This window comes from Amborella trichopoda, chromosome 10, assembly GCF_054954075.1.
Source record: "Amborella trichopoda isolate Santa Cruz 75 chromosome 10, AtrichopodaSantaCruz75HAP2 v2.0, whole genome shotgun sequence".
NCBI lineage: Eukaryota > Viridiplantae > Streptophyta > Magnoliopsida > Amborellales > Amborellaceae > Amborella > Amborella trichopoda.
The window spans coordinates 32,786,701-32,930,879 of record NC_142345.1 but is presented as its reverse complement, the minus strand read 5'-3'; the positions used below and the strand labels follow the sequence as shown (position 1 = coordinate 32,930,879).

The following is a 144,179-nucleotide window of genomic DNA, read 5'->3' as shown; positions in this document are numbered from 1 at the left end:
TTTTTTTTTTTTTTTTAACATTACCAAAGCTGTAGTCATGGTTAAAAATGAGAATATGCTTTCCGTGAGGTATGGTGTCTACCACTTTCCTACAAGCAAACATGTAAAAGGTGGTGGACTATTGAGAGAGACTTTTGTTTTGGCACCCAGCATGTTTATGTTTTTTTTTTTTTTTTTTTGATGTCCATATAGCAAGGGTGATCACTTAGTGCAATGGTAAAAAACTCGGGTAGCCAGAGCGGATTCGAATATTGAGAGTGGCCACTTTGTGCATTAAATCAAACGTTAGGACCATTTAGAGCCCACTCCTCCCCCGACCCTGTTTAGGTGGGACTCGTACTAGGTTACAGCCCTTTAATGTGCATATAGCCTGTTTTTAAAGGACTATATTGCACACTTATTCCCTTAGGCAAAAGAATTGTTTGGGAGAATTTTTTTGATATGATATTTTATTATCTATTTAAGAATCACTAGATTACTTTAGAAAAATGGATCGTAAATGCTTCAAGATTTAATGTTGTTCCTAAAAAAATTGGACGATAGTCGATCAATCTTGTAAGGCTATTTTTTTCAAGCACATAGAGTGCAATATATTTACCTTTCAGTTATTTATTAGGTTTAGGAAGTCATCTTTAAAAATTGGAGTCCCAAAAAATTCCAAAATTAAATTTTACAGAAGGGAATAAATAAATAATATACTCCAGCACAGAAGGAGTACGGGGTGCAACCACATTCCCAAGACAAAGTGAGGGCTCACCACATCAATTTGTACATGGATGAATCTCTAGTCACCTATTCACATGGAGGCGTACAAGTCGATCCCCTTATGTTTATCTGTTAGAGAGGGAGAGAGAGAGGTCGCTCCCCATGTTTTACGCAAGACAGAGAGAAACGGTGGCAATTGGTCAGGCCAGCTTGGCTCTGACCTTAGCCTTGTTAAGGTCGGGTCGGGCAAAAATAAATGAAAAAAAAATCAAAATAAGCACAAAAATAATAATAAGGACCTTAACCATGTTAAGGTTGGGTCGGGCAAAAAAAACAAGTGAAAAAAATCAAAATAAAAACAAAAATAATAATAGGAGGCCAGGTGGAACTAGATTGGCACCGATCCTACCTTAACCCTCAGGCCAAGTTTGTGGCCCAAACCCTACTTTCTTAAGGTTGAGGTAACCGGGCACGACTAGGCCACCTAGCCCATTGCGAGCCCCAAGAGAAAGAATCTCTCAATTATGTCATATCCCATGATTTATGGGAGAGACATCCATGAACTTCACCTAAAGGCTCAGATGAGAGAGAGAGAAAAAGAGGGGCCAATTCACTTCCACCTAGATAGATGCTTGCACCCCATGCCTTGAGGCCACAAATTTCCACAAAGTGTGGTTTGTATGAGGTTGCAACTTTAAACAATCAAATTATTAAGAGACACCTCCAAATTTTATCATAAATATAATTTTGGTGTTAAAGATTCTTAAGATGGCTTAAAAATATTTTTTTATCTCTAATTATAAAATTTTAACTTTTTTAAAAAAAAATTCAAATCAAGTAGATATATAAGTACATGAAAATCTTGAAAATAAACAAGAGAAAATATCTCCATAAATCTCACTTTTAAGTTTTATTTATCTGTAAATTCAAGGTTTTAACACCTATTCATAAATATTTATTCAAGGTTTTAACACCTATTCATAAATATTTTATTTATTATATCTTCAAACCTCTAGACCAACTTTATCTTATTTTTTAGCCCAAATAAATTTTACAAATACATCATTTTTAAACTCATCTCTCCATGTTTTTTTCTCTTAGCAATCTCTCAAACCGCTCTTTCTCTCTTCCCCCAACTCTCTCTCCCTCCCCGTGTCTCTCTCTCCCCCCAACTCTCTCTCTCTCCCGATGAGAGAAGCAGGTGAAGATAAAGAAGGAGAGAGAAAGCTAGATTTTTTAGAGAGATTATTTTCAAATTTGTTTGCGCTAAAAAGTTAAAATAAAAATGAGTAAACATAGTTTTGAGGTTAGAAGATACAAAAGAGAAAATATCTATATTGTAAGATAGGTTTTGAAAGTTTTGATCTATAAAGAAATAAAATTTAAAAATTGCATCTATAAATATATGTTTTCAATAAATAATCCACATAATATGTTATAAGATACATTATTCTTAAAACTTGAAATCTTTTTTTCTTCACATATTTATACATCTTGAGGTAAGATAATCAAAGGGTATGCCAACATCAAAACAGCATTTAATAATGAGTTTTTGAGGTACATATTAATTATGCATTTTAAAGTTGGCAACATTATATAAACTTTTTCCCTATTTTATTATTATACAAATCAATATACCTTTTTTAATGTTATTATTAAAATTCATTAATATGTCACTATTAATTAACGAATGAGTAAGAATGAAGACAGAGGTGGGGCTCAGGGCCGGTATATGTATACAAACTTTTTTATATAAAAACCCCATTTCTCCACTCTTTCTAGAACGCGTAGCTTCAAAAGAGGATAGAGATAAAATAAAGTTACACACTTTATTCCTTCCCTCAGTCTTCAGTAAATCTCAAAAGTTTTAGAGAGAGAAAACAAAGTTTAGAGAGAGAACGAGAGACAGGGATTGACTGCAATATACACCCACAATCTTGGTCCCAAAACCCTCACGCGTGTTCCTGAGCCAGCCCCATTACAGGTTTTCCTACCAAATTCAATGGAAAAGTTGTGTTTTACTTCTTCATTCATGGCCATGGATCCTTGGAGATAAAAGTTGGGCTAAAATCTGGGAAGAATCAGTGTTTTTCAGTTCATTCATGTCTATGGATCCTTGGAGATAGAAGGGAGTGCCATGGAAGAGAATCAATGGAATGTAAAGCTCAGAGACCAGCGAAGGCGCTCGAGAGGAGCTCTCGACCTGCGAATCTTTTGCTTCACCATCCTTTTATCATTGGGGGCCTTCCTCTTCCTGTTATTCTCTCTCATGGTATTCAGAGGTCAGTGTTTCTGATAACCCTGTTTGTTTCTTCCACCACCCAATAAGAATCAGCAATTGGATCTTTGAAAGTTAACATGTAGAGAGAGAACCCAATTTGTGATTTGGGTTTCTGAGATTTTCATTAATTCATGAAAATTTAGATGTAGAGAGATTAGAGAGCAACCCATTTATGATTTGGGTTTGTTTCTTTCATCAATTCTTGAAATTTTATATGTAGAGGGCATTTTGTTACTGTTATAATTCTGTGAAACTTTGCCTTATATAGCAAATTCGCACTTATTGCTGGAACGTTTGATTTGTGGGTTATTTTCAGACAAGAATAAAAGGCTTTCATCAAATAAAGATGTTTATAGAAAACCAAACTTGCCGGTGCCGTTTATTCTTTTTGAATTTATTAGATACATGGAAAAATAGTTCTTCTTTTTTTTTCCTTTTTCTTTTTCTTTTTCTCTTTTTTTTATTTTACTTTGCATGAGAGAAGTTAAACCCCAAGACTTCTGTTCCTACAAATTGGGTGTGTGGCCAGCCAAAGGCCTGGTTAGAAATGGTTATTTTGGTTTCTGTTTTGCCATCAACCAATGAAAATTAAAAAATATGAGAATGGAAGATATATGTAGAGAGAAAAGTCTCTGAACAGATACAGAGTGTGAGAAGTAGTCCCCTTGGTGTTTAAATGTCTCTTTTAGGCAGATCTTCTGCCTAATATCTTTCTTTTCTTCTGGTTGTTGCAGAGTCTTTCCGGCCAATTTTGATTGTGCCTCGAATTTCATCCTCCTCAGCCATGGCCATGAGTGCCAGAGATAGCAGATCGAACAACAACGGAGGGTCTCATCCTCCACTTAAGCTTTATGATCAAGTGGTTTTTCCAGATCATGTACTGCTGATAATTCACCAAAATCGCGTCCCCACTCTGAACACGCATCAACTCAGTTGCCTTTATGAACACAAATTAGAGGTCCCGTCTGAAATACTGACCCTCCCTGTTCTCTCTATTGACCGGGATGATGAATCGAATCTACAAATAGCCAGATGTCCCCTCCCCCCAACCAGTTACTCCCACCCTCGTCTCACTTCGATGGCCAATAAGCCAGAGGGGGAGAGGAGTGACGACGGCGATGAAGAGAGAAGTGTCAAACTCTCAGAAGAGGTTTCCCCTCCTCATTGGGAGACTCTGGTTTACGAAGCCATGACTGATGGAGATTCAGTGGTTGTGTTTGCTAAAGGCTTGAATCTCAGACCAGACAGGGCCTCTGATCCCGCCCAATTCCTCTGTGTTTTTGGCTGGAATCTTAGTAAACCCAAGTTTATCTTTACCACCAAAGCCATCACAGCCGCTCAGGAGGTAATCAGATGCTCCCTTCCTCTAAGCATTAAAACAAAGCCCTCCAAATCAGAGGGAATAACCGTTTCTATTAAGACCCAAACCAGAGGCATACTCGCCTCTGTTGCAAAGTTAAAGAACCAGAACAAACATAGGAGAGAGAAACCAACCTATAAGCACACCATGTGTGTGTGCACCATGTTATGGAACCAAGCCCAATTCCTCAAAGAATGGATCATGTACCATGCCGAATTGGGAGTGAGTAGATGGTTTATATATGATAACAATAGCGATGATGGCATAGAAGAGGTTCTTGGTCCTTTGCGTCAAGCCTACAATGTGACCCGCCGTACCTGGCCATGGCTCAAGACCCAAGAGGCCGGTTTCTCACATTGTGCAGTGCAAGCCCAAAGAGAGTGCAAATGGGTTGGTTTCATGGATGTTGATGAGTTCTTCTACCTTCCATCCACCTCTCACAGTGAAGGGCCTCCCCTAATTGGGATTTTGAATGAACAGGCCAAAGAGGTGGGTGAAGTTCGTACATCTTGCCACAGTTTTGGGCCTTCAGGCCATAGGCGAGCCCCTTCAAAAGGGGTTACAGTGGGCTATACGTGTCGACTTGGTAGCCCTGAGAGGCACAAGTCGATAGTTAGGCCCCGGGCCTTGGACAGAGCCCTGATCAATGTGGTGCACCATTTTCACCTGAAACCTGGGTTCGTCTTTGTGGACTTACCAAGAGGGGTTGCAGTGATAAATCACTACAAATATCAGGTCTGGGATGTGTTTAAGGCCAAGTTTTATAGGAGGGTTGCTACTTATGTAGCAGATTGGCACGATAAGGAGAGAGAGGGTTCAAAGGACCGGGCTCCTGGGCTTGGGACCGAGGCAGTCGAGCCACCCAATTGGGCTCAACAGTTTTGTGAGGTGCTTGATACAGGGTTGAGGGATTATGTTATGGGGAGGTTTATGGATACTGAGACCAGGTTGCTCCCATGGGAGTGAACCTCTTGATGTTGAAGGGGTTATTTGAGAGAAGTTGGCAGTGAGTGTAGATGAGATCTGAGAAATTTGATGATCGATTGATTGCTTCGAGTTGATTTAATGGTAGTTTGAGACTATTGACGCTGATGTTTGTCACTATTTGAGATTCTTAGCGAGACGGCAGTGAAATCAAGAGAACAAGAGTCTTAATGTGCAAATCAGTTCTCATTTTTTCTGCTAGGGAGTCTTCATTAGCAAATTAATTCAGTGCCTATGGGGGAGGAGAAACGGGTGAGGATGGCCTGAACTTTTTCTTGGTTATGGATGTTTGGTTCTAACAATGGGTCTACTGCCTCTCTCAGGATTTGTTGAATGAACTATGGTTTATACTTCGTACACAAAGATTCATTGAGGTTGAGTTCCTAACATTGTGTCTACTGTGTATCTCAGGATTTGTAAAATGGAGGGTGGTTTGTACTTTGTATACAAAGATTCATTGTTTTGCTGTACTTATTTTTCAACATTTAGTCTATGAAACTTCCTATATTCAGAATGAAAAGTTGCATTTATTTGGAATTGCTGCACACTTGATTACTAAAGCTCATCTCTCTCTCTCTCTCTCTCTCTCTCTCTCTCTTTCACACACACTCATGCGGCCATCTGCACATTTGGGCAAATTTACCAGGATGAAAATTCTTCATATACCAAGGTTTTCAATTTGTAAATGACTATGAATGAGACTAAACATTTATGGGGCAGAAATCAGGGAACCTTCAGTCAAATCTAGTATTCGTTCTCACATGTAGTTGCTGATCTTTAGTTTCACTGCATAGATTTGAGAGTTGCAAGTAAATTGGAGCACTCGAACACACAGATACTTATCAACACTAGCTCCACTTGTAAGGCATGATCACACCACTTTTTCTAATTGTACGGCCTGAACTTGGTGATGCGTGAAGAAGATGCAAGCTAATGAGGCTGCTTTTCGCTCAAGTAAGAAGTCCATAGAAGATCAAGAAGAGTAGGGGAGCCTGCCCTCTATTCTCATGGTACAGGTAATCAAAGCATTTTGTGCTGAGGATTGTAAGCAAAGGCCACATTTAGGGGCATCATTGTGCCTTGTGTGTTGTTCCTCTTAGGACGGCTGTCACATGTGGTTACGCCACATTGCCGTCAGATGTGCTTGGCAAAAAAACTACATTTAGAGCACCATCCTGAGTGAAAAGATGATTGTCCTACCCCTTTGCAGGCATACTAGCCCATATAATGTAACATCTGCAAGATTTGGGGTAAACATCTTTCCTGATGTAACAATCTGCTCAAACCTACCAAGGTCATTGCACTTACACACTGAGCAATCACCTCCTTCTATCATGTACGTTCAGGGATCTGAGTCATGCATGTTTGTGATTGCCACCTGATAAACCTTGGTTTCAATTAGCCTAAAGAATTGAAACCAGCTTCAAAGATGCATATGATTTCATAAAATTTGTTAATTGGCAGAATCCATGATGTATATTTGAATCAGACTGACTTCCTTGTTCTCGTATGGTATAATCCTCTTTCTGTTGAGCCAACCGCTTTTCTCCTCGGCTCACAGAGATAAAACGTAGGACTGGTGCCGACTATTCATCACAAAAGAAAGGACTCACTGTGCCGGGACAGGCCAGGGCTGGCCTGGAAATAAATGTTAATGAGTTTTCTCAAAAGTGGTTCTTTGTTGGCAAGTAGACATATTCCTCAAGAAATAAGTGCAACATAAATAAAATGAAATACAATCAAATAGAACCCTCAGGATTGGGCAAGCCGTTATGGGGTTGTCAACCACACCTTCGGCTTAAAAGTGGGATACCCACTTTGGAGTGAGATGTGTTGGTAGTTCGAATTCTCTCTTGCAAACTAAGCTAACTTAGACCTGCATGTGGTTTTTTTGGTAAGAAATCCTTTCAAAATGAACATTCAAGAAGGTTTCATTATTACATTTCTTAGATGTTATTTGCATAAAAAGATGCCCAAGTCTGTCTACCAAGGATCTGTATTAATGGTTAAAACTAGGGGCGGCAACAGGCTGGGCCTTGTTCCCATAGGGCCAGCTCATGCCCGGCTGGCCCTAAAGGGCCAGGACCGGGCCAAGCCAAAAACAAATGAAGAAAAATGGAAGAAAAGATAAAAAAATGAGGGGTTGGCTAACACTGCCCCTAGCCCGGCCCTTAGGCAGCCCAACCTTACATTTTTAGGGCTGGGCCAAACTGCCTGGCCCATTGCCCGCCTTTGTTAAAATAGCTCCAAGAAAAGAAGGAAATTATTTATAAATTGGGGGAAAATGTGGAATACTTAGCTGTAAGGTAGGGATGTTTTGCTAATAATGGTACAAAATCACGCTGGGCGTCTTTTCACTCATGAATGGGTGGCATGAAAATTGCTCTTGTTCCTGAAATTTAGGTGGTCCAAACTTCAAATTTGTCAAACAGATTTCAAATTGGATGGTAGTTAGTATGTCATTGACTAGACTTAAAGTTGAAAAAATATATACCTCTTAAAGATGGATGCAAGTAGGTGGTCTGTCTAAAAACAATAGAAACTGACGGTCCAAATGTTTTTTACTAGAATTATTATTATTAGTTTTTAAAATTTATTTATATATTCATATTCATGAACTTACATGTCTTTAAAGTTTAAGTCTTAAAATCCATCTCAAAAATAGATTTATTAACAGGCCCGCATTTCTACATATGCGAGCTTTGGCGTATAGAAACTGAGTCCCTATAAAAAGGCTCTTAAAAAGGTCAAAGGTTGTCCAACATAGTTGACCTCCATGGAAAATTAGGACTTTCTGAAAAAATGCTCTGAGTAGAAATTTAGCCACGATAAAAATACTACTACTCCATCTTAACCACGATTAAAGGTCGATCGAAACTTTGGCGAGCAATAAGATAGTTTAGCATAAACCAAACCTCTGCTTAACCGTAGCGAAAGCTCGCCCAACACAGTTAACCATGGCGAAAAGTCGGGAGTCTGAGTGAAGGGGACTCGGCACGAAAGATCACCCAACAGAGTTAAGATTGCAGAAGATCGTTAAGTAGGCTCACATGGTCACATAGACTTAACCATGGCCAGAAATTTAGCTACTTAATCTTAACCACTGTTAAAGATTTTGATCAGAAGTGCCAAAAATACAGCTACTTGACTTAACAGTGGTTGAAGGTGAATCAAAAGTTTGGCCAGCAAAAGAATAGACTTTAGCCTCAGTTGAAAACACCCGCATGTTTATCAGAATATGTCTCTAGGCAAGGTGGGATTAAACTTTCACAAAATCATACATTACCATAAGTTATAGAAAATTCTTTAACAAATTACAAAATTATATGTTTTCAACCCCTTATCTAAAAATAGAAACCACAAGAAAATTATAGCCAAGCTTCATTAAAGACATCATAAAACTTTTTGAGGTATGTGAGAGACCCTGGAAAAATTTTATAATAGTCTTTTCCACTCTAAAAATATTTACATAAAAAAGATTTTGGAGCTTATAACTGCCTCTTCAAATGTTGTTCATCCATTTGAATGAACATTTTAGAGAGCTTCATAAAAGAAAGACTAATGCGATCTTATCGCGGAATATATTTTTTTATTTTTATCTTTTTTTTTCTTTTTCTTTCTTTTGGCAAAGATCAGTTACAAGTGGTTTTGTTACAATAACTCTTGCTTCAAAGAAAATTAAACTAACAAATCCAATATCTTAAAAACCTTGATGCCATGAAACCAATTTTCTTTAAACAAAAAAAGTCCACAATTCTTATGTTTGGGAATATAAAGACAATATAATTAAATATGACAAGAAACAAAATAAGCGTGCCGGAGATCACCTCAACAGGGCTTATTAAACCCCACACCGAGTCACCAATACGGAATCAATGATCAACCTTCAATCTTAACCGGAAAAGCAAGTTTAGGCCAAGCCACACCAATAGAAATTAACCCCTTTGATCACAAACTCAAACCTTAGGTGAATTCTCTTAGCAAACTAGTTTGAGAAAGATGGATTCTCTTTTTGCTACACTCTAGAACCCTTAGCCACAAATCTATAGTTGACATATGAAAGAGAGAATAATCCCATAGCCTAAACCCTTAACTCATTTTTACAACGTGGGAGAGAGTGATCAAATATGAGAGAGTGGGGTGTACCCCTTTTGGGCTTTCATGAGAGAGAGAAAAACTTTCTTAAGAGAGAGATAGAAAGATAAAATATGGAGATTTTGGATAGAGACAATCATTTTTTATAGGTTTTGAATAAGACTAGTGTTCCGTAGAGTTTTCCTTGGCTTCCATCTTCTTGTGAGATGGAATATGAACCATTGACCTTGGATGACTTGTGGGGTGAGAGATTTGAGTCATCCATTCCATAAATGGGCCATCAATATTTTGGAAGGTGCTAGAACTTTTATCCCTCTTTCCTAAACTATTTTCTCTTCAAAATAATATTAAGCATACCAAAATAATGCACAAGTCTATTCATGCTTTCCAAAAATTCATTCAAAGCTTATTCAAGCCAATGCCTTGCCAAAACACATAGCAACTTGGCCTACAAGCCAAAATCACTTATCACAAAAATAGAAAGCTTTTAAATGGGTGGGGTGTGCCACCCATGAGAGGATCTCATGGGCCCCACCATCTAGGCTATGGTGGCCCATGTGCACAATGGGCCGCCCATGCAATTTTAAATATTTTTAAAACTCAATAAAATAATTTTAAAATTTATTTAAATATTTAAATCAATATAAAATCTATAGCTCTGATTTTATAAATCCAAATTTGATAAATAAAATATCTAGAGATCTAAAAAATTTAAATAATAATTTTAAAATCATATATATCATAAAACAAACATAATTAAATTCATTAGATGGGAAAATAATCCATATGGTCTTGGAATTAAATCAATCAAACACTAGGGCACTCCACCTTCAAATGTGAACTACAGACCACACTTACTTTATCAAACCGACTCAATGTTTCACGTGACCCACAGTCCATACAGGGGCTCATTAGTAGGTCACCAAAGTCTGGTCGATGAGCCAAGGGGTCGCAATCCCAGTCTATGGATTTCAGGTTCTCACCTACAAACAGACCAAGGTCACTTAGACCTGATGCGACCATAGCTCTTATGACGCATAGGGGTATCTCTCACCCTTGCATACACTTCACCTTGAAAGGTGACTTGCTTTCCCGAAACATTCTATCAATATGCATGTCGTGTGATGGTACATGGATGAGGCTTTGGCCTACGTCTCTGAAGGCCATCATCTCACACAAGGGTTACACAGTCCCTCGGCTCACTCATCCGGGCATACTCCGACCTCATCAAGGGATGACCCATTAGAACATTTATCGGTTTATACTCTATGCTCAGATAACATGGGTTTTTCCAATCGACTGGCCAAGCACAGTCCGGTATTAACAAAAAACGTTTGCTTAGTATGGTCCACAAGGGACCACACTTCCACTAAGTTCATGTTCCACTATATCATTTCATTTTATATGCACTCATAAGGCCTTTAATGGTCATACTCACCCAACGTCTCCCACTTGGCTTTTGAAAGCCTTACATTCTATCTTCCTCACTTTCTCCCTTTTTTTTTTTTTCTTTGCTGCTTGGATCTCATCTCAAAAAGTAGTCGTAGTCCATCTTTCATATCGCATCACAAATCATGGATATGTTGTCGCAGAAGATCATTATGTATCCTCATCGCATGGGGTTGTATGGTCATGGGCTCAAAGGAGTTCTCTAAACAAGCTGCTCTCTTTTATAGCCATAGAACAAGCACCACACATCCGGGTCCCATGGGTGAACAACACTATAGTCTATTGTTTCAGTTGGCCTATCAAATACTAATAGGTGCTCCTATTGGAATATTTATTTAATATCATCTCATTTTTTAAATGATAGAGATATAGGTACTATATGTTTGGAGTTCTTATGGAATCGTGGCTCATTTGACACGCATATCGTCGTCGTACTATCGTAGAAAATCTTTACTGTCTCACAACGTACGGGGTGAAAGTCAAGTTGATTAAGAAATTTCTTAATCCATATTGTCTCCTTGACCGCCAAACAACACGACACGTACTCTGCCTCCATGGTGGACAATTCCACCACATCATGTTTCTTTGATTTCCAAGAAATTGTACCCCCTCCAAGCATGAACACATGTCTAGATGTAAATTCCGCATCATCTAGATCCATGAGATAGCTTGCATCTGTATATTTGAATATCCAAGCAGCTAAAAGAAACATGGGACTATAGCCGCTCTCACTCAATTATTGCACATATAACATATACATTCTCAACATACTTATGCTTATATCATGAGGTGGCATAGCAAGTCTCATGCAATATGTAATTCAATGCCCATTGGTTTTCACAATATGCAAAATGCAAAACCTTCCTGAACCACAAAAGTTCAACACCATTAGTCGTCTTGGTAGTAAATTCATACAAACCATGTTATCTAATCAACATAACATGTGTCAATGACGCCTAGCAAAATGACCTTTCTACAATATTCATTATGGTTCAAGGTCTTAGGTAATCGAGGATTTTAAATAACTAGAAACATGGGTCAAAGTATATGGGTATTTAAGCATGATAGTTTTTCTCCCACATTTTTAAATACCTTGAAGATACAATGTTTTTCACTTTAATAAAAAAATTATATCTTGACTTGGTGTATATATATATATATATATATATATATATATCTATATATATATATGCATTCACAAGCACTAGTTATATAATAGTATAACAGTTTAAAATGATTTTCATAAAGGCTTAGTGGACCTGGCAAGACTATGTAGTTTTCTCAAAACCAAATTCATAGATTTAGGTTTTTCTCAAATCATCCAATTTTAATTTTAAAATACATGATTAGCCTTCATAAATCATTTTACCACATTCACTTTTAATTTCCTACCAAGTCAAGTTCATGGCCACAAAAACAAATCATAAATATCATCTTATAATTTTATCTAAAATAAAGCATAACTAAATAATGTCTATTAAAACCTTAATAAAATATTTCTTTTTTGGCAATATGGAGACTTTATCAATAGATCATTATCACATGCAACACATCATATTATAGACATTATTGGGAAGATGGTCACTAAGATTGAGTTCTATTAGAACACTCCATTCGTGCTTTACATATTTGAATGAGCCACACCCATCTTTCGTGTTTCATCATTAGGGCTCAAAACTCTTGATCAATTCACATCTCCATGTGTATTTACTACCTTAAGTAGCTCATACTCTAGCACAAGAATGCACTAAAACACAGGGTATTCAAAAATCGGCTCTTTCAAATTTGTTAGCACCCATCACTTAATGTTCATACACTCTATATATATTCATAGAACAATTAGCCAAAATATAACCAAAACATATTAAACATAAAATAAAAAGTTATTGAATCTTCTTTCCCTATACGACCTTACTATGTAATGTGAGATAGATTTCATACCTCAAAACCATGTAGTATGGTAGCTGGGCTTCTTGATTCATTGCTTTTATTTATTTGACAAGCTTTTGTGATCTTGGAAGCGCACGCAAATGATGGAGAATATATTAGTCATCGATTTTACATGTCACAAGTGTCCATCTCTTCGGCACTTAGATTCTCCCTGTCTCATACTATGAATAAATTCGCTTCTTCATCACATCATTTCAAATTTCACAAATTTGATTCTCTCACTGATCTTTAGTGTTTCTTTACTACGACCAAGTCTCTCTATGTATCTCTTCATCTTGAAGAAAACAAGATGCTTTTATAGGTATTGTATTTTTTCTTCTTTTAGTTATTCCTAAATTGAAAACTCTTCATATAGAGTGTCATATCTCGCCAACTCTGTATTATATCCCTCTAAAGTTTTACTATAATAAACTATACTCATAGTACACTATCAAAACTTTTTAAATGAGCCTTAAAAAAAAGTCTCTATAATTAGGAATCCAAATATGTGCATTATCATGCCACATCTTTTACTTTACTGTAGAATAGAACATGAGCATCCCATGATTAAAATATGATATCTCTCAATTCATAAAGAATTTATCTCCGAATCCTTTTGAGTATTAAAATAGACTAAAAAATATGAATAGTGCTCAATTCCATTCCTAAATCATACCATGTAGTAAGTCTTCATTTAAGTGACATTTACGTCACAATGCAATTTTCTCAACAGAAAATTAGGTTAAGCACACGTCTTAATAAAACATTTATTTTTTTTTAGAGAAATAAATAAGTGATATTCACATCACAAAGTAAATCATACTGTAGCATTCTAAGATGACCTCTATCTAGTAAATTGTATTTTCTCTCTACCCTCATGGAGTTTTTATTTCAAACCAATTTTGATTAAAAGTAGACACATAATAGTAACACATATGTTTCCACAAGCCTCATATCACTCTGTTAAGTAGGCTTGATAAATATAGCCATTTATGTCTCAATGAAGAACTTACCAAATTACAGAAATTTCAAAATGACCTCTCTTCAATCCAAAATTTTTATTCCTCTCTTCCCATAGATATTTCTCTCTCAAAAAATTTTTATTAGAAACTAGACTCAGAATGGAAGTCTAAAAACTTAGTGTGAGCCACAAAGCTTTCTATTAAGAATAGAAATAAAATTATGACTTCCAAGTCATGGAAGTAGTTTTCATTGGAGAAAACACGTGTGCACCTTCAATTGATCATATCTTTCAAAACACAAAGACTTTTTTGATGAAACATTTTTTGTTTGAATGTAGACTAATTTTATGAGTCGTAGTAAAATTTCAGTAAGAAATAAAACCATATGATTGGTGGGAAAAATCACAGAACTCAACGAACAGTTCCTGGATTTGCAGGGTCAGAACTAATACCCTTCATTGATAATTCTATAACTCTCAATTCCCTTAGGATCTCCTACTGAAATTTTGCAGGTATATCCTAATCTCAAATACACACAATACCATTGGAGTATGCAATTGAAAAATATATCTTTATCTTCTTAATATCACTTATCCAAAGGAGTCCATAATTCCCATTATGTAGAGTACCTTTCGACGTTTGAATATTCCAATAATTCTTTAACCGGGATGTATTGCTTGACTACAAAGGTTATTAGCTTTCTTATATCTCATTCACGAGCTTGATCTAAACTCAATAAAGAGAAAAAACAACTAATGGCATCAAGTATCAATAACTCTAATACCAATGAAAGAAAGATTAATACGATCTTGTCAAGGAATATATGTTTTTATTTTTCTTATTTTCACTCATTTTCTTTTCTTTTGGCAAAGATCACTTACAAGTAGTCTTATTACAATAACTCTTGCTGCAAAGAAAATTAAACTAAGAAATCCAAGATCTTAAAAACATTGATGCCATTAAACCAATTAGGTAGGGAAGCATACCCCTACCCGTTTTTTCAAATAGATTAGGAGTTAGCTTTTTGAAGGTATCATAGATGGTATCAATGGGATGGGAATTTTTAGATAGATTAGGAGTTAGCTTTTTTGAAAGTATTATAGATGGTATTAGTGGGATTGGAAACCACAACATGATAATTAAGTATGATGCTACTACCACCACATCCTAGCTTCACTAACAGCTACCCCCACTATGCCTAATGTGAAAATCTTGTACTACCATCCCTAAGTGATTTCTATGAAGCAACATTTCCATGCTACCTGCACCAATGATTTCGATGACCCAACCTTTGACAAGCATGGTTTGAGGAGTGATGGAGATTAAAGAACATGCGCCAAGATTTAGTTGAGATCACCCTTTCCTATGTCTCACATGGAAAAATGGCAATGCAGTTGTGACCCGATTGTTCTGGTGGAGCATTAGATGCAATATTTTCTTCCTAGTTTCACAATTTTAGCATATGTTCGAACGTCAGTTCCATTGCAGAAATCATTAATCAAATATCTTCAGTCGCCTAAGCATGATCTTTCAGATGTGCTATCCTTGATAAGCTTCAACTCCTCATCAATCTTTTTGGATAGCTCCTGTAGTCATATATCTTCTACGATATCCAAGATCTATATGTTTTGATGCCAATTGAGACACTTATTTTTTTAAAAGAATATCTAGAATGCGAGAGTCAAGATGACTCAAACGCTTGTGCTAAATATCAACTGTAGAATTCCTTTGAACAAATCCAGCAAACCGTGATGTATGTTAGAAGTGTACCACGAGTATTGGGTGTAGATATCCCACAGCCATGAGAGGCATGAGATGAACCGCCTAGACGAGTCTGAGTATCATGTCCTCGGCTACTTCCTCAACCATGACCACGAACTTGATTCCCATGACTGTGGCCACAAGAGGCAAAGGAAGCATTTCCCATGTTTTCATTTGGCGAAGAATGAATTGTTCTAACCGCTTCTCACGATTAAGAAGCATGTTTTAGAGAACTTCAGATGGTAGCTCAGGGCTTGTGGTAATTGATGTAATAAGAGAATCATAATTGATACCAAGACCATCCAATGCATAGAAAATAAGGTCTTTTTGTGAGACTGGTTATTGTGTGGTTGCCAACTCATCTGCAAGAGCTTTAATTTTCTCCATATACTCAGATATAATAACATTACATTTGCGAAGGTTCGAGAGTCCATGCCTAACCTGATACAATAGAGCATTAGTTTGAGAAGTAAACACTCATATATAATAAGAGAACATTTGCGAAGGTTAGAGAGTTCATGACTGACCTAATACAACCGAGCATTAGTTTGGGAAGTAAACGCCCTTTTTAGGGCCTGCCATGTATTACAAGCAATCGTGTACCCAACCACTTGAGCGAAGATGGTTGGAGTAAGAGTTGCACGAAATCTACTGAGGAGCAGTTGTTCTCTTTTCTTCCAAGCAAAATACTCAAGATTTAGAGAAAGCGTCTTTTCAGCCTATTCATTGACGCTTCCAATATACTCCTTTAGCGGAATGGAAGTTCCATCTACAAGGGAAACCGTATCAGTGTTGTAAAGTATTGGTAGCAACTGACTCATCTACATCAGATCGTCGTTATGATCTAGTATGATTGTGACTTGAGACAAATTAGGCAATATGCACACAAATGATGCAATAGCTTCAGTCTTGATACTACATGAGACTGTTTCTTATGTCATTCTAAATAACACATCAGAGATAACATGGCTTAGTTCGGTTTATGAGGGGTAAATAAAAGGTGTTGCTGGTAGAGAGAGAAATAACGTTGGGTCGTTGTAGAAAGAGGTTGGGTTATATCGTTGGGTTATTGAGAGAAATATAACAATGTGTATACAAACATAAAATGTATAATTTTTTGTCGTCCTTTATTATAATTGTATATTTGCATAGGGATAATGTCGTCTACACTAAATTTGTATTTGTATACAAACCATTTTAAGATTTCATTCCTTGTTAATGAGAATTGATCGAGATTGTTTCTCTCTCTAGACTGTTTCGCAGCTTTTCATCTTTTCTAAATCTAATAGGTTATCAGAGCGAGGCTCGAGTAAATATTCCTGTAAAGTTTGATAGATAAAAATCTTTTATCTTGTCTTCATTAATGCTGCTCAAGGAGTATTGATCTTTGAAGGTAAGTTTTCCCTTTGTTTATTTTAATTTTGATCTACCCACATATTTCTGACATCAAATCTCTCTCTTGTGAATGTCAGACGAGTTTTTTTTAATCGACCCATATCGTGCTTCTCTGCACTCCGCTCTTTAAAACCTTTGTCTTTTCCCTGTACTTGTCCCTTCAAAACTTTTGTCCTCAATCAATTTTGTCTTATTATCTCTCCTCCTACCTCATTTTTGTCTTCTTGCTACTTCCATATTGCTTCATCTTCTTTATGTCCTTCAAAGGAGTTGCAATCGACAATTATGTGGATCCCGCACCTTGATGACTCCATCATCATCTCTCGTTAAAGGTTTGGCCCTCAAATATCGTTTGATACGCATCGACTACTTTTGGAGAGTCGTCGACTCATTAAAAATGTTGGTTTCAATCTACTATCAAAGCTCAGAGTAACTTATTGTTTATTAAGAAAAAACTCATTTATGGAGTGCAAAAGTAATACAGAGAGTGTTACTATTTATGTGTGTCTTGATGGGAAGAACTACTGCTAGTGGTTTTTCCAAATGATACATTTTCTCATGGGACGTAAGTTATTGGGCTATATTGATGGTTATGTTCCCCAACCTAATGATGAGAATTGGTGTAGTGATTGACTTGTCATAGATAGCTCTATTGTGACATGGATTATGAACTCAGTTGAGCCCAAAATTGGGCGCAACCTCAAATATTAATCTAATGCCAAAGCAATGTGGGATTATTTACCAAAGATTTATTCTCAAGCAAACAATGACCGTCCAGTAGAGCATGAAGACATAACAAGGGGACTCATCAATTCAAGATTATTTTAATACTCTTGCAGGTATTTAGAATGAGATGGACTCGATGACAGAGTCCTCCACTGAAGCTATTACTAAAGCACGAAATCTGTTTCATTCATTTCACTTCCTTATGGGGTTGCAATTGAAGTTTGAACGCATGAGAGCATCAATCCTTCATCGTACTCCCACTCTACCATTATATGATTGTCTCTCAAATCTCCTTGCTGAAGAAACTCGCTTAAGATCTCTTGGGATTTGCAAATCCACATCACCAAGATGTCATTAATGTGGCCTTAGCCACGTCTAATTTCCCCAACAAAGATATCCATTTTGTCCAAGTGCAGTGTTTTATATGCAAACAAAGAGGCCACACAGCCAATCAATGCAAGAAGCGTATTTTTTTGCAATTATTTTAAGAAGCTCGGGATGTAATAATTGATTGTCGAAAATGCCATCAAGTACGTGGGAAGCCTCTTGTACCTCGTCAAACTCAATGGGGGTTGCAATTGCCTCCATTCCTAGCCCCACTAGCATGGAGGATGCCACTTCCAGTCATTATCATTCTACCTCCACATCTGTTACCCTTGTATCCATGCCAAATCTTTACTCTATTGACTCAATTACACTCTAACAACTTGCTCAGGTTTTAACTGCCATGAGTTTTTCAAGTAACTCAAATCCTTTATCAAACATTTGGATCATAGACTAACGAGCATCAAATCATTTGTCAGGACAACTTTTGCATTTATCCTCGATAAAACCCAATTCTGAAAATATGACTTATTTTACTGTTAATGGGCCTCCACTTTATGTTACCCACTCTGGTATTACCAGTGTCCCTGGTCCATCGAGTAACTTCGTAGTATTAAAAGATGTTGATCATATTCCCAACTTTCCTTTGAATTTAATATATGTTAGCCAATTAGTTGATAACAAGAGCCTTGTTTCATTTCCTAATAAAGGTTGTGTGGTGCATGATCTAGCAACATGGAAAGTAATTGGGAGAGGCACTAAGTAGGACCTGCTTTTTACAGTTAGTTTCAGTGAAGCTCTTTCCCATCTTTTTCAAGCTTTGTCAGTTCGTCATCTTTCCCCTTCTCCTCATGAAATAGGTCAATCAAATTCTCTTTGGTATGTTTGGCATTGTAGGTTAGGATACCCACAATATCAAAAAATGCTCTCTTTGAAACTTTGGGCTTTTACCTGCTGTCTTCTCTCATAGAAAATTTGATAAGAATATTGTTTGTGAGAGTTGCAAGTTGGCAAAACACTTGGCTCAATATTTTCCTCATAGCAATAATAAAAGTATCAATCATTTCTCTTTATTGCACTATGATGTTTGGGGTCGTGCTCCTGTTTCTTCAATTAGTGGATTTTCTTATTATGTGATATTTATAGATGATTTTTCTAAATATATTTGGATTTATTTTCTCAAACACAAGTTAAGTGTGTTTAACGTTTTGAAAGATTTCCATAATATTATAAAAAATCAATTTGAGAAAAACATTAACTTTTTTAGGTCTGATTCTGGGGGAGAGTATCTATCCAATGAATTTCAAGCATATCTTCGTAAAAATGACATTATTCAGCAATGTTCAGGTCCTCATACCGTGGAACATAATGGAATTATTGAAAAAAAACATTTTCATATTCTTGAACCACTTGTTCTCTTTTTATTATCTCACATTCCCCAAAGAACATTTGGGCAGAAGCGATATGTATTGTTGTCTATCTTGTTAATCTTCTTCCTACACCGATTTCTCACATTCCGATAGCTTTTTCAAACACCACCTGATTACTCACATTTACGTGTGTTTGGGTGCACATGCTTTGTGCTTTTATTATCTTCTACCTGTGATAAACTCTTACCTAAGTCTATCAAATGCATGTTTGTAGGTTATCCAACAAATAAAAAATGATGTCGTTGTTTTGATCCTTTTATTAATTATATTAGAATATCCTGACATGTTACATTTTTTAGCATATACTCTTCAACCAACACTGCTCACACCTTAATTCAACTACACATGGACCTGAGTTTTCTTTTTTTTCCTGGTTTCAATATTCCTCATTCTCATTACCATGAAAATCAGGGATTACCACATTCAATAACTAACTCTGATGAGCCATCGTTGTCAAGTATTGACCATGCATCACTTCTAGTTGTTGATCTTTCTACTGGCTGATCACCTTCGACAGTCACTTCAAAAGCGCCCTCCACCTGATCATCTTAATTTACTAGTGGTTAGCATATATCATACTTATTCTCCTGCAACCATTACTAATCCATTGTTTCATGAACCATCTTATTATTCTCATGCATCTAACCTCCAATGCTGGTATATAGCTATGAATGAGGAAATTGTAACTTTAGAGACAAATCACACTTGGGATTTGGTCCCGTTGCCCCAAAAAAAGCATGTAATGTGTAGTCAATGGGTTTATTCAGTCCAGTTACCAGCTGATGGTACTATTGATCAGCACAATGCCCGATTAGTTGCACAAGGTTATGCCCAGGAGCATGGCATCGATTATAAAGAAAATTTTGCTCCAGTTGTTAAGATAACGAATATTCGTACTTTTATTGCACTGGCATCTATTCATGAGTAGCCCATATGGCAGATGGATATCAAAAATGCATTCTTTATTGGCGAACCTCAAGAGGAAGTTTGCAGGTGTCAACCACCTGGGTTTGTTTCTCAAGATAGGTTATTGGTTTGTCGACTTCGTAAAACAATTTACGGTCTCAAACAAGCTCCCCGCACATAGTTTGAGCGTTTTCGGGCTATTATTCTTGCAACTGGATTCACTCCAAGTAAACATGAGCATTCCATGCTTATTCGTACCATAAAGTATGAAATTTACATTATTTTATTATATGTTGACGATATTCTTATCTCTGGTAATGATTTCACTTCCATTAAAGATGTGACGGTACGATTGCAAGAAGAATTTCAAATGAAAGATCTTGGAGAAGTATCTTATTTTTTTGGTCTTGAGATCTCTCACTCTAAACGTGGGATTTACATCCATCAACAAAAGTATGCACTTGATCTTGTTTTCAGTGCCCGATTGAATGATGTGAAGGTTGCTGATACACCCAAGGAACTCAATGTTAAACTTTCTACACATTTTGTAGGTCCTCTTTTTGAGCCTACGATGTATCGCAAACTAGTCGGCTCTCTCATCTATCTCACTATAACTCGCCCAGATAATGCATATGATGTCCATGTTGTGAGCCAATTTGTTTCAGATCTTGACGACCACATCTATTAGCAGTTCATCAAATTTTATGCTATGTTCGAGGTACTTCCATTCGTGAATTATTCTTTGACTCCACATCCTCTTTAGATCTCAGTGCATAGGCAGATGCAGATTGAGCAGGTAATCCAGACACTTGTCATTCTAGTACAGATATTATGTGTTTCTTGCGTCATCATTAATATCATGAAAGAACAAGAAACATGACATTGTTTCCAAGTCAAGCACTAAAGCTGAGTATCATGCTATATCCTCTGTTATTATTGAGATTGTTTGGATTCGTGCTCTTCTCAATGAGTTTGGTATCTCTATTTCAAATCCCACACCTTTTTATGCAGATAAGCAAAGTGCAATTAAAATTGCATCTAATATAATTTTTCATGAGCGAACAAAGCATATTAAAGTAGATTGTCATTATGTTTGTGATCGTTGCCTTGATGGTACGTTATCTCTCCCTTAACGGTAGATATTTTCATCAAATCTGTTACTCGGAGCCGCCATGATTTTCTAATGGACAAACTAATGATTTACTCATGTCCGCATCAGCTTGAAGGGAGTAATAATGTGTCTACAAAAATAAAATGTATACTTTTTAGTTGTCCTTTATTGTTATGGTATATTTGAGTGGGGATAATGTCATCTACACTAGATTTATATTTGTATGTAAACCATTTTAGAGTTTCATTCTTTGTTAATGAGAATTGATCGAGATTGTTTCTATCTAGACTGTTCCTCAGCTTTTCATCTTCTCTAAATCTAATGTTGGAGATGAAAGACGTTGGGTTATGAGAAGAAGTTCAACGCAATGTTATTATCTTGTGAAGCATCTGAAGTCTTCGGGTTTTACCTCAATAACGAAGCGAACCGAATACCGAAGTATACTCTTAATTTGTTACTTATTAGTGTTAATAAAAATTTAAAACTTTCAATATGCAAGTAAAAGGATGTAAACTTATGATGCCACGTATGGCAAGAAAATACAAAAAGGAAATGCCACCTTTTATACTTTGACACCGCGTCACCTACTTTGACAGGCTGAAGAAAAGTAAAAAGTGTATTAATAAAGGATTGATATTTTTTTGAAATTTGAAAGAACTATTTTAAATATTGTTCATTACTATGCTTGTAATTCTAAAGGCATTAAAAAAACAATTTAAAAATGATAGTACTAAAATAATATTTTAACAATTTTATTTATTATTAAATGTAGCAATAAATTTATATATGACTATTTTTTATTTTTTATAAAATTAAAAATATATAGGTATGTTTATTTTAGAATAAATAACTAAGAATCCAAATCTTCCTCCGAATCAGTCGAAGCACTGAATTGCTTCATTTTTTAGACCAAATCAAAGCATACTCTGAAGGGCGAGAGAGAGAGAGATATATATTTTGGTTTATTGTTTGAGTTATTGATTGTAGGACATGCAATAAGACGACAGTAAGAAAAAGCTCAAGAACTAAAACCCAAAGCTAAGGAATAGTGAATAAGACAAAAAAAACCAAAACCCAATAAACAAGATAAGCAAATAGGGACACAGAGAGAGAGAAATAAACCACTAGCAAAATAATGAAAGCTCTCAAGAGAGAGAGAGTAGCAAGGCCAAGGTCTATCGTTCTATGTATAACAATATGCAAGAGCAACTGGATAAGGATCCTTGACTGAGTAAATCAAGGATCTGATTACATACAATATTTACAATCAACTAAGATAAATCAAAGATAAAGGCTCTTTCTATTAAAAATTTGTGAGTAATTAATATTTGACTTATCTTGGTTTGCTGTAAATATTGACTGTAATCATATACATGATTTACACAATCAAGGATCCTTATCCAATTGCTCTTGTATACTATTATATATACCCTTGATATACCTCTCAATTAATTAAAGATAATTACAAAAATCTCTTCAGTTAAGATCACATAACCAAACAAAAAAGAAATCACAAAGAGATCAATAAATAAATAATGTAAGGGTTCCCTTCGAGGTGGATAAGCGTCCTGAAGATTTTGCTCAATAAATGAATAGTGTAAGGATCCTTATCTCGTTGCTTTTGTCAGATTCTCTTCGGGGACTTCTTCGATTTGGTGAGAAAAATGAAGCAATGTAAGGACCACAATTTTCTCCCAGTTCAATGACGCGCTAGGCGATGGAGGGTAAGTCAAGGGCCTAGCGCCGTTTGGACTATCGCCGACTGTGTAAGAAGGCCTAGCGCCATTTGGACTATCGCTGGCTGTGTAAGAAGGCCTAGCGCCATTTGGGCTAGCGTTGGCTATATAAGAAGACCCAACACCGACGGTGAAGTAAGGAAGGAAGAGCAACGCCACGTGCTTGAGGACTATCACCGGCTGTGTAAAAAGACCTACCGCCGACTATGTAGTGCCAGCTGTGTAAGAAGGCCTAACGCCGTCTGCGAAATGATAGCAAGACGCACCGCTGCAAGTGTTAATATAGACTGGGAGTTGACCACCGGGACTAATAGTGTAGGGTAATCCATGAGGACCTACCTCTTCTTTTTCTCTTTTTCTCCCCCTTCTCTTTTCCTCTCCCAGTGGCATCCTTTGCTTGCCACCTCACCTTCTCTCATGCCACTTGGAGGTGGCTTGTTGCCACCTCTCCTCCCCTTCTCTCACTACCCATTTAACCCCTCCACCACTCATAATCTCTCTCTCTCTCTCTCTCTCTCTCTCTCTCTCTCTCTCTCTCTCTCTAAGGCAAGTGAAGAACTAAGAAGGAGCTCCCCTTTTAGCTCACTATTAGAACAGCCACTTTAGGAGTTGAAGAAGGTTGTAGGAGAAGGTTTTGGAGGCACATTACACCCTAGGTAAGTGAATTTCTACGTTGTAGGCCTTTGCGTAAGGTTGACTATGATTTAAGAATGTGTGTGTGCATGCTATTAGTAGTATGAATGAAGTTATGTTCACTGTTATGTTGTGAATTTTCCAGCCAAGTGAATTGTAATTACATGACCACAATAAGCATTCAAATATGTCTTGTATTTCATAGAAAGTCTGTAACTTTGTGTTCTTAAGTATTCTTTTGGAAGTGGAAGGGTTATGGACCATTTGGGGTATAGTATTGTGACTAAGCTGTAAAATTTCAGGAAGATTTTATATTCTTGCCATCCACTTTTGACCTATTTAACAAAGTCCATTCGCCCTCAAACCATTGCCATTGGAAATATTTCTGAGTCTATTTCGATATTCATGTGTACGTCTTGTTCTGATTCATTATGTATGTAAAGCTATGCTTCGAAAATTGCCAGTAGGTCACTGTGGATAGTTTTGGTAAAAACACAAAACTGATGTCTCTGATGTCACAAGCTTTAACTAACCTAATAAGGTCCATTTTCTTCCAAACCACGACTATTTGAAAGATTTATGAGTAAACTTATATTCACATGTTTAGTACTTTTCAGAATTCTGCCTAATTTGAGAGTTATACGATTACTTGTGACAGTATCTCACTGTAGGCTGTTCTGCAAAAGCTCAGAACTGATACCTTTGTTGCTACGGGTTTTGACTGACCAAAAATGATCCGCTTTCTTTCAAAACAGCGCTTCTTAAAAGATATCTGCGTGTGTTTAGAATCACTTGTTAACCATGTTTTGAAATTCCTTCTGGTTTGGGAGATAGTGAACTAATTTTAAAGACATGTCACTGTCTTCACTACATAGCAGATTTCATATGAAATGTCTCCATTCTTTTGAACTTTTGAGAGGCCAAACAAGGTTCAATTACTTTCAAACTACCCCCATTTGAAATATGGGTGTGTCTAATGTAAAATTGGTTTTGGAACTGTCTTCAAATTCCATACGAATCAAAAGTTATAATCTTATTTACGACCAGAGGTCACGGCTTGAAATTGCAGTGGTAACACTTATTCTGTGATATGAACATTGTTATTTTGTGACTCGAATACTGTTATTCTGTGATATGGACATTGTTATTCTGTGAATCTGATACTGTTATTCTGTGATATAGACATTGTTATTCTGTGAATCTGATACTGTTATTCTGTGATATGGACATTGTTATTCTGTGAATCTGATACTGTTATTCTGTGATATGGACACTGTTATTCAGTGAATCTGATATTGTTAAAGATGTGATGTTATTACTGGCATTTTGTGAGACTGACATTGTCATCCTGTGATACTGACACTATCACTCTGTGATACTAATACTGTTATTATGTGATATTAATACGGCCATTATGTGACACTGATGTTGTCTGATTTTGCTATATGAATATTGTGATATGTGCCATGAACTCTACGCAATGGGTCCTCCATTGGTAGTGGACTTTATGATTCAGCCTTATGAATACTGATATCTAACCGCTACGCAATGGGTCCTTCATTGGTAGTGGGATATACTGTACCTCGACCCATATGATAGGGGTGGAGTCGAGAGATGATTGTAAGCAATAGGGTGGGTCGCGCCCCTCAAATTGTGATGGGCATTATGCATTGGGTCATCCAATGGTAATATAATGCCCTCTCGCCTGAAGGCACAAGAGAGGGTTGTGTCTTGCAAGGCCTTAGCCTATCAAAAGCCTCAAAGCACATTGGGGATTGTGTACATGAGTAAGGATATTACGAAGTAGATTTACCCACTTGTCATTATCCTCCCTCTTGAGTGAGGGTAGAAGTCCAAGTTCAGGATTGGCTTAGCCTGGCCGATGTGGCTTCCACTTCATGACTAAATAGATATGTTTGCCTGTTTTATTTAAGCATTCTGCATGAACATTTAACTGTAATTGTGATTGCTATATCAAGAACAAGTAGTATTCTGCAAACTGAATGTTACTCTCTTTATACATCAATGTATGAACTTTGATGTGAAATCTTATTTTGTGATGCCTATATAATTTCTGATGTGAAATCTTATTCTGTGATGCCTATATAATTCCAAATAATGCGTTACAAGAGGCATTATTTTCATGAATTGAATTTTTTTTTTTCTTTTGCACATTCATACACCTCGAGACTAAGATGATCAATTTGAGTGTTTTCTAGTATCAAAACAATCTTTTCTAATGGGTTTTCTAGTGCGCCTTACTTCAATTGAATAAGGTTGATATCTTATATAACTTTTTCCTAAATAAATAATGTTTATTCATTCCCCATTTCCACTGCTATAATAGGCTATCATGTGATGCATCAAAAAGCACAAGAAAAAGATCTAGTTTTGATTTTAATCCACCCGCTGCATATAGTTAAAATTGAGTGTGCTAATATTGCTAACAAGCATAAATAAGACATGAATTACTGGGTGAGAGGTTAGTATAAGGTTATGACCTTATACTATTCAAGAAAGGCGCTCTTCTAAATTTTGCTGGAAGATGTAGTTGCGGTGTCAAGAACCTTATAATGGCTTGAAAATTCATACTCAATTATTAAATTTAAAATTCTTTTTTTTTTTTTTTTAATATCTATATATCTCAAAGTCGAGATTACTAATTGAAAGGTTTTTCAACTTTGAAATAATCTTTTCTACTTGATATTTGAAGTACACCTTACTTCTATAGTATAAGGTTGCAACTTTATATGAACTTTTCCTTTTTCTTATCTATCAAAATTTGCCCTAATTTTAGGTATTCCAACTCATTAATGACCGTCCTTTAGATGAGATGTTTGCAAATAGATAAAAAATAAAAAATAAATAATTCATTTATTAAGTTTCTTTTTCTTAAACTTCCCAAAAAAAAAAAAAAATGATATATGTCCAACCGGCACTAAAGCAAAAGGAAGAAAAGTAAAGGGCACAGGAGGACAACATATGGAACACCTGCTGTTGGTGGGCCAAAACCTTAAACTATGTTGAAGGACCTGGACTTCTTCAATTTTCCCTAATTAATAATTATATAAGGATGGTACTCTAATGTTTTAAAATAGGGTGCGGTTTGTATAAAGCTGAGGCTCTAAACAATCAAATTAGAGCCCCACCTTCAAATAAAGTCGAAAAATGTGGTTTCTATACTGGAAATTTTTTATTAGCCTTAAAATATATTTTCATCTTTAATTATAAAATTTAAAACTTCCAAAATAGTGTATATCGAGCAGATCTATGAAAACTTGAATAACTTAAAAATTGACAGTCCAAAAACACCTTACAAGATGCACTATTTCCAAAACTTGAAATACATTTTTTTCTCAAGTCCATGTATTTTGATGTTGAGATGATCAATTTGAGAATATTTGGGCATCACAACAACCTCTTCTAGTGGAATATTTGAGGTAGGCTCTAATTTGATTGTTTAGAGCCTAGGCTCTATATAAACTTTTCCTTTTAAAATATGGGTGGGGTTTCTACCAGTCAGCTGACTCATCTATACACATGCGTCTCCCTCCAAAATTCATCTTAAAGATAGGTCGAGGTGATCATAAATTCCAGAAATAAAAAGAAAACTTTAAAATTCAAATTATATTTTGTTTTTTGATTTTTTAGACTATTTATCCTATATTTTGGTCTGGAGCACTTAGTTTAACGTCGATCCTAAAGATAGATATTCGTAGTTATGCATTACTCACATAAAACCTTTCCTTTAAATCCAAACTGGGAGGAAGGAAATTATTGAAAACAAGGAAAATATTTATATCAGACCTATGATTATTATATTTATAAACCATTTATTAATGACTATTTTGCGATCTGTTGTATCGCCGCACTTGTGGAACTTAATACATAATTAGAAGTGAAAAGAGATCTTGCATTGATTTCAGGCGTCCGAACCGCTAAAGTAAAGCCTAGACAGCACCCTTAAGAAGAAACTTAATCGATCAGCATTGTTTATTGGATAATGGTTTGATAGGGCTGCAGCCCTATCAAAATAACTAGAGTCCCACCTTATAACGCATTGAAATGTTTGTGAAAAAATTAAGATTTAAAGTTCTAAACATGGTGTATATTGCAATAAATTATTTAGGTTATCTTTTTCTCCTTAAAAATAAATGTTTATAGATATATAATATTTGTATTACTTTTTTAGTTTCAAATTTTATTTTTAATTTTGAAAATTAACTTTAGAGCCAGCATAGATATTTTGCTTTGCAATCGAGATTTGAGGCGAGGCTTTATTTTAGAAAACCGAGGCCTTATAAAAACTTAATTGTTTGTTACCATTCGAAATCAAGAGTAACTAGAAACATCATATCAAGCACCAGTGTTGCAAGATTATTCAGACATTTTTTAAAAATAAATAATAAAAAGATAAATGTATCTAACGAGGTCCAAAATTTCTCTAACTACTACTATTTCAAATGAACGAGAGAAAAAATTTTAAATAAATGAAAAATAATCAAATGTGTGTACACCAAAACGAAGACTTATTTACGAGATCAATAATAACGCGCCAAGAACAAGCCCACCTGCCCGAGCCCACACTGAGCCCAGGCTCGAGCCACCCGCACCATTCTGCTTGTTCCCCGCACCATTCTGCTCGTTCTCCTGCGTCACCGGAGACGAAGCGGTGCTTCCGGCGTTTGAATTCGCTCCATACAGCTCCTGAATCCCCATGATATCGTCGGTGGCCAGCTCCACCCTCCTTGTCCCTGTCGTGATCGTCGGGAACATGATCGCCGCCTCGTCGGAAGAGTGCCCCAGCCCCAAGACATGGCCAATTTCATGCACTGCCACGGACTCCAAATCGATCCCCAATCTCGAATTGCCGCTCACAACCCACAACTCCGCTGCGTCGAGGTGGAGCCGGCCATCCGGCGGCGAGAATGCATGAGCCAGTGTCCCCAGCGCCCCATCGAACGGCTCCCCGTCCCCATGATCACCACCAAAAAAAGCAATCCGTATATCAGCTGTCGAGTAAGAGGTAGACTCAGTGAATGACAGTGTGGTTGCAGCAGCCCATCGAGCGAAGGCTCGCGCAAACACAGCGCGCGCCGCCGTATCATCACTGGTCGAGAACGTCCCTGGCCTGATCGCATACGTCAAATTTCGTTTCCAGACCGGCCACCGAGGATTTCCAGGAAAGAAAGTGTACCGCATCACCGAGGAGAGGCCACGGGAGCGCATCATCGTCGTCGTGCCATTGACAACATCCGGGACGCCACAGCGCGGGGACATCATCTGCCGGACAGTGCCGGAATCAAGCGAGCCGGTGGCATTGAGCCTGAAGTTTTGCTGGTAGGTTTTGATCGCCGATTCGAGAGAGTCATCGAAATCGTCGGTGAAATTCAGATTCTGGGGGATGTAGCCGAAGGTGTGGAGGTACTGTTTGATGGCGGTGAGGCCGGGGACGTGCTCCCCTTTGTGACAACCGGAGAGGTTGTAGAAGCTGGACCAGGCGGAGCCTGAGAGGTTGAAGTTGAGGGACGGGTGGGCGTGGCCGGAAATCGTGAAAATTCCGGCCAAAACTACCATAAAAGCGGCCACCTGGTGACCGAGATTCATTTTTGTGATCGGAATCAGCCTGATTTTTGAGCCACAGAAGGAATTGAAGATTGAGGATGATATAAGGAGAATTTGGGTTCTTTTGGAGCTTTTGTCTATTTAGGCTGGCCACAGGCGGCTGCCCGCTTTGACCAGGTGCAGCCACGTTGACCTCGTAAGGGGAGAAAGAAATAGCGTGCTACCGTAAGAGCACACTGTGAGTTTACATCCTCAGTGTAAGTGTTTTTACTTGGGATAATTATTTTTGGGGATCTACTTACTATTACCAGATTATTATTTAAAAATAAGATTCGTACATCTTAAAACTTAAATTTGACCATGGGAAAGGGATGACTATGGAAAATGGAATGGTTTCATGTCAATTAACTTTTCATAAGAGTGAACTTATTTATTTATTTATTTTGAGACTCATAATCAAGGAGAGGTCAGTAGCCAGTTGAAGTGGTTCTATCCCATAAATTTGGGATCCGCAAAGTACTCTTAGAATGAGTTTCATCCAAGGTTTAAAATCATCGGTAAGGGACCAAGAAAATCGATCTGGATCGGTGGTGTACCCAAGTGAACGGGCCAATAAGAAATTAAATAATATTACATAACAAAAAAATGAAACTATTAAAAAAAAACGAGAATAGTTTTCTAATAAAACCGGTCAGTTCCCATTTCTTGATATTTTTGTGGAACAACACTAGTCCTACCATTTCCTAATATAAACTGGCTAATTCCGGTCCGATTTGTTGGATATGGTGATATCCAAAATCACTCACATAAAAAAAATCCTATATTATATAGGATTGAGATTAACATTGATAAGTTTCCTAAATGAAATAAAAATCCAAAAAGCTTAAGATTATATCTCTTATTTTTTGAGCTATATGTAACATCTACGTGAAGTTTTTTATTTAGTATGGACTTCTAAGTTTACATATATGGGATGAAAGATGAAAAAATACATGTGTTATATTTGGATAACCATATAGGAAAGGTGGTTTCCTCTAAAAAAAGAAGCAGGCCTCTTGTGTATGAGAGGCAAGGCCTCCTATTAGAGAGAAGAGATGTACCTATGGAGGGAAACACCATAAGAGGCAAGGCCTCCCATTAGAGAGAATATATCTTCTTATGGAGAGAAACACCACAATGTGCTTTTGTAGATTAAGAGAAATACCTGAATGTGCCTCCTGTAGAATAAGAAAAATACCACCATGTACCCCTTATAGATTGAGAGTGCCTCATGTAGAGCAACACCATCATATGCCTCCTGTAGATTGCATCCTGCAGATTAAGAGACTGGTTTCTTGTAGATAAGCGAAACGATTTCCGTATAGATTTTGGGTGGTTCTCCTGAAGATTGAGAGTGTCTCCTATAGAGTTAGAGAAACACCATGATATGCTTTTTGTAGATTAAAAGACTGGTTTCTTGTAGAGAAGCGAAACGGTTCGCATGAAGATTTTGGGTCGTTTAGAAAGTCTCGGTTGCTTTTAAAAGTCTCTTTCTAAACAAGGTTTAGCTGTGAAATAGATATGGGTCTATTATTGGACAGTAATTTAGCTGTAGAATAGATATGAGAGACTGACGAGTCGTGCCGATCGGGAGAGCAGGTCTAAAAGGATTTGATCAATTGGGTTTTGTCGATGGTTAAAGGGGTAACCCAATAACTTTCATTAGTATGGAGGATTTCAGTTTGTCGTGCCCATGGATACAACTCTCTTGGTTGAACCACTTAAATCTTTGTGTTCTTATGGCATTTGTATTTCATATTTTATTTGTCGTATTATGGCTCGTCCTCACTCTTATTTTATTTTTAGCTGGATAGGTAAATGATCTTAGTGGGATCCGACTTTTGAGATTCACATTTTTCATATCTAAGAGGTTCTTAAATCTTAACGCGGTTGGCCATTTGTTCCGAACTTTATGCTAAGGAGTGCATGGAGTAAACGATCGCTCAGGAGTATGGAATCCTTGTACAAACGACAACTTGGATGTATTTAAAAACAATTTGTTGGATGCGTTGCACATGTAACCTATAAAATAACCCTAATAAAAAATAATCAATCTAAGGTTAAATTGTATAAATCGACAACCCTAAAATTGATTTTGAAAAGTGGCTTTTCCCATGTATTTCCCCTAAAATCTAAACGCACAACTAGTTAATAAATAATATTGATTATATCATATATTCTAGACCTCGGCACATTATTCTCCATATTTGAAGAGAAACATCATGGAATGAGTTCAAGGTATGGTGGGTCACCAACCGTGGTTGATGAAAAGCTGAAAGTTATGTTCCCAACTAAATAATGGAACACGCTTTTTATGACAATGATGTAAACGTGTTTTAATTTTCAAGGTTTGAAAAGAAAAATAATGGAAATTGATTCCAGGGTGAAACGCCATTTCCTTGAATTTGAACCACACAAGGAAGGTAACGTGCATGTACCTCAACAATGCAAGCATTGGTCAAGCAAAGATTCAAAGGTTCTAGAAAAGTTACAATTGATATAAATAAATAAATAAATACATATATATATATATATATATATATATATATATATATATAAATTATTGTGTTTTCATAATGGGTGTGGTTTCTATAAGGTTGCAACAATTTTTTTTTTTTTTTTGACAAATATATAAGGTTACAACCTTAAACAATCCAATTAAGGTGCACCACCAAATTCTATCATAACATGTAATTTTAGGGTAAAAAATTCTTAGGATTTTCTGAAAATATATTTTCATATCTAATTATAAATTTTAAAACTCCAAAAAAAGGTTAAAATCAAGTAGATCTATAAACATATGGAAATCTTGAAAATGGATGGTCTAGATAATGTGTTGTAAGATACATTCTTTTTTTGGGCTGAAAATCTTTTTCTTTTTCATATTCATACATCTCGATGTCGAGATGATCAATTAGATTGCTTTTCAATATTAAAACAACCTTTTCCGATGGATTTTTGAGGTGCATCTTTAATTCTACATTTTAATATTGCAACCTTATGTAAACTTTTTTTCCTTTTATAATTTAAAAATAGCCTCATATATTTTATATATTATATTCAAAGCCCTTTTAATAGAATAATGTGTATTCTAGAAAGGACACTAGAGTTCTTATATTTAAACAGGGGAAAGGTCCTCTTTGTGACTAAAGATAGGGGAAAGCAAAGTGAAAAAATGGGATCTTAAAACATTACAGACTCCTCTTACTACAAGACGACGCATTTAAAGTACGCAACATAAAATTGATTCATCATATTTTAAAGGGGAATACTATTCATCATATTTTAAAGGGGACTATTTTTATATGCTACTAGGTATGAGGAAATCGTATATATCACCTCTCTTCCTGTTGTCCAAATTGAATGGATGATTATGATGAATTTATAAACAATGTCATGACTAAATATTATTTTATTTTAAATTTTATTTACAAATCATATTACCACCAAAATTCAGAGCATGTTATCCTCGCATACTGGTGCACATAAAAAAATAATTAAATAAAATAATCAAATTACTCTTGAAAGCACTATGATCCATCATCATCTTCCAAGCTTTATCCCAACTATTTTGGGATCGGCTTGAAAGCACTGAGCCATTAGGTCAAAAATCAAACAGTCAAATGGGCAGAGGCTTGTGTGACATTATGGCTGACACAATCTCAACCGTCTATTCAGATTGAACAGCAAGGCGAGGAGTGACACATATGAGTTTCCTATACAAAATGGCATGTAGAAAGATACCCTAAATTAGAAGCACTAGTAAAAGTCAGTAAAATTGGGTTACGTCATGTTATTCTCATATTTGGTCCATTGCTCTATTGGAAGAGAAACATCTACAGTGGCGATTAAAGTGGGCAAAAAAAAAAATGTAGAACATGCATTACATCATCCTTGGTTTTGGACAAAAATAATTATAAAGAGTGCAGTTAGCATAAGGCCTATGCTGCAAAGTAAAGTAAACACCGCTAGAAAATGCAATTCCAACATTGAAACCTTTATAATGGTATAAATATTTATTTTTACTTCTGATTATGAAATTTGAAACTTTAAAAATAATGCTGATCTAATGTATCTAAAACCATATAAAAATAAACAATTCGCATAATATGTTCCAAACTTTTTAGCTTTTAAGACCTGAAACACATTTTTTCAAAGGTGTGGTTTGTGTTTGCATAAGGTTGAAACCTTAAACAATCAAATTAAGGCATGGATTCAAATTTTATCGTAAATATAATTTTGGTGTCAAACATTTTTAGGATGGCTTGAGAATCTATGATGATATCCAATTATAAAATTTTAAATTTCAAAAATGGTTCAAATCAGGTAGATCTATATACACATTAAAATCTTGAAAATTGATGTTCCAAATAATGTATTGCAAGACACTATTTTTAGGATTTGAAATCCTTTTTTCTTTTCATATTTGTACATCTCGATGTTGAGATGGTCAATTAGAGGGTTTTCCAACATCAAAACAACCTTTTATAATGGATTTTTGAGGTGCACTTTAATTCTACATTTTAAGGTTGCAACCTTATATAAACGTTTTCCTTTTTCAAATCCATAATATGAAAAGGGAGATGATAAAATTTCTAGCGTACGAGCTGCATTTTCTAGTGTGTTTTTAAAGTGTGGGATGATGTTTCTATAGGGCCTACACTTTATGCAAACAAAATAAAGCCTCAATTCAAATCTTCATTCGGAAAGCAATTTAGGCATTGGAAATTTTTATGATGGTTCTAAAATCAATTTCCAACGCCGACAAATAAATTTGAAGCTCAAAAAATAGTATAGATCTTGTGGATCTGTTATCACTTATTTTTAGGGGGAAATGGATGGTCTAGATGATTTGTTGCAATATACACTATTTTTAGGGCTTCAAATCCTAATTTTTTTTCATGATCGTAATGTTCAAGTTGAGATGATCGATCAAGAAGCTTTTCAACACTTGAATTACACTTTCTGATGAGCTATGAGGTGAGGCTTTACTTATGTTGATAGGGCTGCATCTCTACCAAACCATTTTCCTTTTAAAGTGTAGCCTGGTTGAAACTTTTTCCCATCACAAATTCTTGAAGTCAGGCCCAGTCACCTACCTTGATTGACTCAGCCTTGGGATGTCAATGGTCCCTCAATTGTTGTACACATATCTTAAATTCAAGCTCTATTGACTTGGCCCCTTTGAAGCCGCATATACAACAAGAAGAAAACATTGAAGCAAATCCTAGTTTCACTGTGAAACGCCATTTCTTAGAACCACACAAAGAAAGATATCTTCACTTCAAGCTCTATTGACTTGGCAATCCGGAAAAAAAAAATTCCACAAGAAAAAAAAAAAAATGAAAGAAAGGTTAGGAGACCTAGTAGAGAGAGAGGGGCTAGCAAACCTGTATCAATTCTTTCCGAAATTTGGTTTTGTCCCAGGCATTGTGGATCCAAACTTCCTAAACAAGTTCATCCCAACCAAACTTTTTTTGTCACATTTTACCCCAAAATATAGTTTTTTAGCAAATACCTCCCACCTAAAAATAAAATAAAAGAAAGTTTAAACTACCATTCCTTGAATTTTATCCATGCATCTCTCTCCTATGGACAAAATGCGATCCAACAGGTATACAAGATCGTCCGGTACTATTATTTTTGGATAAACATGCAGTCCGACAAATGTACATTGCAGTCCGACAGTTTTTTTCTGGACAAAATGCGGTCCGGCAGATCCCTAATGGCGGTCCGACACTTTTTTTAGTTTAATGGGGTCTGGCAATTGGTACATAGTGGTCTAGTAGCCCATGTAGCTTTTGGTACTATGTGTAAGCCCACATGAATATCCGAGCAAAATTATATTTTCATGTACGAAATGCATATTTTCGTAAAAAAAAATATACCTTTTTTTACTTGGGGGTAGTTGTTAAAAAAATATATTTTGAAGTAAAAACTTGGAAAAAGAGTTTGGTCGGGGAAAAGTTGCATAAGAAGCCTATTTTTGCAGTTTTTTATAATTTTCTCAAAATATTACTAACTGTAGCCAATATCTAGACCCTACTTATTAGCAAGGAGAGTTAAACCCGGACACCAAAGCCCATGATTTACAATATAAAAGCAAAGCCATGATTTACAATATAAAAGCAAAGCCGCACTATTTTTTAAGAACCTCAATAGATTATATCAACCTTGATTATTATTTGATTCACCCAAAAAAGAAAACCTCTTTTATTATCTATATGAAAAAGATTAGATTTCAAGCACTAAAAATAGTATATCTTATGTATCTAGGTCGAGGTTGATCCGAACCAATATTAATCTATATAATGTACATAATGTACACACATACACATAGAACCCAACATGACCTGTCCCAGTGAGTTGGGTTTGGGTCCAATCACTTGGACGTAGCCTTGGTTTATGTTCGGTCTGAGTCAAACTAGGACCTAGACATGTGGGCATTGGGTCAATACCCAATCCAACCCATTTTCCAATAAAATTTTAAGGGAAATGAACTTAAACATGCATTAACTTTTGTGGTATTAAAAACGTCCAACAAATTCTCAATTGGAAAAAGTTTACATACACGTGTCAACCTTACCCCGTTGAAGTGGAGGGCACCTACAAAATCCATCACTTGTTAGAAGGGTCCATGCTGATTGCTTGCTTACAATGTAGAAGAATTTTATCTTGAGTTCAAGATTTATAGGCATGGAAAAAAAAAAAGAATTTTAAGTCTTGAAAGTAGTGCAACTTGTAACACATTATCTAGACTATTCGTTTTCAAGATTTTTAAGTGTTATAAAACTGTTCGATCTGTATCAATTTTGAAGACTTAAATTTCATAATTAGATGTGTAAATATATATATTTAGCCACCTTTGAATTTTTGACACCAAAATTACATTTTTCAATAAGATTTGGAGTTGCACTTTCTTTGATTGTTTAAGGTTCACACCTGATGCAAACTGCACCATTTTCAATTTTATGAATGTGATTTTTCTTGGGAAAATATCATAATATCCTTTATTTTTAACTTCTATATCTCATTAGACCCAAAAATTGAAAATATTACTTGTAAGCAAAATAACTTCATATTTTCTATCTTCCATCCCCCTAAACCCTTTTGACCATGTATTATTGACCTCAACAACTTATGTAATGACTCTCTCTCTCTCTCTATATATATATATATATATATATATATATATATATATATATATATATATATATATATATATATAACTCCATTTCTCTCACATCATCGTTTCTCTCTCTCAAAACTCCATCTCTATCTCTCTCCCTAAAACTCAAACTCCATCTCTCTTTCTCTAAAACTCCATCTCACTCTAAAACCCAAACTACATCTCTCTCTCTCTCTAAAACTCCATCTCTCTCACACACATAAGAAGGTGTGCTTGTGTTCGAGCTCAAGCTAAACCCTTTGGTTGATAAACTGTCACGCCCCAAGAATTTACAATACTGATATTCCTGAGATGTGACAGTCAAAACATATATACATCTCTTGATATGACAAATTTACAATGGCTAATTCTTACAAAGTAACAAAAGAAAGTTTAAGCACAATTACAATATTTTCTAGAGTTGATCCTAACGAGCACGTAAAATGAAACCGCAGTTATCCTGAAAAATGTTTACCACAATTTGATGAGTTTGGTTACTCAGTAAGTGATCATCATAATCCTAAAAATAATCATGGTTGAAAGATATCAATATTTTAAAAAAAGGAGATCTATTAACAGAAATGCATTAACAGTTTCACTTTCAAAAATGCATAATTAAGTATAATCCGAATAATTGAAATGCGCATAACATTTTAACGCCAGTGCATAATTCAAATGATTTCACAAATTACCCTACTGACGTCCCAAGTAGGTCACCTATATACCCCATCAACGTCCTGATGGGTCCACTTAATCCATGTCGGCGTCTTAGATAGGTCCACTTAATCCCTGCAGGTCCACTTATACCTCACTGGCGTACCGGATGAGTCCACTTAATCCCTACCGGCGTCCCGAATAGGTTCACTTATACCTCGCCAGCGAACCAGATGAGTCCACTTACATAGTTAAAGTATTTCTAAATATCTTTAAACATTCGAAAGTAGTAATATCATGTACTCAACATATCACTAAAATTATTAATATGAATTTCACTGAAACCATTAATAACAATCACTTTCAATAATATTTCAAAAATAACCAGTCAAATATTTTGGGCTCAAATTTAAAAAGGTAGCAGTTCGTAAGACATTCTAGCATAATTGCCATTCTAATATGTATAGAAAAATTCTTATAGAAATTCAAGAATACAGAATTATCACAATTTATGGGATGTTAATTCGCAAATAAACATTTCACAGACAATGCTATAATCAATTGCAAAAATATCAGTTTTCAAATAATAAGGCAGTCATTTGCACATGAATTTTACAAGGTCTAAATATTTAAAAACAGTAGAAAGAAATCTCACAATTTTACCAAAAGCAGAAATATCAAATTTATTTATAATAATTTTACAGTATCTAAAATTTTCTAACAATAGACAAGAAAAATAAATAAATTTATTTTTCTAAGAATTTACAACATTTAAGATTTCTAACATAGATAAAATATCACAATTTTATTAAAAACATTATTTTTCAAAATAATGAGATCGCTTGAGCATAAAATTTATCGCCCCTAAAATTCATGATAATAAGCAGAAGTAATTATTTCATTTTATTTTTAAAAAGAACGGATTATTTTTCAAGATAATGAAGTCACTTACCTAAAATATTTAAGAGGGAGCTTCCGATAAAAATTCGACTAGAGAGAGAAAGAGCTCACTGCGTTTCGACTAGAGAGAGAAATATCTCAAAAATTTTCTAGAGTGGAAGTCCTCGCTTCTCCTATTTAAATTCTTACCTTATTATATTATTTTATTAAGTTACACCTCATATATGAGGTGTAACAATTATATTACACCTGAACATCTACTAAAGGACGTGACAAGGCAGCAAAAACTTAAACCAAAAGCTTTTGAAAGTAGTGATGGTCCCTAAAGACCATCATGCTCATATGAACCATCACTTATTAAAAGTTTTTTTTTTTTGGAAGTTTTAGGATTGTTACATAAACTCACCGAGAAGTAAAGAGAGAGAGATGGAGTTTTAGAGGGAGAGAGATAGAGTTGAATAGGGTATCATTTAGTATTTGTTTGGATCGCAAATTTATGGTCAAAGGGGGGTTGTAAAATATAAAAGATGGAGATATTTTACTTATAAGAAATATTTGCAATTCTTGAGTATCATGAGATATAAAAGTTAAAAATAAAAGATAAAGAAATATTTTCTCATTTTTTTTCAACCTTTATTATTTTATTCTAAAATGCCTTTTAGGTTAGAACTATTAGTTCTAGACTAAAGGCATTTCGGAACTAACATTTTCAAACTACATTTGCCCTTTTTGGATTGGTTGGGAAATGTTAGATTTGAATTACTCAAGGAAGAAGAAGCGGCAGTTTGGATATGTCAGTTCCGAATCGGTGCAGATGAAGAAAATGTGGTTCTAAACTGTCAATTTGGAACTCCCTTTTTCCCTCTTTGAAGCAACACTCAAAACGTGCTTTGGAGCTATCAGTTCCAAAATGGCACGATCGGAAACTAACAGTTTCAACCTGAAGATATTTTGAAAAAGAATTAAAAAAAGATTAAAAGGGCTATCTTTGTAAATTGAAAAAATTAGGGGATATTTTTTTTTATACCAAAAAATAAACGGATATTATATTAATTAGCCAAATTTTAAAGTGTAGTTTTTGTTTTTAGAGAAAGGTTCCTATACATCCCGTATGGATGGAAGATATATACCTCCAGCAATTCAATTTTGATCAAGTGCGCATTGCTCGATATAGATCTGACGCTTCAGAGTATTTTATTTTTAATTTTGTTTCTACAAAATAAATAAATATGAAATTTGATATGTGCCGTCATCTCAATAGGGCACGTCTAAAATAAATATTAAAAAATATTTTTGATAAAAAATGACCAAAATACCCCTAAAACTTTTTGGAGCATATTGGTTGTTTTATTTTATTGAGGAGTGGACGTCCAACTTTTGGTGTCAAAATATTTTGTAGAAAAAAACCTAAAATTAAAATAACGTAGAGGCGTTACATGGTGATTGGAGCCATCTCAGCTGTCCATTCAAAATAGACAGTTAAATTAAAAAAAATATATAAGTTTTATAGAAGTATAAAAAGCAGCGTGCGCCTCAGGCACATTGCCCTTCTCTCCTTGCGATTTCCCTGTAAAACCCCATTTTGTTTTCTCTTGCAAAAACCTCCAAGCTCCCTTATTTAGGAAAAAAGTCCACACAAGGTGTCAATGTTATACTTTAGTAGTAAGGTCCACCTCAAAATCCACCCAAAAAATATTGTTTCGAAATTTAAAAACCCGATAATTGATAATATCCACTTCGATATGTATGAATATTAAAAAAATGATTTGAAGCCTTAAATTAAGTGAATATCGTAACACATTAGCTAGACCGCTCATTTTCAAAATTTTGAAGTATTTATAGATATGTTCCATCTACAATATTTTTAAAGCGTTAAATTTCATTGATAAAAAACAGATTTTCAAGTCACCATGATAGTTTCCGACACCGAAATTGCATATTTTAGAAAGATTTAAATATGCAGATTTCATTGTTTAAGATTTACCTCTTATACGGACCACAACCTTGTCTTTTTAGAACTCTTCGGATTGGCAAGGGATGAGAAAGTTTGGTTCTTATAAAATCATATAATTAATAATAATTCTCAATTAAAAATGGGCATCTAAGAGTTTTTTTGCGATCTATTTTTTTTTAAAGGAAAATGTTTTCGTAGGGCTGCAGCCCTATCAAAATAAGTAAAGCCTCATTTAATAGCTCATCGAAAATTGTAATTCAAGCATTGAAAAACCTTTACACCGATTATCTCGACTTGAAAATTATGGTTGTGAAAAATATTAGAATTTCAAGCTAAATTTTTTTTAACAAATTATCCAGACCATCCACTTAAATTTTATTATCGGTGTTACAAACTGATTTTAGAGCCATCACCAAGATTTCCGTTATCAAACGTGATTTCCGGACGAGGATTTGAGGTGAGGATTTATTTGTTTTTCATATAGCCCAGGCCCTATAAAAACTTTCAACCCATTCTTAATTTTTGCTAGGTGTATATTATGCACCCGCGCCAGTTTCATTTTTAATTGCCGGCCTTTTCCTTGTCTCTTTCCCGCCTCCCTTCTCTTGGAATCTCTTCCCTCTTTTCACCATGATTCCTCCCTCCTATAACACTTTTCTGTCTCTGATCTCGTGGCCTAGCCATGGATTCCCTCTATGCCATTTTCCTTCTCTGCGTCTGCGTAATGGCGGCCCTGGCTTTGGCTGAAATACCTCAAATGGAGCACATATTTGAGGTTATTGAAAGGGAACGCCCCCGTCCTGCTGTCCAAGAGGCTGCAGCCAGAGGCGTTCTGAGCAGGCTTCTTCCTTCACATTCTGAGAGCTTCAAGTTTGAGATTGTATCCAAGGTTCTCACTTTTAGCAAATTATTATTTCTCTGTTTGTTGGGAATTCTTGAGGCTAAGCTGTGTGCCTGTCTGGTTTTTTGATCCTGCTTCTAAAATGTTTTAAATTTCAACTGAATGATATGCTTATAATGCAAATGTGGGAAATGGTTATGAGTTTTTTGATTATCTGCCCTGATTGTTTGCTTTCTTCTTCAAATTCAGATAACCAGTAAATTTGTGGTGTAGGTTAATTTTATTTATGCTGTATGATTATGTTTCATTTGTGGCGGTATTTTCCTCAGAAATTAGTTGATCATTAGAGTTGCTTTGAAAAACAAGATAGTGTTCTCCTGAGGTCGTTTTAGGGACAGAATGTATTTGATTCACCCTTGTTTATTTATAGAATTTCCGTAATCATTTGAGTTTGCTCTGGGAATGCGTCTTTGCATTCATTTCTGTGTTTTTGGAGAATTTTAATCCGTTATTTACAATTTCTGTGGTGACATCAATATATTGCATTCATCCTTGTGTTCTTTTGAGAACCATGGGATGATTTTTCAATGGGAAATGCCCAATTCTGGCATTCATGCCATTAATTTTTAGGGAATTTCATTCTCGAGCATGTGTTGCAGAACCTCATTTAGAATCTCTGGTGCCTTTTCTACCACCATTTCCATCTAGGTTATGTGGCTAGATGTGGTTGTGTAAAGTGAGAATGATGATTTCCTGGTGTTTCTCTTTTCCATAGCTGAAATGCCTAGAGTGCAGTTCTCAAAGGTGTTGGGCTTATTGTATTTGAATTGTGGAAACTGATAAAACACATTGCATTACTACAGAAAAATTATTGTGTATATCTCACATAAATATCGCTTTGGCAAATTGTTCCAAAAAATGCCGGGTAGCACCTAGACAACTGGGGGGTCTAGGCCGCCCAGGTTTAGAATAAGAAGCATAGGAGGGTGTCTAATCTAATTGTTTTAAGTCCAGATTCTGCTGAAAACTAAAAAATACATCTTGAGGCATATAACACATTATGAATAAATAACATATAGTCCATCCCTAGTCCATTACTCCATAATCTATACATCTCATACCATTAGTCCATACTCCATACCGTAGTCCGTACTCCATAGACTTCATGCACATAGTAAAAATAGGAAAATGTTATCCAACATTCAAAATTTTCGAATTCAGTCATCAATTCATCATCAAGAAAAGGAAAGAAGTAACACAGCCAAATGTCCATAGTCCACATACACTCCATGACTCCATATCCATAGTCCATACATACACATAAGAGGAGGAAAAGAAAAAGGAAAGAAATATAGATTTGAAGACTCAAAGAGTGTTAAGTGATCATCAAACAATAGTAGGATTAGTTGCATCGTATGCATCGGGGTCGAGCCCATCATCATTGGAATCATCTCCTTCCTCAACATAATGGTCATCCTCCTATGTTTCTTCTGAATCTACCTCTGCTTCTTCCTCTTTTGGTGCCATTCTTGTCCTTTGTAAAGAAGATCTAGTGGCCCTAGGAGGGCTGCTGTTCCTGAGGCCTCCATGACCATATCCCATATCAATCCTTCATGCCCCTTGCCCTCATCATCATCAACCAACCCCTCCATGGCATTATCCATGTTTTTTGTTCAAAGGGGGTCTCTCTTATCTCTCTTAGCAAATGTCTCCTTCAAGAATCGATTGAATTTCACATAAACTAGGTCATTGAGCCTCTTTGATTTAAGGTTGTTTCTTTTCTTCATATGAATCTATGTGAAAAATGTTAAACACATACAATGAAATCAAATGAAACTAATTAACATTACAAATTTTAAATTGGCACAATAATTAGTAATTACTAATTACTAGTACAAATTTGTAAATTATAAATTAATAAAATAAATTACCATCTCAAAAGTACTCCAATTTTGCTCATAGCTAGAGGTAGTGGTTAGGCTTAAGATTTGAATGGCCAACTTTTGTAAGTTTGGAGCACTACAATCATGTTGGCTCGACCAATTGACTGTAAATTGATTATGGATCATGATTATATGTGAAGTAATAAAAAAAAACAAATATGAAACTTGAAATTGAAGACTGGGTTAAGTATATTATTACCTTAATTAATTTTGGTCATTTGTCTCACCGTTTTTGGACTCCCAAAAGACTGCATGTGCACTTGTAACTTATTAGCTCATCAATGCATATAATGTCTTGGATACCTTGATTAGGGACTAGTAAATCCAGAGAGCTATTAAATTCTGTCATAATTGTGTCATTTGTCTGTAAATCCCTATTAGCATAATAAAAAGTTGGGTTCAAATAATAATCAGCCAATGGTCTTTAAAGCTGCCTATCCCACTTCTCATCAATAATCTTTTAAATTGACTCATAGTGCCTCACATCATTATTCAAATTATGGCTTTCTCTCTCTCATGCAACTTTACATTGCCTCATATATGAAGTCCATAGAGGGCATGTCACTGTCAACCATGCGAAGGACTTTGACGAGAAGAAAAAATACTTTAAGAGTGCCCTTCATCCGTCAAAAAATCTTAGATAAGACGATATCTCTCACCCTCTTCCCTTTCTGATCTATGGCCCACTTGTATGCTCTTCAATCATCCGAGCTTCACATTTGCCTCAACTGGACTCTCTTCGAATGTATGCTTTATAGACATATGTACCAGGTACAAATCTCGTGACCTCCGGCCTCACTATCTCCTTCTTCTTTGTAAATATGCGGATAATGTGACGGTGACGGTGTGGCTGTAAATGAAAGCTGTAACTGACCTAGCCTTTTTAACTACAATTGCAATCTCGCTCAAACCTCTAATGGCCTCAAGCATGTGAAAATGCAGTGTGTTGCATATGGTGTCCAAAACACATGAGGGTAGGCTATATGCAACAAATTAGCTGCAACAACATTAGGAGCAGCATTATCAGTGACAACCTGTATAACATGCTGCTCTTAACCTCCTTGATGCCATTCTCAAACACTTTAAATATGCAATGGGCATCATGGCTATCATCAAAGGCATCAATAGACCTAAGAAAAAGTCCCTGAAGGACAATCTACTAACAAATTCATCTGACTTTTCCTCTTATTGTCATTCCAACTATCATTCATAATAGACACCCCACTCTATATTGAGCCCATGCATCCTTTTGTGACTCCCCAATCTCCCTCATGATATTCACCTCTTTTTTCAAAAGAAGCTTTGAAAGCTCATATGGGGTTAAGAGCTTCAGCTAGGCTGAAATTGCCTCATTGCCTCTACCATGGTGTAGAAGCTACTTAGGCAAGTGGCATTGAAAGGACTTCCTGCCTCATAAAACCATCGAGCAATATACTAAGGAGTTCTCTTTCTCTCTTCCTTCTTAATTATGTTTTCGATGGTTGTTTGCTTCTTTGTTTTCTCACTTGCAACCTCAGGGTCAAGCCGGGTGGAATCCATAGGCCCCCTAATCCGATGTCTCTTAACCCCCCCCCCTGCCCCCCAGTTCAACTCTCTTTCCTTCCCCCCTAGACTAGGACATAGCAAGCTTCTTTACCTTATCACATCCTTCATCATCATTCTCATCATCATCATCATCATCATCATAATTAACACTAACCCTAGACCTTGGCTCTTCTATGCATGCCTTTCTTTCTTCTTTTTTTCTTTTTTACTATATTTGTATAATTTTTAATTTCCTCTCTAATCGCATCAAGAACTTTTTTACAAGGGGTAACATCCCCTCTGATACTGGTAAGATGTTCTTTGAACCGGTTTATTACTACTATTTGTAACCTTCTCACAATAATTGCGTCTCATGCAATTTTTATCTAAAGGATTCAAGTTATAGCCGTACTTCCAACTCGGATCGTAACTTCTATTGGAACCCGAAGACGACATCTCAAATTAATTTAAGCAATTTTTCACTAACCTCGATTGCTCGTTCTTCAAAATTCCACATTTGAAATGTTTCCCAATCTCAAAATCTTCTAGAAACCCTCTATTAGGCCTAAAAGATCTCCAAAAGTAATTTCAAACTCCAAGGGAGATATTTGGATCGATTTCTCGGAACTTTGAGAAATCATTCGATGCTATGGATATCACAAATTATCAATTTTTTGTAGTTTCTCTCTCTAAAATAATTCAATTGGGGTTTAGGTTGCATATGAACCTAAACGGCCCCCACGCTTTACTACCTTAAAATTAAAATAAAAGAGTAAAAAGTGCTCCTCCACGAGGCTGTGTTTGCCCTTGAGCGGGCGTAGGCCTTGGGCTCCCTAGGGAGCTCGCCTGGGCCATGGCGATGCGCCTAGGCCCCCCTAGCCTGCCTAAGCGCTAGGTGGGCCATTTTTTGAATCACTTCTTTGGCATGTCATTGTGGTGGCTATATTGATGCATTGTTAGGACTTGATAATTAGTGAAAGCTAATCGGTATATGGTTGCTTGTTCTCTCAACATCTTTTTGGTGCCTGGCATATATTTATTAATTAATATTTTCACTTGATATTCATTAGGTTTGGTGTGTTTTATTTAGTTTTGTTGTTATATGGTTTAAAATCTATAGAAGGATGCCATTTCCATTAATTCCCTTTAGATTATTATCTATTTATTTTTGATATAATTGGATTTTAGTATCCATCAGTAGTTCGTCAGAAAGATGATTATATTTGTTTTACTTTTTTGTGGTTAGGAGCGATGCGGTGGAAAATCCTGTTTCATTATTGGCAATTATGCCTCTAGTTTGCAACAGGCGTCGGAAATTCTGTATGTTAACTCTGGATTTAACTTTTTGGATTGTTATGGGTAGCATTACATTCCAATTATGTGCCATTTCTCTTGTAAAAATGCATGGATTATGTACCTTGTGATATTACTTGTGAAGGAGCTTTTAATCCCAGCAAAACATTGTTTTAGGAGTTTGTATGCTCATTCTTTTCCTTTGTTCAGTGTACAAATCTGTCGGCCTTTTAGGGTGTTTTTACTCTGTTTTTTTCGCTGTACGTTTGGCTTCTTAGTGTCATGCATATGTGTGTTTCATTCTTGGGTTTGGCATTGAAGGGTTTGTCCATAAAAGACTTTTTCTTTACGTGCCACCATTGCAATGTTTAAAATACTAGAGTAGAGAATCGTGGGCAAAGCGGCAATCAAGTGATTATCATAGTCCATCTTTACCGGCCCTCTTTAACAGTGTTCATAAATTTCAACTTTGGTCAGCAACAATTGCAAGATGTTCACATATTCTGGGGCCTCTGAAGCACATAGATACTTCGGTATTGGTGAAAAGTTAAATTATGAGTTTTTCTTGGCGTTTCATGACACAAAACAATATATCAATGTGGGATTTAGACTCATACAGATTTGGCAGCAATCTGCAACCACGTATCTCTCATAAGGTCACCACCCCGCGTAACAAAGTTCCAAGTCAGCAGTACCCTTAGGTATTTGTGAATTTTCTGTGAATTTTTTTTCACAACATCTAGTATGTCTCCTTAATGAATGCTAGCCACTTCTGGGAATTTGGCCTAAATTCCATCATTGAGCACAAGGGGCATCATATCCTGTGAAATGTGGGGAAATCTATGGGGTTGATGATTGTGGGTGCTCCTTTTGATAATGAGCAGGTTTTCAACTCTAGGCTCTCTGTGGGATGATATTGTCATCAAACTTGTACCACTTCATTTACTTGCTCTGATTGACCAAGTCATCCACATGGAGACTGAATCTCCCATTCCCCAAAAGACTTGTCTGTCAGTGTGGTAGAATTTGTACCATTGGAGTTTGGTGTTGTTTTACTCTCTTTGGTGTATGTTTTTCTATTTTCTTCTCTAGTGGAGTAGATATTGTTTTATTAAACTTTTCAATGCTCAACTATGTGCAAACGAGATTTTATCTTGTAATGTCATTTGTAATTGTAAATTTTTAACACCACATGCATTTCAAAGAGGAGCCATTTAAGTTCTAAGATTCTTGGAAATGTGGGTTGTTATTACACCACTAGAAATTATAGTTACCAAACTAAAATATTTAACACAACTGGCTGCCTAAACTAACTTACACTGGAAGACAATTATCTTTCATGGTCATTCCAAGTATGCCATCTAGGTCATTAGGCTTTCAACTAGTTCTTTCGTTTGGAGAACGATGTCCTTTGAAGAGGAAACATTCATTTCTCAAGATTATAGCAAAAAGAGGTGCAACATTTTTCTTGATTGCCAAAACTACAGTAAAGTAGCCTACATTGAAAATTAAACTCATTTTTTATGGTTATCTGAAGTTTTGCGCCTTTCTGTAAAGAGTTTTGGTTTGGTCATGAACATCATACCTTTCTGATGAGTTTTCATTGAGAGCTTGTTGTCTATGGTAAGTTTCCTTAATAATTTATTAACTCCTTCAAAAGTTTGCATGTATAGAATTAAAGGTACAACTGGAGTAGAGCTATCAGCTGGCCTGCATTGGTATTTAAAGCATTGGTGTGGGGCACATATCTCGTGGGACAAAACTGGAGGTGTACAGCTCGCATCTATACCTGTACCTGGTTCACTGCCTCATGTTCAATCTGCTGGTGTTTTGGTCCAGAGACCCATTCCTTGGAGTTACTACCAGAACGCTGTAACATCAAGTTGTAAGCGCCATTAATAAATTACATTTATGTTTATCTGTTTCCATCACTAATAAATCTTGAAGTTATTTCTCAAGCATCTTTATTGATCTGAACCAAATCAATGCCTTTTAAAAATGAAACCTGCTATTCAGACATGAAAAGCTGCCAACATTTTGATGGTTTTCCATTCTCGGGGGACTGGAATGTGTAAACAAAAGAGGTTTACTTCTCAATGGGTGATAACATTTTAAAGACAGAAAATTGCCCTGTTATAGATGGAATAGGAGAAAATTAAGGGAGCAAGTGGTCCTGCAATACCATGCTGTTCCTAGCTACACCCAAGTTTGCTAACCTTATCGCCACCACATTCGCTTCATGGGTACATGTGCATGATCGAAAACTCCAGAGTCAGATGGCAAACTCTTAATTTTAGGATGCCAAATTACTTTGGAACCATGGAGTCTCCTCTACTTTCAAGCCAATGTGTCACACTCAAAAAGTTCCCCCGGATGATCCCAAAACCGAGTGGGTCTGTATCCTCATTCTCTCTAGAACTACTTTCACTGTGGGACATGTGGAGTCCTGAATGACCTTGGATGGTGGCATAATATTGATGTTACAGAATAATGTTATGTTGTTCCTTATTTCTGTAGTCTAATTTCATTGAGCCTTCATTGCATTTGTTTCTTGATTAAGTGCAATACTATTATCACACCCTTTTGAGATATATTTATTGTTCTCTGTTGAAGTTATTATCATTATCCCAATTTTGGGCCTATTTGAAGTACCTAATCACCAAATTATCACCATAATCATCATCCAAGCCTTGTCCAACTATTTGTGGTCGGCTATAGGAATTCTATTATGCCATTCGACTCTATCAAGGTCCATATGCTCAGTCAGTCCATAAGTCACCATATCGCTTTCCTATCAAGGTCAATAAAACTCCGAAATTCGCCCACCTAGCTCTAATTTTATGCGCGGCATCTTCCTCAATCTTCTCCATTCTCCTGGATTGTCTACCCAAGATATCGACAATAATCTCTTTTAGTTATTTCTTAGCCATCAATCTTAACTGCTTCATCATTTCTACTCCTATTATTACTAAATTGCATTACATATATTTTGTCTTTGTCTAGCTAATTTCTTTAGATTCTAGAGCATCCTTTCAAAATTCTAACTTTTCATTGACGCCGCCTCTAATCTTATTAATCAAAACTATGTCATCCACGAATAGCATACACCATGATACCTCATGCTATAGATGCCTAGTTAACTCCTCCATAACCAAAATAAAGAGATAGGGGCTCAACACTAACCCTTGATACAAGCCTAATATCACTGGAAACTTACTTGTCTCTCTACTAGTGATCCTCACACTAGTTAGTGCTCCCTTGTACATATCTCACCATGTCAATATATGCCCTAGAGACTCCTTTATTGTCCAACACCAACCAAATTGACTCTCTAGGTACCCGCTGGTATGTTTCTCTAAATCAATAAAGGCCACATGGAGGTCTCTTCCCTTCTCCCTAAACATCTCAGTCAGTTGTTTAAGTAGGAAAATAGCTTCAATTGTTGACCTCCCTAGCATAAAACCAATTTTTTGTCCAAAAAAGTTATTAAAATTTGACTAGGAAAAGTTTCCCTATCATTGGAAAACCATTGGTCTACTTCCACATTAAACATAGGACAACACTTATAGGAGATGAGTATTGCAAGAATGTTTGTAAGGGAGAGGGACCATGGCCCCATGGAAAAAAGGGCCAGGATTATAGACACATACGGTATTGATACTATGTTTAAAATTTCTAATTGAATAGAAATCATTCTTACTTCTTTAAAGTTGAGGTAAATATGACCTTAACAAAGCCAGGAACATGTGGAAGAGACATATAAACTCTTTTTTTTTTGGATGGAAGTTAACTTAAGAGGCATATAAACTCTTGATAACTAATTATTACAAACATAAGAAAACAATAAATGGAAACAGTCAACTAATTGGGACATCATGTATTTGGTGGTCCAAGCCGTCTTTTTTACTGTCCACTGTTGGAGCAATGTTGATTATGTTGAGGTAAACACTTTGTTAAATCTTCTAGATGAGAGTGTGTAATGGTTTTAATGCACTCCTTCCTTTCATTTCAAAATTTATTTCTTCTTGAGTACTTACAGGGCCTTCAATTCCTCACTCATTCTTGTTGTATTATGTTTGCATTAATTTTCAAGATTCGTTTGCATGGTGGGACTGGAAAAGATGGGAGAAGGAAATTGATTGGATGGCACTTCAGGGAGTCAATTTGCCTCTGGCATTTAATGGGCAGGAAGCACTTTGGCAAAAGGTTTTCCAGGTAAATTTATTGTTGGTGGTCTACTAGCTTGACTAAAAACTCCTTAAGTTTGTTTTTGTCGATTATTATGTAACAATTCCAATGTGGCCACAAAGAGTAATATTTTTCTTTGCCTTTGTGTGGTAACTTGTTAGATGAACTTCAGATACTTTTGGGGGACATCTTATTGGGAATTTGAATTTCCTTTTTAATGTGTTATTCATGTCAATGTGCCTTGTCCCTGGCAAGAGTGCCCTTCAAAATTCAATAATTGCATCAAAGAGAGAAGTGTTGCAGATAAGAGATGAACGTTTTTACTGTTTGACTTATTAGTGAAGTTTAACTTGTGTCTGATGATCAAAAGTTTTTCAAGGCAGGTGAACAACACATAGCATTGCGATTAAAGTTGTAATCTGATGCAAACCAGTAAGACAAAAAAAAAAAAAAATGCAAGTATAGCTAACGCAATCAGTTATCTTTTTAATTAGATTCAATGTTCCTCACTGTATTTTCAGGCAACATATGAAACTTCTTATAGACTCCACAAGATGCTTCTAAAGATCCCTGACCAAATCCCCATGATTGAAAGACCCAAGATACCTAAAAACCTTAAAGCATTTATTGAAATAGGCATGTCATAGGAAATATACAAAACTGAACCCCAAACCCTAAATAAAGACCATTAATCTTCTGACAATTTTACCCCAAATACTCTAGAACAAAGAAAATGCTTCACTATTAAAAAATGAACCCATCATTCTCTCCTGGTTGTGAGGACAATTGTAAAGTCCATATATTCAGAGCTGGGCAATTGTAAATTCCCATATCTTATTTAATACAAATTACAGTCCATGTTATACCAAAACGCAACCGCCCCCCGCCTTCCAAAAAAAAAGAAACAAATTCCATCATTCTCCCCTAGTTGCAATAAACTCAATCACGGTGGGTTTTCTTTAACAAACTGCCACAACAAATAGTCTTCTACCTTTCACAAGTCGGCTTCCAAAACCCACGAACTTTGAAAGGTTTTCCTTCCTATTGCACTAGATATCGCTGATAAGAGCCCCCTCCTACTGAGATATCCTGAACATCAAGGATTTGGTTGACTTTCTCTTTGTCTTCTTTGGCAATTGATGAAGCCCATTCTCCATGAGCCCCCCGACTATGACGTTTCCTTCCTACTGTCACGAAATCTTGGTAATTTTGTGGTGATTGGAGACTGCTCTGATAGCAGATGATGTGAACCAGGAAGTGAGAAGAATAGTGGTCATGTAGCTAGCGACCTTTAGTGAAGATGTGATGTTTGTAATCATAAATATATTGAGCTGTTTGTGATAGGATAACAGCTTAGTATCTGATAAATGGCTGGTAGTGAGTCATAGAAGGTTCCTTCCTAAGCCAAGCACCTTAATCATTCTGTATGTACAATAAAACCTAATAATGGCATAGAGAGGACTAACCTGAAGCTAATAAAAATGTGCGAGATTTGGAGATGATGTCTGCCATCTGTGACATTCTTTAGTTGCATATTCACTGTCTTACTGTTAGTATGGTGATAATGTTTTATCACTCCTAGGAACATTTATGATGCTGAAAGTTTAACATCATCTAACATACAGATATACTGAGCTTTATTGAGGCCCATCCAGAAAATGACTTTTGCTGCTGTGTGCATATCATCAGATCAGTTGTACTTTTTCTTTTAGTGACGTTCTTGTCTTGTAAGTTTGGAGCATGGAGTGCTAACCTAAATGATTGGCTGAAGTCTGAACTGTTTTGTATAATTGCAAAATAATCCTAGGATTTTAATGAGATGATGTAGTAATGAGTTTTCATTCATGTTTCATATTTCTATTTGACTGTTGGGGGAAGATCGTTAATGGTTTTGAAGTTGAATCTGCATTTTCTGAAGTTCTTGGTTCTACTACATAAGAATTGTTTATCTTCACATTGTGAACCCCTGCCATATCAAGCACTTATTTATGTTGGCAATGTGGTTACAGAAATTGAATATTTCTAGCACGGATTTGAATGATTTCTTTGGGGGGCCGGGGTTTCTGGCATGGGCACGTATGGCGAATTTGCACAGGTGAGACAAAAACTTTGTTGAAAAGTAGTTCATCTTTTTCTCCTGTTTTATGCCTGGATTCAGTCCCTGTCTGAACAGTGTGATGCACATATATAGTCAATTTTCACTGCAACTTGTACTTAAATTTTTTGAGAGCAACTATGTAGTCTAGATGTATGTGCTGTCAAGGTGATACTATGTAGTTATTGAAGATTTGATCTCTTAACAATAATTGAAAATGCTTTGGTTTTGGAGCTGTGTGGTAAACTGGTAATAGTAGAAATGAAAGGAGCTTTATGATGTTGACTTTATGAAATGACTCTAAAAGTGAATATCTTCAAATTATGGCATCCTTTAATGTTAGCCCGGTAGGTTGATTGCAAGGGATGTCAAGAGGTGGCACACTTAGAAATGAAGGAATTATGGTTGTAATTCAACAAAATAGAGGCAGTGAAAGTGGATACTCTTTGTAGGTTTAAGGTTGCCTCCTTTCTACCTTGAAAATCAAGGTAAGTGAATGAGAATTTCCAAGCCTAAAGATACCCTACTCGTAGATTAGAATCTGATTTTTGCACAAATATGAGTTCATATTAGATGCTAATATCATCTAGATTCTCAAATTTCTCTTGGTATTTGGTTATATGCGTCTTACACTTATCCAATGTCCATGTATTCGTATGCTTGAAAATTGCATTTTAACTTCAACCAAATCGGGAAAAGGGCTGGGATCATGGTGGTAGCACCCCCATTCCCTAGTCACCACATTGTGGTTTCCATTTCTACTAACACTTTCAAAAACTTCAACCAAATAAGAAAGAATTAAAATTTTAGAGCTTGTCAAATTCACCCGTTTTGGGCTTTTGTTTATACAAACTATGCAAATTCATCCGAGTGCACTTGTAAATGCTCTGTTAATTACATCTAGTTGAAAAGTTTGAAAGTAGAACCTCCGGTTTTGTGAATAAATGCAATTATAGTAATCATATTGAAGTTAAATTAAATAAATGGGCTTAAATTGCCAAAAATTATTTTCTTGTTGCCTGGTTCTTTCCTTCAAAGACCTTGTTGGGGTTTGTGGCCTCTAAAGGCTGTGAGTGCATGTAATTAATATTTATAATGGATAAACACTTCAGTGGGAGTGTGTGATGTGTTGATTGACCAATGGTTAGGCGGTCTATGACCCTAGTCATGTCCAAAACCCCTACTCTTAGACATGTGGCACTTCCCGAAAAGGGTTATTTCTTATTGAGGTCGGAGAGATGCTTGGGGATGGATTGAACACTAGGAGAGTTGTGTGGTGTTCTGTGTGCAGATGTAAGCTTGTGACAGTAAGGGCTAAATCTTTAGCAAACTTCCTCACGCATGTACATATAACAGCCGCACTACTAAGAAGTAACCCTTGAAAGGGATAACTGTAGTAGCATGTGCTTAGCTTGCTCTTAAAGGGGGGGAACTGTAATCTACAACTTCGGACTGTGGTTCCACTATTTATTGCCCAGCCTTAACATGCCAATCATGAGCTCCAGCATAAGACTGTAGGTCATGGGTTTCGTTGGGTATGTTTGAGAAGACAATAGTGGATCATGATCACTGGGTTGGGTAGAGTTCTCTTATAGTCAGTTATTTTGACCTATTCGTACAAGTCCACTTTTAGATATGTTACTTTCAGCATTAGAAATGTTTATGTGAATTTTAGAATTTTTTAGAATTTTTAAAATTATTTTGCTGTATAGTGTCTAAAAAGGGCATTTCTAAAATTTTGTTGATATGGGAGGGCACATGTGGGGCCTTTAGATCCGGCCCCACATGTTTGCCACACGACATGGGTGGGGCGTCGACCCATGGTGGGCTCACACGTCCCACATGGGGTGGCACAGCCCCCTCTTCTCTCTTATCTTCGATTATGTCTTAATTAAAGATGCTTTAAGTTGGTTAAAGATAATCTTTTAAAAAGAAAGATTATGTACTTATTTTATTGGGAGTTATTTTGAGATAGATTTAACTAAGATATTTTATTTTTGAATTTTGACTTCCTATAATTTTAAAGAGATAAATAAGGAGGTTCTAGTAGGTTTTTAGTTTGGTCTATTCCTAATTAGACTAGAAGTGGTTTGGGTCAAATATTAAGAGGATAAAGCTCCTAATATTCCTTCCTAAATCATGACGGTTGATTTATAGGATGGGTTCACATTTATTTCTTTCACACCTCACAAATTTCCTAAATTCCTATTGGTCAAGGTGAGTCATTGGATAGGCATTATACCTAAAGGGGTCTTGAGACCTCTATAAGGAGATGAGCCCCCACTCTGAAAACACACAATTCTTGTTCTTATCACTCTCCTCTCTCTCTCTCTCTCTCTCTCTCCTCTACGCCACAAAAATTCTCTATCATCTCTTGTTTTTATCATTCTCCTCTCTCTCTAGGTGGCATGCCACCCTATAGGAAATTAAAAGGAGGTGGCACGCCAACCCTAATTAGGGTTTCATTGTAGCGAGGGGTACACAGCTTGGAAAGGGATGTGCGTTCATGGGATGCTTATTTCGTTCTATAGGTGTTTTCTAACAAACCGTAATTGTCTTTTATGCTCTCTAAAACCCTAGTTTAAGAGTATTGCCAAAGTAAGCTTCCCGGTTCTGAAAATTCAGCAATCCCAATAGGATTGAAGTATGCCATCAGTCAGGAAATCGGGTGTGTGGTGTATTAAGTTCTATTGGGGTGACCCTAGGTATAATCTAGTAAGTCATCCTAGCTCTTTTATTTTCAGTCTTAGTTGCATATTTCTTATGTATTTTGAGGAAGATTATTTTTGCTTAAATTGACAGTAGAAGCTTGGTTTTTAGCCTTTGGATTGTATCTACTTATTTTGGTAATAGAAGAAAAGGTCCTTGGTTATATTTAGGGTTTCAATTTTCATTTACAATAGTGTATTGTGGCACTTGTAAGTGGAATTCAGATTCAATAATAAAGAAAATAAATTTTCTTGATCTTATAGCCTTGAATTCCACGTGACCATATCTTTCATTTTTTCTCTGGCATGAGAACTCATGTTTGTCTTCTTTGTATTATGTTTCTTTGTGAAAATTATCCTTTTTTGACAAAATTTCAGAAGTCAAATATGGTGGGAATGGTTGACAAGGTGGTTAAGACGGAGCAAGGGCTTCTTGCCCAGCCACCAAAGACGTGAGGTAATCCCTTTAAGACATCTGCCCTGACGCTTGAAACATGTTTTAGATAGTTGAGACATAATTGTCATCATTTTTGTGCTGTCCTGTTTAATTGAGGTGTCTTTATATGATAAAAGCTGTTCTCGCAACTTTTGACCGGGGTTAAGGCCAAAGGCTTTGTTTTAATTAGAAGTTAAGTATATGTTGGTTTGTGGCCTTTAAAGGGCATGAGAGCATGTATATATATATATATATATATATATATATATATATATATATATATATATATATATATATATATATATATATATATATATATATATATATATCTATAGGGAATGGATGCTGTCAGCCCACGGGCTGACCGCTACAGTATCAGCCAATGGCCCAGATTGAATCTGGGCCGATCAGACAGTTACAACCTTATTTCGTATTTGAATTTTAATTTTTTTTTTTCTACAAATCCAAATCACTTAAAACTTTAGACGTAGATTCTACTCATCAAGACGCACCTAATAAAAATATTAAAAGAATAATTCGAAAAATATAAATTGATCAAAATACCCTCAAAAAGTTTTAGGGGTATTTTGGTCAATTTATATTTTTGAATTATTTTTTTAATATTTTATTAGATTCTAATATTTTTTAAGAATAGACGCTCAAAATTTCAAGTGATTTTGATTTGTATAAAAAAAAATGAAAATTTAAATACGAAATGAGGTCGTGACCATTGGATTGGGCCCAGATTCAATCTGAGCCATTAGCTGACACTGTAGCTATCAGCCCGTGGGTTGACAGGATCTTTTCCCATATATATATATATATATATATATAGAAAACTCTTAAAAAGCCCTATAGGCGAAATTGAATAGTGTTTTTGATAGTGGATACAAAGACTAGAGCAAATTTTCAAGCCGAAAAACAAGGTAAAATGGACACCTTCAACAAGCCACATGCTAAAAACCAAGCTAAGTGAATAAGTTACAATCCTTTAAATAACAATTACAACCATTTCTAGCCTTGTATAACCACTGTAGATAAACTTAAATACCAACCCCTTATGGGGCAATTATATATAAAGCAAGACTAGCTTATGAATTACACTTTCATTACACCAATTACATAGACTATGTCCCAAAGAAGCTTAAATACATTATGCTACTAATCTAAAAACAATTCTAAGGAATAAAATCAACTAAACAAGGAATTAGAATGCTAAATTAAAATAGGGAAGCCATGTTTCGAACCCCTTGTGTTGGAGCTACGCAATCGGGCCCTATAAAGACTTAATTTTGTCCCTTCGGATTGTACAAAAGTGGTTCATTCTTGCAAGAGTGTCTAATCCAAATGGGAAGCAATTACACACCTTAAAATCACTTCTTAAGATCTCAACACACTGACATTATCATCCAAAACAGAATGTAAAAAGTTTGAATCTAATCGGATAAAGATCAAGAGAGTTATGGTTAAACTACACACGGTGGTCCCTCGGACCACCAAAACAGTCTTGTATGAAAAGATTATGAACCCCCATAGGTAAAAACGTGATGAAAAAGTTTTGGCAATTGAGTGACATTCTGAGACTAAATTATTTGATGGATTTGAAGCAAAGTAATCAATGAATACTATGCATGATCATGGATTCTCATGCATATAGGCTATAACTCATGAAGGGCCACACTATGAATAAGCATGATGAAAAAGATGATCAAATGGGGATTCTACAATCAATGAAACTGTTATAAATTCAAAACTCCAGCAACTATAGATGCCAAGAATATGATCTTATAAGAAAACAAAATTCAATAGAGTTTACCTTGATATATGCACACTATGGACTTAAGTATAAGAAAGGAGGACTACTATCAAGATCACCATTGATGGAACTTTAAAAGCTCTCTCTCTTCAATTCTCTCTCATAAACCTTAGAAGAAGGAGGGGAGCAACAATTTTCCAAAATGGTTCAAGAGTTGAGATAGTTAGGGTTTGAGATCTCATGATGTGCTTTTATAACATGGGTGTAACCTTGAACTTAATCAACACCTTTGATGCACTAATCCAAAGGCACATGAGAGACTAATGAATCTAGCCACCCATCCCCATCCAACCACTAGGATGAAAGGATGGGATTTCACACCATTATCACTCACACTAACCTTAAGTTATGCCATTTTATCATTTTGTCTTTGGCCCATGTTTTCATCCAATTGTATCTAGTATGGCTATACAAAAATACCCGTAGTTTTTTTTAATAATGTATTGGAGTAGATAACCACAAAGGCTAAAGGGACAAGAAGTAATTGGCAAAGCTCACACATGTGGAGATATTCTACTTCGTCAAAGCCAATCACTTTGTAGATCTAAAATTTCGAACCAATCAATTTAAAGATAATGTCCCCTTCACATGTGAGTGAAGATATTTTGCAACTCAAATTTGAAAATGCATTTCTCTTTAATATCAAATAAATAAATAAATTAAACTTCACACATGCCATGCATGACCCATGTGTGAGTTAATTAAGACATGTGATAAAAAGGGGGCCTTAATTTATAACATTGTATAACAAAATATAACAATATATAACAAGACACCATAACACAACCTCTTATAAAACAAGCAACCAAATGCCAATCTAGTCCCCCATCTAGGGATCAGCGCCCAGCTAGGCGGTGATTCTAGAGTGAGGTGTGGGGTGCCACGTGGCAGCCCTATGACGACTCGGACGCCACATGGCATTACCAGGTCAGGACTAAAGTGGAATTTGAGTCAAATAATTTGAAAGCCCTCTTTTTTTAGCAAATAAAATTCTAAAAAATTCACATTAAATATTTAAAGTATTTTTGAGCAATTATTAGGTTTTTCTCATCATTATAAAATCAGACAAAAGGTATAGTGAGATCTCAGGCTAATAACTATAGGTGTCGGAGTATTCCATTGGGCTAGTCCCGAATGATGTTCCGCTGAGTCTCAGATCAACCCAATAGACCTATGTTCTACAGTCTAAAGCAGAGACACATAATTGGCCATATCAAAGCCGCTGAGCTAGAACTTTCGATCATTCGTCTCTCTATGGATTAGAGGTGTACCCCTGTGGGTCATGATCTAACTCAATTACAGGAGTCCTCTCAAAGCACACGTACATTGACTCTTCCAAACTCGGATAACGCATTTGGAAGAGTGGCTTCCCGTACGAAATGAAAATGCCCATGCCATGTAATGGTCTTGTATCAGGATACCGACTTATGTCCCATAAGTCTGGACCAGACCATACAGGGTGAATACTCAATAAGTACTCGAGTTCTATTTTCTCGTTTGGATTTTCCAAGCCCTGGCCGATTGCAGCTAAACATGAGCTATAAAATCCTGACTAGGAGGTGACCTTCACACCTCATTGAGAAATTGCTTTCTCAACACGTGAACTCTCGATGCCTCATGCGTACTCGGGGTAAAGAATCTGGGCTCCATTTTGTAGGATGCCAAGATTTCAATCTCCCAATCGCTCCCACTGAATGAGAGACTATTGGAATTTAGGCCTTGATAGGCCATATTTCCAACAGTTTTGCCCCGCCACGGATATGCCATGTCTGTGTCGGTTTTGCCTTAAAAACCGTCATGGATCTACGGGAGCCGTGGCGATTTTTCGTGTTTTTTTGCGTGACAAAACACCACCACGGATATGCTATGTTCATTGCGGTAGCGCAACAGACATAGTAGGTTCGTTGCGGTCTTTTAATCCATGTTGTCCAAAAAAATTGGACGGCACCGAGCCTATGGGTGAAAACATTGTTCATTTTTGCCCATAGACGTTGCGTAGTGGCTTCTTTTCTATATATATATATTATAGTGGATTATGCGCTTCTACGGGCGTATTTGTATTAACTGACTGACCTAGGGTTAGGTGGCCTATGGCCTTAGTCATGTCCAAAAACTTACCCCTAGGTAGATTGCACTATTGAAAAGGGTTTTTAGAGGGTCATCCCTTGTTAAGGTCGACGAGGTTTCTCGGGATGGTTTGTAGGTTAGGAGAGCTTCGTGTTCTGCTGTGTTCAGATGTAGGCCTCTGGGAGCACGGGCTAAATGTAGACTCCCCCTCCTAAAAATTCCGGCTAATGTGACTCCCATAAATCATAATTTTACGCCCTAGGGACCACAACAGCCTAGTAGACCCTAGATTACCATGTTTTGTAGTCCAGATGCCTTAATCACCTAAAACCTATCTAATACCCCAAATTTGTCATCTTAGGCACCTTTGAGCTTAATAAACATAAAAAACCAACCCGGATGCCAGTCTGATATGCAAAAACCTAAAAATTGATACCCTATTGTCCTAGCCAAGTAGACCTCACAAAAATGCTAAAATTGGAGCAAACTTGGTTCCATATTGTAGAGGAGGTCGTAAGCTTTCCAACGGTCCAAGAATCGCTCAAATTTGACATACTACTTGAAAGTTATCGCCTGAATCTAATTGTTTACCAAAAGTTTCAGAATGGTCCTTGCAGAAATCCTAGAATGCCCCAGAATTTTCAAGAAGCTTCGTGTGGGCCTGTTGTGGCAGTTTTGGCTATCTGATAAGCCCAATTTTTTGGCTATCTGATAAGCCCAATTTTCCTTAGGATAATTAGAAATATTTTTACAATAAATAAAACCAATTTTTAGAATTTTTCAGAATTACCCTTGACGTACTCCTATTTAAACTCCCTCAGAAAATAACAAAAAATCATTCGGAAAATACAACAAAAATCTGAAAATTTCCAATAAATTAGAGAAAAATCCTAGATACCCAAAGCCTTCGATAAATCCTTAGAAAATAGGAAAAACCTAGAAAAAATAAAATCAAAACCCTATATAATAGAAACCATAGCTTTTCCTATCCCAAACCCTAGAGTTCTTAGGAATTTAGGAGCCTAGGTCAAATCACCCTAATTTCCTCAAAATCCGAGCCATAAAGCTTCTTAAACATCAATCTCTCTTGCGAAAATCATCCAAGCAAGGAGAAGCAGTGCAAAGTGCCCTGATACTCGGGGTTTCGGGTCCGAGGTAAGTCTCTCGAACTGTTCTTTAATTTTTTATTTGTTTTCTGTATTTTTTACTTTATTTTATATTTTCTGGTTTAGCTTATAATTTTAGCTTTTAAAATTTAATAGGTGTAGAATTTCAGCTGGCCGTGCCTGCATATCCAAAGTTGTTAGATTTCTTAGATTTGTAATAGTTTTGGGTCTGTAATTTGACCGGTCCTACTTCTCTATTTATCTGTAATATTTAACTTGTTTGGCACAAATTTGAGGGGATCTCACGCTTGATCAGCTCAGACTTGCGCATAAACACTAAAAACCTCACCAAACTTGCCACTGCATTACTGGAAAGCAACCCTGAAAAGGGATACATGTACATATGCATAGAGAGAGTCCCCCTTTGTACTATTGTGATGTGTATGACTTTCTCTTAAGGGGGGGAACCTAGAATCCACATTTGAGGATTGTGGTTCCACTATTTGTTGGCCAGATTTGATGAGCCAATGAAGAGCGCCTGCGTTAGACTGTGGGCCATGGGTCTCGTTGGGTTGATTTGAGAAGATAATCGAGAATCATAGTTTTTGGGTCGGTTGGAGTGCCTTGACAGTCACTTATCTTGACCCGTTGGTACGGTCCACTTCTATATATTTTGTTTCAAAGTAATAATTATTTTTGTGATTTTTAGAAATTTTCAGAAATTTAAAATTCAGCAGGAAAAACCCTTAAAAGGGCATTTATGAAATTATGGTTGTGCAGAGGGCACGTGTGGGGCCCTTGTATCCGGCCCAGATATGTACAACACCACATGGGTGAGGGATAGAACCCATGGGGGCCACACATGCACACACACATGGGATGTCATGCCCCCCTTGAAAGAAGTAGTTATGTGGAATTCAAAGGAATAGAATAAAAAATTTTCTTTATTTCGTTCATTAATATATCTGAATTCCACCTACAAGTTCTATAATACACTGCTGTAAACGGAAAATAAACCCCAAATACAACCTAGGATCTTGTTTTTTGCTATCAAATTGAACAGACACAATCCAAGAATGAAAACAAAGTTCCACCAACAATTTTAGTACAAATAATGTTCTTAGAAATTCAAATAAATTACTAAATAATGACTGAAAATAAAAGAAAACTGCTAGGAAGACTGACTTGAACTTCCGAGGGTCACCTTAATAATACTTAAGATGTCCCACACCTGATTTCCTTGTTAATGGCGTACTCTAATCCTATTGACCTTGCTGACTTTTTTGAGCCGGGAAGCCTCCTTAGCCAATACCTCACAAAACTAGGGTTTTAGAGAGCATAAACACAATTAGGATTTCTAGACCCCTTTATAAACCTATAGGGCATGCCACTACATGACACCTCCCCTTAAAACTAATTAGGGTTAGGATTACGTCCCTTTTGAAACCCTAAGGTTAGATGTGCTTACCCTTAAGCCTTTTAGGGTAGCGTGCCACCTAGAAAGAGAGGAGAGAGAGATAGCTAGAGAGATGAGAGAGAGAGAGAGAAAGAGAGTATAGAGTTGTGCGTAGAGAATGAGGGGGGCTCCCTCCTTATGTAGTCCTCAAGGGCCCCTAGGTATGCCTATCCAATTGTGATTCACTATGACCAATAGGAATTTAGGAAATTTATGAGGTGAGAGGATTAAATTTGAGCCATTCATCCCATGAATTAGCGATCATGATTTAGAGAGGAATATTATGAACATTATCCCCTGAATCTTTGATCCATATCCACTTCTAGCCAAATTATGATAAGACCAATCTAAATAACCTTCTAGAACTTTCTTTATCTCTTTTATAAAGGAAATAAAAAATTAAAATATTTTGGTCAACCATATTAGTGGTGCACATTGTATTCTTGCGGTAAAGTAGTAGTCAAGATCAATTGTGTTTATTTTATTAACCATGAAAGATATTTACCTTGCTTGATACTTGCTTGTTCTCTTAATTTTAAACAATAAGTCCTACTTGCCTATGGCTGAAAATACTCTACAGATATGTATCTTGTAACTGTTGCTTATTATCATTCGCCACTTTGACTTCAAACTTATGATTTTTTTTTGTACTAGATGGGGAGGACCACTACCACAAAGTTGGCATGACCAGCAATTGATTCTACAAAAGAAAATACTTGCTAGAATGCATAATCTTGGAATGACTCCAGGTATTGGATGTAATTTGGAATTTATTTCTTTCTTCAGAGTAGCTATGTCTCACAATTTATGCTCCTCTTTTGGGAATAACTTTTGAAAAAAAAAATGGCCGATGTTGATTATAGAATATAATGGTCTCACCTGTAGCGGATGCGCATCTTTGTTTTAAAAATTTTGCCAACTAATTTGTTGGAATATGTTCCATCAATTGTATTTGCCATTCATTTTTGCTTGTGATCTTCTCATCATTCATTTGTTTTCTCCTACTGTTTTTTGACATGGGTGAATGAATACTCTCTTTCTATTATAAGTAAATCTCCGAATAGTTGTTTCATTCAATTTTCATCAACACATTTTTCTTTTAATTTTTTTTTTTTTTTTTTGCATCTTTTATTGTATGAGTTTGCTCAAATAGCACACTCTTCAGTTCATTTGATAGCTGAATTGAAGTTTGCTATATTTATTATAACAGTAGTACCAAATAGTTCATCACAAGGGAAACTGGAATTTAAAGTAAAAGTTATAGTTCCAATTGTTGAAGCTAAATTATGGACTGACTTTTCTCCCTGATAATTTAACTTAAATGATACCTTTTTTCAGGTTTTCCAATCGTCCTGTAATCATGTTGATGTATAACAGAGAGAAAAGAAAGAGAAATAGCTCACAATCAGGTAGAAAATATGGGATTTCAACTGTGAATCATAGACAGTGGGTTGAAGCCAACAAAGCCTAGGTTCAATGGCTTGTATGAGGGTCCAAATGCACTCCAAAATGGGAACTAAGTTCCTGATTTATGGAATTTTACAGCAAAAACATTGATTCCCAGCAAGATAAAGACTCCCTCTTTAATTAGACTTGGCTTGGGCTTAACTCAAAGCTCTCTTAAATTTCCTAGGAACATTAATGGACGTCACTCCATTTCTCAAAAAAAAAAAAAACATTATTGGACTTTTCTCTTTCACAAGTTATGCAAAATGCCTTTTCCCAAGCCATGCGCAATTAAAGTTTCTAGGCATATTAATGGACACTATCCCCATGCACAATACCACTGCCCATTCAAAATTTTAAATCCGAATTGTAACCTTTCCCTCCTAAAATTTTCCTCTGCTCAAAACTTAAATGGAACCCCCTAGATTCTCTTTAAATTCCAGAAAAATCCATTACGGAGAAAAATACCCAAAATTCCGCTGCAAAAACTACAGAACTTTTTATTTTCTTTAGCACATGTGACATAGGTTCTTCCAAAATTATTGTTTTTTGGGCACCGAGTTGCTCTCCTGGTCTGTAAAAGTGTGATATTTCTTCTGTACTTCGAAATGCATTAAAAGGAATTGGTTCCAATACAATGAGACATTCCATGGATTCCAAGGTTTAATTTTGATAGCTTCTGGGTTGTTTCTCCATAGAGTAGCTTTGCCTTTTCTTCTACAAAAGCTATCTATCTACAAAAACTATCTATTATTTATTTATTTATTTATTTCTCTCTTGCTGAAATCATGAAAGAGCTGGGGTGTGAGGTTTTTACTTTTCATTGCACTTTTCTTATTAAATTTTAGGGGAACCTTTGAATTCTTAATAATTTTAAAGTGAAATTGAGATTGAAGTTTCCCATATTTACTCTGTTCCATCACTTTGTGTCTATAGAGGTCTGGGATTGCATAAAAGGAGACATAGAAAGGCAGTTTGATCCCTGTTTTGGATGTCTTGTTGAATAAAAGATGGGGAGTATTTGTGTTAGGAATAGCCGCTCTTGCAATCCAGCAATGCAGAATGATTTGAATTGCAACCTTTTTTCAAACAATATGGATGCATTGCCAGTGGCTAGTCCTTGGCCGAATAGCATGGCCACTCTGATGATTTATGTACAAGCACCTCCAAACTGCATGTCCTCTCCGCCCCCCCTAGGCTTCACCTATGCCTTACCTGATGCAGGCATCATTTGAAAAGCATGAGTTTTCAATCTTGTGTCTGATCGTGGTGATTCCAATTGCATGTTGAAGATCCTTCAATTATCTCTAGGCTATTTCTAGTCATTTTTCATAATATTGATATTTTCAGCATCCAATTTTGGTTTAAAGCGTAGTTGTAAAAATAGTGGTGAATCGGGAGTTATTAGGGTTTTTGTTAATTCATAAACAAGTGGTTACTTAGAAAATTGTCTTAGTTTTTTGTGTAAGATTTATATATTTTCTATTTTCAATGTATTCTTAGGATTTTCTTTCTATAATTAGTGGATGCATGGAGGGGTTTATAGCGACTTTTGGGTTTCTAATGTATGGGGACTTGGTTGGGGGTGTTTTAGGTTTGATGTTCTTTTGTTGGTGTTGAAGTTAAGGTTTAGGATTTTTTTGGCTTATATAATGGGTGTTATGGGTCCATTGTAGATACTTTGAGTTATTATTGTATTCGTGTGAGAACTTTTGAGTTTTTGAGCTCCTTCCAGTTTTGTTGCGGTCTCCATGTTATGAGAATGCTAGATGACAAGGATCTAAACAAAGTGAGTGATAGTAAACCCATATCTAAGGTATCACGCATGAGTCTTTTCTCTATTCAATATGTTTATCAAGGAAGTCTTCACAACGGCTTTGCATTGGTTATCAAAGATCAATTATTACCAACCCCCACGCAATGGGCTTTGCCCTTTATGAAACCATAGAAAAATTTGATAGTAGAAAACAAGTTATGGTATTGCAAGGGAAGTTGAGGGAAAAGTTGTATTTGGCTTCTCGATGTTGGCAAACTTACGGTATGATGATTAGTTGGACATTTGTTTGAGCTTAAGATCCTTGAGATCAACCCCAGAATAGGCTACTGCTAAATTAGGATAGCATTGAATGACAAATGGAAGATGCCATTTAAGACTAAAGAGGGTTCCAAAAAGTTAACTACAGAAACTTGAAGAAGAGAAGAAATGCCTTTTGGCATGGTGGTTCAAGGTGGCAAAGCCACAAGTTGACATCCTGAGTTCTATTCCTAATCCATTGGCATGTCAGAAAAGAAAATAGATACTTGATGAAGAGATGCTGAAGAAATTTATGGTTGGAAAGTCAAAGACATTCTTTTTAGGGAGTGGGAAATGATGAAGTTTGAAAATCACATTCTTTTGTTGTTATTTGTTGGGTATATTTTCCACAAACTAAGGGTAGTTTAGGAAGAGAGTATTAGTACGTTTCACTTATTTCCCTGTGTACTATTTCTTTTAGTAGATACTTTGCTGATTTTAGATTTCTAATTGTGTGGGACTTGGTGAAGAGTTGCTAGAAGCATCTTGACATAGGAATGGGATTTGGAAAGGGTCTTGTGCGTGGGCTGAAATCATAATGATGAAAGTTGAATTACTAAGGTATTTGACTATTTGTGTAAGAACATTTGTGTTCTTGAGGTCAATAGTGCTGGACTAGAGATCCGACAGTTGAAGAGAACCTCAAGGCCTGAGTTACCCAATTGATGGTGGACTTGATTCCAAGGTTGGTTTAACTAATGGATTTGGTGATCCATCAAGCTGCAAACCCTGGAGGAATGTTGGATGAGTATGAAGATCATGGGATTTGGCCAGCTACCCTACATCTCAAGGATATTTTTTTAAACTTCAAAAGAGAATCTTCTTGTTGGTGCCTATTCTGATTGTGAGTTTGGCTAACGATAAAATACTTTGTATATAGAGAACTATTTGAGGAGAGGTTTATAATGCCTATATCGGAAACAAGAGTTTTGTGGACTTAGTTTCTCAACTTATGGAGATGCTGTCCATTCAACAGCGGGTTGTGGTAGTACAAAAGATCTGGAAAGAAAAATCAAGAATTAGTGGTGGTATTGGAGCATCAATTACTGGACAGTTCCCTAAAGATCGAGTGAATCAAACTCGATTACGATTTTCACTAGTTAGAGAGAGAATCTCTTTATCGGTGCCTTTTCTGATTGTGAGTTTGAATCACCATATGTTGACATAGGGATTGAAATACACAGTGAAGGTCCTAATGATGTGATTGATGTACAGTGATGGAAGAAGATTGAGGTAAAAATTTGGTTCTAGTATGAACACTGCCAATGCCCAAAGGCCCCATAAGATGGAAGTTTGCTAAAGACAAAATACTTTGTATATGGAGAATTATTTGAGGAGAGGTTTATAATGCCCATATCAGAAACATGAGTTTTGTGGACTTAGTTTCTCAACTTATGGAGATGCTGTCCATTCAACAGTGGGTTATGGTAGTACAAAGATCTGGAGAGCAAAATCAATAATTAGTGGTGGTATTGGAGCACCAATTACTGAACAGTTGCCTAACGATTGAGCGAATCAATCTCAATTACTATTTTCTCTAATTAGAGAGAGTCATGTAACGATGACTCAAGGAGCATAAGTTTTCAACTCTGTGTTTAATTTGGGTGATTCTATTTGCATATGGAAGATCCTTAAGTTATCTATAAAGGTTATGTATCGGCATTTTTCATTATTTTCAGCATCAAATCTTGGTCTAAATTATACTCACGAAATTGTAACGAATTTCGAGAGTAACGAGGGCTTTTAGTATTTCTTAAATGAGTTGAATTATTTGATCATTTCTTATGGAAATTAAGGGGTAAAATGGTCAATTGATAAACAACAGTAAGTTCTATACTTCTATTTGTTCTGATATATTCTTATGATCGTCTTTTCCTATATTAGAAGAGGCAGCATGTCGAGGGCACCGAGGAATGATTCGAACTCAAGACCTTGGCGCCCAAGAACAGCACTTCACCACGACAGCACATTAAGCCGTCAATTGTCTTTTTCTATATTTATTCTATGCTTTTAGGGATTTTAGTGAGTTTTGGGTTTTCAAGGCCCTGAGATTTAATTGAAGATGCTTTAGAGTTTAGGTTCTTTTCTTGGTTCTTAAGTTAGGATTTAGAACTTCATTCGCTTGTAGAAAGGTCATTATTTGTCCATTGCAGATATTTGAATTATTATTTATTTGTTAGAGAACATTTGAGCTCTTGAGTTTTTTGCTCTCCTCCTTTTGAGAATGTTTTGCTCCATCCAGTTCTCACTGGATCATTCCCTTTGCACCTAGTTGGGCAAGGTGGTATGCATCGATGTTTTGTATCCCTTAGCTTACGTAAATACATACATTATATGTATGCTTATATGTATGAAGTTAAATATGCATGTATATTTCATTAAAATATACCGTTCTATTCTCATACTACTCATTTTAGTTTGCATGTTTTTATGGTCCTGTTTATCTATAATCCTTTATTACTGAATTGTGTACAGAGTTATTATGACTGATTACACTTGACTAGTTAAAAGAGTGCAGTTACTTGAGTAAAATTTCTACTGGCATACTTTTCCCTTTTAACAGCAAAATTTGAATTTGTATCATAATCCTTTACTAATGTACTTGGAATCCTTGCAGTTTTGCCTGCCTTTTCAGGAAATGTTCCTGCAGCTCTTAAAACAATTTACCCTGATGCTAAAATTGCACGACTAGGCAATTGGTAATGATCATGCTCAGTTTTCGTATCCATCTACTGCCTTGAAAATTCTCTAGTCTTAGACATTCTTAGTTGGAATGTATATCTAATCTTTAAAACTTAATGACACATTTTGTTTAGTGTCTCGTCCTAGAAATAATTAGCCATTGTATTTGCTAATGCTTGTTGGATGTTAGGGGCTTTAATAAACAAAGGCTTGTTATCCCCATTATTATAATGAACAGAAAAGTTAGGGAGAGAATTATGTTTGATTTGGTTTGGTTAAATGAATTTTGGTTCGCAAATGGTAATCCAAATTTGTAAAAAAAATTAACACATCAAAACCATACTAATCCGCATTCTAAAGATGAAATAAGACACAAATACCATAATAAAAAAGAATAGAAAAAAAGGAAAAAGATATGTGTGTAAAAATCTCATAAAATTGTAATCCATCATAATCAACAAAGCCTTTTCCAACTAATTGGGGTTGGCTACATGGATCTTGGTTTGCCATTCTGCTCTTTTAAGGGTCGTACCCTCAGTGAGGCCGTAAGTCCCCATATTTTTTTCTCCTACTTCCGACTATATCCTTTTGGGCCTACTCCTTGCTCTTTTTGAGCCTTCCACTTGAACTAACTCGTACCTCTTGGTAGGTGCTATACTGGGTCTGTGCCACACATGGCCAGCCCACTTAAGTCTACTTTCTCTCATCTTATCGCCTATTGAGGCCACACGTAAATTCTTTCGAATATATTCATTTTAACTTCTGTCCCTTGTCTTGCCACTCATCCATCTCAATATTCTCATCTCAGCTACACCATAAAACCCTAATCCAAAACTTAAAAGTCTCTAACCTTTAATGTGGAGTCCTTCAAGCTTCGAAAGGGGGAGCTTTGGTTGCCAAAAACCTCTTCCCACAACCACTTTAAGCCCCATAAAGATAGGGCCCAATTATTGTTTGATTTTGCCAAAAATAAAAAATCTTCTATTTTTTCTCAGTCTTCGATTTCTCACAAGAAATCCAGATTTGGGAGTTTTTTTTGCTCTAATTTTTTTCTTGTACGGTTTTGGGGTTTAAAATGACCCCCCAATGTCTTAAATAAAAATAATGAGGGGCAAAATGATAGAAATTGCACCTACCCGATGGACATTTCCACCCTATTTTTTGTAATTATTGTGAGGGTGCCTAGTCGTTCCGCTTGGGCGCTCGTGACATATGCTCCATACCTACCCAACTAGCCCTAGGTGATGCGCCCAAGTCCTCTTGCCGCGTTGGTGCTTGGGCAGGTGAATTTTCCAAAATTATTTTATAATCAATAATTGCTAATTATTATTACAAATTAGTATACTCTAAACTAATAAATAAATTGCCATCTTAAAAGTACTCCAATTCTGCTCACAAACGGATGAGGTAGTGGTTAGGCTCAAGATCCGAATGACCGACATTTGTAAGTCTGGAGCATTACACACATGTTGGCTCTACCAGTTAGCTGCAAATTGATTATCACTTACGATTATATATGAAATATTAAAAGCTAACAACAAATATGAAACTTGAACTTGAAGACTGGGTTAAGTACATTATTACCTGGATCAATTTTGGTCCTTTGTCTCATTGCCATTAGACTCACAAAAGACTTCAATGCGTACTTGTAACTTATTAGCTCATCAACCCATATAAGATCTTGGATATTCTGATTAGGGACTAGCATATCCAAACACTTATTAACTCCAGTCATAATTGTATCGTTTGTCTGTATATCCTTATCAGCATAATAAAAAGTTGGGTTCAAATACTAACCAGCTGCATGCAATGGTTGATGTAGCTGCCATGCCACTTATCATCAATATCTTCCAAACTGACTCAGAGCGGCTCACATCATTAATCTAAATTATGGGCTATCTTTGTCATGCAACCTTCCATTGCCTCATTTGTGAAGCCCATGGAGGCCTTGTCACTATCAACTATGTGATGGACTTTGACAAGAGGAGAAAATACCTTAAGAGCACCTTTTCACCCGTCGCACAAACGCCTTAGACAGGACGATATCTCTCACCTTCTTCCTTTTTTGATCCTTGACCTACTTGCATGCTCTCCAATCATCAGAGATGAACATATGCCTCAATTGGACTATCCTCGAATGTATGCTCTGTAGACATATGTACCAGGTAGCATATCTCGTGACCCCCGACCTCACTCTCTTTATTCTTTGTGAATTTGCGCATCATGGTGAGGGTGAGGGTGTGACTATAAATGAATGTTGTAACTGACCTAGCCTTCTTAACTATGCCTACAATCTTGCTCAAACCTTCAATAGCCTCAAGAATGAGGTCTATGTAGTGTGTTGTGCATGGTGTCCAAAAGATATGTGGGTAGGCTATGTACAACAAATTACCAGCAATAGAATTAGGAGCAGCATTATCTGTGACAACCTGTATAACATGCTGCTCCCCAACCTCCTTGATGCTCTTCATAAATACTTTAAATATGTAATGGGCATCATGGCTATCATCAGGGGCATCAATAGATCTCAAAAAAATAGTCCCTAAGGGCATGTTTGTTTGCTGGAAGATAAACGTTCCCTGGAAAAAATAAGTTCTTCTTTGTTAGGACATGGACTTTTTTGTTTAGGAAGGTTTAAATAAGTTCTGGGTACTTGTATATGATAACCTGTTGGAATGTTAAGGAAATTCTGGATACTTGAAAAACAAAATTTTTTCACTAACCTTGATTGCTTGATCTTCAAACTTCCACCTTTGAGATGTTTCCCAATCTCAAAATCTTCTGAAAAAACCCTCTTATAGGCTTAAAAAATCTCTAAAAGTCAATTCAAACTCAATGGGAGATGTTTGGATCGATTAAGTGGAATTTTGAGAAATCCTTCGATCTTATGGAAATCCCTCCATGAGGGGCATTTTCGCCCTTGGGTAGGCGCATGCCCTGGGTGCTGGCCACGCCTAGGTGGGCGCCCAAGTCCCTACGTGGCTGCCCAGGGACCCTTGACCCAGGAAGCCCGCCGAGGCCTGGGAGATGCACTCGGGCCGCCCTAGCCCGCCTGTGCACTAAGTGGGCCGTTTTTTGAATCATGTCCTCCTAGGCCTTGGCATTAGGCCCCTTGGCAGGCACCTAGGCTGTAGGCAAGCTGTTTTTTGAGACAAAGGGGGTGAAATTTGTTTCTTTCCCTTATTTAGTAATTTTGATTTGATAATGTACACATTCTTCTTCACATGCTAGCATAATGGAAGCTGTGAACTTCATTTAAAGATGTGCTTCTTGTTGCATCTGGATCTTCATATAAGTATTGGGGTTTGTATTTCTGATGTGACTTTGGTATTATGTATACTACAGAAACCTTTGAAATAGTTATCATAATTGAAACAAAGAAGCTATATAGTGTAACCATAGCCATGTAGGCAAATGTGGACTTGTTGATGTAGGAAATTTGAGAAAATAGTAAAATCAGTAAGAAAACAAGCCAAACACAAGCAATAATTTGGAGAACCCTAGGTTTCCTCCTCATCCTAAGCTAGCATTCCAAAAGCCCAAGTTTTTTTTTTCTCTTTTAATTTTTAAAATCATGTGGAATGATTCCCAAGGCCTTACACACCTCTTATATATTATAATTTATTGTTCAAAGACATGAAATATCTATACAGTAATTAAAATGACCCAAAAGTCTTAACCACAAAATTTGTAATGATGATAGATTTTACCCTTATGAATAGTAACTTGTAAGCAGTATCAGGGAATATTAATCAGTGAATAGCAAATAAGAACATAAAAAATTTCTAGAATCCCTAAAATCTCATCATCATCATTTTAGCGTTTTCTCAATTAATTGGGGTCGGCTACATGAATCCTGATTTTCCATTATGCTTTATTAAAGGCTATATCCTCAGTGGGTCATAAGTCGCCATATTTTTTTGGACTACTTCTAACCACGTCTTTTTGAGCCTACCCCTTGCCCTTTTCAGTCCTTCCACTTGAACGAACTCGCACCTCCCGACATGCATTGTTTCAAAAAGCGGACCGCCCCCCTGGGTGCCCGCCTGAACCCCCTTAGGCGGCCTCCCAGGGCATGCGCCCCACCTAGGGGCGGAACTGTGGCTCCCTGAGGGTATTTAGGGTCATTTTTTTAATACTAAAGAGGCAAAATTATGGGTTTTAGGTTCATTTGATACCTAAAACCCATTAGAGGCTATTTAGAGAGAGAAAATCCAAAAAAAAAAAATTATACTGGGCCACCCAAGTTCTGGGCGCCCGCCTAGGTCCTAGGCGGCCTGGACCCCCCCGACCGCTTAGGAACCGCCTAGCGCTTTTTGAAACATTGTTGACAGGTAATGTACTTCGTCGACGCCACACATGGCCAGCCCACCTAAGTCTACTCTCTCTCATTTTATTGCCTATTGGTGCTATGCCTAAATTCTCTCGAATAGATTCATTTCGAATTCTATCCCTTCTTGTCTTGCCACTCATCCATCTCAACATCCTCATCTCCGCTACACTCATTCTATGGTTATATTGGTTTTTGTCCGTTCAACATTCCGTCCCATATAGTAAAGCTAGAGTGCAAGTTTAGTAATAATAGGAGTAGAGATACGAAAGTAGTTAAGATTGATGGCCTTAAAGTACAAAAAGGACTGCACTTTCGATATCTTGGGTTGATCATCCAGGAAAATGGAGAGATCGAGGAAGATGTCGCACACAGAAACCTTAAAATATAAAAAACTTAAAAGTAAATCCTAAAACTAAAATTAAAATATACATCCTTTAAAATTGAATAAAATTAAAAATAGGAAAAATGTTGACTTGCATCATTCTTCCCTAGATGGAGAAAACTCATCATCAAGTTTTGAAGTGTATTAAGATGAATTTAGCATTAGAACCACCTTCTTCAATATTCTTCTTATTCGTTGGCTCAATTTTTACTCGTGGTAAGAAGAACTCCCTAAGAAATGGTTCCTGGTATGTATAATAACAAATTGATACAAACTTATCAAATTTGGTTATCCCTGAACTCGCATTGAAAATTATGTGGGAAACTTCAAACTCAATTTTCTGGCCTTTAAAGGCTTTCTAAATATCTATTTCGTCACACTTTGAAACTGGGCCGCAATTTGCGGTTTATGAGTCGATCATGCTTCCTCTGTGTTACTCTGATTTCAATACTTTTGAATCTGTTGAATTGTCCACCTCTTCTATATCTTTAGATCTTTAAGGGCCATGATTTTGATCAGTCCCCCTATTGCTTTCTCTCCATATTCTTCCCTAGCAAGACCCTCTTTTGAACCATCTTCATCTTTATATTTATCTTATCATAGATCTGATCTCCTATTCATTTGAGCATATATCGAAGGTTGGTGGCAAAACCTAATTTACAACCTGCTTATTTTTTTATAGAACCTGTGCCAAAATTAAAATTGTCGTTCAAATTGAATACCCTAGAGTAATGTTTCCCATGTTTAGTTATTCTATCGCTTTCCTCTTCACTCAAATCTTCATGCGGAGCACAGAGGTGAAAAGGGTGATACTCGGCATATTCTTGGGCCGAAAGATCACAGTCTTGCCCATGAATAATGCTCGTAAACTGTTGCATCTATTGTTGAACTTGTCTTTTAAGCTTCTCAATTTCTTCATCTCTGAGATCACGAAGTGGATTTGCAAAAATCCCCCTTCCATGTTCCCTTCTTGTTGCCATGGCTTCGTGAAATCACAGACCCTAGATAGATAATCAACAAAGACTTGCTGAAAACAATAAGATCTAGGTTGATTTGGCAAAACTTGGGCCAAAATCAACAAACCATAGACTTTCTATAGTTTTGATGGAGGCAAACTTGTTCTTATTTTTAATTTTTATTCAATTTCGGAGGATGTGTATTATAATTTTAGTTTTAGGGTTTATTTCTAGGGTTTATAGTTTTTTAGGTGTTTTAGATTTTTTTTTCTTTACTTCATGATTATTATTCATAATTATCTGTCATTCTAAATTAAAAGTTAAGTTAGGATATATGGGTCAATTTGTCATTTGTTTGAACACTTTTTGTACTTGGAACATTAAATTAAAATATATAAAAGGTGAGTGGGGCCTTGAGGGGGTTCATTCCATATGATTTTTAGAAATTGAAAGAGAGAAAAGCTTAGGCTTTTGGAATCCTAGCTTGGGGTATGGAGAAGAAACTGTAGGTTTCTTTGGATGCTTGTGTTTGGCTTTGTTCATTGCTGATTTTACTACTTCCTCAAATTCTCTTGCATCAAGTTTCTTGGCTTTGTTGTTGAAGGAACCCTAAGCTTAGATACCAAATTGATGCAGGAAATTTGAGAAAACAGTAAAATCTACAAAAAAACAAGCCAAACACAAGCAATAACTTGGAGAACCTTAGGGTGTTCTTCTTACCCCATGTGCTAGGATTTGAAAAGCCTAAGCTTTTTCCTTTATCTTTTAGTTTCAAAAAATTACGTGGAATGACCCCCCTTAAGGCCCCACACACTTCTTCTATGTTACATTTTAATGTTCAAAGACATTAAATGTCGTACAATAATTAAAATGACCCAAAAAGTCCTAACATAAGCACAAAAGTTGTAATGACACATTTACCCTGTTAAAGATTAACCTGTGAAAAGTACGTATGAATAGTAACTGGTGAATAGTAAATAAAAACATAATCTAGAATCCCTAAAAACTAAAAAACTCAAAAGTCAACCCTCAAACTAAAAATGAAATATACATCCTTTGAAATTGAACAAAGGGTAAAACTAAGAATAATATTGGCTTGCATCACTTGTATAGGTACAAAGAATCATTAGAATCATCCACAATAAACATAGCCATAGAACTTCCCTAAAATCTATAAACAAAGATTGCACAGATTGACCATTTCCTTAATATTGTGGGCCACGCATTCCTATTTCAATTTATAGCTATTTTGGGCTCCACTTTTTTTCTAGGTTGTTGAAAAAAATAGAGATGATAATCTCACAACAAAACAACACAATTTGAAACGGTAACTACCATGATTGGATATGGGAGGCATTCTTGATGCTAAATTGTTATTTGCAGTTCAATAATATTTAAGGATTTTGTGATAATGTTTCTTAAGAGTTAGAAATGGACTATAAGCTTTTTATATTTATGTCTTTGAATATATCACGCTTGATATTTCCAAATATAGAATAGATAAAGAAAAAATATATCTGTTGCTGGGGTTCCTATTGCGTTTTCATTGCTTAGTGAACACCTTTTCTTGTACCTTCAATTAAAATCCCTTCTGGCTTGTATAATAGGTTTACCGTTAGAGGTGATCCACGCTGGTGCTGCACGTACCTTTTAGATCCAACAGATCCCTTATTTGTTCAGATTGGAAAAGCATTTATTGAACAACAAAGAATAGGTGGGTATTAGTTTTTTGCCTTCATCAAATTATACACACATAAATGGATTTAGGATATAATTCTACAGGGAAGGTAAATTCTGGAAATATATATTCACCATTGTAAATTGAGACTTTTGTTGCGTACTGCATGATTCAACTTCATTTATGAGGACTTTATTATTGCAGCTGTTATGTGGTGAACAATTGTAAGTGATATGCATTTGTGCATGCATCTTTGGTTATGTGCATCTTTAGTTGCATTTATTGATTTGCTTATAGCTCTGCTAATCAGGTTATGTTTGAACTATTGTGAGCAGCTATGATAGGTCCTGTACAATATCATTATTTAAAAGTTTTTCAGCTCTATTATTGTATGTACCAGCATGCCTGTCTTAAATATCTGCGTATATACAATTTTGTACCAAGAAAATACAGGACACGTTGAAAAGAAAACAAAACCAAACTAGGAACCTAGCTGCCTTCCTTGTTTTCACCAAACCATCTAAACTATACACAGAATTAGCAAGGACAATAAAAGAAAGTCTAACCGTGAAAGCTGCTTGGGGTCAAGGATCACCTCCTAGGACTTTGGGCACCCCAATCAGATCCCCTCAATTGCTGGCACAGCAAAACAGAGGCTAAATTCTTCTTCAACTCTCATTGGGGATGCAAAGACCTCAGCTGAAACAGGATGAAAACTAGACTAATCTCTCCTTGAGTGTCTCTCACAGAGTTAGGGTTTTTCCTCTCAACTTTGTCCTTCGCAGTAGCCTCTCCATGTTTTCTTTCTCACAAATTTCTTACCCTAAAATCTCTGCTTTTTCTCTGAGTTTCACATGGTTTCCAGAGAAAAAATAGTGTCATATGAACAACAAAACAATGAAGGATGCATGGGAGAGTTAATTCAACGCCTATATGTGGGCTTTAGGGTTTAGGGTATAGAAGAGATCACTTTGTCTTTCGAGAAAAATAGCAGATCCATTGGATGAGGAGGCTTTTAGTCTCAGCCTTTTATTCCTCAGATCAGCCATCATGATTTTGGGCATGACATTACTCCTCTATCCCTAGTTGCTTTATCCCACTTTCCTTCAAAATTAAGATAGAAGTCCAACTTCAATTCAGACTAGGAATCATGTAGGTTTTTAAGTTTTCTTCTAAAAATAATCTCTCTTAAATATTTAGTCTTTCTTGAATCCTAGAAAGTTCTTTTTGAGACATAAATTATGTTTTCTTTAGATTCTTGGAAAAGGGATCCTGAAAAGATTAGGTTTATTGATTTTCTTAGCACGCCATAGATGTAAGACAATTAGAATTTGCGTAACGCATGGAAGTCCCATGGCCAGTGGTCCCATGCGATCCCACATGGTGATGATGTGGCCACTTGTGGTTTAAAACAAGTCTTGCATGTGTCCTAGTTACTCTGAGGCCAAAACTAAAAGTCAAACATACAGAGGACAAAAGAAAACACAAAACTCCAAATAAGCCCTTTTGTGAAATAAAAACAAAGTTTAGCATATATCCTCCCTTATTTTAAGGGCAAAAATTTCTAATTAATATGAATGTTTGAGAAAATTAATTCTCATGTAATCCTTTAAAGACATAATATTGTTAAAATAAATTATTGAAGGACTGGGCATGCCATTGGATAATGCCTCAACTTTCTAACTAGGCATTCCATTTTTGTTGGCCATTGTTATAACAGTTTGTCCTCTCAAACTAACCCAATGAGATCCATGATCCATTATCTCTCTTGCAGGGCCTCATGACTAGCTTATCAATGTTTGTAAGTATGTTAACTATAAGGTCATGGATTACAGGTGTCCCCAAGGATAAGTCATGTCACTCCTAGAGGTGTACAACTCTATCTGGTGCTAGGGTCCTCAAGGTGACCCTCACAAGTCACTTCACTAATGCAGCTATCTAATGTGCATGCTTAGAGGGATATGAGAGGATTTGGCCCTCACAAGCCTACCCTTAGAAGGATAACACCTTTCTCCTGGCTCAAACCTACCATTGGGCATACTCCTTTGTCGACAAGAGATGACCCAGAAACCCTCTTGGGTTGGTGCGTTTGGCCATGTGCCTTTTGCCTAAGGTCTTTCATTTTCGACTCAATCAGCCCTATGACCTGGCTAGCGATGTGTAGTGTAAGTCATCTGGGCTCTCATGCCCCCTTGGTCCTACATGAATCACACTTCTACTAAAGCTGGAGTGTCTCTTTTTTATTTTATTCATAATCATTAGTGTTTACATTACTTAATACATGAAGCAAGGCCTTTAATGCTCTCAAATCCCAACACTATATGAAGTAGAAAGAATTTTACAGGGTAGTCTATTGATTGAAAACCTAAAGAGGAAGCCTACAAGTTAGGCTTTAATGGTCTTTACTGGTAAAACCAAAAATAACATATCAAAAATCTACTCTCCATTCTAAATTCTCTACATAGGCGCTATTTACAATGCTAGACCTTACTTAGAGCCCAAGAAATCCTAATTCTAATTGAAATAGAAGTCCTAATTAAAAAAAATTTGTAATTGTATTTTTACTCCTGATAAACAAAATATGCCATAAGCATACTAACTACTTTTCTAAACAGCTCCTAAAATCCTAAAAATAACCCTAGAACTGCTAAAAAAAATTTAAAAATCCTATAAATAAACCCTAAATTTAAATTATAGCATATATCATTTGAAATTAGACAATAACTAAAAAGAAGAATAATTTTGTCCCACATCACGATATCACATATTCTTTTCGTAAGAACCTATCAATGAATTGTATTTCGCTGAAGTAATCTACATGTAATATTTTTTTCTGCTTTTATGCGAAGTCCAGAGAGTTGAGTTTTAAATAATATGTTTTCTCTCCCTGACATTAGTCATTTTCCACAGAATATGGAAAGACAGGACATATATACAATTGGTAAGTTCATATCAACCTTTAAACCCCTCTAAAGTTTCTATTTCAATTCCCTTTGATATTTGCAATTTGTTTGAGATAAGCTGCCATCTAGTTAAGTATCACACTTTTTTTCTTTTTTGAGACATGCAGATTTCTTGCTCCGTTCAATAATTCTTGGTTGGAATCTGTTAGACTGCTGAAGGTTAAGCTTACTTTTGGTAGTGTTTTTTTTTGAAATAGTGAAGTCCATGAAAAAATTATCTTTGCTGACTTTGCAACACGACGCAGAGTTTTGTAAGAATTGTCTGAACATTGTCAAGAATAACTTCTGATATCAGATGATGTAAAAGACTCATATTTTGCAGAATAGATAATTAGATATTGTTTTTTATGTAAAGTACAATAGCTATATTGCTATGTGGCAGTTTCATAATTATATAATTTTGGACAAAAATATATATGTACTTTGTTCTTTGAAAGCATGAGATTTCTGTGACAGAGCCATCTTAATGTAGCATTAAAAGATCACTTCCTGGTTTGTAATTATTGCGCTGTCCCAATCTGCATGTCTTTTCTCTTTATACATGTTATTTTAGTTTGGACACATGGAAAACAATAACAAGACTTAGTTAGAGTTTATAATGCTGCCGTCTCATTGATTGTGTTGTAGTGTATGGATTGTGTTGTATGCATTCATTTTACTTAGTCCCATTGTTTAAGGAGCATTTTTTTCATTTTGATCCTGTCATTCAATATGGATTTTATATATGTCCAAGGCAGTGATTTTCTTCTTTCCTTAAATCATATGATCCCAATGAGGTAGCAATGATGTAGGAAAAGTAATAGGGTTTCGTGACATATTCGTCCCCCAATCTAGATTTTTAATCTTGATGCTGGCAATATATTTGGTACTCTTGTCATTTGTGTGAACAAAACGAAACAAATTGGAATTTTTGTTTCTCTCCTAGGGGGTTTTGACTGTCTTGCATTCATACAACTTTGGAACATTTTGTAACATCAACTTAAAAGGCCTTCCGTGAATCAAAATCCTTTGGATGTTGATTGGATAAGGTTGTACGATATAGGACAGAATTAAAAACAACTGCCAGTTTATGACGTAATTGCAGAAGTACTTTTGGCAACCAATTATCTGACAAACAATTTCATGCATACAAATACATGACTCTGAACACTCAGAACCACTAGGTTATGGGTGACCACCCACCGTTGAAGGAGGACATTTAGAATAATCAAAAGAAATACATATATAGGATGTTTAAACTCACCTACCCTTGTTGCTTCCTTAACTGATTTCAAAGTAAGTTAAGTTGACAAGGCCAAATTTTGGTCTTTGCCCTCCAATCAAATGGTGTAGAGATAGAAGTAATAAACTACAATAGAAATGAAAAGACGAGAGTATCCCAGGAACATCTACTGAAGTGGGTTGAAGCATTTCCTAGATATCCTGAACTTGAGGTTTGAGGAAAAGAGGGTATCTAACTATTCTATAATCCACTAGACTATGAAAGAACCATAGCCCATTGGGGCATCACTATGGAATTGATGGTTGACGATGATGTGATTGGGAACAGGGCGTGATCCAATGTTGCGTCCACTTTTTCATTCTTACTGTCCATCTGTTAAGTCGATGGAAATGACACAATAAATTAGACTGCTCTGCAGTCCATTGTGCTGGACTATGAAAGAACCACAGCCCATTGGGGCATCGATATGGAATTGATGGTTGATGATGATGTGATTGGGTACAGGGCGTGATCCAATGTTGTGTCCACGTTTTCATTCTCACTGTCCATCAGTTAAGTGGATGGAAATGACACAATAAATTAGACTGCTCTGCAGTCCATTGGGCTATATTATCCTTTCCTCTAAGTACTTACAACAGAAATAGTTAGAATGAAATGAAATAGGCAAAACAATACTAAGAAAACAAGCGCAAAAAGAGGTAAAAGGGGTAATATTAACGCACACAATGGAATGCAATTTATTTGCTATGTACTGACCACCATAATTTTGTCTAGTTCTCTTTTTATGCTGAAATATAGAATGGTATTGGCTTTTTGCATTCCATGTGATTGAATGACTGATGGACACATGAACTAGACATAGTTTCCCTCTATCAAGGAGCATAATTTGATAACATGGATTTTCAAATGATTCACAAGAGATGATTTATTATGGTTTTCTGCCATCTGATTATGAAAATGGCAGTGACACTTTTGATGAAAATACACCACCAGATGATGATCCAGATTATATTGCTGCTCTTGGTTCAGCAATATATGAAGCAATGCTCAAAGGTGATAGCGAGGCTGTTTGGCTTATGCAGGTGCTTAGCTAATGCCCTTGTAATTTATTAAATAAAATTTATCAAGTTAGTTCTGAGCTTCTTTCACTTCCACGACATATATTGCCTCACTTAGTTTTATTTGTGGGGGGAGGGGACCGGGGTAGCCTAAAACCAAAATTTTTGTCATAGCTTTTTGGTGTGCAATGGAAGTTTAGTTGAAGAGGTGTTTTTGGTCTATTCGTCCAAAGCTAGCCAAACAATGTCTTGAAGCAATCTTTGTTTTCTTTTTAGATCATCCTGGACTGGAAGCTGAGTAGTTCAGGAGCAAAACATGTCAGTCATTGTGACTCACATCTGACTTCATATATATATAGACATATAGGCACATATAAATATGTTCATACAGATACATACATACATACATACACACACACATATATACTTACGCATACACACGCACTGTGTGTATATATATATATATTCAGGTTCTGTTGTCAAAACTATGGAGCACAACACCATTTGGTTAGATTTGAAACTTGGATATTATATTGTGGCCACGAATGCCCTAACTCAAAACCCAAACATAGAAACTATCAAGAAATCTTTGGTGGAAAAAACCTTGACCATACTATTTTACAGATGCTGCTACACGATACATAGTCATTATTGGCTACTGATTTTCTTCTCTCTTCTTCACTGCCCATCTTACTGGAATTAGTATGGAATGACAAATGTTTTTGACAGAGTGTGTATCATGGTTAGTTTTTTGGGTTAAACATTTTCATTTTATGTTCTCTTATGTTTGTTAGATACAGGTTTTATTTGAGTGGTCGAGAGGGGTCATCTTGTTTTATACATGTATTAATAGTTACCATCCTTAGCTTTGTTCTTGCACTTTTAAGCAGTCAATTTAATTGTTTGTTCTATTCATCTTGGTTGATGTACAGGGTTGGCTATTTTCCTATGATCCATTTTGGAGGCCACCACAAATGAAGGTTTTTCTCTTGCTTCCAATTGGGTTTCCTATTACCCTAAACCTCCTGTGTTTGATTCATACTGGTCCTCCTTTAAGTTTTGTACCCTTTAGATTAAAAGCGTTAGTTCAGTTTTATATATTAGCAGTTTGTATGTTTAAACATTTTATGGTGAGTTTGTAACTTGATTGATAAATTGAAATGTGTTGTTTCTATATTTATCTCACAAAAAAGAAAAGAACTTATGCACTTGTGAGGCAATTCTTGCAATGGATTTATGTATCTTTTTTTTTTTTTTGGAAAAGGTGATAAAGTTATGTATATTATGGCAGCCCATGGTTTGGGCTCTCTTTACAAAAAAAGAAAGAAAAAAAAAGAGAAAAAGGAAAAAAGAAGACAAAGAAAACGGAAAAGACATGTGAAAATGAAAGAGAAGGATGTGAGAGGAGAGGGAGTAAAAAATGGATAGAAGAGGAGTAAAGTGGAAGAGAAGAGAGAAGAGAGAAGAGAGAAGAGAGAAGAGAGAAGAGAGAAGAGAGAAGAGAAGAGATAAGGTGTTAGGTGAAGAAGAAAAGAAAATAGAGAAGAGGAGAAGAGAAGAGAGAAGAGAGGAGAGGGTAAAGAAAAAGGTATGTGGTGAATGGTCTGGGCCTATCCAAAAATCAGGCTGTTGTAGTTCATAAAAAGTAGTGTCTTTGAAAATTGAGGCTGTTCAAAAAATGGGGTGGAGAGCCAGGCAACTGCAGTTCAAAAAGGTCTTGCTGTCCAAAAAGTAATGTACATGCAGATAGGAGATGCGTAAGATGAAGAAGAGGAGGGGGCCGGGGGAGAGATTCAGTGCGAGAGAGAAAAGAGCCCAAATAGAAGGGTAGATAGAGAGAAAACCAAAAAAGTGGGGGCATCCCACAAAACGGGTGTCCACAAAGGAGGGTGCTCAGATGAGAAGCAGTAGAGAGCGAGAAGGGATTAGGGGAAAGGGTACCCTCCGGGTAGGCGAGCTTGCAACGTCTCGCAGATTATAGTGGCAGCTGCAAAAAAGAGGAAGCAGGGGTACAAGAAATATGGAGACGAGAGAGATGACAGATAGGAATGGGTAAAGATAGAGAGGGGAGGAGAGAGAAGAGAAAAGTTTGTGTGAGAGAGACACAGGAAGAAATGGAGATACAAAGAGGGAGAGATAGAGTGAGAAAAAAAAGGAGATATATCATTAGTCAAAAAAGATAAGAGTGGAAAGGAAGTGAATTCCCCGGCATGGAGGCCCCTTCATTGGCTAAAATATCCACATCGGAGTTAGACTTTTGCTAATATGAGGGAAGCCTACTCGAAGAGGCCTGCACAAGTGAAAAATATGGTAAAAAACAGTGGCGAGGAACCAGGAGCACATGCAAATCCTATTAGCCCATTGAATGACGTTAACATTATCTCCTTCCACAGTAAGATCAAGGCCCCAAGAAGGGTTGGATTTGGGGAGGCCCTTAAGCAGAGTGTTTGCCTTCGCCTTTGTTCACCATAGCTGTGGGGACCGCTGAAGAGAGATGGAGTTGCCATTGGAGTCGCAGAAGATGCCACCATTACTGCAAGGGCCTGGAGTGCCCAAAGAATAGTTGAGAGGCTAAGTTGGGTGTTAATCAAACCTCGTGAAGTCTCGAAGAGTGATCGCCAAAGTTTGTAGGAGACAGAGTAATGAATGAAAAGATGGTCATGAGTTTCCTCAACACTAAGGCGATAAGCAGCAGTGGTAACAAGAGGCAGGCCATGCTTTTGAGGCTGGCTTATCGTGAGGTTACATCCAAGGATGGCAAGCCAATAGAAAGCATGAATCTTGGGTGGCAAGGGGGAAATGTAGACTAAAGTGGAGCGTGCCTACCGTTCTCTTAAATAAGTGGTGTGGACCTTTTTTCCTTTAAAAGTGGTGTGGAGCTTTTACCCTAAAAACTAGCGTGCCCTCCCTTTTTAAGAAAAGTAATGTTCCATCCTAGGAGGTCATGTGGGCCCCACATGGGTGGCACACACATGTAGGGACTGGATCCTTGGTCCCTACATGTACCTTATCAAGTTCTGAAAATTTCAGAAATACCCTTTTGATGAAAATTACAGCAGAAATAATATTTTAAATTTTAAAAAATATTTAAAAATTATAGCAACATTTCTAATAGTATACAAGGAATGGACTGGTACCAATGGGGTGACAATGAGGCCACTCCACTCGCCCCAGAAACCATGATCCACTACTGTTTTCTTATCTTTCCCAACAAAGATGCATGACCCACAGTCTCATTTTAGGGCTCATGATTGACTTGTCAAAGTTGGACAATAAATAGTAGAATCATGATCCTGAAATGTAAATTTCAGTTCCCCCTTTAAGAGCAAGTCTAGCACTTATCACCATAATGCAAATGGGGATCTCTCTATGCGCATGTACACATGTCCCTCTATAGGTCTGCTTCCCAGTAATACGGTTGTCATGTGTACATGTCGTGAGAAAGTTTTTTGAGGCTTCGGCCTTTGGTCTCACAAGCCAACAACTGCACATAGGAGGCCACACAGTTATCTTGGCCTACAAACATCTTCCCTTGGCATCTCTCTGACCTCAATAAGGGATGACCCACTGCAAACCGTTTTCGGTGGTGCCACATGCCCATGGCTCAAGGTTTTGGACATGATCAGGGCCATAAATCGCACTACCGTTGGTCAGTCAATACCCACGCTCCCACTGAAGGGCATATTCTATTATAAAATATTATATTTACAAGCTCTCTCGGCCTTTAAAAGCCACAAAACCCAACAAAAAGGAGGGAGCAAGAGACGTGTAAAAGAAGGTGACCAGAGTTAGCAAGGAAGAAAGAATTCATCAGGTAAAAGAGGTGGAGGAGCTCAGAATTTTCGTAATACATGATTACACGACGAAAGGTGGGACACCGAACATAAGTTTCAGGGATTGATCAATACACTGACAAACATTAGCACTTAGAGAACTGGTAAGGAGGAAAAGGTTAGGCCAAAGGTTTTTGAGGGGTTGTTGCCCTGGACCAAAAAGGAACACAGTCACCACGATGGACTTTAAATCTGGTGAGAGGTAAGAATTGGTGTTGGCAGGTGAAAAGACCCCCGCAGAAGCCAAAGGACTGATTGGGACATTGAAGAAAAAAAACCAATCATGGGGTCAACACCATATTTGTGAAAGGGGACCTCTTGCCAGAGGAGATCGGGTGCTTGGCAAAGCATTACCACCACTTACGAAGAAGGACAGCGTTCATAAGGCATAGGTTTCGGATGCCAACGCCTCCAATAGATTTGGTCCCCAGAAACAAGATGAGTCTTAGCTTAGAAGGGTCTCCCAATTGGAGGAAGGACTTCACGAGACGTTTGAGAGTGGCATTAATAGATAAGGGCATATGGAATAAATACATGAGGTAGATTGGGAGGTTGGAGAGAGTTGCTTTGATGTGGGCGATATGGTCAACAAAGTGGCATGAATGTCCCTTTAAAAGGGCCAATTTCCTCTGGAATTTTTTTCTTACAACATCCCATAGAGATTTTCTAAGAATGCCCAGGTAGAGAGGGAGACTGAGATACTTGGAGGGAAGGGCCTTGATTACGCACCCTAGTCTAGAGGTGGGGTTAGTGATAGTGTTTTGAGGGACACAAACACCAAAAAGTTTGGATTTGACGAGTTTAACTTTAATTCTAGTCATGAGCTCAAAGCAACGAAGGATAGCCACTGGTTGTTGACCTCATCTTGGGAAGCATCACAAAAGATAAAGGGTGGCATCGGTGTATTGGAGATGGGATATAGAGACTCTCGATCGAGAAGATTTGGAACTAGCAAACGAGTTGTTGCATAGGGTGAGAAATGGATTGACTGAATACTTTAGCCATGGCAGCCAAAAGGAAGGGGGTAAGGGAATGTCCTTGACGAAGACCACGGGAGGAGGAAAAGTGACCCCTAAGGGAGCCGTTCGTGAAGATGGAGAAAGAAGCTAAAGAGATGCCATTGTGAACTCAGTTGCGCTAGGTTTGACTGAAGCCCATAAGGCTGAAAACATGAAGAAGAATGTTCCAATCCACCAAGTCGTAGGAATTTACCCAATCAAGTTGAAATGGCGGTAACGAATGACCTCATGAACTGTGAGGGCAGTATCAAGGATTTGCCTATGGGGGAGCAAAGGCACTCTGTGAAGGGGATGACAGAGTGGAGGACTGAGGTCAATCGAGTGGCAAAGACCTTGATGAGGATCTTGTAGGTAGAGTCAAGGTGGCTAATAGAATGGAAGTCCTTGATGTCACACAGACCCTCTTTCTTGGGATTTGTATTGGTGAAACTCAGTAACGAAAGCAAGGAGGTCAGGAGCGATACAATTCCATAATCATTGGGGCCAGGAGCACTCTCCTTGTCGAGGGAGGAGATGGCTTCACGAACTTCAGCCTCATCAAAAGGATGTTCGTGCTAAGACAATTGGGTAGGATAGATGGAGGAGAAAAAGAGGTGGGGTCATTGACGGGTGGGTCTTGCTTGAGTAGAGAAAAGGCTACACAAGTAGGAAATGAATGCAGAGGTAGTGTCTAAGGGGTCAGAGTAGGAGTGATTTTCAGTTAAGATGTGATTGATGGTATTAGCTCTTTATTTGGAGCTATCACTCATATGGAATAAGGTAGTATTCTTATCACTCGCAAAGAGCCATTTGATTCTTGAAAGTTGGGCCCAATGGATTTCTTCCTTTTTTGAGAAGGAGAAGGAGAAGGAGATTGATTATGAGATTTTCTCTGGTCAAGGATTCTATGGGGGAGAGTGGGTGAGATTCTTTAAGAGAGTCAAGGGCCTAATGTCCTCAAGGTAAGAGTGTTTGGAGGTAGAGAAGTTGGTTTGGATGTTGTGGCTCCAAGACCGAGGAGATGCTTAAGGAGGCTGAGTTTTTCTGCAAGCGGAAGCCACAACTCATTTGAAGACATGGAGGGAGGACCACCATGGGTGATGAAATCTATTAAAGTTGGGTTCCTCCAACCATACAAGCTTGAATATAAAGGGTTTGGACCAGAAGAAGGGGGGTGGGTGTCCAGGACAATGGGTTTATAGTATGGACTTGGGTTGGAAGAGGTTAAGAGTGGGAACCAGGGAAAGTGGCCTCGCTATCCTGGGAGACCAGGAAGCGATTTAGCTTAGTGAAAGTATGAGAGGAGGAATGATTCAAGTAAATGAAGGCTGAGCTCAAGAGAGAGAGGCCAATAAGACCATGCCAGGAGATGAAGTCAGCAAAATTTTCCAGGCTAGTGGTGATAGTAGATGGTCTCGTAGGACTAAAGGATGGCATTGAATTCGCCTGTGACCCTGGGGGTCTCAGGGGGGGGGGGGGGGGAGGTGGTGTGGAGGTAGGGGCACGCAGTTTGTCCCAGAAGGAGGGGTGAAGTTGGGGACTATTATTGGGACCATAAACCTTGGACACGCTCTAGAGAAAATTGTCCAAGGTTCGAGAAAGTGAGATGGAGATAGGAAAGTAGCCGATAGAGCTAGATGTGAGAGAGTGGAGGGATGGATCTTAGATGACCCATATGCCCCCTAAGGCTTTGCGAGCTTTGAGAGCCACCCATTGGGCTGGCCGTCTGCCCCAAACGTTACTAATATCTGAGGATGGTGGGAGGAGGAGATTTGGTCTTGGAAATGGCCAGAGAGAGAGAGAGAAGGGCCATCTTCTTGCAAGGGTGGCCCAGGGCATGGATATTCCAAATGAAGATCTTCATAGAAAAATAGAAGTGGCAGAGGAGGAAGCCACTGGGGATGTCAGAAAGCAGAGGGAGAACATCTTGAATAGCTAAGAAAAGATGTAAGAGAGGGGGGCGGTCCCTTGGATTAACCTCAGAAGCGATAGACGGTCCCTTGCCTATAGGGGAGCAGGGGAAGAGAGTTACTTGAGCAGTGGTAGAACTTTTACTTGACTGACTCTAGTTCTAAGGTAGTTGATGATTTCGATGTTGGTCCATTATGTGAGAAACCCATGGTAGGGCATTGATCAACAATTGCCGCAATAGCGAGGCCTCCGATGGTGAAGAAGACAAAGAGACAGAGGGAGTAGGTAGATAGGGAGTAGGTAGAGATGAGGCGATTAAGAAACGGAAGGAGGAGTAGGTACAGATGGAGGAGAGGAAGAGATAGGAGGTGATGGTGGAGACCAAGGTTGAGTGAAGAGGAGGAAGAAGAGGAATGTATGAAAGAAGAAGCTATATGGAATTCTAGAGTAAAATTAAAAAAATTCCCTTGGTCTTTTATTGATATATCTGAATTCCACTTAGAATGGCCACAAAAGAATTATGTAAATAAGAAATAAAACCTTAAATATGTCTTAGGATCTTCTCTTTTTCCTATCAAATAAATACGACTCAATCTAGAGCTGAATAGAAGCTTTAACCATATATTCTAACACAAGTAATGTTCCTTGAAATTGCAATGAATTCAACAATCATGACTGAAAATAGGCTTAGAACAGCTGGAAGACTTTACTTGACTTTGCCTAGGGTTCCCCCCCATAGGACTTAGCACACTCCAATACCTGATTACTTGACTGATGCTGCACTCTGATATTATTGGCACCACTGAATTCTCTGAGTTGGGAAGCTCCTTGTGCATTACCTTTTTCAGATATAGGATTTTGAGAGCAAAAAAAACACAAATTATGGTTTTTCCAGACCTTTTTTGGATTGCGCATGGCACCTTAGTGGCACCTCCCTTTCTAAAATGGGATGGGCATGCGTCTCTATGATATTTATGGGTGGCGTGCCACCCCAATCTCCCAAGGGTGGTGCGAGCTACTCTTGGAATTAGTGAGGAGAGGGAGAAAGAGGTATAGAGGAGAGAATGAGAGAGAGAGGCAAATATTTATAGCCTCCGGGTTGGTGCAGGTATGCATATTTCATCTTGGCCACATGACTCCTAGGTAATATGTGATGTGAGAGAGAAACAAATCTGAGCCATCCTTCTCATGAATCAGCCATCATGATTTAGGGAGGAATCTAGGAACCTTATCCCTTGAGTGTTTAACCCACATATACTTCTAGTCAACCTAGAAAAAGACCATTCAGAAAACACATTCTATTTTACTAGAACTTCCTTTGCTCTCATAAAGAGATAGTAGGAATTTAAAGTAAAAAAGATTTGGTCAAAATGAAAGATTTGAAAGAACATTTTCAAAACATAAAATATTATCTATTCCCACAAAATATAGACACTAAATCTTTTGCAAAGATTTCACAAGGTTTCCTTCTTTAATAAAACATCTTTATTAAAAGATATAACTTACACTTAACAAAAATGAAAAGACATGGGCATCCTTACTAGGCAAGATGTGTGGGCCATGTGGGCCCCTATAGTATCATGAAGGGGCTCATGATTGACTCATCAAAGATGGCTAATTAAATAGTGAAATCAAGGTCCAGGAATGTAGGATACATGTTCCCCCATTAAGAGCACATTACACGTGCATATCAGTTTAGTGCATGAGGGGGACTCTCTTTATCTATATGTATACATGTTCCTTTACAAAGTTGCTTCCTAGTATGCAGCTGTCATATGTGCACCTTGTAGAAATTTGTTGAAGATTTGGTCCTCGCTCCGACAGGCCTATATTCCCACACAAGAGACCACAATGCTCTCTTGGCTTACAAACCATCCTTCGGCATTTCTCTGACTTCAACAAGGGTGATCCTCTGAAAACCCTCTACAATAGTGCCATATATCCAAGGGAAGGGTTTTGGAAATGGCCTGCGCCATTGACTGCCTAACCCTAGGTCAGTCGCAATTCCATTGAAGTGTATCATTCAATGGTCCATAAAACGCTGAGCTGAGCTTAAGCCGTTAAGGGTTCTTGGCTGCCTAGTGTCCAGGCGGCTGCTTAGATTTTTGGGCAGCCTAGGTTGAAGAAGAGGGGGCAGCGGAATATGAGTATACAACATTACAAGTTTTTGACTATTAGACTATCCGATTTAAAATAAATATGAGTATATGACAATAGCACATTAACACCATCAAATTTTAAAAATCCCATAATCCAGAATTCCAAACCATTGTAATAGACTACTAGCACAACCAAAAACAAAATATTATAATAATTTGAGCACAATCCATAATCCATTCTCCATAGACCATACTCCATGGTCCATACCATTCCATAATCCATAGTTCCATACAATGATACATGCATACACATAAGAGTAGAAAATAAAAAAAATAACATATACCCTCGAAGACTCAAGAGTCTTCAGTCATCATCAGAAAATATGGGGTAACCCTCATCATATGCATCGGAGTGGAGTCCATCAACATCAGAGTCATCTTCCTCTTCAACATAACAGTCGTCCTCTGTTTCTCCCGAGTCTGCCTCTTCCTCAGCTTCTTCTACCCCCATCTTTCTCTGTGCAGATGATCTAATGCCCTAGGAGTTTTAGCTGCTCTACCTGATACCTCTTCACCATTTTTTTGCTTTTTGTGTTTTACCAAACTCAAATGTTTCTTAATCTCCTCCTTGATATCTTCAGGAACTTTCTTACAAGAAGCAATAGCCCCCCCAATACCGGCAAGGTGTTTCTTGAACCGATAAATACTCCCATTAGTATCCTTTCCACTATAATTACACCTTATAAAATTTTTGTCATTCAGATTCGGGTTATAGCCCTACTTCCAACTCGGATCACCACTTCGAAAAGAACATTTTCATACAACAAGGCTCGTTTTTTTCCTTTTTTGGTTTTACCAAATTCGAATATTGTCTAATCTCATCCCTAATACCTATAAGAACTTACAAGAAGCAACATTTACTTTAACTGGCAAGGTGTTTCTTGAACCGGTTTATATCCCCATTGGTATCTTTTTTACAAAAATTATACCGTATATAATTTTTATCATTTGGATTTGGTTATAACCATAATTCCAACCTAGATCACCACCTTTAGAAGAACCAGAAGAAGACTTACCCAACTAACAAGGCTCCTTTTGCTCATTTTTTTTGTTCTACCGAACTCAAATATTGTTTAATCTCATCCCTGATAGCTTCAAGAACCTTTGTACAAGAGGCAACATCCCTCCTTATACGGGCAAGTTGTTTTTTGAATGGGTTTATACCCCATTAGTGTCTTTTTTGCAACAATTACATCTAATACAATTTGTCATTTGGATTTGGTTTATAACCATACTTCCAACCCAGATTACCACTTATAGACGAAGCTGAAGAAGACATTGAAATAACAAATAAAATCTCAAATATGAAGATTCTTGACTAACATTTTTTTCTCGATCTTCAATCTTTAATATTTGAAATGTCCCTCCACAAGGGCTATTTTCACCCTTGGGTTGGTGCAGTCTCCCTGGGCACCCACCAGGGACCAAACGCCCAAAATGGCCCTAGCAGCTAGGTGGGTGGCTTTTTGAAACAATGAATTCATTATTTACATGCTCTCATAGACTGAGAGGAAGATTTTTGTGGGGGTGGGGGGTGTGGCGGGGGCAGGCTCAATGTGGTGTAATAAATGAGGCTTGGAAGGAGGCACAAGGGTTCGAAGGGGAGCGATGCGATTGGGGTGGAGTGAGAAGGAGGCATGGGCAAGTGAGCTACTAAGTGTCATGATGGGGGGGGTGGGTGAGATGACAGGAGCAAAAAGGATGGTTGCGTAGCCCTTGTCATTGGATGGCTAGATGCCCAAGGGATTAGACGACGGAGAAGTGTATGCATCTTGGGAGGGATGAGGATTGAAGAAGACTCACCTCGAGAAGTGGAACCAGAGGGTGTAGATCCTCGACATTTGAAGATACATTGTAAGAACATGAACCGCACACAACTCTACATTGCTTTTGATAAATAAAGCCTTCTTTTGCTCCCAACCGTAATTAATGGATGGAGTCATTTCGCTCATGGCTCTGTCTTATTCGCTTTCATCTTCACCTTGTCTAATAGAGGACGGTCATCATCAAATTCATCTGATTTTATCACGAGCTTTTGTAACGATTCACACTTCTTACTCAAATTTTCCTTGTCACAAGTATCTTGGTCATATGCCTCTTCCACTGTGAAGCTTCTTTCTTCCAATACCCTACTTCAATTTTAAGTTGCAGATAAGACACATGTTGCGAATGATATTTGAGTGATGCCAGTATATGTTAACGGTCATGTAGAAAGCAAGGCAGAACTTCAAATTGTGCCTCAGTTTTGGATTGCCAGCAAGTAAAGCATGAACTTTGAATAACACCTTATTAGTGTGATCCAGAAAATAGTGTGTGCTTTGAAGTTGTGAATTGGTGCACAACTCCAAGTAGCATGCCCTGCACTGATGCACAACTCCAAGTAGCGCCCTGGTTGAGGCGCCATTTCAAATAGCGCCCTATCTCTACAGGGTACAAATATGTGATGATTAAAGCTTGAAGCGATGTGGAGCTGGATGCGATTCAAAGTTCTTACAGAGGGAGCATGAGAGAGGGGTGAGGGCGATGTGAGATGCTAGGGATTGTCCACGATACCCAATCAGCAGGTGGATAAATTAGGTGTCATCGAGAGAAATCATTGGGTGATTTGAGGTGGCACACAACCGAGGAAGAAGGGAGGAACAAAGAAAGCATTGGCATGTGGAGAGAGGTATGTTGGGGCCTTTGAAGCCTTTAAGGTCACCTTAAAGGAGATGTTGCGAGGTTGGGCGGACGTGGTAGCATTTGAAGCGGCATGTGGCAAAGGGGGGTCATCATGCAGAGGATCATCATGGAGCATCTTGCTCCTCTATCTACGTAAGGGATTATGGTAGTCCACAGTCCAGATATCAGGATCATGAGGAGACTCATGGTTCTGAGGACCATGCAGCTGGTCTTAGATCACATGCAGGGAATTGCGTGTGTCAATGGGAGCCTACATGGGAGGGGTGGGTAGCAGGCTGGGGGAAAATTGGAGATGGAGTAGGATTGTTTGCCAACAAAGAGGGAGAGAGACTTAGGGATCGCCTTTGTATAGGAGGTCTGGGGGAGGATGGAGGTGGACCCAAGGGGGAGGTCTTTTGGAGTTAACCTTCAGGAAGCCTCCACAGAGGTCGGCTGGAGGGGAAAGATAGTAGGTGGAGGACATTTTGGAGAGGGAAACGGGAGACAAATCTGGATTTCCAAGTGAGAGAGGCTCACTTTTGTATGTCCCGAGAGTCATGTCTTGGGGCAGAGAATCGAGGAATGAGAGAGTTCTAGAGGGCCTTGAGTCTCTTCTAGAAGAGATGGCCTGGGATGAGAGAATGATCTGAGGAGCTAAGGATGCTGATGTGGGGGCTAGGAAGAGGTGGAGAGTAGGGTAGACCCCAGCAAGGTTTGGCTTGTGCTGGAAAGGGAATATTATTTCAAACATGAGGCATAACTAGATTGGGGTGGGGGGGGAGGAGGGGGTGGAGGGGCGGAGGAAGGTTTGGGGGCAGGTTGGGTGGCTAAGGCCTTTGAGGTGAGCATGAGTTTAATGAGGTCGATGTAGTTATTGTAAGGGGGGGTGGGGTATATAGGGTAGTTGAGGTTTGGTGGGGGATTAATGGCAGAAGAGGAGTTAGGCTTAGGGAGAGGTTTAGGATGGACAGGTTGAGAATTAATGGGAGACAAGGAGCAGAAGAATTAGAAAGCATGGAGGGGCCACGAAGGTTTCCCCCCTAAGAGGGGGGACAAGAGGAAAAGGTGTTACCAGAGGGAGAGAAGTGCAGGAAAGATCAGAGTTAGGTTTGATGGAGCATGGCAATGGTGGAGTTCCATATTTTATAGCTCATTTCGTAATAAAATTCTCATAGAATGGATTTATTTGGCAATCATACTTATTTGTTCTTTCCTATGGCCCATGAAGTGCATCGTATTAATGGAAGAGAAATGCTTTAATATTTCTTATGATTTGAATATTAATAGTGAATGTGGAGGCTTTTATCTGAAAGTTCAGATTACCAACTTAATATGCATGTGAAATGACAAATATACATTAAATATTCTTGTATAAATAGCCAAAATCCCAATAGGTGCAGACGGCCCATGGGAAGAGGCTTGATGATGGAAGTTTGGGGGCGAGAGAGAGAGGGAGCAGTGGCACGCAGACCGTCTATGGGAATATGATTGATGATAGTAGTGGAGAGATAGCAGATCTGGGTACTTCTGAGGGAATTTTGAAGAGTATAAGCATGGGACGTAAATGCGGTGCTGTTTAAAGGAAAGTGGAGGGTACAGTAATTAAGTTCTGTTCCTTCTAAAATCCTTTGGCCATTTGTTATCTAATAATTGTAAAAATAAGGCAATTTCAGAAAGCTTTTGAGATAGATTTTCACTTCCAAAAGCGTCATGCAAAAATCTGCGAAATATTGTTTATGTTTTTAGTTTCGCTGTAGTTCCCCCCATTTATGTTCTCCCCATTTATTAATTGATCTCTTTGACATACCTTCTGGCTGCTTTCTACCATGTATGAAAATATGAATATATAGACAACTACCAATTCATTGTATCTTTATATAAAATTGCTGACAGATATCTGGCTTAATTTCCTTGGGGGGTGTGAAGAATGCAAATAAATAGTTATGTAAGATGAACATGTGCCACAACAATAACGGGTTGTCAGCATGAACTTTGAGGGTTGTGGTTGGGCTATGAGTTTTAGAATGAACAGCCTTGGAACATATCTTTGATTTGGGGAAAGAAGGCTTCATGGTTGAGGTCAGACCAGTGTTTATTTCATGATGTTTCTCGGGCTCAACAATGTGATTTGTTTTTCTTTTTTGAAACGGTGTATGTTTTATTGTATTTTCATGCATCTTCCATGAGTGCTAATAGAAATTTTTTTTTTTTAAATATTACTACAAATTGCAAGTTGGTTTCACAATGTTTTCTAAACAAATGCATTTTATGTGAGTTTCTTGGGACCCAACTGTATTATCATGCAGGTTCCAACATTTTATGGTTTTATGTCTTGCTTAATGTGTTAGCTATCACTTTGATCCTGCTTTGACACCATTTATTTCAGAGATCATTGGCCTAAAGGATTTTCATGACATGCTACATGTTGTCCTAAATATGTTGTGGACTTCTTTCTGTAATTTATATTTTCATGTTAATTTTTTACTGAGGGCATGGATTCAATGTTTATTGTTGTTAATGGACAGTGTTGAGATTCTATAGTGTGCACTAATCTTTGGTTTGAATTTTTGGTTGTAATAGACAGTGTTAACAAGCAATGTTAACAACAGTCACAGCAATCATCTCCTTCATGTCCATTGGAGAGTCATTGAGATTCTGTGTGCTTTAATTTTTTGGTGTTTGTGTAGAAAATCATAAGCAGTCCCATTGTTTGTTCCTTGTGCAATTTAGGAATGCTTAAGATGAAGTTGTTAGCTTACCTTTACATGCATTTCTCATGCATTGTGTTAATGTTCTCTAATTGTGGTAGTGCTTGTATTTCAGGCTCTTCTTCATTCTGTTCCTATAGGAAGGCTTGTTATACTTGATCTATTTGCAGAAGTAAAACCCATATGGATGACTTCTGACCAATTTTATGGAGTTCCTTACATCTGGTAAGAAACAAGTTTTGGCTAGAAATGATAAACTTTAGAAGTTTCTGTTCCTTTTTCTTTACCTCTCTGTTAATGGGATTCTGATGTTTTACAGGTGCATGTTGCACAACTTTGCTGGAAACATTGAGATGTATGGTGTTCTTGATGCTGTTGCATCTGGCCCTATAAACGCTCGTCAAAGTGAAAATTCGATGATGGTTTGCTGCTTTTACTTTGGCATTGGTTTTGATATATTTTATTAAATTGCAGAATTTTGAGCTTATCATAGTTTTAATCTTAAATAAATACTTCTATATGCATTTGACATACCAATGTATACTTGGTATTCAACTATCCTTGCTGACTGAAAATGATGGCCCATGTTGTTTTAATGATGTAACTAATTCATTGAACTACCCTGAACAGTATTACACTACTAGATTAAATGACTCAAGTCCCAAAATGAAAGAAAGGAATATATAATGTGAGTCCCCTTTTGCCCAACACAATCCTTCAGGATAAGGCGCCTAGCAGGACATGTGCCCTCTTTGCCTTGGTCAATATGATGTCATGTTGACAATCCTTTGCTTGATGTGCTTTCACCTGAGAACATCAACAATTATGCTCTCTTTGGAAAATTGATGTACTTTCACATGAGAACATCAACAATTACCCTCTCCCTTTGGAAAATTAAGCATTCTCAGTATGCTCAAAGATAGAAGGAATGGTGGATTCTAAGACTCATGAATGGGGTACTTTTTGTTTCAGTGGAAAACATCACTCCTGCCTTGTATATTGGGAATCACTTGTTGGTTAGAGCCTTGGTCTTCTACTTCTAAGGGAGCCATTTTTACCCTTCAAGAACTCATTTTTGTTACCATAAGTAGTCTTAAATCCCATTTCATCAAAATGTCAATTTTGTGGACTTTTGTGCTGCCACTATTGTTTTATCGCAAATGAAATGAATGATCTTACTTAGCTGGGAAATCAGTGGCATGGGCTTGATGTTTAGGGTTCACGAGATTAATTCTCTTGTACATTGGTTTTGATGTCCATATATCCCCATCAGGATGGTCTTGCCAACTCCAAAGTTGTTGTGACCGGTGGAGCCTTATTTCTTTAATATACGTGCAGCTTGTTACAGGGCTTGTTACGCAGTTCCTCAAGGAAATTCCCACACTGAAATACAAAAATCTAAAGGACACTTTGAAAGATATAGATTGAACACCGACTGGTTTCAACACAAACATAATAAACGATGAAGTAGAAGATATGGAGGGAAACCAATACCTAAAGTTGATGCTAATTGCTGCAGTGACTACTCGCGGTCAAGCAGCATAAATGCCAAAACCATCACCACTGATAGATCAGTTTGGCTGCCAATGCCTGGAGCACCTCGCTAGACCATTAACCTTTTCTGTTTGGCAATTAACCCCTTGTGTAGGGTATGCCGACATCATATATTCATTTTGCATTGCACACCTTATAGCCCTCTATGCCCGGGGCTTTCTCCTCTCTTCTCTATCTATTCTCTTTCAAAATTTAATTGAGAACCTAATTGCACGCGTTAAGAGGGACATTTATTTAAAATTTAGAACCCATTAGCTAGACAGTCCTATTGGATCTATTTGAAAACCCTGTTGTGTAACACTCAACGAGCAAAAGGAAAGCTTATATAATTCATTCACTATTTGATAATGAGCAGAGCACATCGAGTAGCCATGAGTATCTTCTTTGGAGCGCATATTCCTCTCGCTCTTATATGGAGGATGAAAACCCTAGGAGGGCTTCCAAGAAGAACAAGAAATAGTTTGAATAGTTTTTTTAGTTGTTTTGGGGATATTTCGAATATTTTCCTTTATTTATTTCATTGCTGGACAAATAAAGGACTTTTTAGATATTTAATTAAAGTTATGGAATTTAATTTTAAATTATACTTAATTTAGGACCTTTTGGCCAAAAATTTCATTGTATGGACAAATATTGTCTAAAACATTAAATAGACAATATTTAAGTGGCGCATGGATGGATGGAGCAAGATCACACAATTTGTTTTAGAGAAAAACTGGCTTCTATTGAAGAAGAAAGAAAAGAAGCCCAAGTCTTGAGCCCTAAGTTGGGAGTTAACCTTGGGTTTCCTCAAACTTGCATGCATTTGACTGAGATTTCTTGCTCATTCTTAATATTTTCTCAAGTTCTCTACATCAGACCAGGGCTTTGAAATCATCTAACAAACACATAAACTCTTTTGATAACACCTCAAGGAAAAGGTCACCGTATGTCAATAGAGTCTCTTGATCCACTTAAACTTGTTGGCCTAAGTTCAGCTTTACACCAAACCACAGGTGCATCTTTGAGATGAGCATCGGTTTCGATGGGCGAACCAACAACTTCCCTTATTTATTCTCCTTGGGGCCCTTCATCCATTTCTTCATCAAAGATCGACTGAACTACGAAATTTTGTTTATCATCATATGAGCAAAAGATACGTCCGGTTTCGTCCCTAACATGGCATACATCGATGAAAGGCCACACAAGGCCAACATTAAATATATCCAGAATAGAGAAGCTTCAAACATTACTCTGCAAGTAATTGCTAAACAAAAGTGGCCTGTGAACACATCAATCTTTTATTTATGAGTTGTATTCCAAGGTAGTGGCTCCTTTGTAACTTTAGTTCTGCACCGACTTTAAAACTAAAGAAAAGAAAATGTTATTACTTGGATTTTATGAAGTTACAATTTTCTGTTCATTGATTTAGGATTCCATATATGCATGCTGCTGCAGTGTGTTAATGAGGTTCATATTTTAAACAATTGTACACACTACGCAATGATTTTCAGTTTAATATTGCCTATTTCTAGGTTTCCTTGCTTATTTGTTGGCATGTTTCTAGCCAAGATTTGCTTGTTGGCTCTCATTATGTTGTACTTTAATGCTGACATATTTTATTTGCTCATGTTCGTAATTATTGTTATCTATTTTTTTACTGATATCAAATGTATCTGATGATTGTTTTATATATATATCCTTAAATAGGTTGGTGTGGGCATGTCCATGGAAGGCATTGAACAAAATCCTATTGTTTATGATCTTATGTCAGAAATGGCATTTCACCATAGTAAAGTGGATGTGGAGGTAATATTTAATCGAATGATGAATAGCTTATCTAAGAACATTTTTTAATATGTATAAGCATCTTTGTGCATGCTTTTCCTTTTAATTATAAAGTTTCCATGGACATGAACATAAGTTTTTTCGACTGACTTTCTTAATAAAATTATTCCATACTTCTTTAAAAATGCATGAAATAATTGATATCTGCACAATTAGAGTGCACAAATGAGTGCCATAAATAATGTTTTCTATGTTGAGCAATTCCCATCTTGGGTTCTCTTATAAAGTAATGCACTTAAACCGATACATTATTCTTGTATGAAGGCCTCTGAATGCAATGGGAATTGGAAATGTTTATTTGGATATACTCTTTTCGATATGGAACGTGAATACTTATGGACAAACAGTTATGCTCACCTATTTGTTAAATGTGTGAACTAGTTTTTGAGCTTTAACTCTCATTGTGTCATGTTACGATTTGCATGTACTTGTCTGTATTTTGTGAACCTACTGATGATCATGTTGTTGTAAGTACAATTGTCATTTTGTCTCAAATTCTTGCATATAGGCCCTAAGGGCTTCACTAGTAATTTCTGCAAATTATGATGGGAATTAAGTAGCCAAGACATAGTTCATGAAGCACTTTGGAGCATGTCATGCAAAGAACTAATCATCTGCATGACAGTAAACATTATAGGTCTACTGTGATTCTTCTGCCATTTATTGTGTGCTTTTTTTGTTTATTTATCACACTATGACCTTATCCCTAGAAATCCACCATCTTCTGGGCCAATTTCATGCCGTGCACTGCTAGTGCAACTCTGTCTTACTGGCAACCAATGCTTTGACATTTTCAACACCTCATGAGAGATTAATATTCTAGATTAATTGCTATATATCAGTTGGTAATGTTATGATCAATTTATATGACTAATGCAAAGTTTTAAATGTTAGATCTGCAAGTATTACTTCAACAAATAAAAGTTTGGTATAAGTCTTAATAAACTTTATATGCACCTGTATACATACTATAACTATATATGATTTAAGGATACTTTCTTTGAGAAAGTGCTTTTGTGCAGATTTTCATGTGGAAGAAGTTTCACGTATGTTAGATAGGTATCGAATCCTCAGTGCATTGGAGGAATATGTACTTGGAGCTCTTTGTAGAAAGCAATTTGCAGATTTTTTGAAATGGATAGCAAGTAGCAACTCTTTCTTTTAGGCCTAACTATAATTCTCTCTTAATGAGCTCATGCAAGATGCGATATGTGATGGAGACATGTCATTTTTAAGTTGGAGATTGAAACAATTCATATTCTAGTAGGTACCACTATTAGTATTTTTGAAGTTAGACTTGCCCACATTTTCCTCCAAAAATCAAAGATGAGTGTATGACCATGGTGAACGCCAACTTCTAATGTGATGCAGGGAAATTTGAGGGAACAATAAAATCAGCAAGAAACAAAGCTAAACACAACATAAGTCGACGAAATCGTAGGTTTCTTTACTACACCCAAGTTAGGGTTGCAAAAGCCTAAGTTTTTCTCTCTTTCAGTTTCTACAAATCATGTGGAATTCCCCTCTCAAGGCCTCACACATCTCTTATATATTATAATTCAATGTTCAAAGACATTACATGTCCATACAATGATTAAAATGACCTATATATATCTTGACTTAAACTTAAAATTTTTAATGACAAATTTACCCCTATGAATAGTACTCGTGAATAGTACTCATAAATAGTACTTGTGAATAGTTATCATGAAATAAGCAAAAAAATATAAAAACTCTAGAATCCTTAAAAAACTAAAAACCCAATAAATAAGCTCTAAAAACAAACTCTAATATATGCTTTTTAAAGATGAATAAAAGAAAGAATAAAAACAATTTTTCCCTCCATCATTCTCCCCTGGTTGGAAAAAACTCGTCCTCGAATTTGAAGTGTGCTAAGATGAAATTGATGTTAATTGGACAACATTCTTCAACTCGAATATTGCAAACATGATCTTGGAACTTGTGGGTTACTGCACTGACCAAAACACGGTGATTATGCATTGGAACTGAGAAGCCCTTGAGTAAAGGTCACTATATGTTGATAGAATATTTTTAATCACATAAACTTCTTTAATTTGTACTACTTCAGCGATGTAACCCTGCTGAATTTGCCCAGGCTTAGCTCTAGGACACACCATGAGTGCATCTTTGAAATCAACGATTAAACTAACAACTTCACCCTCTTCCAAATATCTTCACCATCAAATATCTTCACCATCATCGTGATCCTTACCATAGATCGGATCTTCTAAAATAGCTTGTTATTCATCTGAGTATATATCTAAGATTAGTGGTGAATCCCCATCTACAACTTGTTGATTTTCGCTGCAATCTGCGTCAAAATCAATAATCTCATCCTCCAAATCGAAAATCCTAGGGTGATGTTCCCCACATCTATGTCTTTTGTCACTATCCTCATCACTCGACTCCCTACGCAGAGCGCAACTGGAGATCCTCTTGGGCAGAAAGATCACCGTCTTGTCCAATATTGAGGCTTGCGAACTACTGCGCCAACTGTTGTACTTGCCTTTCAAGTTCTTCAATTCTATCATCTATGGCTACACAGAGTGAATCTACAAAAATCGACCTTCGACGGCCCCTTCTCGTAGCTATAGGTTTGCCGAAATCAACAACAGTTGCTGAAATCAGCAAAATCTAGGTTGTTTTGGCAAAACTTTGGCCAAAATCAGCAAACTCTAGAGCCCACTTATAACTTCCCTTATTTGTTGTTGACCTGGAGAACCAAAAAAAATGGTGCTACAGTAATTCCGTACGTACTATAGTTGAAGAAGCCACAAGTTTCTTCTCCACACCCAAGCTAGAGTTGCAAAAGCCTAAGTTTTTCTCTTTCAATTTCTAAAAATCATGTAGAATTTCCCTCTCAAGGCCCCGTACATCTGTTATATATTATAATTCAATGTTCAAAGCAGTGGTTTAAAAAACGGATCGGTGCGTCGGATCAGGCATCCCAAAAACTGATCCAGATCGGTGAATCGACGATCCGGATCGGGAATCGGGCCGAATCGCTCAGATTAAGTCTTAAAAAAATCCAAATAATTTTTTAAAATTCATTATAAATGTTGTTTTTTAGGAATCCAATAAGAAATGGAGGTACTACATTATTAACTTTCATTGTTTTCATCAATTTATGAATATTGAGATGTTCTTTCCTTGTATGAACTTATGTTGACCATTAAATTTACATCACACAAAAGAAATCATAGGATTATCATGGATTAAGTATATAATCATATATGGACTACAATAAAGAATTGACTAAATCGATGAAAAATTGGTCATTAAAACCTTGAATTGGCGGAAGACCCTAATCCGTTTAAAAAACCCAAATTATTACAACCTAACTAACTATAATATTATATACCAACAATATTTTATAATTATTTTATTATATAAATAATAACAAATCCAAAATATTTTATAATATCATCTAATTTGAACTATATTATTGACAACTGTAAGAAAAATAGTACACTACATGATTTATAATACAAAAATTAATAAATAAAATAAAAGATTTGGTTATCAATGTAGAAATTATTAAAATGCGTACCAATTTTCTTTAATTTTTTAGGTTTCTAGAATAAATTAGTGGAAGTGATTGTTAGTAGAAAGAGAGAGAGATTTCAAATGGGCTCATTGTATGAATCCTATCTTTAAATTAATATTACTAAATTTATGTTAAAGACCATCATGTTATAAAAATAAAAAATATAATTAGACCATTTATTCCTAGGTTGTATTAAGAAATACCTTTTATTTTTTTGACAAGAAATACTTATTGTGTTATCTTTTATATTTTTTTACAAGAAAAATATGATAGTTGTTGATTATCTTTTTTCTTTTTTTTGACAAAAGAAGATGTACTACATTTTTTTTTGCTTGTTGTATTACTTTTCATTTTTTTTTACAAGAAAAATAAAAAAATGATGCTGCCAAAGTACATTTTATTTTTTTATGCCTTTTGTATTATTTTTTTGCAAGAAATACTTGTTATATTACCTTGTATTTTTTTTACAAGAAAAATAAAAAAATATTGTATTATCTTTTTTATCTTTATCTTGAAAAGCCTTTTGTTTTTTATTTTTTCTATTTTTTTACAACAGTATTTTCTGCCTTTGTTTATTTTTTTACAACAAAAATAAACGAGGACGCGTGCTTAGGTTCGAACTCTAGACGTCCACCGAAAATCGGAATTGTCAACCAACACCGCCACCTCGCTTAATGTGATTTTATTAGCTTCTATAATAATATATATTCAATCGTCTTGCTTTAATGATTTTTTGTGGGAATTATCCCACATCGAAGAATGAGCCTCGCTTTGTTCTCCATAAATTCTTGTGCAATAGATATCGTATTGTGCGTGTAGAAAAGCGAGGGGGCAGACATGTGAGGTGAGTTACCACGTATAGATATGTTGAAGGATTTTTAGGTGCCACGTGTTGCTCTCGTGAGGCGGCCACATGTAAATCCAAAAATTACTAGAATGCCCACGTTTTTTCGGTGAGACTCGCGATTCACTATTGGGAATCGCCCGGTTCTCTTTGAACACGGGCGATTCCCAGTTTTTTTGTGGAAGCGGCTCGATAGCAGACGATTCCCGAGTTAAACGGGGAGAGTCCGGCTCGACTTGGTGAGTTTTCAAACCCTGGTTCAAGGACATTACATGTCCATACAATGAATAAAATGACCTATATGTCCTAACTTAAATTTAAATTTTGTAATGACTAATTTATCCATGTGAATAGTACCCATGAATAATACTCATGAATAGTACTTGTGAATAGTTCCCATGAAATAAATAAAAAATAAGAACAATTTTTTTTTCTATCATAATGTGATCTGGTTGAATATGTTGAATTAACTGTAAGTTTTGTAAGGGAGCATATTAACTTTCTTGTGAGACCTAGACCTTAACTTAGCTTTCTCTCAAGGTTACTTGCTCCTAAGTTTCCTTTATAACCACAGGAGCCTTCATTCCCAAGTTGCTAAAATGTGTTTGGGATGTGTCATAGTAGTGACAACATGTCACCATGGTGTCGTCATGGTAAATCTATGTATTTAGAGATCTGTCATCATTGGCACCACATTTATAGAGATGTCTCATAACGGTAACCACGTATCAACAAAGTGTGACACTTGTCCAAATATGCGCAATAGTCAATGAGACTTTTGTTTTTCCATGTGCACATCATAAATGAAATGTTATAGAATCTAAATGACTTTTGAGATAATCTATAAAAGTTAAAGGATTTTTATACATACCCTTTATGTAATTCCATGATTACCATATGAGCTATAATAAATTATAAATTCCAGTTTGGCCTTGGGAAGCTATATTTATTGTCCTTGTTAAGCATGTTATTCGACTTAGAATATTCAACAATAGAACCTATTAAAATTTCACTATGTGCAGATTCTAGGGGACATCCTCCCAACTTCAATATATAGTGAATTTAATATGCAAAGTGATTGTTTTAAAATCATTTTATTTGGAAAATTTGCATAAGTTGTATAGCCCTTGCTTTCACAAGCCTACTACATCCGCACATTGGAGAGAAGAAAGCTCTCTTGGCCTACAAATCATCCTTGGGCCTCTTTTCGATGTCAACAAGGGATGGCCCTTTGAAAACCTTATTCGGTAGTGCCATATTCCTAGGAGTAAGGATTGCGAGCATCGAGCCACATGGAACTCTGCGCCATCAGAAACCACGAAGAGCTTGCAACTAACTGCTAGTGATGTGCTAGGGTTTTGATGGCATCCTCACCCCCTATTGGTGTTCCTCTCCCTATGGAGGGGAAACCTCCTGATCCTTGGGAGCTTCTTTCTCGTTTCTGCAATAGTAGTCTTGCTTATTGTTATGGTGGTGCTGATCCCCTAGAGGTTATGACCAGATCTACTCGTATTACCTTTTCTGATGGTGTTCATCATCTCGGTAATGATGGGGATGGATCTGGTTATGATCCACTCGTTAATGGTCACAAAATTTTCGACGTAGATGGATTTGGGTCTAAAAGATCTGCTCTTTTACATGTGGATAATATTGATTATCGAAGATCCTCTTTTATTGGTGGTGATCATCTTGAATCTGATCATGCTCTTTTGCATGCGGATGATATTGACATCATTATTGGTGGAGATGGATCTGGGTCTAAAAGAGGTGCTCACGCTATTTTACATGTAGATAATATTGATAAGATAAGATCCTCTTTTAATGGTGGTGATCATCTTGATGGGGATGGATATGGTTATGATCCATTGATTTCTGGTCACAATATTCATGGCGGAGATAAATCTAGATCTAACAGATCTGATCATACTCTTGTGCACACGGATGATAGTGGATCTCGTTTCATGAGATCTGGATATTGCAGAAAGGATGAAGAGGCTATGATCCTTGACCCTGCACCTCGGGATGGAATTGGTATTAAGGGTGTTTCTGGTGATCTAGTTTCAAAGGTAGATTCTGGTGCTGCCTATCGTGTGGTATCTGGGTCTGGTTATGCGGAGATGCTTGCGAAGGATAATAATATGAAGGAGGGTAATGGTGCTGCCTTTTGTGTGATATCTGCTTATGGCGGTGACTTCATTTCTGGTTATTCTCTGATGCATGCGAAGGACAATATCTCTTTTTGCATTGATTTACAGAATGCTTCTCCTGTGTATTCTAGTTCTTGCTTCGGTGTGTCTCCTGCTGGTATTGTTTTATCAAAAAAGTATGGCTTACTTGCTAGCCATGGTAATGTGCAAGCTAAAGTTATGGGTCACAATCTTTTAGGTTGTGTTTCTAGTTCCACAGAAGATAGTCGTGAAGCTGCCCACATTGGGAAAGTTTTGGGTGTTCGAAGTTTTGCCCCTTGCAATGATATTGATCATGTTATTGACTCTGGTGGGGTTGCCATGATGCTGAGTACGGTCCAGGTCTCAGTTATGTTATTCGTGATGGTTATGTGTTGAATGCACGTACAGTTGTGGGTGAGCATGCTGATCAACTAGCTCTTTCTCCCTGTGGCGATATTCCTAGGTCCATAAATTCTGGTCTTGATGGTACTGCTCAAAGTATCATGAACAGAGAGACAATGATTTAAAATCTTCGTATGGGCCCTGGCCCGAGATCTACTGCTGTTGATCTTGATAGGGTCATCAGGAGTACTGTAAGGGACGCCTTTCCCCCCTTGGTGGTTGTTTTGAAGCATACCATAGATGGCAACATAGGCAGTCAACCCATTGCTGGTTTTGGCAAAGGCAAGGAGATGGATGTTACCCCTTGGAAAAAAATTTTTGGCAGTAAGAACGACCTAGGATCTACTTCAGGTTCTCATAGTGAAGGTGTCGTAAGGGAGGAGTTTCCATCCTTGGTTTCAAAGAATAAGAATGGAAGCTTAGCTAACAGCTGTTGGGACTCAGGTAAGTCCTCAGACCTGTTATTTGGTGCCAAGGGTGTTCAAAGTGGAGTGTTTTACTTTGAGGAGATGGATACTTTACCTACTGAAATTATTAATGGTAAAAAACATTTATCAAAATTGAAAAGAAGTTGATGGACACATGTTGGAGTAGGTGAGAAAACTGCTTATTGGGGTACTTCTTGGGCTGCTGACCCAATTGGATTTCTATGAAAGAGATGTTGAAGAAAATGTGGAGGCTTGAGCGAGATGTTGAAGTATTCTCTGCTGATGGGGGCTTCTTGATTTTTCGATTCCGTTCTAGGAAGGAGATGGAGGTTGCTCGTACAGTGGGGGCCATGGTTTATCAACAAAAAATGTTCGGTGCTTCAAGAATGGAATCCATCAGTCGAACCCTCTAGGCGTACTCGCCAAACTGTGTCAGTTTGGATCAAATTGCCAAGGTTGCCAATGATGTATTGGGAACCAGAAGTTTTGTTTTATATTGCCTCCAGTGTTGGAAATTCCATCTTCATGGACAAACCGACAAAATTAAGATCAAGGGCTGAGCCAAGGGTGTGTGTTGCATTGGATCTAGGTACGACATGCTCGACTGAATTTTGGCTGGACATGTATGGGAAGGATTATAGGCAAGAGATAGTCTATGAGTTCATACCCTCGATCTATTCTAAATGTTGGAGGGTGGGCCATAATTCTGAATTATGTCGAGCAAATTTAAGTGCAAAGGCTCCCATCAAGGCTAGTGCAACAATTGTTTTTAATGGTGGTACTTCTGTTTAGTTACCCTCAGGGGAAGAGGGTTGGAAGGTAGTCAAAGGGAGACAACACTTAGGTTATAAAAGGCGGGTGAAGGAAAGCACTAATTGTTTTCTAACCCTTCCCAATGTGCCAAAGGAGAATAATGTGCTGATTATTGACCACACTGTTGGTTCTCATGCTAATAACAAAGTGGACCCGAAGAATATCATTTCTAATGCTTTTGAAATTCTAGCCCATGTTCAAGAGGATAACGATGTGTCTCTTATTGAGAAGGCTATTAGCTCTTATGAGCAAAATACAGTCAACACTTGTATTCGTATGGGTGATTCTGATGTGCAACAGGAGTATGAGGTTACAGTTATGACTAATGTCGATAGTATTGGTGTGTCTCGTGATGTCGAGGATCTGTCGCCGATGACTGGGAGTGTTTCGCCACCAGATGAGTATGGCGAATCCTTGCTCTTGCCACAGAATGCCGTTCTGAACCTTGAAGCTTCATTGTTGACTCTGGACAGCCAGGCTGATGTAAACAATGCTACCGATCCTATGACCACACATGTTGATATCATTGCGACTATGGTGACTGATAAAGCTGCTGTTACACCTACAATCATGCATTTCTTAGTCAATGGCCATGATCGGAAGGAATGCGACCACAGTCTCAAGCAGGTTAACGTCACTACTGACATAGAGAAAGATGAGGAGGAGTATGATGTTGAGGGCAGTTTGGATCCCTTGTTTATGGAGGATCCGAAAGTCTGTGTTAATGGCAGGGGTGTGACTGAGCCACAGGGGGACACGCTAGAGGATGACATGGGAATATTGTTGGTGGTCACAATCTCAAGCAGCAAGTCGAAGTATGTCATTGCAAATCTCTGGAAAAGGAAGTTGATAAGGTTGAAGGTTCTAGTAAGCGATTGCAAGATCATGCGAATAGTGAGAAGCTTCCTCAAGCATGAACTAGATCGCAATTAAAAGCCCCTTTGGCAGCTACTGGTGACAAGAAGGGGTAGGTGATACGAAAGGATTAACTCTAATAGTTACTGATGACAAGAAGGGTTTACCTTATAAGGCTCAACGTGCTCCAATAACTTCTGAAGGTAAGGTTTCCCTTACCAAATGACCAAACCTCTAATTTTATTTATGTCAATTGCGGCTTGAAATGTTAGGGGTCTTCAGGGCCGGGGGAGAATATCGGATATTGGGGTTTTAAAAAGACAACATAATCTTGGTCTTCTTTTCTTATTGGAAACTAGGCTTCCTGTGGAGTTGAGCCGTATTTTGTCTAAAAAGTTGGGATTTTATAATAACTTTATTGCTAAGGAGATCGAGGGTAGATCCAAAATTTTAGTTCTATAGAATCCCTTAATTTACACAATCAAAATGATTGATGTAAATGATCAGATGATAATTGTGGAGGCTACTAGTATTTGTAATGGAAACATCTTAGTTGTTTCAGAAGTTTATGCATCTAATTATGTGTCCCAAAGGGCCATGCTTTGGGGCCATATGAGGGCTTTAAGAGCAAATATTATGCTTCCTTGGCTGGTATTAGGAGATTTTAGTACTCTATTGGATTCCTCGGAAAAAGTGGGGGTAGCATTTTTTTAACCCTAGATTCAGGCGATTTTACTCAAGTAATGTCGGATTGTGCTCTTGCTGATCTTGGTGTAGTCAGAGGGTGGTTCTCTTGGTCTAATAACCAGTTGAGCAGAAGATGCATTAGAAGAAGGTTGGACCGAGCATTGGCAACTACAGATTGAGTTTTGGCCTTCCCTGAATCCACAATCCAGTTACTCCCTAAAGGCACCTCAGATCACTGTCCCTTACTTGTCTCTATTTCTGATTTGGGTCCTGTTGGGCTCAAACCTTTTGAGTATTTCTTTATGTGGGAATCGTATCACGGTTTTTTAGATGTTATCTTTAATTCCTAGCAAGGCCAAGTGGGGGGGATACCCATGTATCATTTTGTTCCTAAACTTAAGAGGCTTAGGGCTGACCTTCGGTTATAGAAAAAGGATGTGTTTGGCTATGTTGGGGAATCCATTGCAATAGTTTGACATCAACTGTCATCTTTGCATGCTTACACGTGGATCCTTTCAATGAGACATTCATGTCTAAGGAAAAAGAGAGTACTTAGAAATTGCAACTCTTCTGGGCCTTTAAGAAAGATTCTGGAGGCAAAAATCGCATAAAAAAGGGTTAAAAGAGGGGGACTCCAATACCAAATATTTTCATCAGTCGGCTGTGGTGGGGAGGAGGAAAGATAGAATTATCTCGTTGAAAGATCAGCATGGGAATTTTTTGTTTACTGAGGCTAACATTAAAAATCATATGATTGGCTATTTCAAAGACCTATTGGCTCAGGAGAACTATATTGACCTGCACATGGTTGGTCAATTCTTGCTGCCATTTCATCTCAATTCTTCTCAGAAGGACAAATTAGTGGACGCAGTAAATATGAAGGAGTTCAAAGAATGCATTTGGGATATGAAAATGAAAGTGCCCTAGGTCTTGATGGGTTTTCAGTGGAATTCTACAAGTTTGGATGGGCAGTCATTAAAAAGGATCTTTTTCTTGCCCTTAAAGATTTCTTCATTAAAGGTAAGCTTCTCAAGCAAATCAATTCCACTTTTATATGTTGGATTCCTAAAGTGGATGCACCTAGGGTAATGAAAGACTTTCGACGTATAGGATTGTGTAATGTCTTGTACAAAATCATCAGCAAAATAATTTCTAATCAGCTACGAGTTGTTCTTGATGATTTTATTGACCCTAAGCAGGCTGCATTTTTGAAAGGTAGGCTTATTACAGATAATATTCATTTGGCAAATGAACTTATATCTCTTTACCATAGGAATTCAGCTCGGCCTAAAATGTGTTTGCAAATTGATTTGAGCAGTGCCTATGATAGGGTTTCCTAGGATTTTATTGTCGATAGGATGCATGCTTTGGGTTTTCCTGAGTTATTTGTTTCTTGGGTTCATTTGTGTATTTCCACTTCTTCCTTCTCTGGTTTGAGGAATGGCTCACCCATGGGATATTTTAAAGGGAAGAGAGGTTTGAGGCAAGGGGATCCTCTATCTCCTTATCCATTTTTGTTGGTCATGGATTTCTTTAGTAGGCAGCTTGATTATGCTATGTTGCAAGGCATAGTTCCCAAGGCGTTTTCTTCAGGGTGTGACTATGGGTCTCTCATTTTTTTTTTTTATGCTGATGACGTGCTTATTTTCTACGGCATCCATTTCTTCTACCACCACTATGCATGAACTTATTTCTAAGTTTAAAAGGAGTACTGGTCAGATTTTGAATTCATCTAAAAGCAAGGTTTTTTTCTTTGGTGCTCCACGAGGAGGACGTGGGAGAGGAGAATTCTGAGGGAGTTAATGTTTGTTGAAGGAGTCTTCCCAGTCCGCTATTTGGGCCTACCATTATTCGTGGACATTTGAGGCACAGTTATTACCATATAGTCTGGTGGGTAAGGTGTTCGGTAAGATTGGGTCATGGCAGCCTTTATGCCTCTCATATGCATGTCGACTTCAATTGCTTAAGTCTGTACTCGGAGCATCAACGGTTTTTTGGTTGTTATCTTTCATTCTTCCAAAGAAAACATGTAATATGATAGAGAGACTATAGAGGAACTTCTTATGGGTTGGTGACGCAGAGAAAAAAGGTGTTCATCTTATAAAATGGAAAACAATGTGTCTCACTCTGGCTGAAGGAGGTCTCGGAGTAAGGGAAATGACGGATTTCAATGTCGCAGGAATGATGAAGTTAGCATGGAGGATTTTGGAAAATCCATCCTCATTGTTGGCATGGTCAGATGGTGGATTTACATTATAATGACATTTGCATCCATGGTTAGTAGGTCAGTCACTTTCAGATTTGCATGATAATGACATTCACGAGGATTTGGGGGCTACTGCAGGGAGGAGGGTTTCAGACTTTGTCAGAGGTTCACCTCAATCTTAGGTTCTGCCACATCCCACATTTGATTTTTTGAGAAATTTATGGAGGGAGGTTGAGAATTATACTCTTCCTCTACAGCCCAAAAAGGATTCACTGGTCTGGATTCAATCTGCTGATGGCCTATTTTCTATTAAAGGGGCATGGGATTTTATTAGGCACCAAGGTTCATCACAGCCTATTTTCCATGCACTTTTCATCACAGCCTATTTTCCATGCACTTTGGTCCTCTAAATGCCACCCACGGGCGAGCTAGTTCTCATGGTTGGCCTTGCATAATCGATTGCCCACCTCATTTTTATTGCAGCAGCGGGGTACGCAATGGGACTCTTTATGTCCCTTTTGTAGCAACCATGATGACAGCCTTGTCCATTTATTATTCCAATGTGCTTTTGCGCACGGTGTATGGAGATCATTAGCTTGGAGATGAGGAAAACGGTTTGTCCTCGGTACTTCTGTCATTGCTTTACTTAGGTGGTGGTTACTTTTTAGGTTTAAATCATATGGACTTCGTAATATTTTGGTCTTCCATCTTTTTTACTGCTATTTGGTTTCTATGGGAAGAGCGCAACAGAAGAATCTTTGAGTCAAGATCCACCAGGAGAGACCTTATTGTGAAACGGATTATCTTACATGTTCAGGCAGTAGCAGAAGTTAAAAAGTGGTATTTCCAATTATCAAAAAAGGCCATAGCTGGTAATTTTCAAATAACTTTGCGTCAGCAGATGTCAGAATCTCTTATTCCGGTGGCGTGGTCTTTTCTTGAAGCTCAAAATTACAAGCTCAATATTGATGGTGCTTCCTTGAAAAATCCAGGTTTAGCAAGTGGTGGCAGAGTCATCAGGACCATAGAGGGCGGTTTCATTGCTGCTTTTGCAAAGCATTTTGGTTTTGCTTCTAATAACCGTGCAGAATTTTTGGCACTTGAGGAAGGAATTCATTTGGTTCATCAAAGGAATTGCTTTCCAATACAGATAGAAAGTGATTTGGCTTTGTTTGTGAATGTCATTCAGAATCGATGCAATGCTCCATGACGGCTAATGACGATTGCAGATAATTACTGCACCGGACTTTTTTCTCATCGATGGTCTGTTATACATGTTTTTTGGGAGGCAAACATGGTTGCTGATGCCCTCGCTAAGAGGGCATCTACTGGCCCCGATGCTATTGTGTGGCGCCATAGACCGCCATATTTTCTTTCCTCTCTTTTTTTACATGATCTGGCGCAATTGCCCTACTATAGGGTTATACGTTAATTATTTTTCTGAGTAGGGGGCCTTCTCTCGCACTGACTTATCAAAAGCAAAAAGGGTTGCAGACATGACCTGGGCCATAGACTGCCTAGCCTTAAGTCAGTCAACCAACACACGCACTCCCACTGATGTGCATAATCTACTATAATTCTTTATTTACATGCTCTCACAGCCTTAAAGGCCAGAAAACCCCAACATATACCAAGATCCATTTCCTGACAATTTCTTCTTACCACTAATAATCTTTGAGCCAAAAAGAAGAAGTAGGTGGTTTTGATGTTGGTTTCATCTTAATGCACTTTAAACCTCAAATATGAGTTTTTTTCCCAACAAGGGGAGCCTAATGCAGGATATAATACCTCTTATTTTTGAATTTTTCTTTTTAGACTCTATGGATGTACTTTGAATTTTTAAGATTATTTATTGGGTTTTTTGTTTTTAGTGTTTTACGGGATTCTAGGTTTTTTTAATACTTTTGGGATTTTAGGAGTTGTTTAGAAAAGTAGTTAGACTGTTTATGGAATTATTATTTTTATTTGGGGTAAAAATATCATTATGAATTTTGTTTTAGTTAGGGCTTCTATTCCAATTAGAATTAGGATTCTTGGGTTCTAAGTAAGGTTTTCTATTTAAATAGGGTTCTATGTAGAAAATTTAGAAGAGAGACTTGAGTTATTGTTTAGAAACATTTTTTCCTTGAATCCTTGTGAATTCTGCACAGCCATTGAAGCTAGGCTTGTTAGCTTCCTTTGAATTTGTATCGATTCATCAAATTTTTTTAGAATTCTTCTTTCTTTGTTTCTTTATTTTTTTGCATCAATTAGCTACTCAAAACGCTAATTCCTTTTCAGAAACCTCTTATACTGTCCAATACCATGCCTACATGTCCTTCAATTAGCTGTAAAGCTAATTATTCACTTCTTTGGTGTTGTCCTTCGCCTATATCAGTTTAATTATTCTTTATTCTGCTCTTAGTACTGTGTCAATGACACCTACAAGGTACATTTCTATCTCTCGTTCTTTTTTTGTTAAGCTTAATTTTCATATTTTAAATTGATTTTTGAATCTTTTAAATTTGCTTTATTTTAAAGATAAAGCAACAATAAGTTTCTCTTCTTTACAATTTTTATTCTCAAAAAAGTTCTATGGTCACCGCCTTGGTGGTGTGCGCATAGAGCAATATATATATACTTCTAACTGCATCTCTTTCATTGAGTTATACTTTCATTTTTCTTTTCAAAATCTCTCCTTTCAAGTTTGTTTCAGTTTAACCTGAATGGATCCTTCATGGATTTGCTTGTAAACAAACATGTGGTCTACTTGCCTATTTTCTTCTTTGGAGATTATTCACAAGCTGATGGATTGGATATATATATATATATATATATATTATTAGGAGAGGTAATTTAGTCCAAGTGGAAGGCTCTTAAAGGGGCAAAATGAGGGCCCAAAAGGACATCGATGAAATTAGTGAATAGAGATATAGTGCCTTATGGTCTGATTGAAGGTATGACCCTTAAAAAGACAGAATTGCAAAATAAGATTCGTGTAGCCGACCTCAAATAGTTGGAATAAAGCTTTGATGATGACGATGATGATGATGGTGGTGATGATGATGATGATGATGATGATGGTGATGATGATGATGATGATGATGATAATGTATTCTATGTTTCCACATCTTCATGCTAGTGAAAAGTTCTTGAACGTTGTTAGCATGGTAGTGGAAGGTTCCAGAAAGTTATTAGCTTAGAGATTGATGTCAATATATTTTATCCAAGCTCTTTAGCCTCTACGCATCTCTTAAGATGGAAACAGCATAGGTATATCATGTATTTATTTATGCCTTGGAAAATTTATTTCAAAAATTGTTGAATGACAACCACTTTGGGAGCACTACATTAGGAGGAACCTTTGACACAAATGAGGTTAAATGTCATAGATACATTATAGTATTTGGATATCAAAAGTGAAAGAAGCTTTGTGAAAGATGAATATAGGAATGGCTTTAGGACCAAATGGTATACCAATTGCGGTTTGGAAGTGCATATGGGAGATGTGGCATATTCTGGTTGACCAAGCTAGTTTACAAGATTTTGAGAACAATGAAAATGCTAGACGAATGAAGAAAAAGTACTATGGTACCCATTTACAAGAATAAAGGAGACATATATAATTGTGCGAACTATCGAGAGATCAAACTTATGAGCCACACATTTAAGCTGTGGAAGAGAGTGATTGAGCAACGACCACGACATGAAAAGAATGTATTAGAAAATCAATTCGGTTTATTTCTAGGAGGTACCATCGAGGTAATTTTCCTACGTAGGCAATAAATTGAGAAGTTTAAGGAGAAAAAAAGACATCCACATGATCTTTATTGCCTTAAAGAAAGCATACGATAGGGAAACTAGAGAGTTAATTTGGTGGGTGTTGGTAAAGAACGGAATATCTAGAGAATGTATTGGCATGGTGAGGGATATGTGTAAGGGAGCAGTAACTTGTATGAGGATAATTAGTAAAGAAACAAGTGAGTTTTTAGTGATAGTAGGCCTATATTAGGGGTCAGCTTTAAGCCCATATCTCTTTGCTTTGGTTATGGACAAATTAACTAGGCATCTATAGGCTGAGGTACCATAGTGTATGTTGTTTACGAATGACATAGTTTTCTTTAATGAGACTAGAGATGGAGTCAACGCAAAGTTAGAACTTTAGAGGGATGCCATAGAATCTAAATGTTTTAAAATGAGTCTAACTAAGATAGAATACATAGAATACAAATTTAGTAATAATTGGAGTAGAAATGAGGAATTAGTTAAGATTGATGACGAAGAAACACCTGAAAGAGATTATTTTCAATATCTTGGGTTGATATTTTATGAGAGTGCAGAGATTGAGCAAGATTTTGTGTATTGAATTAGAGATGAGTGGACAACATGGAGATGCGCTTTGGAAATCTTATGTGATTGTCACATATACCAATAAAGCTGGAGGGAAAGTTTTATAGGACGACTGTAAGACCAGCCATGCTTTATGGGACAGAATATTGGGCGGTAAATAAACAACATATCCATAGAATGAGTGTAGCTGAGATGATGATGTTGAGATGGATGCATGGCAAGACAATGATAGAATTCGAATAAATACATCCGAAGGAACTTAGAGTAGCTCCAATAGGCGATAAAATGAGGGAAAGTAGACTTAGGTAGTTTGACTATTTGAAGAGTCGACCTAGAACATTCACTGGTTAGGTGGGATGATTGGTTCAAGTAGAAGGCTCTAAAAGGGTAAGGGTAATGCCCAAAAGGGTATGGGTGGAAGTAGTGAGAAGAGATATAATGGCTTATGGTTTGACTAATGGTGTGGCCCATGTTACAGCGGATTGGCAAATGGGATTCGCGTAACATAAACTAAATAGCTAGGAAAAGGCCCAGATGATGATGATGATGATGATGATGATTTATAGCTAGGAGATTATTCTATTAGTGCATACGCATACTTTCCATTTCCTTCGTTGGTTAGGAATATATGTGAAAACTTTCCTTTTGCTATATGAGGTATAGTCCAGATGCAATGGAAGCAATTTCTTCAAAATTTTCTGTTGTCATGCTCAACTGAACCTTCTAGAATAAATTTTTGGTTTGTGCCTCTTATGTCCATTTCCTCGGAGGTATTGGCATAAAATATCCTCAAAAATATTTCATATAAACTATTTTATGAATCGGTTAGTCATTGAGTTTTCTGGAATTCTTTCTTGAAGTTCAACTATTTCGTGGATGAATAGGATTGTACACTTCAAGTTGCATTCCCTTTATCGTATTCATGATATCCAATTATAGAAAATTTTCTATGTTCTTTTGAAAACCTTATGAGCATTTAGTAATAATAACTGCGTTTTCATATTGCTCAATTGCTTCACTAAAAGATGGGGCCCTAAGCAAATGTGATGCCTTAGTGCTTGTATCCTAGAATTGACTATTTCATATGCATATCTCCTTGTGTTTTCTTAATTTGACGGCAACCCACTCAATTTCTTAATTGCAGAAATGGATATACAAGTATCCAAACCAGCGATATGGGAAGACGGTGAAAGCATTGCAAGATGCTTGGAATATACTCTACCACACCGTGTACAATTGCACCGATGGAAAATATGTAAGATATTTTTGGGAGTCTAGAATGTTGTTTCTTTTAATAATATCAATGCTGAGGATATATTCATTTTTCATTAGTACCACTATTTGTGATGTTAGTGGTGCTACTAGTACAGTATTACTAGCACCGAAAAATTGTGCTCATGTTTTGGAGCATGCTCCCTTGGGCTGATTCTGGAGTGGCTTAAAACTTATAGCAAGTAGGGTATGTACTTACTAATTATATTAAGTACGATTTCATCTCTACAAACAGAATATCAGCAATAACAATTTATAATGTATGTAGCTGCTATATGGAATAGATTGTATATAATTTTTATTTCAATTTATTGATTTGCAAACAAAACATAATTAAATTCGATTGATTTGGACTTAAATTTAAATAGTGTAAATCATATTTTTTTATTTCAGCACTTCGATGGTCAAAGTTTGAAGGGAAAAATTGAGCAGGACATGTACTGTTTGCAAAGACCCTAGTTCTAGTGATTGAAGTGTAAACTATGGGTCTAAATATTGTCCCTAGTTTGCTCGTTTTTCACAATATAAAATTGTCGTAAATTAAATTATATTGCAAGTGGATTGATTTGATTCAATTAACTATTGATGCTGAGAATTGTATGTCATGTGTCTGAGAAGCCTAAAAAGCCTAATTGTCTAGTAAATTAGTTGCGGTAACATTCTATTTTGTTGAGCTTTAATTCCTACTGGAAGGCGCGGTCTGGGACTGTGGCCCTCGTTCTAAAACCAACAGTCACAGGCTTTTGAGAATCAATCTTGAATTTTGCCCGAAAATAAGTGAGATATCTTTACATTTACATTTCTGCAATCACAATGGATTATGGTTTTGGACACAGAAACATACTCTGGTGCACTGCAGTTTATAAGAAATAAACTGCTTGTCACCCCAATTGTTTGTTGTTGGCATTGGATGTTTCATGTGACGTGTTCCTGTGCTCAATATCGACTTCGGTTGAGGAGGTTGCCATGCAGTTTACTGCTTCTCACCTGCATGCACCAATATAAACAAACCCTCTCTTGGGCATTTTCTTCAAGATGGTTAAAAATTGATGTTTTCATATAGATGATCTCATTACATTTCATTTTATTGTTACTTCAATGTCTAAAGTTTCTTCAAGCGCATTTTTCCTTTGTTACAGAATCTGACATATTTAAAGGAAGGTTAATTTATCAAAACACACCTAAATGTCAACTATAATACTAACAACAATACTCACAATTATGTGCCTTGATGGGATTTTTTAAATTAAAATCAAAAGAAGCTGATGAAATAGTTAATCTCTTCGGTGCTTTTTGATAAATTTCCCTTAGAGAAACCTGTTTGGGTAGAAATATTGATATATTCATACTGAAGTTTATTTTGCATGCATTGATCAGTGTTGAATGTTTTTGACATATCATATTCGTCAATAAATATCTGAACTTGGCAAAAGGCAATGATGACTGCTGCCAAAGGATTCTATGTGTCCATTCAATCCAGAATATAGATGGAATGACATCTTCAACCTCTATTTTGCATATGAAGTTCCATTAAGTAGTAGAGACCTTGTACCCACCAAATCAATACATTTTATTTACATATTTCTTATGTTGTCCTGCAGGACAAAAATAGGGATGTCATTGTGGCATTTCCTGATGTCGATCCAGTTATGATTTCAACTTCAGAAATATTTGTAATTGAAGAGCATAAGCCTTCCAAAGCAGAGGGATTGTGTAGAGCTTCTTTAAAGGAAATAACAGAGTCCTATGATCGACCGCATATATGGTATCCAACATCTGATGTCATTAATGCATTAAAACTTTTCCTCTCAAGTGCAAGTGAAGTTTCTGAGAGTTGCAATTTCAGGTGACAGACCCATGATTTACTTCATCTATCTTATATGAAATAACTTCTCAAAACTGCCATCTGACATGATGTAGGTTATCATTTATGTATCATTCTTCTTTTTTGTCACTATAGTTTCCTAGTCCATTAAATACCTTCATAGACCATGAGTTGTTGGGTTTGTATCTGTTGTATTTCTGAACATGGATGCGCCTCTTGCAATTCTAGTAATATCTTGTTCACAAAAACGATGACGTTTTCTTGTTTATACAGACTACAATTGGCAAATTTTAGTTTGGCACCTAGGATGTTCCCTTGCATGGTAACACTTGGTCTCTTAATCCCCTGAACCACTACAGCACTTATTTTTAATTTGGTATTGGATTCTCCTTATATTGTATATATTAAAAGTAGATCTGCAGTTTTGCAACTATGAACGACAATGTTATATCGTTTTCATCATTCATATGTTTGTAAGAGCATTGAAGTCATTTGTCCTTAATAAACATCATATACAAGGATTTTTAAATTGTAGAATGAAAATTGTTCTAATATTTCTGATTGACTTGTATGTTGTCGAGATTCACCTAATGATTCTCTTGTGTGGATATCTATGCATCTAGATATTCACTAAATTCACTGCTGAATACTTCTCAGCCTTCAAATATGTCCCTTGTGTTGTCAGAGTTGCGTGGCTTTACTGGCATTCTCAGAACAGCATTTCTTTTCCCATGAATTATTCCTTCACATTTTGTTCTTTGCTACATGCATTATATTGTTAAGAACTTAACAGGCACATCTACTAGTTGGTATAGGATTCATACAGAAAGCTAGAGCTTGGACTTGTGGACTTCTGTTCCACTGTTTTAGGGAGTTTTCTTTGGTTTGCCAAGGCGACTCAAAGTTTGCATGGATAACATAGGGATTGAATGTGATGATTGCTTACAATATTCTATATCCCTTTTCAATGAGGACCTTACAGCAAAGGGTTTCATTGATAGACAGTGTAGTCAATTGTAGTGTTTACTTTTTAGCCCTTGAGTTCACATTCTCTTTAGAGAATATCAATGTCGAGTCAACGTAGTCTGTTATAGTTTTTAGCCTTTGAGTTCACATTCTCTTCTAAGAATATCAGTGTAACTCAATGAAATAATATGAAAGAGAAGAATAATTGGAGAGGAAAAAAGAGAAAATCATAGGTGAGACAGGATAAGCCCATGGAACTTTGTCAGGTACTCACCTCTGCCTCTTTATAGATGCGTAGTAGGACTATATCAGACCCTTACCTAACCAAACATATAGGTTGGGTGGATGCATGAATTTATTCTCTCCTCAGAGAGCTGTCTCACGGCTGTTGTTCATCATTTATGACCTGCATTGTTCTATCTTAATCAGATAATAGGTTTTGGCCATTAATGGCCTGGTATGAGACAATCCACAACTAGCTACTGTATATTTCTTGTTGACATTTTCGTTTCTTATCACAGCAAAGAAATAAGATAATGGGTCCATGTTTAGTGCAAAGCCTAACTACATAGCTAAATCTTTTGCGAGCATCAAAGTAAAATATGCTATCGAGCTTTTTTTGACAATTCTTGAGATTCAGGTCTCATCTTCTAGCAATGTTATGACTATAATGCTATCCACAGTTTGTGGTGCTTCAGTTGTGTACTTTGTGACTAATTTCTTTTATCCGGTGACTAGACAAACCACGTAGAGGTCGACAGTCATTTTTATGGAGGTTCATTTGAGGTGTTGTTGTCTATCTTGTTTCATTTCTGTCAATGCCCTGATTAGTAGACAGTGACCAAAGATAAATGTAATGCGGTAATGAACAAAATGGTTATGCATTTTTTCTATTCATCCTTCAATTTGGTTTATAGGGTTTTCGGGAATCTACAAACACTCCTAAGTTGTAAAGGGTAATTTGGATCGTGTGCATATTTATTAGTGTACATAAGGGATTGAATACCTTTAATGATGCCCAATACTATCAAATGTTGGATGCTGACTAGATGCTATAAGGGTCCCATGTGGGATGCGACTCAATGCAGTCCCGAGGTGGGTGCATCACATGCGATGCAGTCGATAAATTTAAAACTCTATAAAATATAATAATGCATAGAAAAAAACAAATGTGCGATTTATGTGATAGTAGAATTTTAATTTTGCATTTTGCACTTTTCTCTAATATATTGATGTCTAAGTCTCCTAATAGCCTGATTGTCTAATAAAGAGTAACAGAGGTCACTGTCTTACATGTAAAGTAAAGCAATCATTCCATCATATTTATGAAAATAAATAAATAAAACCCAAAATGCCAAATCGTAACTATAGTTAACAATTTAGCATAAAATCCAAAGACAAAAGGTATTTCATAATCACGATTTCACGATCAAAACTGCACAACCAGTCAAATTCATATTAGTATATTATATAACTTTCTAATTAAGACGATCAAAAGTTCATAATGAAAAGTAGACTATGTGACTAGGCAAGTCAATACCCATTAAAATTTGTTTATATTTTCTTTTGTATTGCCACCTGAATCACTCATAAGTGTCCAAATACAATATATGAAACAAATATAATACTAAGGACTCTTACTTGCTTGCCATTAAAATAAAATTACATTCACAACATAGATTTGAAAATTACATAAAAGATGCAATTAAATAAAAAAGAACATGAACCAATAAATTGTAGTATACTTTGCCTTACCTCTAAGGACTAAACACACTCCACGTCGGGTTTCCTCCACCAATAGTGCATGGGATCTTGGTACAAGAACTTATCTCACAACTTGGGAAGTCTTGACAAAACCAACAGAGCATGACGTGGGATAACCTAGACCAAAGCTCAACACATGAGCATAAAGACAAACTAGAAGGCTAGGGTGTTGCTACTTGGGCATGCCACCCGTAGGGTTTCTTATGCTTCCTAAGCCCTAATTTAGAGAGATAAAAATAGAGAGAGATTAAAGAAGGGTGTGCCACCCCTTAGGCTTAGAGAGAGAGAGATTGAGATGTCAAGTGTATAGAGAATAAGCCCCCTATAGCTAGTTTATATAGAATAAAAGTTACGGTTTCTAGGGTTAGGGTTTTACCATCATTATGAGACTCAATCTTGACCTTGGATCTTAGAGACCTGCGGGTGAAGTTGTCTCATCTATTCATTCTTTAGATCAACCATCATGATTAAAGGAATGAGGTGGAACTATTATCCCTTAGTTTCCATAACTCTATTCCCATCAAATGTTAGGTAGAGAAAGTACTACATCAATATCGATTAATTCTTACACTTTTCCTTTTTGAAATCAATAAAAATCTTTACACCACACTTTTCTAAAATTCTCAAGTCAACATGTGGCTTAATTAGAAACAACCAATTTAGGAAAGAATAAGAGGAGGTGGGACGCCCACCCCATGGGTGGCCATGTGGACCCCACACCCCACTAATTGGTGGGCCCAATAAAATCCAATGGGTCCCCAATATATTAGAAATTAATTTTGAGATAATCAAATAAAATTTATGTAGTCATTAAATAATTTATTTTTCTCTATGATTAAAATAAATCCAGAAATTGATTTTTCTCTATTTAAAAATTATATTTCAATAAAATATAATACCCAAAGAGATCCAAAAAATTCTTTTTAATTACCCAAAAATAACTAAAACATATTCAAAGAGATTTGATGGGAATAGGATCAATAAATTTACGTTTACGACAAATATACTGAGGATTCCATCATTTCTAGAGGCCGTATCTCACTGCACCTTCTCAAACTGGCTCAATAGTTCCCATGACCTATAGCCTTTTGCCGGGGTTCATGATTGGACTAATAAAGTAAGCCAGTAAGTGAAGGAGATGCGATCCTAATCCATGGATTACATGTCCCACCTTGAGGACAAGTCTAGGTCCCATTTCAGCACTGCTTATGGATCCTTCCAACGCAGTCCAATGTTGCAGAGAGTCATCTCTTTCGCACATGTACACGTTATATACCTTTATTCAAAAGGGCCGCTTCTCGAACGGTTATCTAGTGTACATTGCACGTGATGATAATGATGAGGATTTAGGCCCTTGTCCTTCCAACCATCCATCACACACAAGAGTCTCATTGAGTCCTCTAGGCAAGCTGTCATGGGTACAACTGCAACTTCATCAAGAGATAACCCCACATTGAAACCCTCATTGGTTGTACAATGCCCATGACTATGGGTTTTAGACATCACCTATGAGCCATAGCCAATCAAAGTTCAGATGAGTTATCGCACTAGCAGTGCCTCATAGTCTAAAGTAGACCATACTCCCACTAGAGCCAATATTTCACTATAATGTTTTTAATACATGCTCTCATAAGGTCTTTAAATGGCCACAAACCCGCAACACATAGCATACAAAATATAGAAGATGACAAATACACTCAATTACTCAAGCTCAATGAGTCAATGTGCCAACTTCAACTGTTAAACAAGTAAGTCATGTGATGATCTATCATACGCAACTTCCCCATACGACCTTGAGACTGAAGATTGTCATCATAAGTTTTATTGCCCTCCTATACAAACACTTCTTCCTCCTCCTCCTCGATCCCTAGAGCTGATGTAGATGTTGAACTTGATGTAGATGTGGAACCTGAAAGTAATGGAACCGATTTTTTTTTTCTTTTATTAACAACCAGGTAATTCTACTTACAATGGCAAATTACGAAGTGGAAAATAAAACCCATTACTAGCTATGGATCCTAACTCTTATTGTCTAAAAAAACCATAAAATTTATTCATAAACATGATTCAATTACAAGTAGAATTCTAATTCAAATAGAATCCTAATACAAGTAGAAATCGAGAACAATAAAGTGAGAAATGAAAACTGAAAATAAACAAAAAGAAAAAATGGGAAGACTTATCTGAACTTCATCTAAGATCATCCCATAGGACTTGGCACACCCTACACCCGATTACTAAACTGATGGGCCATTGATTCTGCTTGAGCCATCCAAATCTTGGAAGCACCTGTAGTAGTACCCTCTCACAGAACCAGGGTTGAAAACGTGGAACCTAGCACAATTAAGTTTTATTTTCAACCCTTAAACTTGAACTCATAATGGTAACTAGGAGGGGAGTGCCTCCACTTCTAGCTAGCCCGGGTGGTCAAGCCACTTTCTTTATGGCCTTACCTTAGGCGGGGCATCATCCTACCACAAGAGAAAGAGGAGGCTAGAGAGAGAATGATGAGAGAGACTGGTGTAGAGGAGAGGAAAGAGAGAGGTCTCCCACCTAATGATGGGAATCAGGTGAACCCCCTTCACATAATCCTTCAGGGCTTAAGGTTTGCCATCTTCCATTAAGATTCACATTTGATCAAGGAATCCTATATAATCTATGAGGTGGAGAGAGAATTAAATCTGGGCCATCCATTGTTTAGATCATTTATCATAATTAAGGACGAACCCTAGAATCATTTTCAGTTTGATCCTTCACCCATATCCACTTCTCTTCAAGCTATAATTTAGATCTTCCATACTCACATAGAAATAATTTCTAGTATCGTTAGAAATCCAAATCAACAAGGAAAAAAAAACTCAACACAAAATCCTAACTAATTGAGAAAACTAGGGCATCTCATGGGCCATGTGGGGCCCATGTCCACCCCTTATAGGGCCACACGCATGTGGGGCCAGTACCTACAATCAAACGCAGGAGCTCATGATTGGCCTATCAAAGCTAGCCAATAAATAACAAAACCATGAATCTAGTGTCTGGATTTCAAGTTCACCCCGATAGTAAGTTCTATCCAAAAAGGATGGTTATGCACTTATCATTATAGTGCAAGGGGGACACTCTCTTATACATGTATACACAGTTCCCTCTCTATAGGGTTGCTTCTCAGAATGCGGCTTTTATGTGTACATGTTTTGCATTGCTTTTTATGTGCCCATACCTCTTTATCGTAGTTATGGACATCTTAACTAGCCACTTACAAGATGAGGTACCGTGGTGCATGTTGTTTGCAGATGATGTAGTTTTGATTGATGAGACCCGAATCGACGTCAACACAAAATTAGAACTTTGGGGGGATGCTTTAGAATCTAAAGATTTTAAAATTAGCCGGATAAAGACAAAGTATATGGAATGCAAGTTTAGTAATAATAGGAGTAGAGACAAGGAAGTAGTTAAGATTTTACGGCCAAGAAATACTAAAAAGAGTGCACTTTCGATATCTTGGGTTATTAATTTAGGAAAATTGAGAGATTGAGGAATATGTTGTGTTGGATTTAAGTCCTTTCAAGGCCTTAAAATTCTGACATTTGAATAGCTCTTAACTTCAGTGGGAGTAACAGAGCGACATGACTCTAGGATCTTGGCACACTGGAGCTAAGAATCATGAAACCCCGAGTGAATCATGAGGAAGATTTGTATACTTGAAATGTATCGATAGACTTCAGGGTTACCTTCTTGTAGTATGTGCATACACAATGGTAATGCATGGTAAGCCGCTCTTCCAGGGATCCACTGGTGAGAGATCTATGCACATGTGCCAAGAGAGGAACCCCCATGCCATGTGTGTGCATGTTCTCTAAGGGGTGCTTGAAATCCACTAGTACTTGGGGATTCAAGGTCGATCATTGGTTTGACTTTGATAAGCAATATCATGAGCCCCTGATTACACATTGTAGGTCATGAGTTTGTTGGGTTATACCGAGAAGGTGGCTTTGGATTCAAGATCTGCCAAGTGGAGTGCTCTGATTCCTAATTCAACTCCTAAGATCCTAATTTCTCTTGGAAATATTTTTAAAAAATATCAAAATGATTTATTTTGATGAAAAATGATTTTAATGATTTTGTGGATTTTTGGAACTTTTTTAGATTTTTTTTTAGCAAGAAGATGAATTTTCCAAAATTGTTTTTATAAAATGACAAACAAGGACAGTTCCCTGGGACCCACACGAGACACCCAAATGGCCAGTGGGTTAACGTCAATCCCCCAATGGGGGACCCCCTTGTCCTTTGTGCTTTTGTTATTTAAGTGAGGGGCATTTAATTATGCTATTTTGTAAAATTGAGAAATTAATTTGAGCACATGTTAAATGTGAAAAGCAAGTGGTTTGTGCACATGTGTGAGCCTTCTAGAAGGGGCATAGGGTTTGATCTTTCAACTTAAACCTTCAAGGTATGTGGTAATTGTGCACTTAACCAATTAGCTTATGTGACATGATATGATAAGTCACACATGCTCTTATAAAACACAAGGAAGTTTCAAATTTGATTTTTGCTGGAAATTGTCATCAAGGGTGTGCACCACTCTTTCTCTCTCTAGTCTTACTTGAGTGGTATGCTCTAAGCAATCTCCTCTTTCTCTCTCTTCCATTAGATCAAAATTAAGTGTTCAATTCTAGTGAGAGAAAGCTCCATTGATGGCTCCATTGATGATGATTTCAAGCTCAATCAAATCCATGGATGATCTATTTTCAATACCTTCAACAATTTAGCAAGACCCTTTGCCATTGATTTTAGTCTTTTTTTCTTGCTGTAAAATCCTAATTACAGCAAGGTTCCATCATCCATTTGATTCTTGATGCCTGAATTTCTTGATCTGCTTTGATCCATATAGTTGATAGCATCATCTATGCACAAATTGATCTAGTTTTCATGAGCTTTTCTTTGAGATTTTTGGAGAGGTATTGACTGATATTTTTCTGAGTTTTTCGCATCCAAATTAGTCAATTGAATCATGTTTTTGATGGATCAAATTGTTGATTTTGTGAGAGAAGATTATGTATGGCGTTTTGTGAACTCATGAAACCAGTTTTGTGAATTTTGTGCCACGATTTCTCCCACGAGCTCCACTTGTGTTTTGATCATTTGATCTCTATAAATCCTTCCATGTTTCTAATGTATATCAGTAGATGCTTGGCTTCCTACTTTTGAGATGATGAATTTGGAGACATTGCATGTCACTCGACTTAAGGTCGTGAATCTGGCACCCGAGAGCTCCAATCGGCGTCTCATGCATATTACATTATTCACTTTAGTATATGCGTGTTGTAATGTTCGAGATCATGTTTTCTTGAGTTTTGTAAAGTCATTTGATGTATTATTTTACAGGGTAAATTTGAAGGGTACAGAATTTTTTAAAACACCTCATACTGGTCTAGTTTGATGTTCTCCATGTGTAGTTTAGTTTGGCGATGAACAAGGGGCCCTAATTGAGTTGTCCTCTTATTTTAAGTGTATAAGAAGTTTATTTGCTCACTGTAATCACAGTTATGTTGCGGTAATTCAGAGTTGTAAGCTCAATTGTGTTGTATAGTACAAGCTTTTGAGTTGTATTGTCATGTGTTTCTGACATAGTTCAAGTGCAAGTCCATGCAATTTGTTTTTCTATACATTCTCTTGTTACATATAGAATTAGAGCTGGATGGGCGAAGTGGAAATGTGCAACTGGAGTTTTATGTGATAACTGCATACCAATGAAGCGGAAGGGCAAGTTCTATAGGACAGCTGTGAGACTGGCTTTACTTTATGGGATAGAATGGTGGGCGATAAAAAAAAACAACATACCCATAGAATGACGATAGCTAAGATAAGGATGTTCAGATGGACGAGTGGCAAGACAAGAAGGGATAGAATTCAAAATGAATACATTCAGGAGAATTTAGGTGTGGTACCAATAAGTGATAAGATGAGGAAAGTAGACATAGGTAGGTTGTCCATGTGTGGCAAACCCAGTACAACACCTATTAGGAGGTACGAGTTAGTTCAAGTGAAAGGCTCAAAAAGGGCAAGATGTAGGCCTGAGTGGAAGCAGATAAAAAAAATATGGAGACTTAAGGCCTCACTGAGGGGATAACCGTTAATAGAGCAAAATAGGCTTACTAGGATTCGTATAGCCAACCCCAATTAGTTGGGAAAAGGCTTTGATGATGATAATGATGATGATGTTTTGCATTGGTTGATGAGGATTTGGCACATGCCTTCACATGGCTGAAACCACACATAGGAATCCATATGGCTTCTTGGCTCTAGTCATCATCCCTAAGCATCTTACGGATCTCAACACGGGATAACCCTTCAATGTAAACCCTTAATGGCCATGCCTTTTTCCATGGGTAAGGGTTTTGGACATGACCTGGACAATAAACTGCCAATCCAAGGTCGGTCAACCCACACCCCGCTATAAATATATTTATTTTTACATGCTCCCAAGAATTTTAAAGGCCACAAACCTCAACATAACCAACTCTCTGTTGGTTATGTAGCCTTTCAAGGCCCTAAAGCCAATAGTCTTACGTTCAGTGGGAGTTAGAGAGAGACTAAATTTGGGTGCTTGGTGCACTGGGGCCCAGATTCATATACCCCGAGTATTTGAGTCATTGAGAGTATATGTTTTGAGAGTGTGAACTTTCATGGAGGTTTGAAGGTCACCTCCCAGTTAGGACCATATTAATTAGAATACCTCATAGTTTGTGTGATAAGCCAGGGTTTGGAGAATCCAATCGAGAATAATAGAATCCAAGTATTTGAAAGAGTATTCGTCCTGTATGGAATGGTCGGCTCATGAGACATGAACCCGTATTCTGACACTAGACCATTCCATGGTATGTGCACCCACAATCATATGGGGGAAGCCACTTTTCTATGATATTATCCAACTTAGAAGAGCTAGTGCACATGTGCTTTGAGAGGACCCCTGAATTTGAGTAGGAACATGTCCCATAGGGATGCACTAGTAATCCATTGAACCGTCGGTGACGAGAAGTTCTGGTTCGACGATTTTGATGTGACCAATTATATGTCCCTGCCATAGACTGTAGATCATAGGTCCATTGGGTCAGCTTGAGACGCCGGTGGAACGTCATTCGGGTTAGCTCAATAGAAGACTCCGACTAGTGTTATAAGTCTAGAGATCTCATTTACCTTTAGCTCATATTAATCTAAAATTGATGAGAAAATAATTTTATATTGACGATAAATTGTGTAATAATGTTGAGAAATCATTTAGAGAATTTTTGGGATTTTTGGAGAATTTTTCAGATTTTTTTTAAACAATAAAAATATGATTTTCAAATTTGTTTGACATAAATACCAAACAAGGATATTATATGGGGATGCCACATGGATCCCAAGTGGCCATAGGGATGCCACGTGGCACCCCCACCTCCCCACTCGTGGATGACATCATGCTGATGTCATATCCATGTGGGGACCTATTTGTCATTAATTCTTTTGTTGGTATTATGTTATAACATGTTATCTTGTTATTTAAAGTGTTATATATTGTTGTGATTTAAGTTACATGTTTTTTTTTTTGCTCATATGTGCCATTTTTGGCATGTGTGAAATATGGGGTTTTGAGATTATCCACATGATTTTGTAGCATGTGGGTATATCTTATGTGGCACCACCTTATGGGCTTGACCCATGTAAAGCTTTAGTATTGTTAAAATCCTATTGGTGGTGTCATAAGATATTTTATTCACATGTGTGGATGTCCCATATTACCTTTATGTCTATGTCCTTGTATTTTATTGACTCTAAGTGTAAACATGAATTTGGACTTAATAGGAAATAAAACATGGAGCTAAGGGCTTCAAGCTAAAATGACTATAAACCTAGGTTTTAAGGAGTGAAGGGTGTCAAAAGCTCATCCATTGATCTTGGTGATAAGATATGGATGAGTGGCTTGGATAAACGCCTCTCATGTGCCGTTGATCTAAGGCATCAAGGGTCAAGATCAAATCCATCTTTATGATCTTAGTATAAAAATAACTTACGTAATCAATTATAACTCTAACTTGAGTAATCATTTCATTAAGGTATTGACTTTTCTTCTTATATTTTTAATTCCTACCTCATTTACATTATCAAAGCTTGCTGTAATTCTTAATTTACAATAGCTTTCTTCATTTTTGGTCATGAAAACTTGATATTTGAAGAGTCCCAAAGCAATAGTGTAGTCCATACACATAGTATGTGTAGACTAGCTTGCTTACTCCATGATCTTGAGTAGTTTCAACTTGAGTTTCTTGATCTTGAGCATATGAAATAGTCCCTTGAGTTCCTGTTTTTTTAATGTTGAAAAGTTCGTGTGGTCCCTTATGGACTACATGGTATAGTTTCACCATAACTTCCTTATTTTGTGTAGTATCTCTCTTTAACTTTGAAGGACTATTTTGATACATATCTCTCTCATGATTTGATCCCCATTAAGTGAAATAAATGTGATCATTTGCTTTCCATTGAATTGATATCCTTGAGTTATTATTATCACCAGTGCCTTAGACAATGAGACAAAATTAAGTCCTCAAAAGGCCCTTTTGTGGCCCGGGCACAAGGGATTCGAACCATGGTGTCCCCATGTATGTTTACATGTTAATTTGATGTATTTACAGTTTTAAATGGATTTATGATTGGTTAAATTGAGTATGTTGTGTGTATATTGAAATTGTTTTTTAATCTTGCGGTATGAACTTTAATGCTATGCATTATTGTTTATGCGAATTGAACTCTAATCGAATTATTATGATCTAGTGTATGATGTATATGAGACATTATCATATATGATGAGGATGAAGAATGAAGATGAAATTATCATATAATTTTGTTATAATGAGGAATTGCGAGTGCAAGTCATCCAATATGTTGTAGAGATGTACATTGTGAATATTTGAATATTGTATTGAGCTAATTGTATTTTTGAGTAAGGGATTTGTAAGGGACCTTTTAGGGTTGAATTTTATTATTCAAATGTGTATAAACCATGTTTGTAGGCTGGAATATATGTATTATGGTTTTGTATTGAGATACTCATGCATTTAAACCCTTGAGTTTTTATATAATGGAAATTTTTTAAAAGATTGCATTTCTAGCTCATTGGTCTTATACCACCAACACTCTCTTCCTTTGTGATCTAGGCCTTACATCTTCTCTAGACCCTAGAACTACTCAATATCCAATCAAGCTTGTCACCCTTGAACACGTGCTCTGATGTGCCTCTGATTTTAGACCTACTATTGAATCCACATCCATGATCTTCAAGAACCTCTCCTTTAGGTGCTTATTATATCAAACAGAGATTTTAACTATTGCTGCTTCAGCCTATTCGCTTTTATGGTATAGAACTATGATGCAAAGTTGATACAATCATATAAGCAAAGGAGAGAAATTGTTACTTCACCAATGCCCTGTAGAATTTTATTTTCCCACTATCTAGGTTCTAGTTTCTACAAAATTGAAAAATAAGCAAATAAACACTTAGATGTTCAAATGTGCTCCAACTGCACTCACGACTAGATAGGCTACACATGGGGCTCAATACTCCAATAGTGAGACATTGGAGATCTGGTATCTCGCTCCTACAGTGTTTTAAAATCCGGGATGCGGTTGAAAGCAGTGGGGCGTGCCAATGCAGCGATGCAGTCAATAAATATAAAAAAAATCTAAAAAAATAGGTTAATGCATATAAAAAAATGTGGAGGTGATATATGTGATAGTAGATATTTAGTTTATTTATTAACTCCAAAAATACTAGTTGTTAGAGATTTTGTATCCACTATCCCCTGATAGAAACTAGAAACTTGAAACTAGCTTCATGAAACATTCAACATTCAACAATCAACAACCAAGCACAAATCTGCAACCACATACTTTGAAATTACAAAATACTACAAACTAAAATTCCATAAAGATTAAAGAGCTTTAAAGTTACAAACCTTCAATTTGTCGTCACAAGTTTGCCTAAACTTCCTCAAATCAGCACCCAAACGATACAAATCAACAACCAAGCATCAACAAATGCACAAATTAAAGGAGAACTTCAACAAATAAAATTTTCGGCCAATTTTTTTTTGATTCAATCGATCCAATAAAAGCCACGGATGTGGCTAAAAAATGTTGTTTGGGAGGTTTAATACCCCCAAAACCCTTTTCCCTCATTTTCGAAGGTCAAAAAGACCTTATTACCCTTGCCTAAGGGGTATAGTTTAGAAAAAAAAATGGCGGAAGATTATGCGGCCTAATGTGGTCAGATGCGGAATGCAGCCCTGATGCGGAGAGATGAAGCACATATGTGGGCACATCTCTCCAAACCACATATGCGGGGATTTTCGATGCGTAGCCCAACGCATAGTGCTTGATGCGATCGCATTTTAAAACACTGCGCTCCTATATGCTGCTCACCACTGAATAGCATTTTATTTTAGATATTTAAGTTTAATGCAACTGTAGAACTATAATAAAATAGAGAGGGAATATAGTTAACAACGTTTTAGTAAAATTCAAAGTTCAATGCTGCATATTTTTTTGATTATGTGGGATCCAGTTTGCATTTTTTTTTTTGTTTACCTGGTTGTTTGGCATCCATTGGCCACTTAGTGAGAGGCCTTTTATGCCCAATATTTAAAGCCCTCTCCGTTATAACCCATTGCCCACTGCCAACTTCAGATCCTTCATCTTCATCATAATCATATGGTTGAATTTTATCCAACAGTTCTTTTTGTTTCATTGTTTTTCTTTTCTTATTTTTTTTTTGTTTAGGCTATCCAAACATATAGGGGCCGTCACTTGGTGTGACGGTAAAAGGCTCGGATAGCCAGCACAAATGCGTAGGTTCGAATCTTGAGAGCATCCACTTTGTGCATAAAAAGCCAAAGGTTAGGACCATTTCCATCTTACCCCTCCCGGGACCTTGCGTAGGTGGGACCAGCGCCAGGTTATGGCCCTTAGGTTATCCAAAACATACACTAATCTCTCTTCTAATCTCATTCGTTGCTTGAGGCTTGCCAACACATTCCCGGTAATTCCAACAAGATGTAGCTTTTGCTAGAAAATACCCCTGAATATGTTATCTCATACACCATACAAAAAACACTACTTCGATACTTCGGGTTGTTGTGTCTCTTGAACATTTCTACACCGAGTCTCTGTTACTTGATGAAGAAGAAGACTTTGCTCCCAAAAAAGTTTTAAAATATGAAACTGACTAAAAGTTGATTTTATGTTCATAACTTTTGATACCGAACCCAAAATTGATCAAAATTCTATTTCTGGATTTTAATCTCCCCAGCCTTGAATGCCTCTAATACTTGGTGAATCTTCATCTTAGAACCTTCAAAATGATTCTCAAAGAATTGCCCAACGATTCGAAATAGAAATCCTAATTCTTTTGAAGATTCTGGAAGCACAATTTTTTAATCTCTATTTTGTTTTTTTGTTTTTGAGTTTTGATCTTGGAGATATGTTTCTAAGGGGATTCTGAGGGTGTTACATAACCTGGGAATTTCTTTCCGCCCCTGCTCCTAGGGCTGCATAAAGCATTATGTGTAATATGGCCGAATTTGATAACACTAGTGATATCTTTATTTTACTCAAATGAGTACTATCAAGATGGGTTGTTTTCATTAAAAAAAACCCTAATCATTTTCATACAATTCCTAAATTGGGTATGACCCTTGAGGATGCGTACCCACCGTATCAGTTTGTCTATTGTGCTTTAGGCATACTAGCAGCTCATCCAAACATGCTATACCTTAATTCTGTGGAGCCTACAGAATCATCCTTGGACCCTTAATAAGGAATAAGCAAAACCCTTATGCTTATGCCTGTGAATAAGAAGAAAATGGTGTTGGATGCCAAGAATGACATACTCTGCTTGATGTCTAACATACACATTTTTGCTATCCAAATCAGGTTTTTCATAGATGGCAAAGAACTGTAATACATTGACAAAGTAATATCTAGTTAGGAGCGTAACGTCGATTATTATCTAGTTAGAGGTATAATTGGGATTCATTGCTTATTAGGGTAATTTTTCCATGTGAATGACGTGTGATTAGTCGAGAAAAATAGACCAATCAACATGATCTGCCTAATTTGTCTCTCTTCTTTGTCTTCTTATGTTCTGTTCTTTTCTTCTTGTATATAGATGATATGCTAATACTCAGAACTAGAATAGATTAACCTGGTATCCGTTCAAGGTCCAGATTTGAAGGAAAGTTTGAGGGTGAACTAGTGAAACTCTATCCATACTACCAATGTCAGCAGTTATACAGTCAGGACCGCTGATGCTGCAAGTAAATAAGTACTCCAACACTAGAGACCTTGATATTTGAGGATAATGATGATTTCTTTTACTATATTTTGGAGGATGTTTCTTACGAACTTTCTTGATTTCTTAAAAACCCTAAAATTGATTTTTAGGGTTTTATTGATCGGATAAATTGGATGATTTGACTAGTCTAGTTGCACAGATTTGGTCAATTTTTAATGAGAAATCATCTAAACTTTAATGGAATCAAAAGATTAAGTTATTGGATCAGTGGAATCTGATACAGATCGATTCAGTTTTTTGGTGTCTGGTAGCGACTATTTGATGTTTATCAAATAGCGATCTTGCAGCCACGATTGTATAATCAGTTGCTCCTTATTGCATGGTGTGGTGTTATTATGTCTTTACAGAGTATCTAAGAGAGATCTGAAGGTGTGTCCATATCTCAAAAACAGATTCTCATTGGTTTAATGATTAATTTATTTGTCTCGGAATGGTACCAATGTCACAAGCACAACAAACATGATCTATGGAGTATTATGGCCTTCAAATCACGACTGCCAAATTTGATGGCTCAAACAACTTGAATGGGCCAGATCTGTACAGTTCTACCTTGGTGGAAGGAAAAACTTGGTTATATTGATAGTCATATAGAAAAACATTGGAAAGCTTGTGACATGAATTTTATGAACTGGCTTTTGAATTCTATGTAGCCATACTTGCGTCGCATGTTTATGAATAGTGTTACTTTATGAAGAGTGTTACTTAAAATAACTATGGGAAGCAGTGGCTGAAGCTTAATCACAGAAGAATAATATCTCAAAAATCTGGAAGTTAGAACAGCAAATCAGCAACTTCAAACAAGATACATCAGTTGTAGATTATTATGCTAGTTACACGGTATTTGGGATGAACGGCACCACTATGAGCCCATAAATTGCTCTCATTGTGCAAAAGAGCAAAATAGAAAGGTTGGAATAGAAGTATATATTTGACCTATTGGGGCCTTAATCCAGAATATGAAACTATTAGATCTAATGTTCTGGGTGGTGAAGCTTGACTACTGGAAACAACTTTTTTTTGTTTTTCCTTCAATATAAAGAAACTCACGGGAAATTATAATTCTGTTTTATTGGTGAGTTTGAAAGGTCTGTTCTTTTTCTAACACCTTAGTGTCGTGGTAGGGGTCGTAGTGGTGGTTGAGGTGGAGGCCGTAGTGGTGGTTGAGGTGGAGGCCGTAGTGGTGGTCTGCACTTGTTTCTAACACTTCACTCCTAAAGAAAAGGATAAACTGAAATGTGCCCATTTTGGAAAGTTTCAACATGCTAAAGGACTGTGTTGGGATCTCATTTGACGACTTAATGTAATTCATCTCATGCCTTTTATTATATCGACTAGTGAGGAGGCCAGTCATACTCGTGCAAAAGAGGTTGCACACGTGGCAGACTACAAGATATAACAGCCAAGTTGGGCATGATGGCTATCTATGCTCCAACTTGAGGAGTGTTGAAACTGCAATATCTAGTTAGGGGAATAACTGAGAATCATTATTTTATCGGGGTAGCCTTTTATATTTTATGTTAATAATATATAAATGTGATTGGTCTAATACGATAGATGAATCCAAATGATCTGCCCAATTGTCGCTCATATCTCTCTTGTTCCTTTCTTCTCCTCTTTTTCTCTTTTATACAGATTTATACTAATACTCAGGATCTAGATCCAGGTTCAAATTTTAACTTGGTAGATGGCAAAGAATAAGATTTTCTAATTAACAGAAAAGAAAAGCAGGACCTGTAAATGTTACGAGGCCCTTCCAATGACCCATTTAAAAGCAGATGCCAGAAAGGGGCATGAATCAACTAATTAAACTTATGCGAAAATAAGCAGCGAACTTAAGATTATTCCAGACATCGCCTCTGCTGGCCGAAACTAAAATTTGGTTAGATATCAAATTCAATGAGATACTTTTACCTAAATAATGATGACTTAGAAAAGATTGTGATCATTATCAGTCATAGTTGTTATCTTCCTATGCACCTAATTGTTGCTCCTTTGGTATCATCAGATATGATCTCATTGATCTCACACGACAAGCGGTAGCAAAACATGCGAACCAAATATTCCTGAAGGTCATAGCAGCCTATCAGTCAAAGGACCTCCATGGAGTAGCTCTATACAGCCAACTCTTCTTGGACATTGTCAATGACCTTGACACACTCTTGGCATGCCATGAAGGGTTTTTGCTTGGGCCATGGTTAGAAAGTGCAAAAGAACTTGCACAAAATGAAGAGCAAGAGAAGCAGGTGAATTCCATACATATAAATACACCATTTTTCAATTTCAAATTTTTGGGAATTGGTTGTCAACCACTACTAGTCCATTAGCATGTACTAATTTTCTGTCTTCGTTTCTTTTAGTATGAATGGAATGCCAGAACCCAAATAACAATGTGGTTTGACAACACAGAAGTGGAGGCCAGCCTACTTCGGGACTATGGTAGGTTCTCGGGATTATTGTTGCTTGTACTTCCAAGGTAGCTTGTTTCCTTGATTATTACTGTATTGTTAGACATGTCTATACATATGTTTTATCAGGGAACAAGTACTGGAGTGGACTACTACAAGACTACTATGGTCCTCGAGCGGCAATATATTTCAGTTATCTATTGGAGAGTTTGGAAACAGGAGAAGATTTTCGTTTGATTGACTGGAGAAGGGACTGGATTGCACTTACTAATAAATGGCAAAATAGCAGGAAGATTTTCCCCTCAAAAGGGGAAGGCGACGCACTCAACATCGCCCTTCAGTTATACGAGAAATACTTGCAAAATCCAGTCATGTGATCAGTGACTGTTGTAACTGCAAAGACTTAAAAGATGGAGAAATGCCTTCCATGTTTCTCTAATAAGTTGAATAACCATATCTCCTCTTGTGCCTACTTCACGTCTTGCAAGTTCCTCTGGTTCCTTTTTGTCATTTTCCTCTTCCACCATTAAACATTTGTTCTCTTTGCTACCTCTTATTCATCAAGATTTCTTAGTTTTTAGCCTTTTACCCTCCTTTCTCCTTAGCGCCTCTTGATTTTACTTGCATTACCACTCTTCACTGATGAAGATGTTTTATGAAGGTTTCTTGGGTGTTTCTTCCTCGGATTCAGCAATTTGTACATGCAATTTTATTTCTGTGGATGTATGTCATCAACTTTGTTTTTGAACGACACAAGCATTAGAAATAATTAGCAGTAGAAATATATATTTTAGTCATCCATAGGGGTTTCTAACCTGAATAGCATTTTTCAAGCGGATTTTTAGATGTAGCTCTACTTTTCTGGGGAAGCTTCCTATGCTTACCCTCCAACATAAAATCTATATACTCCCTCTTATCCAACCCTCCATTTTGAATTGAGGGCTAAGATGGCTCCAATCACAATGTCAAATTTTTGTAATATTTTATTTTTAAATTTTTCTATAAAATATCTTGACACCAAATTTTGGGAGTCCAATCCCTTATTAAACTTGCACTTCAATATATATATATATATATATATATAAATATTTCTAATAAAATAAAATGATAAAATACCTAAAAATTTCAATCGGTATTTTGATCATTATATTTTATTGGAAAATTATTTTTAATATTGAACCCCAAGCTCCAATAATTTGATGATATGTATCAAATTTCATATTCATACAATATATATAAAAGACTAAAAATAAAATAATCTGAAGCATCGAATCTAAGATCAAAGGATGAGTGACTTCTCAAAATTAGACGGAGCGAAGTGTAGATCTTCCATGCTTTAGGTGACCTAATTATCTCAATATTTGAAATATACACTTCTAGGTTGCGAATCAGGAGCATTGTGCCGATTTCTAGTAGAAAATTGACCGTTCTATAAAACAATTGGATCGGGAATGGGAGGTGGATTAAGGGTGACATCGGGTCCGGGTACCTGTTCCCGTTTGCGATGGTTTCAAAAGGATCCTATCCGGACCCGGACCAGGACCTGTACCGGGTAAATTGGCGATGACCCCTCTTTTGGGTTTACAAAAACAAGACAGGACAAGAGAGAAATCACAGGACCCGTTTTCTCTCTCTAGTCCTATTGATTAGGCAGTACCTTACATATTTGCTTGTATCCAGGTGTTTATTAAGAGTTTTTTTTGCAAGACAATCGCTATTAAAGAACAAGAAAACGCCTTTTTTTTTTTTTTTTCGGTAACAAGAAAACAGCTTTCAGAAGCTTGAAAAATCCTTTAGAACTGCAGATTATAGGCAGGCACTCTTCTCCAAGTGAGCTCACTTTCAACCACATCACAGGGAATAAAACTGAGAGAGCCCCACTGTTAAAGACCGACCTTTCACAGTGAAATGGCCAACAAAGAGATAGAATGGGAAGCCATTGATGGATCTTGGGGAGCTTAGAGAGAGAGGGGGTGAAATTGTCAAAAAGGAGTTGGGCTTTTTCCAAAGGGAATGGCTTATTGAGCTTAGAAAAAGACATAGAGAGAAGCCATGGCTGGATGTTCGTGGAGCTCTCTGAAACCATGACTGAATCTTAGTGGAGCCGCAGCTGTTTTAGATGCTGCTCCTCCTTGCCATAGATGCTGCTCCTCCTTCCCATCTTCTTACAAACGAGAGTGTGGATCTCACACTCTCTCTCTCATCTCACCAGCCCCATCAAAACCCCTCTATTCTCTCTTTTCATGATGCTCTCTGCAAATCTCAAGCTCTCACAATCAAGGTGCAGTTTATATGAAGTTGCAAATCGAACCCTCATCTCACCCCATCACAACCCTCTGACTCTCTCTCTAAAGCTCACCCATCAAAACCACGCCCATCAAAATCCCTTTGTCTCTAATCTCTATAATACTACCGGTCGGCTACCCGATGGGTTGGGTATGGCAGAACCCGTACCCGACCGAGGAATAGGCGGGCATAAGATATTTTTCTCGGACGTTATTTATGGGTCTAAAACTAGGACCCATACCCAGACGTAAGTCAGATATACCTGCTGGGTCTTGGGTCGCGTACGGGTCCATTGCCCCCCTAAGATGGATGGCTCAAGGAAACCCAAAATTGCCTTGGTTCTCTTGAACTTTTATCTTTGAATTTTCTTTGTTGAGTGTCACCGGTTCTGACTCATGAATCGCCCAACGAAGACATGGTGAGCATGCATTCTAAAAAAAAGAAAGAAAACAAAGTCTAGGAGAGCATGAATACGACTCCAAGCATTTCAAGACTTGAATTTGATTTTTAAATCAAAATCAATAAGGACACCCCAGGTACAATTTCCTAATAGATCCACAAATTTGTATCTAACGGCACCCCTTTTTTTAAAAAAATCTTTCTTCGAACCCCTAAAGGCATTCAACCGCATTTTAGGACATGGTGCCGTCGCAAACAAATTATGGACTAGCAAGATACCTACTCTCTCTCTGTCTCATCACCGTACCATTTTCCCTATCCTTCTCTCTGCCTCTCTCTCATCTCCCTCTTTTCTTTCAATCTCTCTCTTACACCCTCTCTCCCCACAAACCTCTCCTCTCTCATATTCTTTTTTATTTATTTTTTAATGGTAACGTATGACTTATCATTAATTCAAATATAAAATACAAGATGTTCATGCAAAAACACAAGATTACAAAAATGAAGTAACCAACAAAGATGAAATATGAATTCCTCCTTTGACAAGAACATCAACATCTTCATTCGTCTCTCTATAACAATGTTGGACCATTGTCATAGAGGTTGATAAAATATCCTAAATTTGATAAAAAATAGTCTTTAATCTCTAAAGAACATGGGCCTTTATCTTACTCCAGGCCATGACATTTACCGAGTCTCCTTTGATAATCCTGCCCCTTTTCAAAGTGGATAGCAATTTAAAACCTCATAATAAACTTCATGCTTCTGCCTCATTTGCTGTTGTGATACCACAAGGACCCGAGTAAAAAAATATAATGTGACCCAAATTATCTATAATGAGTCCACCATAGCCTGCTACCATGGATTGCCAATTGAACTTCCATCAAAATTAAGTTTGAAGAAATTCACTAGTGGTGGTATCCAAACAACCTCACTACGATGTTGGTGGTAACACCCACAGTCGCCACATCCAAAAGATTGCTAATGATACAACTTTTAAGAATAAAACCATTATCCTTATTTGTAATGAACCAATCAGTTGCAACTGCTAAAATATTCGATTTTAATGTAGACATATCTGTACTAATACAATCAAAGACTATTCTATTTCTTTCCTTCCACACACTCTAAAAAAGTCTAATCCAAATAGATCTCCAAAGAATAGTTCATATCTTTGAAATACCAGGTGTGATCCATTGGTCAAAAAGAGCTCTGACATTTTGGGGCAAAGGTAATGACAAATTGAGGCACTGTTGAGCCCAATCCCAAAAATATGTAACAAAAGGGCATAACAGAAAACAATGTTGTGAAGTTTCATCACTATCTTTGTATAGGATACATACATTAGTTATAATAAACTCTATCTTTCTCAAGTTGTCAACAGTTGCTAATTTATCTTGGCACATGATCCATAAGAATAGCTGCACTTTAATAGGCACATGTCATTTCTTAATCTTGAATAAACCAGCATCCAACTCTCTCCAACGATCAGAAAATAGTAGATTGTAGGTTGACTTAACTGAAAAATATCCCAAAGCGGTAAGATCCCAAATAAAACTATCATCTATATTTTGAGTCAAATATGTGCCATTCAATAATTCCAACAATATTTAATACTCCTTAATAAATCTGTATGTACCTCTCCTGTACCTTCAAGGAATGAACCAAACAATATTAGTATAAACACCCCCACTAACCTCCCTGACAGATGCTAGTGGATTTAAAGTTTTTTAAAAAACCTTATGGAAAATGTATCTCTACGGGTCATCTCCAATCCATTTGTCAAACCAAAAGACTCGGGTTGTGTATGGATCCATTTGTCAAACCAAAATCCATTTGTCCATTCCATATTTATCTCTTAGAACAAGCACTCAGAAAGACTCGGGTTGTATATGGATCATCTACTACCGTTTTACTGAAAGTGTTGAGTTTTTATGTTTCAGTTTCCTAACACCCAATCCTCCCTCCTTCATTGGTTTACAAACTTTTTTCCAACTCACCAGATGAAAACTTTTCTTTCGTATGTCATCTCCTCACAAGAAATTTCATATAATTCTCTCTAGTTGCTTTTCAACTTGTTTTGGCATCTTAAATAAGTACATAAAAAATATTGGGAGGTTGGATAAGATGGATTTAATTAACGTATATCTTCTCCCCAGAAAGAGTTTTAGCTTTCCAAGCGTCCAATTTCTTGTCAAATCTCTCCACTACCGGATCCTAAATTGAACTTGAAGGCCTCGAATCCACTAAGGAGGTTCCTAAATAAGTACAAAGTAATGACTCAACCCCACAACCTTTTTACGACCATTTGTGGACAGCCAATACCAATGAGCTTGGTTTTACTCAAATTAATTTTAAATCCAGTTGAAAGAGTTCCACACTTTTCAAAAAAATCCATAGGCAAGCAATTTCCTTCACCGTGGGATTACATAATATAATGGTATTATCAATATATTATAAATGTGATATTATAAGACCATTATTACCGATATTAACACCTGATATGATCCTTTGTACTGTCAATCCATTAAGCATGACACTAAAACTCCCAGCTACCAAAGTATATAAAAATGGTGAAAGAGGTCTTTTTGTCTCAATCCTCTTTATCCTTTGGAAAACCTGGCTGCTTTGCCATTAACAAGAATAGAAAAATAGGTAGAACACAGGTAACCGCCAATCCACAATCTCCACCTTGAGCGAAAAGTCATTTTTGCCATAATACTTTGTAGTATCCCCCAATCAAATTTATCATATGCCTTATCAAAGTCTAGCTTACAAATAAGGCCCGGTTTGCCATCCTTGATTCTTGAGTGGATACATTATTGTGCAAGTAAAATACTATCCATAATTTTCCTATCATTCAAGAATATTTATTGCGGTCTTTTAATAAACATGTGAATCACTTGGCGCAGTCTATTGACTAAAATCTTTGCTATGATTTTATATAAACTACCACCAATAAGATTAATAAGCTGAATATCTTTGATCTCCGCAATGACATTTTTCTTTGAAATTAAAGCAATAAAAGTAGAATTCATGGCAATATTAATTTTACCCCTTCAATAAAATTTTTCCAATAATTGAACAATATCAGCTTTCAAAATATCCCAAAAAAATTGAAAAAAACCTATTGGGTATCCATCTAGGCCAGGAGCATCATCTCCGCATAAGCCAAAGACTGCATCTATGATTTCTTGCTCTTCAAATTTTCTCTCCATCCACTGAGTTTGTTCTAACAATAACCTAGTAAAAGGTAGACCTTAAATGGATTAATAAATCCTATTATCGGCCTCAAAAGAATTCTTGAAATGATCAACCAGACTCTTTTAACTTTTGACATATTGTCACAGTCTATTCATTCAATATGGAAGCTTTGAATTGAGTTACCTATTTTTTTTGCATTAGCAATAGCATAGAAGAATCTCATGTTTTTATATCCCTCCTTGAGTCATTTCACACAAGATCTTTGTCTCAAATGAATTTTCTGCAAATTAAGCGACTGTTTATACATAGCGACCCATAAGCTTCTGTATCTGAATTGATCATGTGTTAGAGCACTTCCCATAACCTGAATAGTATCTAAGTCCTCTATAGGAGACTTTGTTGCCCCAATTTAGATTGTAAATCTCCCCAAACATTCATCTTCCATGTAATAATCATGTGTTTCAATAGTTTGATCCTTTTTGAAAGTTGGAAACCTTTCCAACCATCAAATGATAGTATTTTTTGAGAAATCTTCAATCGGACTAAGTAAAGATCTCTCTCTTTCTCAAGAAATGGATTGTTTATTAAGTCGAAGTGTTTAAATGTTTCAGTCTTTTAAAAATCGAAAAATTTGTGTTTTCAATTTTTCAAAAGCCGAAAATTGGATATTTTTGGCTTTTCAAAAACCAAAAACTATCTTTCATTTTCAAAATTTACTGGAAATAGAAAGATTTTTGGTTTTCGAAAAGCCGAAAATTGTCGTGCTTTTGGTTTTTTCAAAAACTGAAAATGGGATATTTTCATTTTTTCAATAATCGAAAACTATCTTTCATTTTACAGTAACTTAGTGGAAAATTTACATATTTTCAGCTTTTGAAAAGTGCAAAAGCTAATTTTCAGGTTTTTCAAAAACCAACAAGGGTAGTTCCGACTTTTGGAAAAAATGTTATGAAGTTGTAAAAATAGGTATACATGTAATAACATAAACTTTGCTTTAATTCTCTAATAATGCTATATATATATATATATATATATATATATATATATATATATATATATATATATATATATATATATATATATATATATATATATATATATATATATATATATATATATATATATATATATATATATATATATGTATATATATATATATATATATATATATATATATATATATATATATATATATATATATATATATATATATATATATATATATATATATGTATATATATATATATATATATATGTATATATATATATATATATATATGTATATATATATATATATATACATATATATATATATATATATATATATATATATATATATATATATATATAAATATATATATACATATATATATATATATATATATATATATATATATATATATATATATATATATATATTAATTTCTCTTATTATTAATATAGCTTTGTTTTTTTTTTTTTATTTGGGGTGAGGAGATTTTTAATGCCGGTAATTTTGGTGTTACATATGGATTTATTAGATCTAGACCAAAAAAAAAAAAAGGAAAGAATAATAATAATAAAGGCTTATATTTGGGTTGGCCCCATGCCCAATTTCGGGCCCCCTGAAATCATAAATTACGGGCCAGGCCTTCTTGGCAGGCCCAAAAAATGTTTTCAGGATTTTTCTTAGCCCAGGCCGGGGCAGTCCGAACCCAAGTGGAGCATTTAGACAAACAATTCATCCACTCAAGCTCAACAATTTTTCACGTGAGCAGAGGAATGGAATGGTTCATCTCAACCGTTCTTTGAAGAGCAGCAGTGGATGTTCCATTATTCTTTCCCTTCCTCTCATAGATAATGTATTCTTTGATGAAATAAAGAGGTATACATCAAGTTGTAGTCAATGGTGTAAAATATAGATGAACACACTAAGTGGAGGACAGATTGAGGTATGAAATAATCGTAAAAGAGAACAAAAGTGGGGAAAAGAAAATGTAAAAAAACATTAGATGGGGTGGGGTCTTCAAATATTATTGCTTTCATACCCCTCTTAATTTGGCAAAAAGTATTCATTGTTTTATGAAAAATTGTTTCATGCGGGCTGGATCGCGTTTCTACACTATGCGGTCCGAAGGTATAAAGCATCCATCTTAAAGATTGATGCAAGTAGGTAGTCTATCTAAAAATAATTGAAACTAACCATCTAAATGTTTTCTTAATTGAATTATTATTTCTAACTTTCAAATTTTAATTATTTTTTCATATTCATGATCTCTATGTTAGAGACTACATGTCTTTAAAAATTGAGTCCAAAAACCCATCTCAAAAATAGATTTTTAAAAGATGACTCATTTCTACGTGGACTCATATAAACCGATTTTATATATCCCTCTTCCAATTTCAATTGGATTTCAAAGAAGAGAGCATATACTACGCTTCTGCAAGAGCGTATTGTTGTGTATCCATTCTCTCACCCAAAATCCTCGCTTAGGAGTATTTTTTCAGTTTAAAATTTTAGGAACCAAATAAGAATTATAAAGTTATTTTCAAAAGAAAAAAAATTGAATTTTAAGTGTTGTGGTCTTAGATTTTGCTCTTCAAGAATATGACAATCTCTATTGAATCTTAAGGCATGAGTTTTTTTCTAGAACATAACAAAATTTATTTGAGAAATCCATTTTACTGATATTAGTCTATGTGTTGTAGATATTACATCCTCCAAATTTGAGAACTACAAAGTGTCAGTAGCATGTGTTTGATCCAAGGAAGTAAATGGATAGTATACTCCCATGAGAATAAGAAATATTTTAGCCTCAAACAATCAGGATGAGTTTAAGCTCATCACAATAGCTTTCCTTGTCTGCGGGCCCCTCCTGCCCTTGTCATTAAGCTAAGATGTTGTTTGGCATCCAAACAGGCTCTTAGGTGGAGTTTTGAACCAGTCAAACACATTGACATTGGAGAAGACGACCCATCCCTCTAACAAGAAAACCATTGGCTAATTCCGTCAAACTACAATGTCCATGAATTATAAAAATGCCTTTTTCCTTGAATAAATCTCCCTGGTTCTCAAAGCACATTTTCACAAATTACCCCAAGCTTATCTAATGAACCGTACACAATGAAAGGGCCTTCTAAAGTAAAAAAAAGAAACCATTTAGTCCAAGGTTTTAAAAAATGGATCGGTGGCTCAGATTGGGCAGTAAAAATCGTATTGGATCGGTGAATTGACAATCTGAATCGGAGAATCGGTAAGATTTAGTATTAAAAAGAAAATCATTAAAGTTTATTTAAAATCTAATCTTTTTAGATTTTCAAAAAAGATAATGACATTACATTATAATTTTTTTAATTATTTTACTAAAAAGGAAATACTGACGTAGGCTCATTAACTTACAACTAGATA

The 144,179-nt window shown here is 36.7% G+C and overlaps 3 protein-coding genes across 9 annotated transcripts; 2 read left to right on the top strand and 1 right to left on the bottom strand.

The window, feature by feature from the left end:
- The first annotated feature begins 2,490 nt into the window (after positions 1-2,490).
- On the top strand, positions 2,491-5,867 carry LOC18446710 (glycosyltransferase family protein (DUF23)). Its single transcript, XM_006856820.4, has 2 exons — positions 2,491-2,987; positions 3,721-5,867. The coding sequence occupies exons 1-2, from the start codon at positions 2,843-2,845 to the stop codon at positions 5,310-5,312; spliced, it is 1,737 nt and encodes a 578-aa protein (XP_006856882.1). The 5' UTR covers positions 2,491-2,842; the 3' UTR covers positions 5,313-5,867.
- A 22,377-nt stretch (positions 5,868-28,244) lies between these two features.
- On the bottom strand, positions 28,245-30,011 carry LOC18446711 (metalloendoproteinase 2-MMP). The gene has a single exon (XM_006856821.4). It carries the CDS (start codon positions 29,392-29,394, stop codon positions 28,321-28,323), a length of 1,074 nt encoding a protein of 357 aa, XP_006856883.1. The 5' UTR covers positions 29,395-30,011; the 3' UTR covers positions 28,245-28,320.
- A 10,570-nt stretch (positions 30,012-40,581) lies between these two features.
- LOC18446713 (alpha-N-acetylglucosaminidase) lies at positions 40,582-135,651 on the top strand. Of its 7 annotated transcripts, none has more exons than XR_016041986.1 (19): positions 40,582-40,956; positions 45,622-45,695; positions 47,342-47,553; positions 49,762-49,883; positions 51,866-51,951; positions 62,195-62,289; positions 67,678-67,759; positions 75,021-75,127; positions 78,002-78,032; positions 80,241-80,358; positions 81,267-81,314; positions 94,720-94,829; positions 94,924-95,026; positions 97,848-97,946; positions 115,430-115,540; positions 117,159-117,322; positions 134,503-134,740; positions 134,855-134,933; positions 135,032-135,592. XR_016041986.1 is itself a non-coding variant. In XM_011629676.3 (19 exons), the coding sequence occupies exons 1-19, from the start codon at positions 40,750-40,752 to the stop codon at positions 135,277-135,279; spliced, it is 2,415 nt and encodes an 804-aa protein (XP_011627978.2). In that variant the 5' UTR covers positions 40,582-40,749; the 3' UTR covers positions 135,280-135,651. The 7 variants fall into 7 exon arrangements, 6 of the variants coding, with proteins under 6 accessions (XP_011627978.2, XP_020530776.1, XP_088704899.1 ...); XM_011629676.3 differs by having other exon boundaries at positions 117,159-117,403; positions 135,032-135,651; XM_020675117.2 differs by having other exon boundaries at positions 40,595-40,956; positions 47,329-47,553; positions 117,159-117,403; positions 135,032-135,651.
- The last annotated feature ends 8,528 nt before the right edge of the window (positions 135,652-144,179 follow it).

Bases quoted from the DNA above. Each gene is read 5' to 3' on its own strand.
- LOC18446713 (XM_011629676.3), top strand. From the start codon at position 40,750: ATGGATTCCCTCTATGCCATTTTCCTTCTCTGCGTCTGCGTAATGGCG. The intron at 80,359-81,266 runs GTGCTTAGCTAA...GTTGATGTACAG, and splicing joins AGGCTGTTTGGCTTATGCAG to GGTTGGCTATTTTCCTATGA. The intron at 134,741-134,854 runs GTGAATTCCATA...CGTTTCTTTTAG, and splicing joins ATGAAGAGCAAGAGAAGCAG to TATGAATGGAATGCCAGAAC.
- LOC18446711 (XM_006856821.4), bottom strand. From the start codon at position 29,394: ATGAATCTCGGTCACCAGGTGGCCGCTTTTATGGTAGTTTTGGCCGGA.
- LOC18446710 (XM_006856820.4), top strand. From the start codon at position 2,843: ATGGAAGAGAATCAATGGAATGTAAAGCTCAGAGACCAGCGAAGGCGC. The intron at 2,988-3,720 runs GTCAGTGTTTCT...TGGTTGTTGCAG, and splicing joins CTCTCTCATGGTATTCAGAG to AGTCTTTCCGGCCAATTTTG.